The 106698-nt window shown below is 55.0% G+C and overlaps 7 protein-coding genes and 1 pseudogene across 11 annotated transcripts; 4 read left to right on the top strand and 4 right to left on the bottom strand.

The window, feature by feature from the left end:
* Positions 1 to 3470: 3470 nt before the first annotated feature.
* On the top strand, positions 3471 to 11133 carry MINDY4B (MINDY family member 4B; the record flags this gene model as incomplete). The annotated part of the gene is made up of 11 exons (XM_080349671.1): positions 3471 to 3652; positions 4335 to 4511; positions 5387 to 5564; positions 5807 to 5898; positions 6516 to 6681; positions 7104 to 7169; positions 7688 to 7758; positions 8638 to 8710; positions 9170 to 9334; positions 9432 to 9612; positions 11000 to 11133. 11 exons carry the CDS (start codon positions 3471 to 3473, stop codon positions 11131 to 11133), a joined length of 1485 nt encoding a protein of 494 aa, XP_080205797.1.
* Positions 11134 to 14353: 3220 nt separating this feature from the next.
* Positions 14354 to 18996, top strand: SIAH2 (siah E3 ubiquitin protein ligase 2; the record flags this gene model as incomplete). Its single annotated transcript, XM_080349356.1, has 2 exons — positions 14354 to 14713; positions 17657 to 18996. The coding sequence occupies 2 exons, from the start codon at positions 14354 to 14356 to the stop codon at positions 18212 to 18214; spliced, it is 918 nt and encodes a 305-aa protein (XP_080205482.1). The 3' UTR covers positions 18215 to 18996.
* A 2800-nt stretch (positions 18997 to 21796) lies between these two features.
* On the top strand, positions 21797 to 29270 carry ERICH6 (glutamate rich 6; the record flags this gene model as incomplete). Its single annotated transcript, XM_080349669.1, has 11 exons — positions 21797 to 21813; positions 22425 to 22540; positions 23147 to 23193; positions 23295 to 23411; positions 24394 to 24752; positions 25530 to 25600; positions 26366 to 26523; positions 26814 to 26899; positions 27931 to 28083; positions 28361 to 28592; positions 29007 to 29270. The coding sequence occupies 11 exons, from the start codon at positions 21797 to 21799 to the stop codon at positions 29268 to 29270; spliced, it is 1620 nt and encodes a 539-aa protein (XP_080205795.1).
* Positions 29271 to 30003: 733 nt separating this feature from the next.
* LOC308043511 (glucose-dependent insulinotropic receptor-like) lies at positions 30004 to 31126 on the bottom strand (annotated as a pseudogene). Its single transcript has one exon. The product of its transcript is annotated as a glucose-dependent insulinotropic receptor-like (transcript).
* A 1777-nt stretch (positions 31127 to 32903) lies between these two features.
* SELENOT (selenoprotein T) lies at positions 32904 to 39986 on the bottom strand. Of its 2 annotated transcripts, none has more exons than XR_013922515.1 (6): positions 39812 to 39986; positions 38229 to 38339; positions 37038 to 37164; positions 35516 to 35698; positions 34055 to 34206; positions 32904 to 33625 (listed from the first exon to the last, which is right to left on the bottom strand). XR_013922515.1 is itself a non-coding variant. In XM_080349730.1 (6 exons), the coding sequence occupies exons 1-5, from the start codon at positions 39943 to 39945 to the stop codon at positions 34082 to 34084; spliced, it is 585 nt and encodes a 194-aa protein (XP_080205856.1). In that variant the 5' UTR covers positions 39946 to 39986; the 3' UTR covers positions 32904 to 33625; positions 34055 to 34081. The 2 variants fall into 2 exon arrangements, 1 of the variants encoding a protein (XP_080205856.1); XM_080349730.1 differs by having other exon boundaries at positions 35611 to 35698.
* Positions 39987 to 40123: 137 nt separating this feature from the next.
* EIF2A (eukaryotic translation initiation factor 2A) lies at positions 40124 to 51906 on the bottom strand. Of its 2 annotated transcripts, XM_080350068.1 has the most exons (14): positions 51730 to 51906; positions 50941 to 51010; positions 50546 to 50620; positions 49080 to 49198; positions 47717 to 47816; positions 47290 to 47372; positions 46351 to 46424; positions 46069 to 46213; positions 45376 to 45492; positions 43445 to 44016; positions 42127 to 42240; positions 41186 to 41311; positions 40857 to 40922; positions 40124 to 40771 (listed from the first exon to the last, which is right to left on the bottom strand). In XM_080350068.1, exons 1-14 carry the CDS (start codon positions 51755 to 51757, stop codon positions 40706 to 40708), a joined length of 1755 nt encoding a protein of 584 aa, XP_080206194.1. In that variant the 5' UTR covers positions 51758 to 51906; the 3' UTR covers positions 40124 to 40705. The 2 variants fall into 2 exon arrangements, with proteins under 2 accessions (XP_080206194.1, XP_080206195.1); XM_080350069.1 differs by lacking the exons at positions 49080 to 49198; positions 50546 to 50620; positions 50941 to 51010; positions 51730 to 51906 and adding an exon at positions 48976 to 48984.
* Positions 51907 to 51934: 28 nt separating this feature from the next.
* SERP1 (stress associated endoplasmic reticulum protein 1) lies at positions 51935 to 53905 on the top strand. The gene is made up of 3 exons (XM_080350070.1): positions 51935 to 52132; positions 52206 to 52281; positions 52474 to 53905. Exons 1-3 carry the CDS (start codon positions 52049 to 52051, stop codon positions 52512 to 52514), a joined length of 201 nt encoding a protein of 66 aa, XP_080206196.1. The 5' UTR covers positions 51935 to 52048; the 3' UTR covers positions 52515 to 53905.
* Positions 53906 to 58536: 4631 nt separating this feature from the next.
* On the bottom strand, positions 58537 to 80728 carry TSC22D2 (TSC22 domain family member 2). 2 transcript variants are annotated; one of them, XM_080349492.1, is made up of 3 exons: positions 78111 to 80728; positions 59997 to 60048; positions 58537 to 59295 (listed from the first exon to the last, which is right to left on the bottom strand). In XM_080349492.1, the coding sequence occupies exons 1-3, from the start codon at positions 80096 to 80098 to the stop codon at positions 59077 to 59079; spliced, it is 2259 nt and encodes a 752-aa protein (XP_080205618.1). In that variant the 5' UTR covers positions 80099 to 80728; the 3' UTR covers positions 58537 to 59076. The 2 variants fall into 2 exon arrangements, with proteins under 2 accessions (XP_080205618.1, XP_080205619.1); XM_080349493.1 differs by lacking the exons at positions 58537 to 59295; positions 59997 to 60048 and adding an exon at positions 71410 to 71496.
* Positions 80729 to 106698: the final 25970 nt, after the last annotated feature.

The following is a 106698-nucleotide window of genomic DNA, read 5'->3' as shown; positions in this document are numbered from 1 at the left end:
CATTTGCCTTTTATTTCTAGCAGGTTATTTGGCAAGTAGCTTGTATGAAGAAAACTGGTAACACTGACAGCATTGAACTGGATCCGGAAAGTAAGATGACTGGGTTGCAATGGCAGCACACACAGTCACCAGCAGCTCTGCCCCGCAGCCCTTGGGAAGGCGAGGATGAAATGGTTACTGTGCCAGGCCAGCGCAGAACACGGTACCCAGTGAATCTACAGACAGCAGAGGAGAACAGCAGCAGCACGGGCTTCGCCCCGGACACACGCCGGGCTCCATCCCAGAGGCACAGCGCTCAGAACGGACACAGGGCCACAGCAAGCGCTTGCAGGACAAAACCCAGACACGTCACTGACACCCAAGCCTGGTGCCACATGCCTGGCAATGCCATTGTTTCTGTCCATGCTGCTCTTTTGAGCTTCTAGTTTTAACGAGCCAACCTGTAACTCTGTGACCCTGGAGTCCCCTCGTTTCCCTGTGCGATCACCGCGGCTTGGTGCTCGTGGGTAGGAAGCTGCCCACGGCAAAGTGGAATGCCGGGGAGATGGGACACGCTCCTACGCACCTGAGGGAGGAGCTGGGCTGGGGGGTGCTGGACAAACCCTCTGCAGCACAGCCCGGCAACGAGCACTCCACACAGAGACAGGGCGAGAGCAGGCACCTGCACAAAGGCTTCCCCCACGGTCACAGGCACGCAGAACCCTGCCCAGAAAACCACCCTGCAAACTCTCACCCATCAAACAATCCAAATAACAAAGCCCAAGCCTTCAGCAAAGGGTGACAGTGGAATAAGCACTGCAGCCGGCACGCTGCAGCCCAGCAGAGCCTGGCGAGGAGGTTCTCCAGCTCCAGGCACGCAGGAGGCCAGAGCAGACAAACACACCAGCCCTTGCACCCTTGGGCTTCTGCAAGCCGGGTAAAGCCAGCAGAGGGCTCACCCAGGCATCGCTGAGCCAGCCCCTGATTTACAGAGACCAAACCAGCATTTTCCACCAAACACCATCTCCGCGGCTTACCTGGGTGCCCTGGACGTGAGCCACTGCTTGCAGGACCTGGAGACAGCACTCAGAGCACACAGGGGACAAGGTGGGGAGGCAGCCTCTGCCTGGCCGCCCATTTATCTGTGGGGCCACAGGTGAGGACCATCACACCTGGGGCCATCAGCACCTGTGCGCAGAGCCAGACCCGGCTGCTGGGTCACACCTGAGAGCCGACCTTCCTGATTTCTGTGCTGTCTTGTTACACTTTTACTGCGAATGGCAAAACATCGCTGGGGTTTTTGTAAAAGGTTTGTCAACTGTACCCCTAGTCCACAAACTCTTTCCCAAAGCATCTCTGTCTCCCTGTGCTGCACTGCTGCTCCTGGATCTTAACCATGTGTAGGGGCTCCTGCAAGTTGCCACAACTCATGACTTCTTTCATTATTTTCTTCTTAATTAATATGTATATTCTTCTTAATGCATAACTTGTATTACATCTCATGGTATTGTTCACTACACAGTGAAAAAATGAGGAGCAATATTCCATCCTCCTTGCTCCTGGTGTTTCATGACTCTGCTCCGCAGCTCTGTGCCGGCTCTGGCAGCTGGCGGCGTACAGGACCGGACACTCCGCATCCCGCCGCACTCACCAGCACGAGGCCGGCCCTTCTTTTCGTTTATAGCCAGTTCCTGAGGCATGCGTAACAACTTCTTACTAACAAAACAGAACTGAGACAATATTTGCGTCTGACCAGCTGAAAGTAACAGAGCCAGCAGGAGCTGCTCAGCTCCACTGCTGGGTGAGCACAGCACGGACCTGCCACCGCTGTAACCCATGAGCATCAGCTAAACAAGTGTCACCCTGTTTCATTTCCAGTGTATTTCATTCTTTAAAAAACAACAACATTTGTATGGTGAGGAGAAATATAGAAGTACATTTTGAAGTTTCTTGAAAATACTAAGTTTTTTCGTACCCAATAGCGAGCCGGTGTGCACGTGTGTCCATGTGTGTGCAGTGAGCCCAGGGTGCTCCTGGGGCTCGCGCTGGCCCCCAGGAACCTGCCCCTCAGAGCGCGTGCGACGGCAAGGTGTCCCCGACACGCAGCTGCTTGGGAACCTGGTGGGTGCTCTACCCTTTCTATAAGGAACCGCAGGGCGGGGGAGGGGGTTTATGTCAGTTTTTAGGAAGCTGAAAGACTGAAGCCCCTGTAGCACCACTAAAGAGAGCAGCTTTTTTGCCGATGAAGCCGCGGCTCCTGTGGCAGGAAGGCAGACACAGGCGTTTGATGCCCTGCACACAGGCTGGCCCCCACGGTGTCCATTTGCATAGCCACAGTTTGAGCCACGCTGTTCGAACCACCCCGTGGAGAATGCGAAGCCATCGGAGCCAGAGCGTCCAGCTGCCCCCGCCAGAGCCCGAGCAGCCCCGGCGAGCGAGCGGAGCCGGGATCGGCTCCGGCACATCGGCCAACCTCACGTTTTCCACCAAAACTCAGGCAGATACCCCAGTCCTCACAGACCGACAGACAAGGAGGAAACCTGTCAGGTGTCTGTGGCGCCAGCAGCACGAGGCCGGTAAGTTCCCCAGATCGGCTGCACAGTGTCCGACCCGTGTCCCCGACACAGCCGGTGGCAGCTGTCACGGGGACAGCACTGCGTGGATTCTGCCTTTTCCAGCTCATCTCCCTGCTGAATTGGCTTCACAGACGTCTGCTCAGTCTGCATTTTCTTTCCCTTGGGCTACCACATCCCGCTCAGCGCTCATAGCCCGGGCTACGTCCCGCCTGCCGTCGCCCCGCGCGGAGGAGCTGCCCCCGCCGGAGATGTCCCGCTGCGGCGCCGAGCCCCGGCCAGCCCCGCGGGGCCCTGCCCGGGACTGACGTTACACCAGCACACTGCTCCCAGCCCCGCGGGGCCCTGCCCGGGACTGACGTTACACCGGCACGCTGCTCCCAGCCCCGCGGAGCCCTGCCCGGGACTGACGTTACCCCGGCACGCTGCTCCCAGCCCCGCGGAGCCCTGCCCGGGACTGACGTTACTCCGGCACGCTGCTCCCAGCCCCGCGGAGCCCTGCCCGGGACTGACGTTACACCAGCACACTGCTCCCAGCCCCGCGGAGCCCTGCCCGGGACTGACGTTACCCCGGCACGCTGCTCCCAGCCCCGCGGAGCCCTGCCCGGGACTGACGTTACCCCGGCACGCTGCTCCCAGCCCCGCGGAGCCCTGCCCGGGACTGACGTTACCCCGGCACGCTGCTCCCAGCCCCGCGGAGCCCTGCCCGGGACTGACGTTACACCAGCACACTGCTCCCAGCCCCGCGGAGCCCTGCCCGGGACTGACGTTACCCCGGCACGCTGCTCCCAGCCCCGCGGAGCCCTGCCCGGGACTGACGTTACCCCGGCACGCTGCTCCCCCGCGCAGACACACGGCTGTGAGCAGCGCTAATGAAAGATTAATCACGGTGTGACGGCGGGAGCTGCCATCGGGCAGATGGGACGCGGGCACCTCAAGAGCCACCGCTGCCGGCAGCCCCGGTCCCGCAGCCGCAGCATCACCCCGGAGCCCATGGGGGACCGGGAGGCCGAGCCGGCCGCGCCGCGGACGGAGCTGGAGGAGATCACCACCAAAATTTCAGACCTAAACAAATGGAGAGACATTTTTAGTTTCCATGGGTAAGATTTTTATTCTGCTTCATTATCATGCTTTTAGTTCCAGGTAGTTTTTAATATAATTTTTTAAAGTTACGCTTTATTACAATACTTCTGTGACCGTGGAAAATGGTCTTTGTGTACCCGGTTATGCAAATAACTACAGCTTTTCCTTTCCTTTGGGGTTCTTTTCTGGCTGGTGTTCTGTTTCTTCACATATCAGCAACGCCTTTGTCGTTTGTGGGGTTTTTAATCTGCATTTTGTTTTCCTCTTTCAGTTTGGAAATCAGTAACACAACCCACCAGGTAACTGTTTCTCTGAAAGGTACCGTTTTGTGTTTGTCCAGTGTTTTTGTGACTGTTCACCAGGTTAGCACATTGAGGACATCACAACTGCATGTGCAGCACAGCAAACAGTTCCATGGGGATTTATTTCTTATGCTCCTCCATTAAGAAACACACATTTTCTTCAGATATTTTAGAGGAATGTCGTCCTGATCTAGAAGTGGTGGAGCAGTCCAACATGAATTAACCTTTCTGTCTAAAAGTAATGGTTTCATTCTCAATTTTAGAACACAGGGTAAAAAAAAATAATAATCAAACAAACAAAATACCAACACACAACAAATCAAGACTTCTGAAGTATTTGGGAAACCTGCAAGGCATCAGCGTTGGCCACTGACCGTCTGCTCCTCTCCCTGCACAGGGCAGCGCTGGCCGGGGAGCCCCCGGAGACCCTGGAGCCCCCGGAGACCCTGGAGCCCCTGGAGCCCCCAGAGCCCCTGGAGCCCGGGACCCTCCGCACGGCCCCCCCGCCAGTCCCCGTCCCCTCCTGCTCCCTGCGGCCACGGGCGGCCGCCCCATCTCCTCGGCCATGGACGCGGTGAGCAGTGCCATGGGTACACATGAGCAGTGCCATGGGTACATGAGCAGTGCCATGGGTACACATGAGCAGTGCCACGAGTACACGAGTGGTGCCATGGGTACACATGAGCGGTGCCATGGGTACATGAGCGGTGCCATGGGTACACATGAGCGGTGCCATGGGTACACATGAGCCGTAATCTGATCTCACTAAAAGAAAGAACCTGGGAAACCTTACCGGGCGCTACAGCACGCTGCTGGGCTGCAGCCTGTCAGCTGGACCAGAGGTATAGAGTTGTCATGAGTTATTGATGAGGCTTTTAAAGAACATAGTTGCAACGTAACCTTAAAACCAAGATGCTATAATTCTCATTAAAGAATAGCTCAAATACCAAAGTGTAACGTTTCCCTATTCTTTGCTGCTTTCCCAGCGAACAGCCTCAGAACAGAGGCAGAGTTTCAGATCAGTGAGATATTTCTGCTCTGACCCCAGTACCTAGTTTGGGGGGCACTGGTGACAGGAGCCGTCACCAGCAGCTCAGGGGCTCTGGGGGTGATGGCAGAAGGGTCCCCAGCGCCAGCGTCACCGCCCATGCCCTCCCACACCAGACCAGTCCCCAGACACCTGGGCACAACCTTAGTGAGAAGCTCAAGGGCTTCATGCCCGAGGGGGGGCCATGGGCTGGGCTGCGGTACCAAGCACGCGTCTGAGAATCGTCCCGTCCTGGTGAGCGGTACTCGCCTGCCCCGGAGCTCTGCCGGTGCTGAAAGTGCCGGCTGATGAAACCAGCGATACAGCCAGAGATGGCAAGCAGATCTGGCTTAGCTGGGAGCCACTGGGTGGTTTGCTCCCATGCACTGAAGCTGCATCCCGGAGCCCCGCTGGTGTTACAGATACACGACACGGGATGTGCCGCGAGCTGACCCCAGCCCGTCTCTCTCCTCCTCCAAGGGGCTGCGGCAGCTGCTATTTGGAAACGTGTCCCACCGCTTCAGCTGCGAATGGACACAAGCGTGCTTCAGGTTCCGCGAGCCGTACTCCGACCTGGCCTACGCTTTGGAGGCAGAAGAGGTAAATGTGTTGGTGCAGTGACCGGCACCGTCTCCCCAGCAACTCAGCCACTCACAGCAGGGAGTGCTCTGCACGCCTGCGACCCACACCTGTACCCTACACGCTGCACCCCTGCAGCCCCTCCCTGCACCCCTGCACCCCACACTCTGCACTACTGCACCCCACACTCTGCACCGCTGCACCCCACATTCTGCACGCCTGCACCCCTTGCCTGCACCTCACACCTGTACCCCTGTTTCTAGGGGGGAACAAGAGCCGTTTTGATGGCTGTACAAGCACACATCATTAAATACCTGCTCTTCGTAAGAAACACGGAGTATACTCACCTGGAAAGGTAGGAAGCGGAGCCTCTCCCCTCTTTCCTTGCATTATTCGGACTAAGTCAGACTAGCACCAGTCTCTGGGTTTAGCCAAACCAGACTCCAGTTCAGGTTTGCAGCTACAGACGGGGATTTTCACCCAGGAGAAAAGCCGTGTCTGACTCCCAAGCAAGGCCTTTTCCCACCAGAACACTTGGTTTTGTAGCAGTGGCACCGGGTTCCTCGTCCCACCCCCGGCACCGCGGCCGCAGCTGGGGCAGCGCTCGGGCAGCACCGGTGTGGCACAGCTGTGCACCGGGCTCAGCCCTCGGTGCCGGGACACCCACGGGAGCCCCACGGCAGAGAGGCCGCTCCCAGCGCGTGGGGAGCACGTCACAGCAGCAGTGACAGCCCCGAGTGAAGAGTGGAAATCTCCCGGCAGATGGGCACAGCTGGATGCGCAGCTGCCTGCTGCACGAACCCCTCGGCTCCTGTGCTCCCTCTTGTCAGGGCTGCCCGTTCCCCATCACCGGGTACCGCGATGGGGCAGCACCCTGGGCTCCCACCAGCCCTTGCTGGAACCGGGCTCAGCTGCAGGGGGGCTCTCAGCAGCCCTATGGGGGCTCTGCCACGGACCCCCCTCCCTGGCCAGGCTGTGCAGGATAAGCTGCCGGGAGCAGGGGACGGCACTGGCCGCAGCCCTGGCGGACACGCTGTGGGCAGCGCGAGGAGGAAGGATGGCCACCGTCTGTCTCATCACCACCACCACCCACGCTGCGCCGAGCAGGGACCACAGAGCTGACAGCTTCACGGAAAGGGTGAGTGTGAAAACACCTTCTGCAAACAGCAGTTTCTCTAAAGATACGTTTGGCCTGAAATTATTAAAGACAAGAAAGGTAAAATCTCACAAAGCTGTTCGCTAGTTTGGGGGCACCATTAACCGTGGGTGCGTCACCCCACGTCCCGGTGCTGCCTGAGACGCTCGCGCCCCTGGCAGCGGCTCCTCCCAGCCCGGTCCTGCCAGTGCCGCTGAGCTGCCCCCCCCGCGACCAGGACGAACCAGCCACGGCTGCTCCAGCGCCTGTGTGGGGCTGAGCTCCCCGGCTCAGGACGGGCAGTAAACTGCTCTCCCGTGTTAGTCCTCCATTTGTCTAAAGGAAGCTCTGGATTAAAAACCTCAGCTTTCTGGTATAATTAACGTCTCCTTTACAACATCCTTCCCTACGCACATGCCCAACAGGTCCAGCTCTTCGAGTTTGGTGAGAAAGCAGCAGCTCAGGAGTTCATCTTTGACCATATAAACTGTGTAAGTAAGGGATATTTGCTTTATTCTGATTTATTTTGTTGCTTGCTTACATCTTATTTCCCATTCGAAAGCGAAGCTGATGGAGGTGGATGGTATCACGCTCAGCAGACGTTCAGACATTCACTACAGTCAGTTCGTGGGTCATTTCCAGCCTCTCCCACTCCACTAAATTCCCCGGGACTTTTCCACCAGTGTCAGCAGCGCAGTGCACGAACGCCGGGTGAACGGGGCAGCACCCTGTACATTGCTCAATTACAAAATACTGGTCCTTGCACCTTCAGCAGAAATCTGGGAAAAAGTGTATAAAAACAGTTTAGTCTATAACTGGAAGTTTCTTCTTTCTTTTTTTTTTACCTGATTCTGTCCAACAGAATTCGTTACAAAATCTTCCCGGAATAACACCTTGTTCATTTGGCTCCACATGCTCACCAGAGGTTGCATTTAAGCAGAGGAATTGTTTTAATTAATCATGTATGTGCCATAGCTCCTTCACAGTGATTACCTATTTCTTTTTCCAGTTCAGGGGTGAAGGAAGTCATGGAGTGATCCTGTATTTATACAGCTTGCTTTTCTCTAGGACACTGGAAAGGTACATTTCATTGGTTTCTATAGTTTAGTTACATCTTCCGCTCTTTTCCCTGTTTTACTGAATGTCCACTTTCAGTGGAAGGCGGGGAGGCTGCTGTCCCAGGGGCGGGTGCCGACTGCACGCTGCATTTGATGGGTACGGGTGTCACACACCAAAAATATAATAACCCGCACGCTGCGTTTGATGGGTATGGGTGTCATACACCAAAAATACAACAACGCGCTGCATGGAACCAGGAGTTCCCCAGTAACACCACAGTCACTGTCACAGTTTATTTAAACACAGAAGAATGCTGCCAGGGTGACCGTGCTGGGAGGGATCACTGGTCTTTCTAAACCCCATGTAATTAGATTTGGGAAAAGATGCTTTGGAAAGGCAGATTTATACCGATATGAAACGTGATTCATACCAACGTGACACTACGATAGCTATTTAGCAAAAAAACGCCTTGCTGCCTCCACCAGCTCTGTCCGGGCGCACTGGGCGCTGCCGAGGCCGCTCGCAGGGATTGCGCCCACGGGAACCCCAGCGCGTCCCGGGGTTGATCTGACCCTGAATTTGCACCTTAACGGGACAGCCCTGAAGGCAAGAGCGCCAGCTGAGCACCCAGTGCTGGTGGGGCCAGCGCTGCTCTGCCAGGCAGCACCCAGGGGTCGGGGCAGCACCCAGGGGTCGGGGCAGCACCCAGGGGTCAGGGCAGCACCCAGGGGTCGGGGCAGCACTGAGGGGTCAGGGCAGCACCGAGGGGTCGGGGCAGCACCCAGGGGTCGGGGCAGCCCAGCGAATCTGGGAGTCCATGCAATTTCTCCCTGTTTCCTGTCAATCAGACATTACAATGACCGCCTCTGATGCTATTGTAACTCCTTGTGCTTGCTCCAGGCTCCAGGAAGATTTAGGCTGCACAGCAACTCCTCTGTTAAAATCCAGTTCTGGAAACATCACCTGTACAGAGGTAAGATTGGCCTCATTCCTCAGCTTTTTTTATTATTCCCACACTTCATTTAGGAAAAAATTCTCACTTGTTAATCCAATGAAAAAGAAAGCACAAGGCCATGGAAAAATACTTTGCAAATGTTAATAATGACTGTCTATTTAAAAAATGGATGATGAAGATGATGACAATAACAATAATAATTATAATTATAATTATATAATTATATATATATAAAATTATAAATATATATATTATATAATAATAATTATAATTATAATTTTATAATTAGAAAGCCACGGGTAGTTGGGCTTTCCACTGCTGACCATGGGCACAACAGAACTGGGCACGGGACACCAGCTGCCATTATGCACGGGGCCTTGGCTCTGTGCCTCATGGTGTTCCCACGGCTGTGTCACCATGGCCATGTCCCCACGGCTGTGTCCCCATGGCTGTGTCCCCACGGCCGTGTCCCCACAGGCCCTGCTCAGCCTCCTCCTCAGGGGCCGAGCGATCCCGTGCGAGCTGGACGTTGGCCATGAGCCATGGCGCGGCAGTGTCGGTGGTGGCGATGGCGGGGCCGAGGCGTGCCGGCGCAGCCCGGTGGGATACCTGCGCAGGGACCGGGCACCAGCGGAGCCACAGGTGAGCTGGCACAGCCCCACGGCTGCACCCCACATCCCCACAGCGGACAGCAAGCTCTGGGGACAGGGACCGCTGTGACCCCGCTCTGTCCCCCCAGGTGTGCCGCGGGCTGCGCACGCCGCGGCTGCCCGTCTGGCTGTGCGGCACGGCCGGCAGGCACGGCGTCCTGTTCAGCACCGACGTGCGGCTGCTCCGCGACTGGCGTGTGGAGAGACGCTTCCCCCTGCTCCTGTGCAGCGGGCGGCGGGCGCAGAGCACCACGGCACGGCTGACCGTCGGTACGGACCCGCGCACGGGGCACACGGGGTGGCTGGCACACACCGACCACGTATGGCCGGCATACAGGCGCAGCTGGGTGTGCCAAGTTACACAGGTTGACAGTCCGCATTTAACGTATACACACCCACACTGTATGTAATAGTGACCTTTCACAGAGGAGCCTACTCCAAACAACAGCGTGAAAACACACAAACACGGCTTTTACAGAACGGTGGCCATGTGAGGAGGGGCGATGCTCTCAAGCAGGCGGCCCATTGCTGGGAATAGCTGTAGGTATTTTCTATAGGGTATTTTCTACAGCAGCACCAGCTGCCCTGGCCCGCGCGCCCCCAGCCGCTCCCCGGCGCGGCAGATGCTGTGCAGGGGGTGCAGGAGGCTGTAATGTGTTGGGGTGAGTGGGGCTCCGGACCCGCCCCAGCCGTGGGGCATGCAGCAGTGACCGCCAACCGAGCACAGCGCCATGCGGGACTTCACCGTTATGTCCCCTATTCTCACACGAGGGCAAAGAGTTTCTATGGGAGAAGTGGCAGGTTTTCAGGATATGAGATGCAACTATTGTTCCTGTGTTAAGTACTCACTACAGACATGTTGTTTAACACCATGTTTCACCTTCTGCTGCTGCGAAGCCCCCGCAGTCCCACAGGAACGCCCTGCTGAGTGTGGCGAAGCCCCCACACACCCACCCTGCCACGGGACAACCCCAGGAGACAGCGTTCCTGGAGGCACAGAGTACAACAGGAACCAGAATCGTTTCATGATTCATTCAAAACTTTGAATAAACCTATTTCTAATGCAGCACTGCCGGCGTGCAGGAGTGGTTAACAGCCCGTTTTCAGCAGCTACCTTAGACTTAAGTGTGCATGTTCCTGCCCAGCAGCAGGTGCCACCGTGGCCCTCGTGTGCCACCTCCAGTTCACAGCAGGAGGAGTGAACTACTCCTTGCAGCTTCCAATGGGTTGTGAACCAGGCTGCGTGCTCAGGATGCGAGGTTCTCGGTTTTCTGTGCCACTGGGCACCATTTGCCTTCATTTTCTGAGCACCCAGCGCCTTTTCCTCGCTCTCCTTGCACTGTGACATTTACAGTAAAACACTTGAAAGCACCACACTAAAGTCAGCATCTGCAGGGAAGAAGGGTGACTGGAGACTCACGGTCATGATTCACAGCGTGACTGCAGATAAGGATGTGCGCATCTGCTCAGAAAACAGCACGCAGGCACGCCCTGCGGGGAGCCAGAGCTGGGGTCACAGCACCCGCGTTCCCCCCGGCGGGGCAGCCCCGGCTCTGCAGCACACACGCACCATCCAGCCCCTTCTGCTTCGCACCTCAAAGTGTTTTTACAAGGGCTGGGGTTTTTAGACCTTTTTTTAACTGTGTTTCCTCTTCAGACACTCACTCCCACCCCTGGGAACAGGGCCGAAGCGAAGACCCGGGGAAGAGGCGTCCGTCCCTGGAGATGGCCATCAGGAGCAAGTGGGCAGGGGCGACCATCACCTGGAATGGGACTGACCCCTTCTTCTGAGGATCCAGCGGGACTGACCCCTTCTTCTGAGGATCCAGCCGGACTGACCCCTTCATCTGAGGATCCAATGGGACTGACCCCTTCTTCTGAGGGGTCCAAGGAGACAGACCCCTTCTTCTGGAGGTTTTTAAAGTGAGGTTGGACATGGCACTTAGTGCCATGATCTAGTAAACAGACTAGAGTTGGACCAAGGGTTGGACTCAATGATCTCTGAGGTCTTTTCCAACCCAGTCGATTCTGTGATTCTGTGATTCTGAGGATCCAACGGGACTGACCGCTTCTTCTGAGGATCCAACGGGACTGACCCCTTGATCTGAGGGGTCCAAGGAAACAGACCCCTTCTTCTGAGGATCCAACGGGACAGACCCCTTCATCTGAGGGGTCCAATGGGACTGATATCTTCTTCTGAGGGGTCCAAGGAGAATAACCCCTTCTTCTGAGCAGTCCCTGCATCTCCCACTCACGCCAGTTTCATCAGCAAAACAGCGTCTGGAGCACCGAGGGCCGTGCTGCTCGGAGGCGCTGCTCGCACTGGGGGGGCCGTGCTGCTCGGAGGCGCTGCTCGCACTGGGGGGGCCGTGCTGCTCGGAGGCGCTGCTCGCACTGGGGGGGCCGTGCTGCTCGGAGGCGCTGCTCACACTGGGAAGCCCGCGCCAGGGAGGAGCAGCCGCTGCCTCGCTGCCTCGCTGCACATCTTCCCAGCTGGCAGGACGCAGGTTCTGCTGTCCCAGGACAGCCGGCAGAAAAGGGGGCAGCAGTTTGCTTTCCTCCCATGCCAGGGGAGATGCTAAAGAAATCCAGGTGTCTCTTAAGAGTGCAGTGGAAGTGAAATCAATATTAAGAGCTGACAATACTGCGTGCGCCTCATTTATTTAATCCAGTGTGTGCGACTGCTGCAGAGGAGTGGCGTGCACCTCACTCAAAAGAGAGAAGCAGCAATATGTTTTATCGAGGTAAAATAATAATTTGACGGAGTTTAATTAATTAGATAGAATTAAACAGTTAAACATGGTTTGACAAGGTTCAACTAGTTTGATGGCAAGGGTCATCTTATTAATTACTGCATGGAGGAAATATACAGAGGAAAATCAAGCACGGGCAGGCACATCACTGTTCACTCACATTAACCACTTTCCACTTCCTTTTTTATAGACACCACCCAAAAAAGACCTGTTAGTCATACCAAAATGTGTGTTGCTAACGACAACTGTACTGAGAACAATAAACCTTTCTGCAACCGATCCATAACTCCGCTTTAAATGATTTGAATTAAGCAACAACAACAAAAAAAGAAGTGGTCGCAAGCAGCCTGAGATTCAGCCCAGCTGGGACGAGGAGCCTGCGGGTCAGCAAGTGAACATGGGGGCTGCACTGGTCGTTGTCCCCCTTCTTCAGCTTCTGCTCAATCCAGAGCTGAGGGTCAGCTGCAGCACTGCAGTCCCTGGGTGCCTGCAGCCCCGGTGACACCGTGACAGGCGTGTCCCCGCTGCCCAGGCACCACACAGGAGGTGGGGCTGCGCTGCGAGCACCCGAAACCAGGGGGCATTGGCGAGACGGCAGCCCCAGTGCCGGCCATGGCAGAGCCAGAGGGTGCTGGCAGGGGCAGGGGGCACCCTGTGTCCCCCCAGAACCTGCTGCCATACCGAGGAGGCCACGCTGCCCACCAGAGCAGCCGGGGCTGCCCACGCCTCGGAGCCGGGACAAGGCGGGGGAGAAGAGCCCACGCTAAGGTAGGGGCCTTGCAACGAGGCACAGCAAGGCAGCACTCGTTTGAACTGGGAAATACCAGCACACACTTATGCAAATAATGAATTAATAATGAATGCATGAAACTGTGCAGGAAATGCTAACAAAGCTTGGTCACCCGGCGCGACGCGGTACTTTGCGAGGTTACGTGTGCCATGTAATAGCTGAAGGGGTTCCTATGGAGATAAAAGGGTGCAAAAACTGGCCTTCTAGCGCTGTTTTCCACAGCGAGGTGGCAGCGCAGAGAGGGGCCCCAGGGCCGCCCGGTCCGTGCCACCCTTCTCCTGCCATGACCACACCAGCCACTGTGGCCACCAGCACAGGTGGGGGAAGGGGGTCAGGAACGGGGTCCCCAGTCCCTGCAGCCACACCATCGCCCCCAGAGCTCCATCTGACACCCCTGCTCACCCACACCCACTGCTCCCCGTCCCGCTCACAGATCCGGGTTCAGGAAATGCCGGTCTGACTGCTAAAGACAGAAAAAAGAAGAGAAACCACGCTGCCCCGGCCGCAGGATCATCCACCCATGGGCGTTCCTCCTTCTGCCCCCACGTCCTCACGCCTTTTCACAACCTTCTTGCAGCACGGGGCTAAATTTAAACTGTTAAATTCCCTCGATGAGAACTAAGCCCTTGCTCCTTTCTGCAAGGTAACATCATGCTTCTGGATGCTTGAAAAATAAAAAGCAACAATGACACAATCTGGCCATCTGTCAAACTTGTCTGAAACCCCCCCAGCTCCCGCACCCCAGAAAGCTCTGCCCCGTGACAGCATCAGCAGCTGCGGATTTTCACTTCTGCTCCGGAAAACTCTGCAGAAGACAAATGAACCTTGCAAGACCTCACGCATCCCACGGAGATGCGAGGATGCTGTTATTCCCTGAAATCACAGAATCACGGGATGGTCTGAGCTGAAGGGACCTTCCCAGCTCCCCCAGTGCCACCCCTGCCATGAGCAGGGACGTGTTCACCCAGACCAGGCTGCTCAGAGCCCCGTCCAGCCTGGCCTGGGGTGTCTCAATTCAAACAGCGGGTTCAGCCCCGCCGGTCACCGCTGTCACTGCCCGCGGCGGCGACACGGAGCCCCGCGAACGGGGCGGGGCACGGGACACCCCGGCAGGACAACCCCGCGCTCCGCCGGCGCGTCCCTGTCGCTAGAGGGATGTGGGGACAGACCGACGCGGGCTGAACCAACGCCGGCCGGCAGCGCCGGGGCTGCCTCGATCCCCGCCGAGAGCGCCGGGTGCTGAACTGCGCCCCGGCGCTGGCGGCCGGTGCCCCCGCAGCGCTCGGCCCGCCGGGCACCCTCCCGCGCCCCCGCCCCGCACGGCCCGCCCCGCTCCGCGCCCCCGCCGCGGCGCCGCCCCCCGGAGCATGCCGGGAGCGGGGCGGAGGCCGCGCGCAGCCGCCGCCGGGCCGGTGCCGCCTCCCCGTCCGCCCGTCCGTCCCGATGGTGCTGGCGGCGGCGCGGCGCGATGAGCCGCCCGTCCTCCGCCGGCCCCGGCGCTAGCAAGCCCTGCGGCAAGCAGCCGCACGCCGCCTCCCCCGCCGTGCCCGCCGCCGTCCTGCCGGGCCCCGGCGGGGCATCCCCGCCTCCCGCGCCGCCGCCGCCGCCGCCGCAGCAGCAGCACCACGAACTGACCTCGCTGTTCGAGTGCCCCGTGTGCTTCGACTATGTGCTGCCGCCCATCCTGCAGTGCCAGGCCGGGCACCTGGTCTGCAACCAATGCCGGCAGAAGCTGAGCCTGTGCCCGACCTGCCGGGGCTCCCTCACCCCCAGCATCCGCAACCTGGCCATGGAGAAGGTGGCCTCGGCCGTGCTCTTCCCCTGCAAGGTAAGGGGCTTCTCCGGGGAGGTGGCCGGGGGGGGAATGCCGGGCCACCCCCATCGCCATCCCCCTGCTCTGTCTTAAACTTCTGCATAGGTACACCGGTGCATTCTCAGTGCTGTGATTAATTCAACCTCACAGTAAGTTTTACTTGTAATACAGGAAATTACTTTTCTAGTTATTACATACCTTAAAAAAAAAAAAATTAAGTACACAGGGCTTGGTTTTCAGGGGCTTGAAAGCCGTTTCTCACCTGCCGTCCAAGGAGCGGTGATGGTCCTGGGAGCCAGGACAGGGACCTCGCATGAAGGGTCTTCCAGGATCGTTTAGCACGGCCATCTCTAACTGGGGACACCACCGCGTGTCCGAGTTCCCGGGGGCTTCTGGTGCTTTGGAAGAAAAGCAAAACCAGTAAACGCATTGTACTGTACTCACACCGTGCTTTGCAGAAAACAATGAAAGTCTCTCTGCACCTCACAACCAACATCTGGAAGTTAAGAAGCAGAAATCATAGTGAGACTGTACATAAACTGAGAAGTCTTAAATCATACCAAATAATGGCTTGCTTTAATTTTTGTAGACAGGCGGTAGGAGGCAGGCAGACCCGTGTCCTCCGAGCGCTGCTGCTGCGCCCCGTCGGTCCAGGGGAAACCATGATGGGCTGGAGGGATCTTAACAGCACAGACAGAGATGTTCCAAAGTGCTGGAGGAGGCAGGAGCCCGAGGGTCCCTGGCGGTTGCGGACACGTACAGGAGCTGGCAGCCCGGTCCCTGCTCTGCTCCTCATTTCCCTTGTGGCCTCACACAAGTTACTGTAGCCCTGTGTCCCTGCCTTTTTTTACGGGCTTGGTTATACCAGCCTGCCTCTGTTCAGCACTTCAAGCTTAACCGATGTTTTCCATATGCTTTGGGACGCTCAGAAAGCTGTCCTGTCAAAATGAGTTCAGAGCAGCACATGCAAAGTGACATATGTGGCAAAAACACGGCATGCTAAGTGATGTATGTGGCGATGAGCTCCGATCTGACCCTTTCCTCTGAGGAAAGAGAACGCAGTGCTGAACAAGCGACTATGAAAACACGTACATAATCCTTCCCAGCATGGAATACTAGTAATAATGAGAAGGGCAATGAAAAAGCAGCAAACAGTCCTGGCAGGCAGGAGTTTCGGGCGTTCACCATTAACGCCGTTTGCTGCCCTGGCTCCCCGTCCCACGGCACAAGTGCACAAGGTGCACAGGCCAAGTAGCTCCAAGGCCCCGTAAAGCCCGTGTGCAGGGGGAGCTGGAGCGGCTTCTGGGGGCACGGCGAAGATCAGTGACGTTTGCCATGAAGACGGCAAGTCAGCTTTTGCTGTTCACGGTCTCCCACCGCTGGTAGGGCTGCTCGGCAAAGGAAACGCGCAGCCGTGCGTCTGGGAGGGCACAAAAGCAGGTGCTTCTCGCAGCGCAGGGCAGAGCCACCACTATTCACTTCTCTTGTTCTTAGGCTCTCAGTTCTGTAGCCACCACTGGTGGCTGTCACGCAGCAGCTGGTTTCGCCCAACCAGCAGCCTGTATATCCTTCCTAATTTTGTGAGCGAGGTTAGACTGTGAGTGACGGAGGCGTTAGCGGGGGTGTGAAGGTGGGAAAGCCCCCGGGGTAAAGTGCACGCCGACCTGGGTCACTGCCCGGCACAGCGGCTCCTTTGCCAGGAGATGCTTGTTCCACAGCAGCACCTGCAATAAAGCATTAGCAGAGGATTAACCAGCAGGGATGGACACAGTAAGTGATGGCTCACGTTAACTCCTTACAGCTTATACAACAAGCTCCTCTGGAAGCAGGAGGTCGAGTTTCTGTCCCAGTATTCCTCGTGTTTGTGGCATGGGTGATTTGCATCTTGGGCATTTAACCCTTGGAGCTGAAACTTCTTGCTCACATATTAGCCCAGAAATAATAATTTATACCTTGGTTGTATCCGTCCTCAAGGACCTGGTGTCACAGTGTCCGTGAGCAGCCACGCAGGCACGGTGGAACCCGCGTGATGGTGTTAGTGGTGCCGGTATCTCCCATGGGTTGAGCCCGGTCTCCACCTTTGTTTCGCAATCCAGGCTTAACTGTGTGGGCTCAAAGAATCTCTGCTTTGCCTGCCAGAGCCCGTCTGTGCCTGCGTGGCCTCGCGTTCGGGGGTCTCTTTCTGGTCGGCTGGGTGACCTCAAGACCCTCGGCATGCCTCTGCACATGCTCCTCTTCGTTGGCCTTAGTACCAGGGAGGAGGGAGAGGGCAAGTTTGGCTGGAGCAGCAGGTGCAAATCCACCTTCTGGACAGCAGCTCTTGTCCGGGGTCGGACAGACCCGTGTAACACGATCCCTCCAGGATGCGCGGGCACATTTGGCTGAGGCGGCAGGCGAAGTCCGAGTCCGCACAGCAGCCATTGTCACCGTAGCCCCCGGGCTGGAGAGGCCTGTGCAGCACAATGCTTCTCCTCAGGCCGCTCTCCAGGTCATTGTCCATCTATTCTTGGTGGCGATGTTCAGGCAGATGCTGTTCTCCTACAGATGGTAATAAGGTACATCTATTAAAAATACTTCACTCTAGTAGCTGTTTGCTGAAACAAGAATCCTTTGTTCTTTTTAAAGAAAAGAAAAATCCAAACCAGGACCACTTCAGCTGATCTGGACCAGTCAGATCTAACTACAACAGCAGATCTAACTACAACGGAGCCTTACAGTCCATTTTATCTAAGTGCTCACATTAGAAAATCACCAACCACAAAAGACAAGGATCATCCATTTTTAAGTGGAAGCACAGATAAATAAAGCTCGGCTCTGGATCCAGGGCTGAATCGCAGTATCTAATGTAAACTGTGCGATGGGAACAGGCGTTCTGAGCACCAGTGCTCCCAGCTGGCAGGTGGAGCAGCGACGGCTCGCGCTGGCGCTTTGCTGACGGCTTTCTTTGGTGTTTTGCAGTACGCCACGACGGGCTGCTCGCTGACGCTCCACCACACAGAAAAGCCAGAGCACGAAGTCATCTGCGAGTACCGTCCCTACTCCTGCCCCTGCCCGGGCGCCTCCTGTAAGTGGCAGGGGTCCCTGGAGGCCGTGATGTCCCACCTGATGCACGCCCACAAGAGCATCACCACGCTGCAGGGAGAGGACATCGTCTTTCTGGCCACAGACATTAACCTCCCGGGCGCGGTGGACTGGGTGATGATGCAGTCGTGCTTCGGTCACCACTTCATGCTGGTGCTGGAGAAACAGGAGAAGTATGAAGGTCACCAGCAGTTTTTTGCCATCGTGCTGCTCATTGGCACCCGCAAGCAAGCGGAGAACTTTGTGTACAGGCTGGAGCTGAACGGCAACCGGCGCCGGCTGACGTGGGAGGCCACGCCGCGCTCCATCCACGACGGCGTGAACGCGGCCATTCGCAACAGCGACTGCCTCGTCTTCGACACGGCCATCGCGCACCTCTTCGCTGACAACGGGAACCTCGGCATTAACGTGACTATTTCTACGTGCTGTCCGTGATGCGTCTGCATAGCTTGCGAAGCCTAGGCTGTCTGGACATAGCGCTTTACACTCACCAAGGGTCTTCTTTTTGTTCTGTTTCTTTGGTTTTTAACGATATTCAACTACGTCATCATGCATGCTAAGGTTCCTAACTGGCCAACATCTCTGACTTTGGAGAGAAGAGGAACGAGAGTGCCCTGTCAGTAGTACGAGTGGGAAAAGGTCTTTTTAAATTCTCGGGTGCCTTAGAAAGATTCCACACACTCAGTCACCTTTTTTAATTTAATTCTATTTTATTTAAAGAGTGCTTCCATTAGACATGTGGCTTAAGAGACTTGAAGGACTGCATTCCTGTTTGGACCGCACCTAAAAGCCCTTTGCAGCAGGGACACAGCCTGGCTCGCTCTGCTGAGCTTTAGTAACAGTTTAGTGGGCAGGAGAGGAAAGAAAGCCAAGCAGCCTCCCACGAGAGGAGTTGCGGCTCATAGGCAAACAATAGGTATTTCATTGTTGATACTCCATTTATTGCTACCTTATTAAAAAGGGATGGGCATTGAATCACTTTGCTGTGTATTTAAAATAAGGAAGGCAGGAGGGGCTGGGGCGCTGGGGTCACCGGCTCCTGTGCGCTCGGGGGCCGGTGAGCCCGGCACACGGCACAACCACCGGCCATGGGTGCGGGTGAGAGCAGGAGGCACACAGACACACATCCGACTGTCCCAAACAGCCAGAGCCCATCGTAGAAACAGCCTCCAGCTGTCTGTACACAGCTTCCCCTGGAGACATACTTGACTATTGTAAGAGACTAATAATATAGCAAGAGCTTTATGGCCAATGTCGTGTCATTTGCTATTTAAGTTTTGTTGCCATATTTACTTTTATTTTGTAATAAATATTTTGCAAAAACTACAGTGCATAGCGTGCTGTGCTACCATGCGTGTGCGTGGCAACAGCTGCTGTTTCCTGGTGACTGCACGTTCAGCCGGGCTGGTCCCGGCGATCAGCCGGATGGGGTGCTGGTCCCCGCTGTCCCCCAGCCCTGCTGCCACCCCACAGCACAAGCAGGAGAAGCGCGTGGGGATGTGAGTCCCTGGCAGCAGTGACAGCCCGATTCGCACACACTGAAATCACGGTCTTGTCACTGAGGCTGAACCTGCCTGCGGCTCCCCCACTGCGACCAGAACCTTCTGTCCGAATCACTCCAGAGAAATACCAGCTCCACATACAGCTTTGCTGAATATTAAGCTGTTTGCCATTTGGAAGAGGCAATGAGTTGTGAGGTGATACAATCCGCTGAGTTATTCAGTGGTGGGAAGCCTCACAATAGCGGAAAACGACATGTACAGTGGCAGACGCAGCTTGGTGTGAGCAATACACTACGGTGAGAAACGCCAGCCCTGGCCGCATCCCTGCAGGGAGGAGCTCTTTGGAGCTGGGGCAGTCCTGTGCAGACTGCACGCAGCGCCTGGCAGCAGGGCCAGGAAAGCGCGCAGCAGGGTGACAAGGACCGTGCCAGTGAAGGGAAGCTTGTCCTGCCCTGAGAATCTGGAAATGACCATGGAAAAATACCTCCCAAGGAATTACTCTAATCCTTTCATATCCAGTTCCCATAAAGACACTACATTTGATCTCATGTAGGTTGTGCTGGCAGAACTCGGCAGCATCAGCCGACACTCAGGCAGGATCGGAGTCGCGCTCTGGCTCCGGCAGGCGTTAAAGCCCGTGCTTGGGAAGCAAGCACTCCTAAAGATTTCAGTCATTTTCCCTGTATTTCAGCAACATTTCTAGCGGAAGATAGTTTTTCTTTCTGACAGTTGGGACATGAGAACTTTAGTGTGTAAAACAAAACTCTGAAGTGTGTCTTTGATCAGAGCAAGATTAATGTAATTAATTACTCCAGTGCTGCTTATAAACCACATTAGATAAGTTAACACTTATTAATTCATTTCCACACCATTCAGTTCCGAAGAAATAGCAAACTTTTGTTGTATCTCACAGCAGAACAAAAACAAACAAAACGAAACCAACGAACCAACCAACACCCAAACCACCTGGTGTCTTTTCTGACTGAAACAATTTAAGATAAGGAATACCTCAGCTGGTACTGCCACAAGTGATGTGTTTCCTCTTCAGATCAGTGGGCGAGCAGGTGACGTTCGTTCCAGCGCTGGATCAAAGCGTTCCAGGTTCTGTTCCCAGCACGGCTGGTACAACATCCCAGGGCGACGTCCGCGGGCGCGAGAGGCTGCGGGTACCGGCACCTCGCAGGGGAGGGGCAGCGCGTCAGAAGTGAATGGAAGCTCCTCAAAATATTGAGAACAAAAGTTATTGAGGCCAGCCCGGTTGCCCCAACCAAACTCCCGACCACCAGCAAAGCGAGCTGACTGTGAGGGGAAGCGCTGCCTGGGGGCAGAGCGGGCACAGAACAAACCGCTGCCCTGCACACACCGCGCTGCAGAGCGGCCCCTCGGCCGTGCCCACACTGCGCTGGCTGCAGGAGCAGGTACGAGTGACCACGTGTTCTCCCTATAAACAGTTTCCACTTTAAACACAAGGAACTTGTAGGGGCTGATGAGTTTATCACAAAGTACAGCACAACTCGGTTGGCTGCCTGTGGCTGTGCCGGCGTCCAGCTGTGCAGCTGGGACAGACAGACACCTCCACCCGTGCCACAGCACCGTGCCGCAGCCAGCGGCATGCCTGCAACGCAGACACTGCTCCGCCGGGGCTGAAGCAGGTGAGTGGGGCGGTGACACCCCAGGGCTGTGCAATACCACAATCTGCCCCATTTGGCCATGGAAATGACCCCCAGCACCAGCCGAGCAGCACATCCAGGGCTGCGCTGACACCACTGCCCACGCCGCACCACGCTCCTTCCCCTTCAAAAAAGAGTCAGACTCACTGATTTGTTGTAGAACTCAGGTGCTTGTAATACAGCTGCAAATTCTTACTCAAAGTCCAGATAATGTAGCACATATGCATTGTCCTAAGGTGAATCTTTAGCCTGTGTTTGTTCACACACCACGTACCTGCAGAAAACTGCTTCTTTTGCTCTCCAAGCTGTGGGTGCACGTTCCCTGGAGGGATTCACCCGCTCCGGGTCCTACGAGAGACCCCGGGACATGTAACAGGGACGGGACACGGGTGTCGGGGCTCCGCACGGCAGGCGGTCCAGGCGCAGCCCACGGCGGAGCAGGTCACCAGCGGCGTTTGTCACCAGTGTCACCTCAGTGCAGCCCCCGCTTCCCGCCGCAGGTCAGCCCGGCAGGAGTGCGGACCGCGGGGACGGACACCCAGCGGGGCTCGGCGGCTCCAGAGGCTCCGTTACCGGGCGCTGCGGCTCCGGGCACCTTCCGCTCCCGCCCCGGCCCGGGCTTTCCCCCGCGGCCGCTGCCCTGCCGCACACAGAGCGGGCACGCAAGGAGCCGCGTTGTCCCGCAGCCCGGCCGTGCGCGGTGCCTGCGGGGCAGGCGGACCCGGCCCCGCGCTCCTCCCGCCGGCGCCGAGCAGCCGCTGTCCGCCCGGCCCCGCCCCGCCCGCCCCCGCCGCGTTGCCCCGGAGACGACGCGCACCAGCGGCACGGCCGGGCCGGACCGAGCCATGGACGCGGCGGAGCGGTGGGGACGGAGCGGGGCCGTGCGGCTGCCGGCGCCCGCGGGGACGGGGACGGGGACGGGAGGGGCCGGGCCGGGCCGGGCGGGACAGCGCGGTTACCCCCGCACCTCTCCCCGCGCTGCCGCGACCCCGGCTCCGGGACTCCGGACGGGGCGGAAGCGGCGGCTGCGGGGAGACACGGGATGAGATTCCCGGGATGAGGGACATCCCGGGATGAGGAGACCCCCGGGATGAGGGAGACCCGGAATGAGGGACATCCTGGGATGAGGGAGACCCCCAGAATGAGGGAGATCCGGCAGCAGCTCCACTCCGGGCATCAGACGTCCCGACCCAGCTCCCCAAAATCACGGGAGGGAAAGGGGAGGGTGACCCAGGGTGAGGGCTGCGGCTGCCCGACCCAAAGGCACCTTTTCCAGCATCAGACAGGAGGATGCAGCGGGACCTTCAGCCACTGCAGCACAACAGCGGTGAAGCCCCACCTACTGTACCTAAAGTGTTTGGATTTTTAATTTAATATACTTTGAAAAGTCTCTTTTATTAGTATAATTGTCAAGGGCAGCTGCTTTGAGGTCATTGCATACGACTAATGGGTGGGTTTGTGTCTTAAATGAAGGGAAATGGACACGCTGGGCAGCGCAGAACCCGCAGCGATGCAGGAGCTGCCGGGAGTTTCGGTGTCAATGCAGACAGAAGCGAGCTGGCTTCGGGAGCACACCTGTGGAATATCATGTAAGAAACAGCTTTGGTCGAGAAAGAGCTTGCTCACTTGTATTGTCTTTCACTCAGGCTGCCTTGCACCCCTTTCCTAGCACATACATGGGTTTGCAATTTCCGAGAGAGCCCCCACCACCCTCGTTAACCTCTCTGCACAGCCGCTTCTAAACAAACCTCTGGGTCCTCTCACCCCAAAGGCCAAAACAGCCCTCCCTTGCACTCACACAGCATGGACTGCACTTGGCAATGAGAAAAAACTCCCATCGTCTCAACAGCTCTTTCTTCATAGGATGAGAGGCTGGAAATGCCTTTGAGGATAATGCAGTATCAGATCAGTGCTGCGAGTCACTGTCCCCAAGCAATAAGCTGCCTCCGTGACTTCAGGGCGCTGGTTTTGTAAAGCCCCGACCCAGCGACAGCGCCCAGTTCCCGTCCCACGGGCTTTGCGAAGGCTCCGTGCGGACCCAGCGCCGCCTCCTGAGCGCGAGGGGTCTGGCGAGGGGGTCTCGGGCGGCCATGGGCTCGGTGGGGAAAGGCTGCTGTGCTGGCAAACAAAGAGAAAATGTGTCCGAGAACACAGCACTGCTGTTCAGTAATTCTCGTTATTGCTGTCACTCGCAGCCCTGTCAGAAGAGTTCAGCAGCTTAGATGTTCTGTGTGCGATGGAGGTAAGGACCCACCCACATTGCACATATGCATTTGATGCTTAACGGCTTTACTCCTGATAAAGATACGACTCCACGTTGCTTTTGGTGTTTTCCACTTGGAGTTCAAAGAAGAGTTTGTGAAGCTGTTCAAGAAGTCGCTGCGCACGCTCCCGTCCGTCGGGCTCCCGACCCTCCTGGCCTACAGACCCGAGTCGTTGCGGGGCAGCGTATGGACTGAGGTCAGTCACTGCTGGGTCTTCCAGCCTATGTGGTCCTAAAAACCATTTTAATTCCTGCGATTCCTATGTAGGAAAAATAGAAATACTGCTCTTTGCCAAGCTGGTGCAGGCGTTCCTTCACAAAGGTGTTTTTCCTTCTGTGAGGCTGTTGCAATGACGTTTGTCGTGCACACCTGAACAGTAAGAGGCCATGCAGCTCCTCTCCCCACCGCTGCCTCCCACGGGCAGAATTTCCTACAAGATTTTGCCCTTTGGCTAGAACAGAGATACCACATTTCTATAAAAATTGGGTATAGAGTCAAAGAACACAAGCAGCACACAGAATTCCCCAGAACCCTGCACAGAATAAAGTCATCAGAGTCAGTCTGGGGCGTGGGGTGGGGAGCAAGGGTGTTTCCAGGAGCCACACTGCAGAGAAGCCAACCACCTCAAATCAGTCTGTTCAGCCAAGGACTGGAAGGCAAGCACTAAGCACACAGTAAATGAGGGGCGGGCGCAGGGCAGCAGCCACGGACCTCTCAGCCCTCGCTGCTGCTCTGCTCAAACGTGCCCAGCTCTCCTTCAACAGCTCTGCTGCTTCCTCACGGAATTCCCTGCGGATTTCTCCTATCATCAACAGTGCAACGATCAGGGGGCTTTTTCTCTCCAAAGCCCCAAGGAACGTATGTGAAAGGGTTAACGCATCCATCCATGTACTCAGCTATGGCATTCTGCATGCCCCAAAGCTTTCCCTTGGAAGCAATGCCTCTCACAAATACTACATTCTGGTTTTCTCAGGTTTCTATTGATTATTTCCTATGCATCAACTTTTCTTCTTGTTTTCCCGAACCTAACGTTTTGAGCTGAGTCCTTCCAAGACATCACAGCCCCAGACCTGGTTTAAAAGCTCTTCGACGCTTTCTAACATCGCATTTTGAGCAGAGCCCTGTTTCCCCAAGAGACGCCGTGTTCCCATCCTGCTCATGCTGTCTCCCGTCCCCAGGCAGAGGAGGACGCTGCCCCGCGGTGCGAGTTCTGCGGCAGCCCGCTGACGCCGTTCCCCGCCTTCGAAGACGATTTCCTGGCGCCGCAGGACCGGGAATGGGTGAGCCGGGTGGGCCTGGCGGGTTTGCCAGGGGGGCTGCGCCCGCGGCACCGCTCTCCTGCCTTCCAGAGCTTCTGCTGCGAGCGCAGCCGGGACCTCTACGAGTTCATCGTGGTGGAGCGGAGGAGCCGCGAGCGCGCCCGCAGCGTCCCCAGCGCCGCCGCCGCCCCCGACGCCGCCCCTGGCGCTGTCACCCCCCACGAGCCCCACGGCACCGAGGCCGACAGGCGGCTGTCGAAGGACAGGGCGTACCAGAGGTGACGGGACACGGGGACCGCGGGGGTCGGGCTGCTGGGAGGGAAAAGAAGCGTTAAGAACAGGAAAGTGCAGCGAGAGGGAATGAAAAGAAGAAAAAAACTTGCTTTAGGCAACACAAGTTGACGTTCACCTGGACCCCCTGAGCCCTTCCCTTGCCAGCTGTACAGGGAGGTGCTGGACTCGCCGTCCCTGGAGGTTTCTAAACTGAGATTGGACATGGCACTTAGTGCCATGATCTAGTAAACAGACTAGAGTTGGACCAAGGGTTGGACTCGATGATCTCTGAGGTCCTTTCCAACCCAGTCGATTCTGTGATTCTGTGATAAATCATCACAGGAAGCAAACCATTAGTTTCCTTGGGGATCCTTCGCAGTCCGATGCTGCGAGCACCTCATATTCCGTACAGAGCACAAACCAAAGCCAGACAGTTCACAGAACCCAGATAAGAGCAGAGATCAGCTGTTTCCCTGGTCCGTGGGCAGCAATCCTTCTCTTCTACATAAAATCTTGATCCAAAATCTATTACCCCCTTTAGCTCTGCTGCCGGCAGAGCTGATGCTGTTGCAACCGCAGAGTCTGTTCACTGAAATCTCTGCACAGGAGCAACTTGTTTTCGCTGAGGTATTGTTATCTTGGTGATATTCTGTCGCCTTTAACTGTTGCGATTATACGCGTGGAGAGAAGAGCGGGTTCAGAAAGGGGTGTTGCTGCGGCACGCTCTGCGGCGCCCGGGCTCCCCAAGGCGCGCGGTGGCTCAGCAGCGTCTGGCTTTGCAGGCAGCAGGAGCGGCGGATGGCCAGGCAGCTGGCCGCACTGGCCGCGGGCGCCGGCGGGAGCCGGCACGACGGTGAGTTTGCCTTTCCTCCTCTGTTTCTGTCTGCTTCTTACAATTAATGCAATGGAATTGCCTGTCTCTCATGCTCCCTAATTGAACAGGAGGATTTAAACAGCGACGTGTTAGTTCATTGTCAAGCGTGCAGTCCCATTAGACACCGCTATATTAAATAATCCCTCACATTGAAGAAACAAACACATTCCCATTGCATGGAGAGGATCTGCTTGCTCTGGCTTCCAGTATTTATGGCTGAACGTTTCAGCTGGGGTGCGCAGAAATTAACCCCAGAGAAAGCAAACTGGCAAAGCCTTGGAAGGCAGAACTGCCAGAATGTGGGTGATCAACGTTTTGCCTCATCAGGTGCATCCTCCACTAATTCCTGGCCAGGCAGGGGGCGACTGAGCAGCCCCTTGCATCCAGCTATAGAACCAAAGGCATGTTGACTAAGAACGGAGGAATAAGGTGCACACAACCGGAGTGTTTCCAGGGGCTGGCAGGGCACTGAGGCTCCTGCAGCACCAGGGACTTCAGCTCTCCAGTCTTGCAGAGCGTGGAGCCGCGAGTGGGTCCCCAAAAGCAAACACAATTGTGTTTATAGACATAACTGAAAAAACTGCATCTTCTCTCCTAATCCTGTTCCCTTAGATCGCTGACAGCTTTGGACTGTCCTTGTTACACAGAAAATACCCGACACAGACTCCAGGACGGAGCATTTTGGGCAGGAATTCCCCTCCCGGGTCGCAGCCCCATCCCAGCTCAGAGCCCTTTGCTCCGCAGGTCTGGGCCCGGATGGCTCCATCTCCTACCTGCTGTCCCAGGAGCCGCCGGCGCCGCGGGGCTGGACGCTGCTGCCCGGCGACGGAGCCACCGAGCCGGCGCAGGAGCTGCAGCCCGACAGCGTCACCTGCTGCGACTTCAGCCTCGTGGGAGGGAAGGCGAGTCCGCATGTCCCTGCACAGGTGTCCCTGTGTGGGGTGTCCCTGCCATGGGATGTCCCTGTGTGGGATGTCCCTGCGTGGGATGTCCCTGCGTGGGATGTCCATGCGTGGGATGTCCCTGCCATGGGATGTCCCTGTGTGGGATGTCCCTGCCATGGGATGTCCGTGTGTGGGATGTCCCTGCCGCAGGACAGTGACCAGTGATGTCCCCGCGCTCCAGAGCAGCCGCGCAGGGCAGCTGGTGCAGGCTGCTCTCATCCCTGTCATTGTCCCCTGTCCAATCTTAGGTGGTGAAGAACGAACTGTTGGAAAAATACTACAAACATGGAGGGAAATTCCTCACCGTGCTTCCCGATGGAACAGCGCAGCTCTTGTATCCTTCATGGGGCTCATTTGCCTGCACTAGTCAGGGTTGTAACTGATTGTCGGTGTGTCCTCATCTGCTTCATCACCAAATAACCTGCTCCAGCGCTCATACTGGCTTTCAGCCTGAAAAAAGCAGCAGTGGAACTGCTCACAGAGCTCTTGGTCTGAAGTGTCTCAGATCAGCCAGCAGCTTTGATAAAGGATGGGCACTTGTCTCTTTAATACCCAGCCTAAGTGCGCCAGCCCAGTGTTAGACCCACTCTTGAGCTCTGGCTGCCCATGGAAAGGTGCTGCCGGCCCAGTGGGCTCCAAAAGCGCCCAGGCCTGTCCTTCGTGGGGACAAACCACCGGCCCGGGGCTGGGGACTCTGTCCCGCGGGCAGGAGCACGTCACCGCTGTCCCCGCTCCCTCTGCTGTCACCCAGCCTGAGTACTTTGATCGCTTCGCTTTGCTGGGCTTGTCCTTTCCATCGTAAGCGTTGTCCAAGAATGCGTCTCTAAAATAAACCTCCTAAGCAGCTCCGCCTCGCTTACCGGTTATGAACAACAAAACCGCACTCTGCACGTCCCGCTGCCCTTCGCCAGCGCACGCGGAACACTGCGGCGCGGGGACGAGCGCCGGCAGCGCGCCCCTTCCGCCTCTAACACCCCATTCACCTTTAACCCCCCATTCACCTTTAACCCCTCATTCACCTTTAACACCCCCATTCACCTTTAACACCCCCCATGCCACCTTTAACATCTCCATTCCTCCTTTAACACCCCCATTCACCTTTAACTCCCCCATCCCACCTTTCACAGCCCCATTCACCTTTAGCTCCCCCCATTCCACCTTTCACAGTCCCATTCACCTTTAACTCCCCACATTCACCTTTAACACCCCCATTCACCTTTAACACCCCCATTCCACATTTAACACAGCCATCAGGACAACACGGCAACTTTTATATTCCAAGGTAGCGCTTTGAAATATTTAGTCTGTAGTATCTGTAGTAACAGAGCAGCCAGACGAGGGGTTGAACGCCTTACCCGAGGACAGCTATCCGTCTGGAAACCTGGCCATCATCGTTGTACGAGAGAAAAACCAGCTTGTTTGCATAGTACAGGAAGACAAGCCGAGTAACGGTGAAATACAAGCGGTGTTCAGCTCCAGCGGCAGAAGTACCTGCTACCACCCGCACGGATCCGTGTGGTACGGTCACGCTGCTCAGAGCAGCTCTGCTCTCCACGGCGCATTTGCGATTTCTGAGGTCAAAAAGGGTATTTTTAATAGTAGCATTCAAAACATAAGAGACAAGCGTAGCAGCTCGTGGGCCCTGCCCCGGGGGCCCGGCACAGGAGCAAGAACACTCAGCTGTGTCTGGGGGGGCTGCACCCCGACCCGCTGTGCTGAGCCCCGTCCCTCGGGGCAGCCAGGGACACGGGGCCTGGAGCCGCCGGGCCAGAGCTTTGGCTCCCCTCTCTTCCAGGGTTAACACGAGCGTGCAGGGAGGGCAGCACCTGGACCGCGCAGGCAGCAGGGTGAGACGGTGGACGTGGCCACGCAGCGTCACGTCCCCCGGACCCCAGGTCCCGCTGAGCCCCACCTTCCTCTCCCTGAACCGGCACGTGGGGGTGCGCATCCTGGGCCAGGACAAGATCACCGTGTCCTTCCTCGCCATGGGCCAACAAGCAAAATTCAACGTGGGAACCAGAGTGCAGGTATTTCTCAAGCACACAGGCAGCTCCACGCCGTGGGGCGGCCGGGAAGCTCCCGTCGTGGGGCGCACACTCATCCCGCTGTGGGAGCTCCCCACGTCACCCCACGGTGCTGCCAGCGGCAGGGGTGTACCTCGCTCAGCCCCACGCAGACGGGCGCTCATCCGCCCCGGCAGCACTGCCACCCTGCGAGGGGCTGCAGAGTGCGGGGAGCACGCCCGGGCAGGTCCCCGGTGTCCCCAGCTGTGCCCCGAGGGTCACCCCGGCGGGAGGAGAGCCGCAGTCCCCGTGGGCAGGGTGCGCAGCAGCCCCTTCCCCCATGGGATCCCGCCGCAGGGCAGGTTTGTCTGCTGGGCAGAGACCGAAGCCCCATCCCACGCTGTGGTTCTGCTGACACCGGTCACCTCCGCCCCCCAGGTTGGCGACGGAGGCCGGCCGCCTCCCCCGGCCCGGCTGGGCGAAGACGAGCTGCTGCTGCTGGCCTTCAGGGTGAGGATCCTGCGGCTCTTCGACAGGCTGCGGGGCTGCTTAAGCTTTCCTTCTAACGAGCAATGGGACAAAATCAAGCCTCCAGCGTACCTTATCACACAGACCTTAAAGATCTTGCAGCTGTGCACAACTTCGGATGTAAGCGATGAGCTGCGCAGCTCGGTCAGGGCGATAGTAAATGCTCAAGTCTGACTGGCGCGTTTGTGTGAAGCAAAATGCGGCAGAGATGCTGCAACGCCGCAGCAGCCGCGCACGCCGCCATGGAGCAAGCGCAGCCCGCGGCCGACCCGCGCGGCCCCTCTCCTGCCGCCCGTCCCAGCGCTCTCGCTCAGCAGGAGCACATGGCGAGGCAGGGGGCACCAGGCCACCGCTCCTTGTCAGCACACGCTGGAGCGCGTCTCGGCCACAGCAGCACCGAGAGGGACTTTGCTCGAGGCAGAGTAAATCCGTGCCTGATGGCAGCACATGGCTCCTAAGCAACCTCCCTCCCATCGCCCGGCAGAAACCGGCCCGGCTCGCGGCTGTTTCAGCCCGTGGACGTGGCACAAAGACAAACAGCACAGCTGAGGCACAGCCTGTGACAGGCACACGGGCAGGGGGTGTTTGCTCAGCAGCCGCCCGCTCGGGCAGCGCTCTGCACGGCCAGCGCGGCTGCAGGGACGCGGCCCCAGCGGGACACCCGGGCTGCCCTGGCGCGAGCGCCGGACGGCAGCTCAGCCTCCGCAGATACCGGACGGCAGCTCAGCCTCCGCGGGTACCGGACAGCAGCTCAGCCTCCGCAGGTACCGGACGGCAGCTCAGCCTCCGCGGGTACGAGACACAGCCGTTCCCCTCGCAGAGAGAGGGACAGAAGCCCAGATTGTCCGAACCAGTCAAAGGTCACTGTCTTGGCGACGTCAGTGTGGGTGCCGGGGCCCGGCGGTCGTTAACGCACACGGCACAGCACGGACCAGCCGCAGCCTCTGGGCAGCAGCAGCGGAACAGCTGGCGGTGGGACAGCTCTGCTGCACCGGGCTCCCCGCGCCTCCCTCCCGTGAGCTCAGCGGCTGCGGGAGCAGCGTGGGCAGCGTGGACAGAGGTGCTGGGGCACAGACCCCTCAGGAACCGGCGCCTTCAGTCTGGCTCCGACCCCAGCTCCCAACAGTTTGCACATTCGAGGCTGGAGGCTTCACCTGGCCCTGGGTCCTGCACCCCAGCAGCTTTGCGAGGTGGCTCCGGATGTCTCTGCAGTGCAGGGTGTAGATGAGGGGGTTGATGAGGGAGTTGGTCTCGCCCAGCAGGAACAAAGCGTCCTCGAGCGGGCCGGCCAGGTTGCAGGAGCTGCAGGCGGCCTGCACGGTGCCCCCCACCAGGTAGGGGCCCCAGGAGAGGCTGAAGCCCACGAGGACGATGAGCACAGTGCGCAGGGCCTTGCAGCGGCGCAGGCGGGGCGGCCGTGCCCGGGCGCTGCCGCGCCAGAGCCGCCTGTGCTGCAGGGAGGCAACGCTGCCCACCCAGACGTGCAGGCAGAGCAGCGCCAGCAGGGACGGGGCAAAGATGCCAAAGCAGATCACGTAGAGGTACTCGCTCTTGGCCACGTACAGGAGCCCACAATAACCCGTGTAGTTGCCACGCTGGAGAGAGGGCAGGATCAGAGGCAAGTGCCCGAAAAAGAAGGAGAGTGTCCAGAGGGCAACGAGGGAGAGGACCACGGGTGTTTTCTTCAGGAGGGTGGGGTAGGAGAGAGGCAGCATCACCGCCAGGTACCTGTCCAGGGAGATGAGGAGCAGGGTCAGGATGGAGCCGATGCAAGGCGTCACGCTCACGGCCACGCGCAGGCGGCACAGCGACTTGCTCTGGTCAAAACTGTGGAGGACGTCGCCCAGCACCTCGGTGAAGCACGTCACGCCCACCAGCAGGTCGGCAGTGGCCAGGTTGAGGATGTAGACGTAGCTGGGGCCCGGCTGCTTCCTCAGCAGCTGGCAGACCGCCACCATCACCAGCAGGTTGGCCGGGGGGATGAGGCAGCTCAGGAGGGAGCGCAGCACCACGCACAGGAGGTTCACCATCTTCCCTGGCGAGGACGGCTGAAAGAGATGCCCAGAAAACAGCTCCAGCGCAGACAAACCTCACCAGGAGGAGACGTGGCTGAGCTGGAGCGGTGGGACAGAAGTGCCTCAGACCCTCCAGCTGCAGCCTGAGGCCAGGAGCACCTCAGCACCTCCGAGGGACACTTTGTCCATCCCCGGAGACCTCCAGGACCTTCCCAGCTGCCACAAGTCTCCGGTGGCTTTTTCAAGGCTCTTGGCCTCTCTCTGACCCATCTGGTTTTGCTGCCCACCCGCAGGCTGCTCGGGACACGGGAGAGCCCGAGTCCTGGCTGCGCTCGGCAGTGCGGCAGCTCAGCGCAGCAGCTCAGCGCGGCAGCTCGGCGCGGCAGCTCAGCCCAGCGCGGCAGCTCACTCCGGCAGCTCGGCGCGGCGCTGGCCGGCTGGCAGCTCCCAGCACCTGCACCTGTGACGCATAGCGACGCGGAGCAGCTTGGCCAAACAAAGCTGGGAGGAGCAGCCAGCCGGGATGGGAACGCGGGTGGCCTGCGCTCCTCCCAGCTCCCAGCACCAGCCCTCCCGGCACAGCGCCCGCAGGCAACGCGCCGCTGCCCTGGGGGTGTCCCTGGTGACGGGGGACATCGGGGACAGCAGCGGGGCAACGCTGGGGACATCGGGGACACCAGCAGAGTGGGGCAATGCTCAGAGGGTTCTTTACCATCCATCCCACCTTTTATCTGGTTTCCTGGGCCACGGGTCAGCAAATACATCCCAAATGAGCTTCTAGTCTGCACAGCCACAACTGCAACACCAGTAGGGAGCTGCACAGTAAACAAAGGCAAAAACATCAAACCCAATATACAGCAAATTAGGCTCTGGATAAACGTACTATAAAGTTGTGCAGGAGGGGAGACCAAAAAGCTGCGATTGTACACCAGGACAACACGTGGGTGTCTGTGCTCCGCTGCCCCGGCGATGCCCTCACACCCCTCTCCACAAAAGAGAGACATTAAACAAGGAGAAAGGCCCTGGGAGCACTGACCCCACAGGCAGCCCCGGCTGCTCTGGCGCCCAGAGCCGAGCGGGAAGCGGCACACGAGCCCAACCCGGCACTGCCCGAGGCCTCCCGGCCAAACCCGCCCAGTTGGGCTGCAGCCCGAGCTTAGCAAGCACCGGCTTCAGAGCAGAACAAGTTCTGGTTAAAGCACCACAGATACTGACTCATGAGCTGGTGTTTGGCAACCGGTTTATAGCCAGGCCGGCAGGTATTGCTGCCTTTAATGAGCACCAAGGCTCTTTATTTCTATTTTATTGTTCCATTTTTCCACTTGGAACTGCTCCATGACCGGTGATCGCTTGGTCCAGCTCATTAAAACCCAGCCTGCTCCACGCACCCCACAGCCCAGAGCAACCGCAGACACGGCCAAACGCCGCACAGCTCTGTCCCTGCAGCGGGAAAAGCCGCTGGCGCACGAGCGAAGGTTCTCGTGCACCCAGCTCCAACGCACCCGTTAACTCTCGCTCCAAGGGACAGAGGGACCCGGGGCCGCGAGCAGCGCCCCGGCGCTGGGGACAGTCCCCGGCCCCGCAGAGCACACGGCCTGGACCCGCTGGGCTCCCCAGCACAGCTGCACCTGAACCAGGGGCACGTGCCACAGCTCTGGGTGCTCCTGCGGGACACGGAGCTTGTCGGGCTCACACAACACAAACACAACACCGGCGACTTTGCAAAGTAGGATTTTATGCATTTCTTCAATTGCAGTTTTAAGAATATCCATCAGTGACTCAAACAAGGTACTTCACGCCGTCATGACAACTCTTTATTTAAATTAACCTCCTCGTTTCTGTGTAGGACAGTCCAAGGCCCAGCTTTTCATCCCTTCCCAATGGTCACGGAAAAACCTCTCGAGCTGGCCAAGACAATTTAGAGAGCAGCTCGTCTTAGTTCTTACTGCAGTCACAAAATGATGTAACTACTCTGCATATAGTTTTGTTTATATAATTTAGTATATAATGCACTGTTCAACTCTGCCATATATTTTGAAAAATATACAAACCTGCTTTAACCACATTAGCGATATTAGATAGACAGCTGTCAATTACTCAACAGTTTAGGACAATATCAGACACTCCTATAACTCCATTTTAAACTACAAAAAGAACATAAATTCATATAAAATAGAACAGATTAAACAAACTTTTTTCCCAAGGAAAAATCAGATATCAACTCAATCTGCCATTGTGTGAAACATGAATATAAAATAAGTTACAATTAGTAATGCCTGCATTGTCGAGCTATGACCTGGTCGAATGAAATCTTAAAAAAACTATACAGTATTATTGCACTCCATGAATGTGCAGTATCTGGAACAGCCAGCACTGAAAGAGTCCTGCATTGAGTTTGTGTCGGGAGGCACGACGCGGCTGCGAGAGCGGCATCCAGTCTGCACCAACAGCGCGCTGTCTTCAGTGCAGGCCTTCATGGGTCGAGCCGCGCTGCCCGGAACCACCGCTTAATGCCTGCAACGAGACACGAGCGTCAGAGCCGCGGCGGCACGGCCCCCACAGCGGCATGGCCCCCACAGCCCGCACCGCGGCACGGCCCGCACCGCGGCACGGCCCCCACCGCGGCACGGCCCCCACCGCGGCACGGCCCCCACCGGGGTGCAGGCACCGCGCATGCTGCGGACGATGACCCCGGATCAGAGCCCGGTCTGCCGGGAGTCACACCGCACAGCCAGGGCACTGTCACTAATTCTGGCACGGGCAGAATCAACCCCAAGCACAACCCTCCCACCAAAACAGCACCTGTCAATCATACACATCAGTCCACTTGAAGTCACTAGTGCTTGTTCTCCAGTAACACACTTTTAAGTGAACAAATATACAATCACAAAGTTCGGTCTACGACCTCCGAGCCAACACACAGCTGGTGCCGGGGAGACTTACAGGAAGTTTCAGCGCTGCCGGATGGGGCTATGACCGATGATGGGGCATTGACTCCATGTGCACGTTGAGCTTCATTTCGTTATCGAGAATTTGCACAAGCTGCTGCATGGAAGGAAGGTGGCCGGACTCTAGCTTAGACCACACCGGAACATCTGCCACAAACACACGGAGGGGAGAAAAGCACCATCACATTGACAAGGTCAGAAAACACACAGGGCTTTCCAAACATCAAATTTAAAAGATCTAGGAAGTTATGCAAGTTGCAACTACTTTCCATTGAAGAAAATACCTGCATCGACAAAGCTTCATGCCTCTGGCTACACTAAAACCCAGTCCAGCTAGAACAAAGAGTCTAACACTTCCACTTAAAGTACATCATAAGGATTTGGAGGTTCAAAATATCCATGGACAGAATTGTCTAAAAACAGCTTAGCGAGTGGCGCAATAGCACACAGAGTTTTTAAACCACGGTTACATCTTTGAATCTTGTGGGTCTCATTAGTCTTCATCTCACCCTGCCTAACATCTAAGGCTGCCCCCCAAGTCCTGCTTACCAAGACCTGGCCTGGAAGGTTCTGCTCAGAGCAGCTGCAACCATTACTTCCCGCTCTGGGAACAGGAAAGGCAGCACACTCCATCAACACTCCAAGAACACACAACATTCCTTTCTGATGTTGACAAACGTTTACTCCTAGAAACACCTCTCACTGCTGAAAAATACAATTGCTGTCGCCTCCACAAAACAAGTGCCGGACTGGAACCACATTGTCCCAGAGGCAAACGGGGCACCGGCAGAGGCGCAGGCGTGACTGTCCATCCCCGCGCAGGCTCTGCTGCCGGTTCTGCTGAGACTGGGCGCCACACACACCGAGCTCCGCTGCTCTGGTGCCACACAGTCAGTTCCTAAACAGTTCTGTGCTGGACGACGTGACTTAGAAACTACTCCACTGACACACATCCTGCACAACCAGAAACTGAGATTACAAAGCACAGAGCTAGACTGCACACGTGTACCTAGAGCTCAAAAAACTCTGCACTCCAAGCTTATATCACCTTTAAAACCATAAAATGATTTGAAGACAGAAGGTCTACAGACTCTTAATCTGAACCATCAGTATTGCGAACCAAAAATCCAGGAATAGCAATGGATCCAAAAGGATTCCAAGGCTAAACCACGTTACAAAACAGGATAGAGAAAGCATCTAATTAACTGGAGAGCATGCTTCCCTACTGGATCACTTCTTACTTAACGCACATCACGTGCAAAGAAAGAGCACAACACAATTACTTCAAGTGACCAGGCATTCTTTTAGTAAGCTTTTATATAGCTATTTGAAAATATAGCAACTGACTTCTGTGTAAACTGCCTTATAAGACTCCTATGATTTTCAACATTCGCTGTGATGTGTAACATCTGAGGTTTCAAAAGGGATGCCAGTTACCGCACACCACGTTTCATACCATTGTCCCCCACTGTCCCGACACACCAGCTCTCCCGAACTCGCGTGCACATGCGACACAACGCGATTCCCTGCAACAGAAAGTGCGCAGCTCACCATTCAAAGTGATTTCAAATGCACCCGTGGACATACACTGGTTCTCAATCATGTTGCTCAGGAAGAAGACCATCATACAAGCATAAACCTAGGAGAGAACAGAGAGAAGCCCAGATACTTCAGCCATGCCAGACACAGCCCTTTTTATTCACGCCTAATAAGCACCCAACATTTACAGGCAACTTTAAATTCCCCTCAGCAATTCACCAAGTGATCTTCGGATGGCACAGCCATCTCCCTTTCCTCCTCTTTTTAGAAAGCCTGTGCGCGTTGCCTTCGCCAGCCCGGTGCCAGCGCAGCTCTGGAACCGCGCTGCAGCCGCCTGCCCCCCGCAGGCCGCGCGCCCTCGCACCGCACGAGGCTGCCGCACGGGAGCAGAACAGCTGCTCCTGCAGCTCGCCCATCACTGCGGAGCGACGCTGCGGATCAGCGCCACGCAGGCCCGACACCGACAGCGCAGCACGGCGAACCGCAGCGCACAGGGACCGCCAGCCCTCCAGCATCTACTCAGACTAACCACGGGGATTCTTCTGTGCACTGGTGCCTCGGGATGAAATGATGCAACGTTCAGCAACACAGCACGACCCTCCACCGCCAGCACCGCTGTCATTCCCTTCTCGTGCACGAGGGCACATTCACGCGGGTTACTGCTGGACCGAGGAACTGGGCATGGGATGCAGACGGTTGTCTGCAACACCACGAGCGTAGCACAGCCAGCCCAGCCCACTGGTGGATTTGGCCAGTTTAATTAAACAGGCGACGCTACAGCTGCTGTACATCCAGACTGGCCACACAGACCCACTGCACTGGGAATGAAGCTGGAAAAATGTTACCATAAACCAGAGTACAACAGCATTAATCTGGTAGCATCATCAGTACTGACTCACAGGGGTATTTATCCACGAGACACAGTCTGTCGTGCCCAAGTATGTTCTGCAGAAACGCCCACAAAATTTCAACTTGATTTTTCTAACCACCACCTAATTGCATGCCTAACCCACTAAAAGTCTGATGAGAGCAACGACCGCAGAACAGCTACGAGACAACGGAAAAGGGAAGATAAAATCTTAACACTAATGATACCAGCTTGAAACTCCACTCTTGGGCTCTAAAAAATGAAAAAAAGATCTTTTCTCATCCTTGTCGGTAACATTAACCTCTGCTGTCCCGCTGCAGCATCGGCAGCTTGGAAACAGATGCTGAGAACCAAAGCTGGGTCTGTCGAAAACATGAAGCACTACTATTAAGAACAGTTATGCTACCGTAAAATTCTCAAGTATATTTAGTTATAGAGGCCTAAAGGTTCTGTTAAGGATGCAGCGTATGACAGGTAAGTCAGTGAGAGCTGTGCAGTCCTCCCAGTGCACTCTCCTCAAGTCATTCTAGAACTGCTTTGTCAAAGGAAAAGCAGAAAGTATGCTGCTCACCTTATTTTCTTGGCCCCACTGCCAGATGCTCGGAGCTTGCATGCCGAAGAAAGCAAAGGGATCCTTGCCAACGATTATTAAGCCTATTAATACTAGTTTGAAGACAGACAGGAAGGACGCTATGTGCCTGTCGAAAGACAACACACAGAAGTGACTTAGGAGGGTCAGTTACGGCTTCACCACTATAGAGCTGCAATTAGAAGAATTTTGATAGTGTACCGTTAAGCGTTTCAGAGGAAATACAAAGCTTTTCAAGTAAGTTGATCCTGCTGTAAAACAAAAACTCGAACCAACAACAAACCAACCAAACACCCAACACACATTCACAAACGCGCATCCTCAGACAATACCATCCTTGTGCACCATGACCACACAGTTCTGCTCCCAACCAGACCTCAAACTGAAATTCGACTTCAACTTACATGTGTCTAACCTGAATAATACATTCAGATTTTTAAATAAGTTGTTCCATGTTATAGACACATTCAATTGACACACACTTCCTTGTAAAGCATCTTCCAAGCAGATGCAGAAAACCCACAGGTTTTTTCTAAGAATTAAATCTATAGCCAGAGAGCAATTTAGTACTGAAGTATGCAATTTTGTAGCGTCCTTACCATTGTAATTATTACAGCAATTAGGTCAAGAAGTGGTTCAGAAGCCAGCACAGTAACTATGGCATCGCTCTCCAGCAGGTACACAGTGGTTTAAGTAACAGGAATGACGCTATTTTTGTTTTATCTTGTGTCACATTTCTCTGCCCGCCCCTCAGCAGTTCTGCCCCCCACAGTCCCGCTGCCGCGTCAGCTCTGCCCGACTTACCTGTCAACACAAACTCTTCCCCCTCTGCAACACTAACCTATCACAGGGATCTGTCACTAAGTGCATAAGCCTGAGCAACAACTGTGAATTGATGTCTAGATACATCATGAAGCTGAAAAAACTCGCTGTGAAAAAAGAATTATATACTTTACTTTAGATTGGAACCCAACAGGCCTCATCACGCAGATATTCAGATAGCAATATTTGTATGGCTGTCTGGAAGGGAGAAGATAACCCAGCCTGTAAGCAACCATAACGGCAAAAACCCCTGACGTTCTCATTGTCAACATCACATCAGTGTAAACGCAGGTGCTCACTCAGCCTACAGATTGGAAAAAAGACAATTAGTGCTGCTGGCCATTTGCTTACCTATATATAGGTTGAGGAAGGTAGTTCTCCCCTTCGATTCGGATGTCTGGGTACCGCTGGCTGATAACCCGCATGTACTCCTCAAACACCCGCCTGTAGCCTCAGGAGACACTAAATGCAGAGAGGGATTGTCAGTGAAACCGCAGCGCTGCATGGCAAAGCCGCTGCTGAACTGCCAGCACCGGCACTGCCGGTGCTCCTAGCCCCTTCGGTTTAGAACAAAACTAAACTTATTCACGCCAAAGAAGACACCTGACTTGCAGCTAAGTCACACACCAGAAATCCTGCCAGCAGGCTGGGCGCTTGTTTCTACACCCGTCTGTCTCCATGTACCAGCACAGACACAACGCTTGGGTAAAGTCCACTGAGCAGGAATCACTTATTTCCCCACTAAAACAACTCTTAAGTTACAGGGTCAGCGTAAGTATCACCTTGCTCTGTGTCCCAAAGAAAAATGTTTCAGACAACACAGATTTTAACTCCTTACTAATTAAATTTAACCCCTTCTGGGACTGCCCACAGGTAACATCGCTCTTGATGACTTCTGTATAAGGACAACCAGATTAACTACAGAAAAGTTAAACATTACAGAGCCGTACTTTGGCTCACATTTCTACCAGTTGCCTCTGTAATAGCTGAAATAAAGACTACCTGGCGCCAGCTTGCCGCAAGAGAAATCAAAAAGAGTACTTTCTACTGAGCGCCTTCTGCAGTGCTCCACAGCCTGGCTGACGCCACCCAGGCCGCACTCTGCTCCAGGAACCGCAGCCAGCGCTCCCCCTGGGGCGGTGGTGGGTCCGTCCCCAGGGCAGGGGCCGCGGTGGGTCCGTCCCCAGGGCAGGGGCCGCGGTGGGTCCGGCCCCAGGGCAGGGGCCGCGGTGGGTCCGGCCCCAGGGCAGGGGCCGCGGTGGGTCCGGCCCCAGGGCAGGGGCTGTGGTGGGTCCGTCCCCAGCGCAGGGGCTGCGGCTCTGCCGCCTTCAGTGACAGGTGCTGGAGGCCACACGTGCTCCAGCTCCTCCAGCGCTTCCTCCTCCCGTTCAGGTTCGCTCTGAGCAGCGGAACCACCAACGGTGCTCTCAGCTCGGCTCAGGGCTCCCGGCTGCTACCAACGCGGCCGTTACAAACGCCGAACACCTTCCTTAGTCTTTGCGTTAAGATGAGCTCCTCCCAAACGCAACCCCCGGTAAGCAAACCGCCACATCGCACGTTAAAAGGGCCCGAAAGAGCCGCTTTACCGCGGGCCGCCATTTTCCGAGGCCTTTTCTGCAGCGCTGCCCGCCGGCCCGGCCGGGCCGCGGCGCGAAGGGACCCCGGGGCCAGGCCCGCGGGCCGCGGCCGCTGCTCCCGATCCCCATCCCCATCCCGCCGCCACCGCAGCCGGGCCGGCCCCCGCGCGCCCCACGCCCCAGCCGGGCCCGGGCGGCCGCGCCGCTGCCGGCAGCAGGGGCGGCCGGAGCAGCGAGCGAAGCCCAGCCCGGCCCGGCCCGGCCTGGCCCGGCGCGGCCGCCGCGCTGAGGGGAGGACGGGCAGGGAGGGGGAGGCGCAGGCCCGGCCGGCGCCGCCATCTTGCCGAGCGGCCTCACCAGATCTGGAACTTGAGCAGCGGCCCGGTGGCGTAGGCCATGCGCAGCCTCTTGGCCGGCTGCCCGCCCAGCTCGGCCGAGCCGCCGCCCGCGGCCGCCAGCGCCAGCAGCAGCAGCAGCCGCAGCGCCCGCATCTCGCCCGCAAGGTCGCGCCAGCAACGCCCACACCGCGCAGGCGCCGCCGACACGTGACGCCGCCGACACGTGACGCAGCCAGGCCCCGCCCCCGCGCGCGCCCCGGCCCCTCCCCGTTAAACGCACGCGGGTTGAGGCAAAACGCGGCGCTGCAAAAAGTACAAAAAAGAGCCAAAAAAGCCACCGCACAGCGAAGAGCCCCGGCCGGGCACCGCAGCTGCGGCAACGGTAGCCCCGCGTACCCGCAGCAGCCCCTGCTGCCCACGGGGAGCACGTGGCCCAACAGGCGCCCTTGTGACGAACAACAAAAGCGCTGCTGTTATTAAACGCTCTTTATTTTTATCTGCATCCCATTACTGCATAAGGACCACATCTTTTTAAATATAATAAAGCTATCAAAGGGCCAAAACTCATCGCCTTCCCTGCTCACACCCAAACAAGGAAAAGATAAACCGAGAGGCGGCTGCTGTGGCTTTTCCAGCATCCTTTGGGATGCACACGCACACACACACGCACACGCGCACACACACGCGCGCGCACACACCCCCTCGCATTGGAACAGCCGCAGAACCGGCCGATGTGACACTCGGTACTTGCTGCCAGCTTCACATGTGCAAAATCTTTAGGAAAGCTTTTTAAGATGCAAGTGTGCAGCACGTCTGTGGAGTTTCGCATCCTCATTTTATTGTGTTCAAGTTAGTACAAATTATTATCCTCCAGGACCTTTGTGTTAACACTGCACTAGATTTCCATGAAGTTCTAAAGTCCCAGCTCCAGGTCCTCCAGCTCCTGAAGAAGAGCAGTTTCTTTCTGAATCTTCTCCAACTAGAACAAAAGAAGCACACGGTGTCACAGCTGGACCTCACCGTAAAAACGACACCTGAGTAAACTGCTTCCATCCGAACAGTACCTGATTTTTCTCCAGCTGTTTGCCAGCAGCTGCTTGTTCCTTCAGCTGCTCAATTGCCTTTAGTTTCTGTAAACAAACAAACAAACTACACTAACAGAAAAATATTTGAGAACAGAAGAAACAGCCCTAGCCCGACAGACCTTCAGTCCCGGCAAGCAGCCTCTACTGCTTTACGGGATGGAAAAGCACAGGATGCTCCTTTACAGCCCCAGGAAATCACCTTCTGTTAAGTGTTATCCTACACAGCTCAAGTCACCGTAGCATCAGGCTGGATCTTACAGGCCAGCCCTCTGGGAAATCTGCTGTGCACAGGAGAAAAAAGCCCTCACCTTTTTTAAATTCTTGATCTTCTTGTCGACCTCAGGATCTCCCGAGGTGACGGGCGGCGCGGCGCTCCGCGGCGCGCTCTGCGGCACCGACTGCGCCGTCTCCTGGTTCGCATCGGCTCTGGCCTCCTGCAAATAAACAAAATACACACGTTATCTAGAAAACACCCTGGATTACAAAGGAGCTGCAAAGTGTCTTCAATCATTTCAAGGGATCCATTTATATGTTTCTTCTTTCTCTAGTTTGCTGGTGTTCTCCAGCATTTGTAAGTAATTTGCTTTGATTAATTGTATTACCTGTGTACGTGTTCTCCATGAAAAAAGGGTTATCTGCATGCTGTTTAACTCCTACTTTCTCAAGCCACCAGCCATATGTGGCATAGGGAAACGTTAGCAAGGGTGACATGACAAACACAAGTATTGCATTAACAGACTGGTGGGTCATTGTCTCTGAAATAAAAGACAGGACCCAAAACCAGTGTAAAATTCAAAAAATCTTATGGAAAGAAATGATTGCTTCGGAAGTTTGGAGAAGTTGGACGGCTGGTGTTTATGCACCCAGCCAAAGACCAGCCAGAGGTGACCCAGGACAGGCTCTCTCTGCTCTGCCCTGATAAGGCGGCTCAGCCCGGCCCTGCTGAGCAGACAGAGCAGAGCGAGTCCGCTCTCACCCCCCAGCGCTGGACAAACCGTGAGACCGGGACAGGGGGTGGGCAGTGACTGATGTGAGCGCGGCGGTCAGACAGCACCCACGGCAGCTCACCACAGGTGCTGCTGTCAAGTCATCCACCTGTACCTGCTGTCGTCTGTACCTCCCCAAGACTCGGCACATGCAAAACATGTGGAGGGCTCTTGGCGCACCCAACAGCCACGGCTCCGAGACCCATCGGGGCACTTGTGAAAACTCAGGAACGTTATCCTTGACAGAAACACTTCTGCAGTACCTGCTTGGCAGCTTTCTTCGCTTCGTGTTTCCTTTGATTCTTGAGAGCCGTTTTGGAGAGTGGCTTATCGCTGCTTCCCAGCTGCTTCATGTTCTGCGGGGGCTCGTCCTCATGCTGCAGGGTATGCAAAGGTAACAGTCAGGAAACCACACTCATGATGGGAATAAAGAAAAGGAAGGACATGCCCTTTCTCTCTGGAGTAGCAGAAGACAGTGTGAAAAGCATTTCAAACTCATCCACTCGCAAGTTTGGATGGAACTACCCTGCATGTCCTGAAGGTTTAACGATTTCTGATAAAATAACAACATCGTAATGTTTTCTGTCTTGGGGAAAATCAAAGAGGAATGAAACAGTACAAAATGACTGAAACTTGGTGTTTTGCTTTCTGACTCAAACTCCCAGTGACAAGAAGGGAAAAGTGGGTTGCTGGGAGGGGAGATGAGGTGGGATTTCTCGGGAGGTGGGGGGACATTTAGCAGGGCTGAAAGGGGGCACTGTTTAGTCTTCTTTTTTTTAAGATAACGGCTAATTGAGGAGGTGGATCGGTTTAATGGATTGATTTAATGCACGTGACAAGATTTCTTGCCCATATAAGTAACCAGAACGATTTTATTTATGCATCTTTTCTCTACTACTTCAGCTTGTTGCTCATTTGCCAAATCAGACATTAGGACGATTAACAGACTCCTCACCAGCTGCCTTTCCTTCAAAAGCACAAGCCTCAGAGCTCCCCAAGACTCACACATCAAGGGTGCAATTGTTAAATGTGATTACTTGCTACTCGGCCCACTTTGAAAACTTGCAGAAAGGAAACTGATCAGACAAACAGGCCCCCACACTGAAACCTGTTGAAACGGCAGCTGGCTTGCTAGCAGTGTGACCAGCTTCTGGCCAGCAAACTCCCCTAAAAAAGGGCAGCACTGGGAGGACAGTGAACCCTGTCTCGCTGGGTTAGACTGGTCAGTTGGGTCACCCAAATCAGAGGCTTCCAGTGAACTGGAGTACCCAGTGTCACTACAAACCCAGGCTGCAGTTTATCCTTCCAGTGCATGCTGTAGAGAGTGGTTTTAAAGTTTGCAAACGGCTTTGCAAAAGGAGAGTATGTGGACCCAAGACATTTCGGTTTTCTAGCACACATTCTTGCCCACGGCAAGTGAAGTGCCAAAGAGAATTATCCAGAAAACCTCTCAAGCACCCGCTGTGTTACTGTCAGCCTGCCCACTCTTGTAACGTCTCTCGTTAACCACACGCGTATTTGAGGCCAAGGCAGGCGAAGGTGCGAGACAGAGCAGCGGAGCGCGCTGAGCCGCGTACTCACAAGCTTGGAGCTGGCGGCGGGTCTGTTCCTCAGGGCCGGGGGTCTGTATGCCTGGGCGGGCCGGGGCTCGGCGCTGGGCAGCTCGCCGGGCACCGCCTGGTGTTTCACGGCCTGCGCCGGGAAGGCGCCGTCGGGGCAGGGCTGCCAGCACACGTGCCACAGCTCCTCGCCGGGCGGCACCGCGTGGCTGTGCAGCACGGGGCCCGTGTAGTGCCACACTTTGTAGCCGTTGCTGACACGCAGCCGCGGCGCGCACGTGGCCGTCACGATGTGCTCCCCGTCGGGGCACCACGCGAAGTACGTGGAGTCCGAGGCCACCGGCTTGGAAATGAGTTTGTAGCTTTTGACGTCCCACACTTCCATCTGCCCCCTGAGGTTCCCGAATCCCGCCAGCACCAGGACGTGGCCCTGGGGGCTGTAGTAGGCAGCGTTGCGAGGACCGGTTCCAAAATCAAACACAGGGTCACATTTCAGATTAAAAACGGTCGCTTTGGCAGGCATAAAACCATACACAGCACAGAACTCGACAGAATTGGGGTTCCACACAACATCATAAATAGGGCCATTTTTTGCTAAAGGAAAAGGAAAATATGCAGCTGTTGTTAGGAGACTGTATCTTTCCAGTGCGAGCAAAAATAATAGATATTCTTAACTTCACGCTTTGCTAAAATGCTGCAATCTGATTATTGACAGTGAAAATGAATTCTGCTAACAACAGAGGTAGAAACAGCATTTCATCTCCTGGTAAGTGTAGTTAACAACAATAACTGCAGCCGTTCTGAATTACCTCTGTAGGGTCAGCATCAGCACTTTAACAGTAAGCATATTTTTTTCATGTAAAAACAATCCTGTATTATTTTTCCTCGTTATTCAAGTATGATCTCTCAGGACCTTCTCAAACTGTCCCACTGGAAACCTGCAAAAACAGGAGTTTTATACCAGCTGGATACTAGATCCTCTTTTGTTTTAATCTAAGAAATATGACATAGCTCAGTGAAATACTGATCTAAATTATCTTTGGACTGTGGTCCCACACAGTATGGGGAATGATCTATTAGAGAGCACGTAGGGGAAAGGGACCTGGGGGTCCTGGGGACAGCGGGGTGACCATGAGCCAGCACTGGGCCCTTGTGGCCAGGAAGCCAATGGGACCTGGGGTGGGTTAGAAGGGGGTGGTCAGTAGGTCAGAGAGGTTCTCCTGCCCCTCTGCTCTGCCCTGGGGAGACCACACCTGGAATCTTGTGTCCAGTTGTGGCCCCTCAGTTCCAGCAGGACAGGGAACTGCTGCAGAGAGTCCAGCGCAGCCACCAACATGCTGAAGGGAGTGGAGCATCTCCCGTGTGAGGAAAGGCTGAGGGAGCTGGGGCTCTGGAGCTGGACAAGAGGACGCTGAGGGGGGACTCATTCCTGGGGATCAAGATGGAAAGGGGGAGTGTCAGGAGGATGGAGCCAGGCTCTGCTGGTGACAACCAGGGACAGGACAAGGGGCAATGGGTGCAAACTGGAACACAGGAGGTTCAACTTAAATCTGAGAAGCAACTTATTCATGGTGAGGGTGCCAGAGCCTGGCCCAGGCTGCCCAGGGGCGTTGTGGAGTCTCCTTCTGTGCAGACATTCCAACCCGCCTGGACACCTTCCTGTGTAACCTCATCTGGGTGTTCCTGCTCCATGGGGGGATTGCACTGGATGAGCTTTCCAGGGCCCTTCAACCCCTGACACTCTGGGGTTCTGTGAAAACCCCTCACACCTTACTCCAGATTAAAAAAAAAATTCTGGTGAAGGATTATTTGCTAAGAGCACCTCATCATTTTTTTAAAGATTACTTCATTACACTACCAAACAAAACCCTTGTACATGAACCAAAAGCTGGAACAGCAATTCCCACTATCGAGAGCTACAAGACAAGGAAAAACCACCCGAGAGCTACTCACGCAATTGTACGACGGCGCTCTCTCCGTTGGTGGCGATGTAGTGCAGAGTCTGCTCCCCGTAGTACGAGGCGCCTGTTTTATCAACGTCCGTACTCGCTATCACCAGCACAGCAGTGGCTAAAGGAACAGATGTACAGATGCATGTGCATTTATTTTATCCAAAACTCTGTGCCCACGTGTGGTTTCTACAGGTGTTTAATACCTTCTCTGCATTCCACTCAACGCAGGCTGAAGTAAAATGGCTTTTACAAAACTATTCTGAAACAGGTAATTGCTAACAAGCAGTGAAGGCCACCGAGGACGGAGCGAGTCGTCCCCACTGTGATATGTCTGTGCACATACAGTACAATTCTACAGGTTAAGAACAGTTTATGCTCTGGTACAATTTTATGTTTACAGTCTAAATGCATTATCATCACAGAACGCAAAATTCAGTTTGAATTTGCTATTCAACTGCAAAATTTACCGACACATAGAACACTCTCAGTTACAATACAAAAAACCACAAGTCACCGCAGGGAAGTTCTGAGCGTTAGGGAGTTCAGAGGTGCAGCGTTCACGCTGCCGTGGCACTAATGATATCGGCAGGACGGATCTGCGCCTGCAAATTAACCGCAAGCCCCCCCACAGCAAACAAAGCCCTTAAATCCCCCCAGGGTGGAATGTACAAGCTGAAATACGCAGCTGTTGTACCTTTCTTGTTCCAGAGCATTGTCACCTTGTCCGCTTTGAAGAAACTCTTGTTGGCCAGTGCAGATTGGGGGCCGCCAAAGTTGGGGTACTGGTACAGCCTGACGAAGGACGGCGCCCCTTTGCTGCCCGGAACATACACGGCAACCTGCAACACAGCACGGGGCCTGGCTGCAGGCGACGCTCTGGGAGCGCAGGCTCTATTCAATACTAGCGCAGTGTACTCAAAGTACACCCATTTTTTAAGAAAACCAAGGAAAAAATTGGAAGCAGCATCAGAAGTACCTTCGTCGGCTGCGCTCCTGGAGATAACACAAAATCATTAACCTTTTGCAAATGCAGTTTGTTTGCAATAGTATCTGAAAAAAGAGAAAAAGTCAGAGATGCGATGAGGTCAACGACAAACCATGCTCGCCCGGATTATTTAACTGAGCCTCTTCATGGGTCTGGATCACGGACAATTAACAGCATACACCATCACCAAGGGCTGCTTTCAGTGGACAAACAACCATTACCTTCCCATCTCATCCCACGTCTTTATGTACAAACCCAACCTGAACTGTGCTGGGTCTGAAACCCAGCACGCAGTCCCCGTGGGCTCCACCAGCGAGGCAGCCGGGGCGTCACGGCACGGTGCTCCGGCACGCGCCCGCCGCCAAACCCACCCGCACACCCGCTCCCTCCGGCCGCTCTCTTCTATTCCTTTGCATTTCTGTTCTAATCCATTTTCATCTTCCTGCTTTTTTCTTCCCCTTTCCGACCTCTGTTGACTCTGATTATTCTACCACTAGTAATAAGTTTCCTTGAAGGAAAATGCTCCAGCTTCACAACTTCATTTTTGCCATCAATATAAATCTTCTAATGAGGCGTTTTTAACAGCTCATTGACAGAATACACGCAACCCAAAGAAGCAATCACAGATCGCGTTCTCTATTGACCGTTTTCTGGATCTCATTACACGAGAAATAATATAAAATCAGGCCTCTTTAACTGAAAATTAGGTACATTTCATACTAGATAAGTCACTGAAAGGACAAAGAAGAAAGCGAAAACATACTTAATTAAAACATAACAATTCTGAATTCCAAATGCAAATAGAATTCAGGCAATATTTCAAATAAAAAAGGAAGCAAAAAAGAAATGAGGAAAAAAAATGAAAGTGAAAAAAAAACCACCCAAAAGCAGATGCTCAAATGGAAGCATCCCATAGAAATACTCGCGTACTGAAGTTGTTGTTTTCGAAGAAGTGCACTTCGTTGTTCACGTTCCTGGCGCAAACGCTCTCGTCATCTGCCCAGCAAGGACACCTGTGTCAGCAGGAATGAAACAAACACTGAACGCTGCTCGTCTCCAGCAGCCCAGGAGTTTTCTTCCTACATTTTGAAATGCAAACACGACACGTTTCAAATGGACACACGACACCTGCACAGTAAAAAATACACAACCAGGTTTCTCTGTGGTGCAGAATGCTGATTTATGCTAAGAAATGAACCAATGTAACTACGTACAAAGACACCTCCAAGCACAGACACTACACAGCCGGTAGCAGGCAGCATTCTGCAAGCCAACACCACACTACAAGCTCTATTTACTGGATCAGACTTTGGAAACATTTCTCTGCAAACAATGAGCATCTGGAAAACTTATTTACCAGTTCTGCATCTTTTTCTGGATGAAAGATTTCAGACATTTTCCAGTTTTCACATCATGAAGCTGCAGGTTGGGCACCCCCGCGGTGCCATCTTTAGCAGCTGCAAAAGAAACACGGGTTACAGTGGGGATAAATCTGCTTCACCACCATGAGGGTCCATCTCAGCGTCCCACAAGCAACCAAGCAGGTGTAAACTTCTAACCAGCTGCATTTCACCCCCTGGGGACTAACCCCCACACTGCAGATCACTTTAGCTATTCACAGGAGCCTTTCAGCCTATAGAAAGAACTAACATTTGATGTGTTTGGTTTCTGCGCCCATTACAAGGACCACAGAGAGGAGGACAGCTTTTAAATGTGTTTTTTAATCAAAATCCAAAGCTTGGCAAGCGTCGTAGCTGTGTTCTGTGCTCCCACATTTTGCTCTCATAAGAACGCGATGCATTTTGTCTCCCAAGCTGCAGTCACAGTGCTGTCTGCAGTCCGTGCAGAACGGTTCTGCTGGGTTTGAGCTCCGGACCCACAGCCTGCCCAGCACCACCAGCTCTCCAACAGCCCCGTCGGTCCTGTAACTCGTGCTGCCGTGTCCCAGCCGCCCTGTCCCAGACCGTCCCACTCACACAGCTCGTGTCCCAGACCGTCCCACTCACACAGCTCGTGTCCCAGACCGTTCCACTCACACAGCTCGTGTCCCACCTGCCCTGTACCAGACCGTCCCACTCACACAGCTCGTGTCCCAGACCGTCCCACTCACACAGCTCGTGTCCCACCCGCCCTGTACCAGACCGTCCCACTCGCGCAGCTCGTGTCCCAGCTGCCCTGTACCAGACCGTCCCACTCGCGCAGCTCGTGCCAGCCCTGTCTGTCTGAGCAAGCGTTTCCACCCGCGGCTTCAGACACACGTCTCCGCTGTCCCACTAGGAACGCCGGACCCGCAGAGCACAGCAAACTGCCTCTGCTGATGGGGAATGCTCCGCGTGGCCATGCCAGTGTGGACACAGCCACTCAGACAGCCCACAGCTTTCCTTGTCCATCCATGAACATAAACTGCTCGAACAGCACATTATCCAAACACGCTGTCTGCACTAACATCAGTTGGCCGGTTTTAGAAACACGTGATTCACTCAGTAGAGTATCTGCTAGTTCGTGCTCTCTGATCTCGTGTTTGTGAGAGGGGTCGACAGCAGACGCCTTCAGAAGATCCATCCCTCCCTCCTCGCTGCACACCCAACTGCCCCGTGAATTTGCTGCACTGCTCACGCAGCTGACAGAGGCCGCAGTGCCGAGTCGGGCGATGGGAAGCCTGCAAATCCAATTCAGACGCGAGTTACCCCGTGCAGGTCTCCAGCCGGTAGCGCACTCACTTGCGTAGGGCTGCCATGTGGCCAGGACCGTGTTCTTTGGCGAGAACTCAAGGCAAACTGTCTTTGGGAGATCAAAGGAACGCAGCAGCTCAGCACTGGTGACATTAACGACGTTTACTCTGGAACCAAGAGATGCCATTTCAATCAAACATGCTTACAGTAGTTACCTAATAGCCAAGGTAGCTTTTCGTGTATTTGACTCTTCTAGAACTGTTCCAAATTTGGCCAGTGTAACAAAATCAGGAGAGTTTTTTTCTCCCCTCTTGCTTTTACTAAATGTTTGCAATGACTCACTTTAAAACCAGACACCCGAGCACAACAGAAACTATGCACATGCTCAAAGCATATCCCGTATTTTTATCTGCAGCATATGAACTCTGAAGCAGAAACAAGTACAGTCTATCTGCAGAGTCCATCCACGCCTCCACAGTGCTGGAGCTGAGGAACAGCCGATAGAAAGATTCCAACCAAAATAAAACATGCATTTTGTCCACGTAGTTTTAAAGGTCTTTTATCTATCAGTATGTGACAATTAAGAGTTGGGCTCTTGATGCTGGGAGCTGGACAACAAGCCAAGCTCAGCCAGCTGCACGGACAGGCCCAGCGCAGCTCTGCGCCCCACGTGGGACCCACGGGCACCAGGGGTCACGTCCCACGCGTCCCAGCATCTCCCAAACTGCTCCCCCCAGTGAAGGTGCAAAGACCCGGGGCAGGACTGGAAAGATCTGCCACTGGAATAGTCTCATTTAGACTTGGGCATCTGGATATACAACCCCACTGTCTGAAAAACATTTTTCCCCACAAACATTTTCCAGAAATGGACATTTCCAATCGACAAAAATGAAGTTTTTGAAGAAAAATGAAGAGTCCAGACATTTTGGAGAACCAGAAACAACAGTGAAATTAATGAATCCTATGTCTAAGCTGCCTACTTTAAAATAAATGGCTAAATGGTATCAGTACACACTTCAGTGGGGTTTTCAACCTGTTAGTAAGAACAGCGACATTTCAGAGGCGGCTTTATCGCCTGGTCGCAGCGCCATCCGTGATGCCCGCCCGTAAAGGGCCATCTCTAGTGAACGCCACCATGCGCCTGCTATTTAGGAAAGAAACTCCGTGATGTTTGTGCATGAGGTGCACAGACCCTTCATTTTCTGCAAACCCTGCGAACAGATGAGTCCCAGAAAAGCAGGCACTTTCACACTGGGAACTATGAGAAAACAAAAACCAAACCCAAGCGCATCCAGGTTCCACGGGAAGAGATGCGTTATATACATGAGAAAAACAGTAAGTATTCAGGAAACAAGCCACTCCTGCAAATAATGCAACAATAAACTGCACTTAAAGCATGTATGCAAACACTGTCATGAACAGTGACAGCCTTTACACAGACGGAGTAAATGGGGCATAACTGACCCAGTTTATCTAATACAAACTAAACTACTCATATCGTAAAAAGTACCAACTTTTCTCCGTTGCACCAGGCAAAGAGGGAACCGTCCTTGCTAAAAGCAACAGCTTTGCAGTTTTTTCCAGAGTCTCTAAGGAAACAAGAAGTGCACATTAGTACTCAGACATGCTGCATACCTTAAGGTATTTTTAACAGAAATAAGAAGCCACACACGTGTTTTCCCGCTGCGCCCCACAGCAGCACGCTGTGCACCCCGCTCTGCACCTGCTCAGCGATTCCCACCTGGGCAATGGTGCCAGGCACCCGCAAAACCCCCAAAAACATCCGTTTTCTGATCACTGACACTAAGAAAAAAATCACTTGTACGTTTTTCAGTTCTGAGTCCACCTTTGCTTTTCAGAAAACTCCTACTCTGGGGTAAAAGGCCAAATTTGGCGTTAACAGCAGTACCTCCGAAAGGCGGTGCTCTCCGCGAAACTGGGCGGCCCGTTCACCATGTAGAGCCCTTCGGATCCTCTCACTGCAGGAATCAACAAGCACGGTCAGAAAACTGCCCAGAGCAAAAGCTTCACCTGTTCTGTGAACCTCGAGGCCTGCGGGCACCTCCCCCCCACATTTCACAATAAGTGAGAAGGTTGTAAAGAAAATGAAGAATGTAAATTGAGATGAGACACGCGGGGCAGCACCGGGAGGAGCACGCGGGGCGGGGGCGGCGCCGAGGGGGGCACCGGGGGGGGCGGGGGGGACAGGACCCCGGGGACGGGGGGATGGGGGGGGACACACACGACCCCGGGGCCGGGGGGATGGGGGGGACAGGACCCCGGGGACGGGCCGGGGGACACACACGACCCCGGGGCCGGGGGCCGCGCAGCCCCCCCGGCAGCCTCGCAGTGAAACCGTTTCTGTGATGTTTAAACGCTGTTTCCCGGATTTTCCCGACAGAACAGCAGACCAAGCGGACCGGGCGGCTGCCGCGGCGGCCCCGGTTGGCCCGGCCCGGGCAGGGGCTGAGCGCGACCGCGGGGCAGCGGCGCGGCCGGCAGAGCGCTGCGCGGCCCGAGCAGCGGGCACCGGGACCGGCCCGGCCTCGCCGCGGCGGCGCGTCCGGGGAGGAGAGCGGCGGAGGGCGCTGGAGGGCACCGTGCGGCCTCAGCCCGGCCCGGCGCCACCCGCAGCCGCAGCCCCGCCGGTGCCGGTTCCCGGTGCCGGTCCCGCCCACGCCGCCCGGGCCCCGCGCACCTGCCAGCAGCGGCGCGGGCGGCGCCATCTTGGCGCGGAGGCTTCGGCTTCCGCTTCCGGTTGAGCGGCGGCGCGGCCGCCCCAGAGACGTCCACGTCGCGCGCCGCGGGGGCGGGCGGGGCGGGGACGCGGGCACGTGACGCGGGGCGGCCGCTTCCGCCCGGCGCGGCGCGCGCCGCTCCGGAAGCCCCGCCGGCGGCCGCGCGGGTTGGCGGCGGGCGGCGGCCCCGCCCCGCGGCGGCGCGTGTTTCCGGCGGGCGGCGCCGCGCGGTGCTGACGCTGGCAGCGGAGCCGCAGCAGCCGCGGGCCCGGCCGCACCATGGTGGCCAAGCAGCGCATCCGCATGGCCAACGAGAAGCACAGCAAGAACATCACCCAGCGCGGGAACGTCGCCAAGACCTCGGTGCGCGGGGGGCCGGGGCGGGGCGGGCCGGGGCGGGGGCCGGGCCGGCGTGACGGCGGTGCTGTGCCCGCAGAGGACGGCCCCGGAGGAGAAGGCGTCGGTCGGGCCATGGCTGCTGGCGCTCTTCATCTTCGTGGTTTGCGGATCAGGTAAGCGGGCGGGGCGGCGCGGGCGGCTGCGCTGGGCCCCGCGGCGGCGCGCGCCCGAGGACACCCCCCGGGACACCCCCCGGGACACCCCCCGGGACACCCCCCGGACACCCCCGGGACGCCCCGTGCGGTCGCCGCGGACCCCGCGTCCCGCGGCGCGGCTCGGCCATCGCGCGCTCCGCTCTCTTGCAGCCATCTTCCAGATCATCCAGAGCATCCGCATGGGCATGTGAGCGGCGCGGCGTGGGGAGCGGCCGCCCCGGCCCCGCAGCCACGGACTGTCCCGGCCCCGCGGCGCCGCCAGCCCCGGTTCCGCGCAGCAGCAGCCGCGGAGCCGCGGAGCCGCGCCCGGCACCGGCCGGCGCGCATTCCAGGTCCCTTCACGAGTCATTCCGAGTTTTCTAGCCCGTGCCACAGTGCCTTGACCAGCACCACATGTACAAAGCAATAAAAGTCTGTTGTTGACCTGCGGTCCTGGACCCACTTATTCAGCGCAGCGTGCGGACCCGCCACGCTGTACGCCATGTAGATACTTAGGAACCGGCATCTGTTGTAAACGCCGCTTTTGGGATCTGTTTGAGCCTCTGTATAGCTGGAAATGGTTTTATTTAAGTCAGAATCCGGGGCTGTTACAGTCGCTGGAGCGCGGAGCATGTTCATAGCGAAGCGGTTGGGCTGTAGCTTACCCAAGCGCGTCGTCCTCTCTGTACGCGTAGTCTCACTGCAGCATGCAGCAGTGCGTTAGCGCTCCAACGCTTACTGCGAAGGAAACCTTCATCCTATGCCTCTTGTCCTAATACAAAGTGCTTGTTTGTATAGAGTTAGTGGGTGTTACTCAATTAGGAACCGGCAGGACCGAGCAGCCGCTGTTTGCGACACGACCTGACGCAGGAGCCTCGGAGCGCCGAGCGCCGTGACCGCCCGCTGAGCGCGCCCGCACAACGCACGCCGAGCGGTGACAGTGACAGTGCGACGGTGCTGCGTGGGACCCTGCCCTCCTGCCCACAGTTCTGCTTCTCCGTGCAGCATCTGCAGCGTGTGGTATGTCTTGCGATATGTATTTAATCCTATTTAAGGTAAATCCTGCTTTCAACTCAGTTTCATCTAGTGATGGATCCAGTTCTTAACTGCTTCCCTATGGATGGCCACAGCTCCTCCTTAGTGATTACTGAAGAAACAAAGAAAATACCCCCCTCCTCGCATCCGTAACGAGATCACAGCGGAAACTGCTGATGATGGCCATGTCTCCTGGCCAGTGGCCCGGCCTGGCGTTGGCCGCTGGCTGTGCCGGGACCCAGGCGGTCTGACGCTGACCTGTGCGCGCAGCTGCTACAGGAAGAGTCCTTCTTTTTTTTTCAGGTTTCTTAGCAGAAGACAAATTTAAAATCTGGTTATGTTACAAGTGATAGGAAGAGGTTTCTGTAGAGGTTAGTTACATGCCTGTTAGCTGTGAAGGAGCTGATCTTTTGTATGAGTTGTCATATTTCGCATTAAAGCACCGGGCCCAGCCCCGAGCCGCGCGAGCTGACAGACGTTCCTGTGCTTGGACAAACTTATTTTGTAAGTGGTGATGGGGGAAGCGTGTGTGATCTCTCATTTTAAATAAAGCTCTTTTCAAATGCGAGTTGTGTTTGTTTTGGAGTTAGAAAAATGGTGCCTTAGGGCACTTTGTCCTGCATGCAGCTTAACTCCCTTTTCCTGAGAAGAGTTGCTTTGTGGCCGGAGCCCCCGTGTTGGTCCGGGCTGGGGGTGAGTGGACGCAGCTCCGTGTCCCCCAGGACCAGCCTGTCCCATGCGGGCGCAGCGGCTGCTCCCACGGCTCTGGTCTGGGTTCTGGAGGCTGTACCGCAGCCACCGACCTTTCGCTTTGCCGGTGTGTAACGCGGCAGCTTCCGGCAGCCCGGGGCTCAGGCTCGTGTGAGCATGGGATGCGTGCGAGGTGACCGCTGAGGGACGGGGAGGTGACCGCTGAGGGACGGCGAGGTGACCGCTGACGGACGGGGATGTGACCGCTGAGGGACGGGGAGGTGACTGCTGAGGGACGGGGATGCCCCCGGTTATTCCTCCCGGGCAGTGGGTCTTTATTTTGCAGCAACTTCACATTAGGCAGGACAAGTGACTTCACTGCGCACATGAAACTCGCACACGGTGTCCTGTGACTCACGGTCTCCTGTGACCAGCGCTCTCCGTGCTCAGCGCGTCCAGCCGGGTGTGACTGCGGCTTAAGAGAGGAGCGGGAGGAGCCCGCGGTGGCGGGGCCGGGTGAGGGGGTGCGGGAACGGGGCCCCGCGGCGGGAGCTCGGGCTGGACACGGAACGGACCGGACCTGGGGCAGCGGCTCCGTAGGGCCGGGCTGAGGCGGGAGGAGCCGCCCCGGCGGGTCGGGCTCTGCGGGGAGCCGCCCCGGGATCCGGCCTGAGGCCGCGGGCCCGCCCGCTCCGTGCTCGCTGCGCCGCCCCGCGGCCGGCACCGCCGAGCAGCCCGCACCGCCGGGCAGCCCGCACGGCCGAGCAGCCCGCACCGCCGAGCAGCCCGCACCGCCGAGCAGCCCGCACGGCTGAGCAGCCTGCACCGCCGAGCAGCCCGCACGGCTGAGCAGCCCGTACGGCCGCGCAGCCCGCACCGCCGGGCAGCCCGCACTGCCGCGGCGGTTCCGCAGCCCCGGCCCCGCGGCCCAGCCGCACCGCGCAGCCCGTGGAATACCTGCTGCCGCGGGGGCCGGAGCTGGGGACAAAGCCCAGGGCTGCCCGGGACCGAGCCCAGCAAGCCCCTCGGCAGCAGGACCCGCGGGCGCCGCGGCCGGGACCGGGGAGACGGTCTGGCCCGGCTGCTGCGGCGGCACAGAGCCGGGAGTCACCGGCTGTCACCCCGGTGCTCATCAGGCAGCAACGGGAAGCTCCGAGTCCTCTGACAGGAGCACAACGTCCCCAGCGCGAAACGCGCGGGCGGATCACAAGAGCAGCGCGTGCTCTGTGCCATCGCCGCCTCTCCCACCCGTGCCCGGCCCACGGCCGCAGGGACAGCCCCACGTCACAGCCCAGCCGCTGCCGTTCGTGGGGCTGCAGCTATGGGACGAGTCCAAAGCCATTACTGCAGACCGTGGAACAGCACGGGCAGCACCGGCTCTGCGGAGCCCCCAGGCACAGTCACCGCCCCGGCAGCGCACCGGCAGCAACCAGCGCCCACCGCCCGGCCCACGCCGAGCGGACACCGCCGGTGGGGCAGTGCCGGCCCCGAGTGCCGGCCCCGCGGTCCCCACGCCGAGCGGACACCGCCGGTGGGGCAGTGCCGGCCCCGAGCGCCGGCCCCGCGGTCCCCACGCCGAGCGGACACCGCCGGTGGGGCAGTGCCGGCCCCGAGCGCCGGCCCCGCGGTCCCCACGCCGTGCGGACAGCCCTGACGTCGCCAGTTCCGTCACACGTGGGGACAACAAAGGGAAGCTGCACAGCAGCAGGACGCGGACACCGCACACACCAGCCAGCACAGCAGCCAGCACAGCAGCCAGCACAGCCCGACAGCACCGCCAGCATTCGCCAAACAGCCTTCCCCCTCCTCCCCGAAATCAAACACTCGGGATCAGGGCGCCGTCCCTGCTGTTCCTCCCTCGCCCGCAGCACCTCCCAGCCCTTCGCTGCCGTTCCACGGTGCCCGCACGCCGCGCGGGGCCGGCACCCGGAGCAGGGTGCAAGCTGCCGCTAGGAGAAAGCTCAAACCAAACCCAAACGACAGGAGACGAGCAAAGCAAACAAAGGATTTCTAACAGAATCAGTTTAGTCTTTGTTTTATCCCCCATTTTGAGCAGATTTAGTAAATGCTTTCTTCTGTTGGAGAAAGAGCAGCCGCAAGAGGTGCAAGGTGGAGCTCCCGCGGGCACCGCGCTGCACGGGGACGCGCACGGACCCGGCCGCGGGGACACCACGCACGGACCCGGCCGCAGGGGGGGACACGCGCACGGACCCGGCCGCGGGGGGGACACCACGCACGGACCCGGCCGCGGGGGGGACACGCGCACGGACCCGGCCGCGGGGGGGACACCACGCACGGACCCGGCCGCAGGGAACACCGCGCACGGACCCGGCCGCAAGGGGGGACTCAGCTGAGTCTCCCATCAGGACACAGAGCTCAGCCACGCATCAAATGTCTCCTGTTCCCCCCTGAGGGACGTACTGACAGCATTCCCCCATGAAAGGTCTCAGCAGCTCCCCACTGCAGGGCCTCTGTTCCCACAAGCCCCCCAGTTGGTCCCTTTTTGCTGACTTCACCCCGACATCCTCGCCGCACAGCTGGACGGAGCCGCTGCTCACACCGGGGAGACACGAGCTACCGACGTGTCCTGTTGTCTCCTTTGCACACAAAGCTCATTTCACCACAGGACCCACAGCAGCAAACACGAGTGCCCGCAGCAGCCAGAGCACCAACCCACACCTGCAGCAAGACCCTTTTAACCCAATACTCCAGTGAGCACTTTAACACACATACACATACATACGTGGCTTTCCGGAACTCTGGTGTGAACTGGTGCTTACCAGGAACATGCCAGGCTCTGGGCGTCTGGAACACAGGACACAGATGCTTCTTGAGATCTGAAGACACCAAAAATGGGAGTTTCCAGTGTTGCTTTTGTTTTGTTTCACCTAACAAATAAACCTGACCAGAGTTAGACACACGTGAGGACAGGACACCGGGTCACTGTGGCGGGGGCTGGAGGCAAAGGGAGCTCAGGGCAAGCGCTCCGGGCAGCACCGCTGCCATGGGCTGCGCTGGGGCCACCGCGGGGCCAACGTGCACGTACCTGCAGCAGGGACGGCCAGCGAGGGGCAGGGACGGCCAGCGAGGGGCAGGGACGGCCAGCGAGGGGCAGGGATGGCCAGCACGCTGCTTTCCCAGGAGAAGAGGCTGGGTGGCAGGAGGAGCACTCCCAATGCAGCATCATTGGCACTGGCTGACTGAAGTCACCGTTCTCCGTTTGCTTAAGAAAAAGTGCTACTGAACTTAGTTACACCGTTACAACATCTACAGCCAAAATATTCAACAAAACTGCAATTTAATTTCAGAAAATGTGTTAAAATATATATATTTGTACATCAATTTGACACACTGCATCGTTTACACAAATGATGGTCTCTCTTGAAACTGTATTTATGAAATGTACATTTTTAATTTAAATACTCAGTATACACTGCACTTAATCTGCATGTTGCATTTATTAAATACATTAAAATCTGCAATGTAACAAAACGTTTTCTGCATACGAAATTCAAAACACCATTTTAAATGAACAAAAGATGGCTCACTTCATTTATTACCAACCAGTGCACAGCACACCAGCTCAGCGCCACCACCACCAGCTGTTCTCTCTTTATTCAACATTGTTCACAGACTGTTACATATACAATAAGAGTGCTGGATAAAAACATGAGGTACGAAAGTGGTTCAAAGATTATAAGTCATGCAGATCATGCTGGACAGCAAAGAAAGGTGTGAATGAGGAAACACTAAATAAAATACATAGAGAATGTGCATTATCAAATAAAAATCCAAAACAAAACCCAACTCAGTTACACAGCTTTGCTTCTTTGGTTACAAAGTAGGTTGAACAATTTCACAGCTTTTTATTCCCACCCCCAAAAAATGATACGAAATGTCAAAAAGCAGAGGAATCATGGCAATTTCTCTCTATCAGAAAGTAGAAACAGAAATGAGCAAAGTTTTCTTCATCAAAATAGCCCATCGATTATTTATTATATCACAAGAACTGATGACTACCTGTACAGATGCACTATGGTCTTCATACTTACACTCTATACAAAATTTACATTCAAGCTGGATCTTTACTACCGTAAATAAATACCAAAGGTAAATTGCCATTAGTGTTAGAAATATGCCAGGATTCTTTTGTTCAATTATTGCCTAAACATTTTACCTATTAAACGCAATCCCATCTATCATTTTACTGATACATACATTTATTAAAAAAAAGTTCTGTGACATTGTTCATGTACATTATGAAAATAGCAGCCCTGTAATAAATAAAACAAATACATGAAACTAACGTAGGCAAACATCGCTTATATTGAAAGAACAGTGGCTCTTCGGATGAGTTCTTCTCACCGGACAGCGAGGCTCAAAGCGATCCGTGCAGGCGGCGTGGAAACCCGGAGAGCGCACAGCCCCGCAGCCCCCTCTGCACTGCAGCCCCCTCCGCACCGCAGCCCCCCTCCCGCACCGCAGCCCCCCTCCCGCACCGCAGCCCCCCTCCCGCACCGCAGCCCCGTGATTGTCCAATACTGACCCGGCCAGACACGCAACACAAGCGCGGCCGCGCGCTCCAGCCCCAGCAAAGACCACCAGCGGCAGGCAGACGGGCTGCTCCGGGTTTAACAAGACCAGGCTGCGCTCGGGTTTAACAAGGGCAGCACACACGGACAGGCTGCTCCCGGGTTTAACAAGACCAGGCTGCGCTCGGGTTTAACAAGGGCAGCGGCACGCAGAGAGGCTGCTCCTGGGTTTAACAAGACAGGCGCACACAGGCTGCTCTCGGTTTTAAGAAGGGCAGCGGCACACGGACAGGGACACACGGAGAGGCTGCTCTTGGGTTTAAGAAGGGCAGCGGCACACGGACAGGCTGCTCTCAGGTTTAACAAGACCAGCCCACACAGAGAGGCTGCTCTCGGGTTTAACAAGACCAGCGCACACGGACAGGCTGCTCTCGGGTTTACCAAGACCAGCGCACACGGAGAGGCTGCTCTCGGGTTTACCAAGACCAGCGCACACGGACAGGCTGTGGGGCCGGTGTTACGCGGAGGAGACGTTGGGCTGCGCGGGCTGCGCGGTGCTGCCGGGGGGGCCCTGCTGGCTGGAGAGCTGCGACAGCTGCTCAGTGTTGGAGAGAGATTTCAACAGTGCGTTCTCTCGTTCAAGTAAAGAGTTTCTTTCCACTAATTCTTTGATTTGTTCCTTCAGGACTTCCACTTCTTCTCTTACTGCATACATCAAATGGCTTTTCACTAGATCCTGGGAAGAACAAGGTCACGGTTACACCAAGTCAAACAGGTTTGCTTCCACTCCAGTCCCCAAACTCACTATTTTACTGCTGTCGCTGCAGTAAGCGGGACCCTGGGAAACTAAACCACTGTCTGAACAAAGCAGCCTCCAAGAGCTCTTGGACTCACTGAAAACTGGTCCTTATGCCCAAAGCTTGTTTCCAGCGTTCGAGCGCCTTCGGTTATGCTGAAGACAAGGTCTGCACCTGCAGTCCAGCTACGCCCCGTGGATGCGCCGGTCCCACAGCTCTGACCCGCAGAGTCTGCGCCAGCACCGAGGGGCACGAACCAGGAAGGGAGAAATCAAACACATGGAACTGAGGCTGAACAAAATGTCGAGGATGGCACAGCGTAAGTGGCAATTAAGAAAAACTAGTAGTGAACTTCGCTAGAGCCTTCAATGTGCTATTTATTTTCAGCACCCTTTTAAGTTCAATCAGCTGGTGCACTCAAATTTGTAGGAAAATTCGTTTAAGAACAGCACTGGGCCAGCAGTAAGAGCAAACCTGCTTTTCTGCTCTGAGACAGAAAAACCTCTTTCTCAAACGATGGTCTCAGTCCGACCCAACCAAAGGGATGTTGCAGACTCTCAAACACACAACACAGCTGGACACTCATGCTCAGCGACGAGCCACTAATCCTTTCGGAAATAACAACTTGTATTTTACTTACCATTGCCTGTTCTATTTTGTTGTCAATGGCAACAACACTTGCACCAGATGCACTGTAAACATAAGGAGAAAACGTAGTGAGCATTACAGTACCATTCGCTCTAACGTGCGCACCCACCCGCCCCCGCGGGGCTCTCGGAGCAGCTCCGCACTGAGGCCAGAGCTCCGGAGTCAGGAACTCGGCACGCCATCGGGGCCTCCGCTCCCCCGCTGCATCGCCCGGTCTCTTCAGAGACGCTGCTCCTTCGCCTGTGATCCCTCAGCCTATGCTTATAACACCCGGAACCCCAGAAATGCATGAGAATAGACAGTAAATTAACTGCTTTGATTCCTTGCCTCATTTTTCAGTTTTCTTCACTGGGGAAAAGAGGGATTCAAGGGATATTCATGGGGCCTTTACCTCTGTTTTTATTTCTGCTATGTTGCTTTCATAAAGCATTGAAGAAAACACGCTGTTATAGTATTTGTTCTTTGGCTTCACTTGAATATTCCTTCCCAGCCACTGAGCTCCCGGGTGACCCGCTGTATTTACAGTTTGCAGACCAGAGCAGAGCAGGAGGTGAGCGACCCCAACCCCACGAGCACACCCGCTCGGTTTCAATGAATTCTCACTGATCACGTTTAACATCCAGAACCGCACCGCACGGCCCGGTCCTGCTCCACAGACGGACCAGTGCAGAACAGCCCAACAACACACTCGGGCCGTCACTGCGAGAACACGTGTGTACTGTGCTAAACAAGATGTGGAGCCACAGCCCCACAGCCCAGCTGACAGCAGCCAGGCCTGTCCGCAGGGGCTCGGGGGGCGCTCTCATTTCCAGGGGGGGTGACATCCCTGATCTCTCTGTGGGGACGGACCTGCCGCTCTCCCCAGGCCAGCACTGGACAAGCCCCGTGTTCCCAGCAGCCGGACGGGGCTCCCAGCGCCGCAGGACGGCCCGGGCCCCATCCCCACGCCAGCCCTCCCGCTCCGGTCCCGTCCCCTCTCCCACGCCAGCCCTCCCGCTCCGGTCCCGTCCCCTCTCCCACGCCAGCCCTCCCGCTCCGGTCCCGTCCCCTCTCCCACGCCAGCCCTCCCGCTCCGGTCCCGTCCCCTCTCCCACGCCAGCCCTCCCGCTCCGGTCCCGTCCCCTCTCCCACGCTAGCCCTCCCGCTCCGGGTCCCCGTCCCCACGCCAGCCCTCCTGCTCTGGTCCCCGTGTCTGACACGGGACCGCGTTCTTGGACGGGTCCCAGGCCCGGCAGCGATAACCGCTGATAAGGCTCCCCAGCCGCGGAAGGTGCTATCAGCAGCGTGCAGCTACACTTCAAAAAGTTAACGTGGAAAAATGCCCGGTTTGCTTGGAAACTCCTTGCTCTGAAAATACGTAACGCTCGCTGAACCCAAGGGTTCAGAAAAAACTACCGACGGCTTTTCAAAATGAGTACTGGCAACATGCTCAGCAGTATTGGTTACATAAGAAGAGAGAACAAAGAATGACACTGCTCAGACAAACTCGTTTACCAAGGCTCAGAACTGTCAGGACCAAGACCCGGCTCTATTTCTAAACTGCACGCGGCTTGTAATCGACGCTGCGAGACCTAAACACCCAGGTGACAAGAACACCGCTCCAGCGCCTCACCGTCTAAGCCTCTTCCCAGCTACATTATACACTTCTTGTCAATACTCTTCTAGTTCACTTTGAGACTGTGACTTTGTTCTGTTCCTGTGGGTTTATGGTGCAGTTATGTACAAACGTATCCAGCTCTTATGAATAAAGACCAACCACTATGCTGCGCTTTCAGACAAAGCTGATTGCTCCAGGAACCACAGAACTCTGACAATTTCTGTCAGAGCCGTAATATAGAGACAAAAATCCACATCAAACAAGGCAAGGCAGTTGAAACGGATGCATTAGGAACTTTTTTCTGTAATTGCAGACATCCCCTGGCTCAAATCGAGCTTTGCAGCCAACCACGTACCGCACAGCCTGCCAGTGACCGGGCGGTCGAGCCGTCAGCACGCTGGCCTGGTGCCGTCAGCACGAGCGGCCGCTGCCGCCTCCAGGGACCGACGGCAAACCAGCTCCTTCCCGCCCCCGCGCCAATGGGCAAACCCTGGTTAGCCCCAGCGACCATAACTTCAACCGTTTTAAAAAATCCTAGTGGCTTAAATGTAATTTTTCACATTTCTCTTTGTAAGGCCAATGGGCAAACTAAACTTTGACTGCTAAGAACAGTGCTTACCTACAGATGTGCACAGTCAGGCGTGCAGCATTCGGAACACGGTGTTTTCAAATACTTACAACTATGTAGTGTTTCAGGCACATTTCCCCTGCATGCCCACAACTCAAGGGCAGCACTGGCATTTTTTGGTTTCAAATGTCTCACAAACAAAGCAAGAAAGTTGTCCTGGACAATCATGGATACACAGATTAAGCAAATGGGAAGAGAACTGGTAAATCTAAGCGTAAGTCTAATTTCTAATGCATGTTACTCAGCACATGGCAATGACACTTCCCACAAGCCGTTGCATTCTGAAAAGCCTCTGTATAATTCTGACTTCATCGCTGCAGAAGCTTTTCCTACAGAGACAGTGTCCCGAGGGTACGGTAAGATGCTACTGGAAGGGTGTTTCGGTATCATCCAGCAGCTGCAATGTTGTTCGAGTGTCTGGTAGCTCTGTTGGCACAACACACACCACTGTACAACTCCACTGAAAATACAGGTATTATATAATCACCACGTAAGTGTTCTTTGTGAAGCCAATTTTTGCAGTTCAAGAAAGCTTGCTTACTCTAGACTACTCCAGAACTCGAACAACACTGTTCACAGAATGGGAAAGCGAATAAAACAAGTGACTAATGGAAAAATCGAGGATAAAGTGGATCAGGAGACAGCAAAAAAAGTTAATGTCTCAATGTTAATTTGTTAATGGTTGGAAGAAAATTTAACTTTGAACTTCACCTGACATCCATAGGCACCAAGATGGACTTCAGTGGTGAATTCGCCAAGCACCCCTGTGCCCAGCTTGGATTTTCACCATTCGTGTCTCTAGACATCATGTCGTCCTCTAGACACATCCCAAGGGCAAAATTCACTGCCAAATCGAGGTGGAAAGCCTAGGAACAACACTTCAAAATAGAGGCATCTGGAGCTCAACTCACTATGTTTAGAGAAAGGATGCCGTGGTTCATTTGGAGATGCCCCGTCCTCAGTAACGCGTTTCACGCCAACGTTGGATGCGTTAGGAATGCGAGTGGAACAGCCCGAGCTGGGCACTGCCCAGGTAACAGCACTCCACCGCAAATCCTGCTGCCTACAGCATGGAAATGAATTCTGAAGCTTCAGGTTCTTCAGTCCGTAACAAAAACCCCTCTGTGTTCAGCTGTATTAGTGATCATCTGCATGCTGCCTTCCCAAGGCATTTTGTAGCAGCCAGTCACACCCCAACAGGCTGCCAGAACACATGGGTTTTCTTGCTCCTTTTAGCATCAAGAGTTGCTGTACACTTCACCTCACGCCTTTGGATGACCAGCTCCAGCCCTGCACACGACTGACGCCGCAGCAGAAGAGGCTCCGTGCAGAGCCAAAGGGCGCAGAGCCCCGCGGGACAGCCCATCCGCACGCCCTGGACCTGCTGCGCTTCGCTGCCGCTGGGAAGACGCTCGACAGCGGGGCCCAGGCAGACGGGCCACCGAGGATCTCCGGTCCTGCTCACCCTGCCACCGCCTTACCGCACACTGCCCAGCCGCCCTTCTGCACGGAACAGGCAGCTGCCTTCAAGTGTCCCCACGCCTGTGTTGCTCACAACTGAACAACAGACTAAACCACTGTGTTAATTATGCTCTTCCCTCTCTGGCTTACTCATTAACAAGCAACTGTAGTCCCTTCACCAGCCACTCTCCATGTCTTACCAAGAAGAGCTGTCTATTCCATCCTCACCTACCTTTGAAACAGTTAAGGCACGTTCAATCAGCCTCCATCCACCGATGAGATTTTAACACGACAGCTTCCCAATACAATAAATTCTCTGGCCTCAAAAAAGTATCTGTGCAAACGTTTCAGGTTTTTGTGGTTTGTTGAAGCCATATGAGAATGTGAGAACGTCCGAGGCCGTGAGAAGGTTCCCTGGACAAGGCTACAATGGAGCGCGAGACGTGCCGCCCTCCACTGTCCCCGGACACGGCTACAACCAGCGGTGCCGCCCTCACCGGCTCGGCAGAGCAGCTGGTGCCGCGGAAAGCCACGGAACAGGGACACGGAAGTCTGACCAAAGCCAGCAGGCCAGGAGAGGCCGTCCAAGCCACAACAGCTGTCCTGGCCGTGCCCTGCAAGCTCCCTCCGTTAAGTTTTCATTGGAAGTTTATTGTTGGAAGCTTCTCAGTAGCAGTCATCTAGTAAAGCAAAACTACAGAACATGATCTTAAAATCTAATAACTGGGTTATAAATGCAAAATCTGCCAAACCTTGTCACACACTTTGGAACTGGAACAGATTAGAAGTTTAGAACTTGCATCAACCCCGATCAATTTGCTTCTGTTTTTAAAAATACCTGTTTCCACCAAAGTGTTCACCAGCAAAGCAGCCAGACAGTTTTTAAAGGAAGCCGGTTACATGCCCTACCTGAATTCAATGTTTTCCTATATCCCACACTTCCAGTACTTGCTTCAGCCACTGTACACAGACCTCAGATTCGTGAAGCCTCAACCTTCATCACAAATCGGTTTTAGGGTTTTTTGAATCAGCTTCTTCATCTTCAGAATTATTTCAAGTTAAGAGACACACCAACAGAGAAGCAAAGGAAGGGCAGACCTTAGGGTGAGCTTCTGCTCTAACTACATTTTGTATTCAAGGCCATGAAGTTTATTTCAGCTAAATAATGAGCCTAATTGGAACCCAAATACCAGCTCCATCTCATAAATACAGGAAAGTGGCATCGCCCAGAGCTTCAAGCAAAAATGCAATTTCAGACAAGTTTCTGCTGGAAAAGGGAGACATGCTATTGACACTCAGCCCAGTGTCAGCAGAGCGGCCAAATCCAGAGCAGGGGCACGGTGCGTTAGCGGGACCCGTCCCCAGCAGTGCTGCAGGCACATGAACAGCTGCCAAGCAAACTCTCGGGACCGGGTTACGCTCACGGGTCAGCTGCAGCCATCACAGCCCGCCAAGCAGCCGCGCCGCGGCACGCAGAGCATGGCCAGCACGGGCCACGCTGCTGCCAGCAGCTCCGCAGGGAAGTCAGCACAGAGCACACACACCAAACCAGCACTTCGGCATCACTGAAGTGCGGGAAGGAAACAGTCTGCAGCCACTGATGAATTAGCGATGCATCTCTGGCAAGTCATATCCGCAACAGATAAGACTTTGTTGCGTCTCATTGCAGTTTCTCGCCACGAGTCTGGTGCTAACTCGGCTGGTTTACTCCATCCTCGTATCTGGTCACGGTTGGTGTTTGTTCCCCTCTAGCTTCACTTCAGCAGAATGAAAGCAAGCCAGAACGCTTCCTTTCCTGCTTCTGAGACCAAAAGGTTTCAGATGCCAAAATTGTGTTTAAATATAACATTTTCACAGCTGGTTTTCTGACACGGGACTCAACAGCCACGATGTCCAAAAGTTTCCTGTTTTTGGAAAGGAAGCTGTAAATATTGTAGCGCAGGTCAGCTAGGAGCTGACGAGCATTCACTCCGCAGCTTACACGTTATATACAACACGTGCACAGCGGAAAGGAGGGAGAAAAAAGTCATGTCATACGTCAGACTTGTTCAGTACAGATACTCCACAACTCCTTTTGGGCCTTCAGGCTGTAGAAGCCCAGTATGAAGTTCTAAACACAAGCAGCAGTTCTGTGTAAACCAAAATGACGAGAAACGTGCACGGAGCGCAGCTGCTCATGCATCCCCCAGCACGTATGCATTCCACAGCATGTACGCATTCCGTACTTCACATCCATACCTATCCCAGAGGGTCTTTGACTCGCGTAACTTGCTCAAATGGAACGCTTGGTAGAATGCGGTTGACGGATTCCTATGAGATCCAAGAATTAAACAGACACATTGACAATGGGTACATAATAAAATACTAACTCTCTTATTCAATCTCTATTACAGAGTAAATCAGCTGTCCAAACAGGTTACATTTATGTCCAAAAGTTCACAGACTTCACGGTATGCCTAAAGAATGGCCTAATGACTGACAGGCCTTACTGTTTCTATGCGTTTCCATTAAGGACATATTGCTTCAAAAGGAAAAAGTAATCCTCAAGCTCTGCGGATTTGCACACTATACCAAGTTGCTATTGTAAAAAGACAACTGTAAAGCCATCAATGAAACATCTCATGACACAATGACGATCCCGTACAGATAGGCTGTATACCAATCTAATGCTATATGTACCTACATTCAAGAGATACCTTTCACAAAACGTCTCTGCAAACAGTACCCGCCATTCTGCTTGGCACCCCACTTCATATTAAAACATGCGAGTTCTCCAAGGGGCCTAAGAGTCAGAGCTCAAACTGCCACATTCAGGCTACGAAAGACTAAATTAAACCGAGCACTGATCAAGTTAAAACTGAGCTGGGTAACCTCAGCGCTCAGCAGCCCTGCAAGCGGGAGCCCGTCATCCGCCTGCCTCCCCTCCTCGGGGTGCCGCCGGCGCCCTGCCCGGGCGCTGTGCCCAGCGGTGCACGGCAGCACCCCAGGGACCCTGCTGGCACCAGCCCGCGGCACAGACCCGGCCCAGCGCCCCAGGGACCCTGCTGGCACCGGCCCGTGGCACAGACCCGGCCCAGCGCCCCAGGGACCCTGCTGGCACCGGCCCGCGGCACAGACCCGGCCCAGCGCCCCAGGGACCCTGCTGGCACCGGCCCGCGGCACAGACCCGGCCCAGCGCCCCACACACCCCTCTGGGTCATCGGGAGATCTCAGTGCTCCAAAGCCTGAGCGCTTCGTTCAGCAGGCACTGACAAAGCACAGTGTCAGCACCCCCGCTGCGGCAGCTGCACCAGAGCATGACAGCAGCTCCAGAGCCGCTCCTCCCAACACTGCCATGGCTATACCGGCCCTAGAGAAGAATGCAACAGCTGAGCTGCAAACTCTTCAGAAAAGTTGGTATTCAAATTCCTTTCAAAGCCAGGCTTAAAATTAGAAGTTTATACCAACGCCAGAAACACAAGTGCCCATCCGTTTTCTAGGTTTATGGCAAGACTGCTTGTAAAACAACTGTCTTAAGTTATTTAATTATTTCAATTTAAGTACAATTACTGTATAGGTGAAATCATAGAATAAAACAACAACAAAAATATAACAGAAGCAGCATCCTAACAAAACCCCATGCGAAGTGATGTGATGCCCATGGCAGATGTGTACGGAAACCTCAGAAGGATAACGACATTTGTGCATCGGCAATGATCGGCAATCACCCGTTTTCAATGTTTGTCAGTCCCCCCCACCCTTCAGAAAGAGTTCCACTGGCATCTGGAGTTTAGCTCAGAACCTGCTACAGAAGTTGCTTGATCAAGCTGCCAAATATGCTTTTTTGTTGGTACTACTTATGTTTCAGAAGCATCACCCGCAAGCAATAACTAAATAGAGCTCATTCTAGGAAGAGAACACAGCAGCTGGAGGCCACGGGCGCCGCGGGGGGAGCGCTGGGCGGCAGTGGGGACGGGGACAGGGACGCCCCTTGGCGGGGGCACGGCGCGGGCCCCTCGGCCTCTGCGAGCACCGTGCAGTGTCCTCCTCAGCCAGCGACTGTAAACACAATGCCATTTAGCTCCCAGGATTAATTGACTTGCAGCATGTAAACCGCTGTTGCTATTGTTAGGTATAAAAAGTTGTGGTTTATAACCACACGGCACCTATTTTATACAGTCTATTTTTATACGCTATATGCTATATATTCTTGTACTATTCTTAAGCAAGTATCTGAAAAGGCATGACAAAGTTTTCCTCATTAAATTCCCATTTGTACCACCTGCTGTTGAAATTGCTTTTGCATTATTTCAGACAATTAAGAGAATTAAGAAATGTTTTCTACTCTACAGCTGTGTTCTAGCAAGCTGTTAATTGTGGAGGGGTGCTACCTAAACAGGAGAAACACATCCACAGAGGTAAGACAAAGATGCCTAATGTGCAGGTCTGAACTAGAACGACTGAGCTTCAGACTGTCAAGGCAGCTATTTTTAACCAAATCAAACAGGGAAAGGGTAGAGAATGACTAAAAATTCCTCTCAGTCTGCAGAAACAATTGAGAAAGCAGCTCATAGAGGCAGCACAGTGTACCTGCTGCTGGGTCACAGCTGGGACACCTGAAACCCCCACCACGCTGCCTGAGCGGAGCCTGGCACAGCGGGGACCAGAGACCGAGAACCGGGGGGACCTGGGGAGACCCGAGGGGACCCGGGAGCCGTGTCTCCTCCCCAGTGGGTGCGGGAGGTCAGGACTCAGTCCCAGGTGAGGACAGACGGACGCTGGAGCTGGCACAGGGGTGTCCCCAGCCATGAGGCGCAGGACAGCCCAGCTCAGGAGGGGCACCGGCCGCTTCTCCATCTCCGCTGTCTTAGTTGCAGACAAAGCTCGTACTGAAGCACCAAGCTTAAGATTAAAAACTGCCAGTAAAACACCCGCTGTTCTTGTGTTCCTGGTCTTAGAAATAAGGTCATTAATCATCCAGCGACGCACCAACAGGATCAGGAATTCAACAGAAAGCTATAGGAGCCTGACGACACTCTAAACTGAATTCTGTTCTTCAGCTACATTTACTAAAGAAGAGATGCTAGTATGTTACTTTGTACACCTACACTATTTCTACAGTGCCCAAACTAAATAAACACTTCAAGAAATAAGTGACTTAAGAACAGCCTAGAGATGAAGCCAGCAAATAAAAGTATTTAGCTTTTACGCAACATCAGAATTATTATTTACCAAACAAGACCTGATGGTAAGCACACGGCCAAGAGAACTATCAGCACATATGGATGTGTTTGTACTGTGGTCATCAATACGGAACCAAGGCATGGAAAAACCTCACAGGAAGGTAAAGCCATCGGCTGCGCAATGTGATGTGTGCTAAAGGACAACAAATTAACCCCTCCTGACTTGTTAAAGCTGATAAGCGACCAGATGTATTACTACCCAAAGCATCCAAACCCAGGTCGGTGTCTGGCTGACTGGCCACCACCAGCAGGCGGAGTTTAACAGGCTGCTGGCTATGGCCTGCGCTGGAGACGGACTACAGTTAAAGCACTTCACCTGGTTTACTCAGAATCGGAACCGGGGGATTTGCAATCACTTGATCACAGCTTATCAGGAAACTCCTGGTACAGTTTACACTAGTAATAGAACTCCCTTTTCTGGCCCGAGTTTTTTAAAAAGACATTTCACTTTTTTATTTATGTCGCCTTCTATTTAAAGCAACTGCAGCTTTGAATCAGCTTCATTTCATAAGATTCCACCTACCAAACGGAGTAACTGGAGTACAAAGCTTTGCAGGGGAGAACTGACGCAGACTCAATGTGGGGAAGTCAGTGCGGAATTAAGGAAAAAGGTCTCAAGATCAGAGCTCTTTTGTGCTCAGTTACATATTCTGTCCACATAGTTCCTCAAAGCCACTACATGGGACGTACCCTGAAAGCAGCACTGACGGCTGCGGGTGGCGCAAGGGCTGGCTGCAGCAGCAGCCGCGGGACAGGCCTGGGACGGCAGCTCTCGGCCACCGTGATGGACCCCAGGGATGCACAGCCTCCTAAAGGCAAACAGCGCATCCCGCACAGACCTCATCTCTCCACACACACAAGCCTGAAAACCACCACACCAGGACACGCTCAACAGTTCTGTCGGCGCTCCAGGAGAACACGCAGATGCGCCTCCCAGCCGCAGGGCAGTGCCAACTAACTGCACGCTCCCTCCCTGCGGTTCCAGGAGCGATGGCCATCAGCTGCAGGTGACTTTGCTGAGAGACCCAAGACATCCACATCACCTGGAACGGAACGGGACGGTCTGATCTCCGCAGCTCCACTGCCACCAGCTGCATCTCAAACTCCTGACGGGCGGATTTTGAGTATCATAAGAGAGAGAACCAGACTGTGCTACCGGAGTCACATCCTCCTTCGCTGACGGGTTCAAATAGTACTTTCTGATATGACTCTGATACTAATCATGGAAAGAACAAGGCAAGTGCTCCTCTTCTGAATTTCTCCTTACTTCTGATTTCAGTAACTTTAGGGTCCAACTCTCCCAGGTCCCAGAAGCTGGTCCCCAAAGTGCAAGAGTCCTGTACGGTGGACAATCCTGTACTCCTGACAGCTTTAAGGTCCATCAGGACCCGCTGACGAGCTCTTCCACCCGCTCCATCCCGTGTGCCCACCTCCCAGAGCCGGGCTGGGTGTGCTTCGAGCCCCCCACCGGCCGTTCTGGGTCCCCACCGCCCTCAGCCTGGCCAGACACAGAGCTGTGTGCCCTCGGAGCTGCCCTGTGCCTGGCCATGCCGCCACGGGCCCTCGCAGAGCGCCAGGGCCAGCCGCCGTGCTCCTGTGCTGCCACCCAAACGCACCAAGAGCACCGTGTCAGCCCCGGGTCTCGCGGGGACACAGGACACAGCAGCTCACAGGACGCACAGCCCAGCTCCGAGAGAACAAAGCACACAGCAGATCGCATCTTCCAAGAGAAACACCTAGGGACGAGCTGATAAACGTAATGGCAATGCAAAAGTCTCGGCTTGACCCAGTCAGGGATTACTGCCACTGTTACGAATGTTTCAAGAAAACCCCCAGAGAGGCCCCTCAATATTATCCACATTTGGATGAATTGAGACAAGCTTAAAAATCACACACACACAACAAAAAACAAACAAACAAAACCCCACCAAACACACACACAAAACCCCTATACAACCTAATTCTTGAAAGTAACTTATGTGGTCTCAACAAACATCGTGAACTTGACCTCCCCAGGAGACCCTCAGCGTCCCTGTAACTCCCTAGCGATCATCACCAGGCCAGACCCTTCTGCAAGTTATCCCACTCCAGAGAACAAGCTTGGAATATGTCTAAGCAGCAGATCCTAATATGCAGGATGAAAGGAGGCAGTAAAAACCAACATAAGTTCTGTATTTCTGAGTTTCAAAAGATCCACATTTTCTAATATTGCATTGTACATACCAAAAAAATCAGGAAGAGATGTCAAAACTATTCAAAATATTGACTTTTACACAACTTGGCAGGTAAATAAAGAGGCATTTATTAATATGTATGAACATGCTGCTGTAGAGGATCAGGCTGCTGGTGCCTGCCCTGCTGACAAAGCCCCATTTCCTCAGCCCCACTGATGGAAGGGAGAGCTGCTTGTGGTCCCTGGGGCAGTGGCCCTGCACAGCTAACAGCTGCTGGGGGGTCCATTTCAAAGAAAACAGCCCAAAACGAGCTTTTCTTTCTCCACTAAGTTGCAGTACAGCAGTTTCAGATATTTCAGTTACCTACAAATATAAGTGGTTCCTGGATTTTTGACAAAGTACTTCAGTATCTGTGGGGAAAAAAGCAAACGGCAGAAAATGGATTCAAGCAGTCTCAGGCAAATCCCACCTGCCCTTACTTAGATGACGCGGGTCAAGAAAGCACCTATTAGCAAACATTTTCAATCAAATACTTTAAAAAATGTATTAGAACCTAAACCACGTATGGCACGGTTTATTACTAGCATATTATAAGTGTATTTGTTTGCCTCTCCACACCATTTAGGAGTTCCTCACACGCGTTCCGGCCCCAGGTCCGCGCGCCCGCAGCCGAAGGTGTAAGGGAACACTGTCTGTGAGCTCGCTGCTAGGCCTGAGCAAACGGGATTCTTAAAACGGCATTTGCAGAGTTGGTCAAGGTATTTGACCACCTGCACCCAAACAGTGCTCTACACAGGAGACATTCCCACATTCGTCACCTGCACCCCTGACACAGCAGGGAAGCAAGCAGGGTTTTCTAATCCTCATGTCTGATCAGCCCATCCTCCATAAATCAGACAAGTTCAACTCGCTCCAGACTGACACAAAACCTTCAGACACTTCACTGAAACCAGCAGGTCACTTCTCCTGCACCCCACACACACCACACTCAGCCCCGCGGACGGACGGGCAGGAGCGGGCCCTCGCTGCACGGGTGACGGGTACCCCAGCAGCAGGGACACAGGCACCCGCCACAGCCAGGAGGGTCCCTCTGCACAGCAGGACACGCGTGCCCCCCGGGAGGTGCCCGGGCACCGCACAGGCCGCCCGGGGAGCTGGTGGAGTGTCCGTCCTTGGGGCGTCCCCGGGACACAGGGCTGCGGTGACCCTGCTGGAGCAGCGCTGGGACCCGACGGGACACGGGGCTCTGCCGCCTCCGCTGCCCTGCCACCCCGCGACTGCTCCTGTTGCTGACACAGACCTCTACTCCAGTTTGTGACCTGTAATGAGCGCCAGACAAACAGGCCAGCTGCCGCTGGGACAAGCTGGCACCTCTCTATGGTACTAATCAATATTTCTACCCTCTCTCTGCACTGTCAAAAGCATTCAAACAAGCTGTCGCAATACAAATGCATTACTCCGAGCTTCAAAGGGAGGACACATACAAAAAACCTTTCGGAATAATATTATTTTGCATGACAACAAAATTAAGACAAGCATCCAGCTGTCCTTCACGTGGCTGAGTAACTCACCTGCCCCGCGTAAGCATAAAGAATTTACTGGCACTCAATACGCATTTGTATTTTTTATAGCAAGAAGCTTAAAGATAGAGGAATTTTCAAGAAAGGGAATGAACCTTACACTGCACTCGAAGAGACCTTTTCTGTCTGGAGAACCTCCTGAGAAGACAGTAGCCTTAGCAGTTGCTATAAATACTTCCATCATTACACTCTCGTCAAATATAGGAATAAAAGCAAACACCTGTGGCTGACAATCTAGATTCATCCACCAGAACTGAACCCGTTGTACTGCAGCAGGAGTCTCACAGAAGGCTCCTGTGGAATCCGTGCTGACACAAACAGGGCTGGCATGCTTGGGGAGCAACAGAAGCTGCTCATCACCAGCTTTAAAAGGGAAAACTTAACATGTAACCTCACAATGCAACAGGCTGATATTCAAATATCCAGTACAGTCACATGGAAAGACTCCTTCTTACTATAGTGTCACCTGAAGCCATAAAAGATTATCAGCAACACCTATAAAAACACACAGCCTGAGCGAAATTTCAGCTCTGGCATAGTTTAATAGCAGTTCAGTAGTCCTGCCTGCTAAAAAACTCAAACACTTGAATATTCAGCTTTTAACAGGAAATTTTAGAAGGCTCCATGAAACACGGGCTGTTATTTCTACCATACAAGACAGCATTCAGAAAGCAGCTACGGAACACTCGCGCTGTTCTACAGGGAGCAGCCAGCGCCGAGCCGCAGCGAGCGCAGCGCCGTCCGCAGGGCAAACCCAGCTCCTCACCCCGGGACCTTCCTGCAAGCGCCTTCCCCTGCCCTCCTCTTAACTCTCATCTGAAACACAGCTCACTAGTTTTAAGAACATACTGACTGCTCCTCAACGAGGAGGCATTTCAGTGTTTAAGCTGGGAAATGGTGCTGTCAAAACAGCCACCCTGTTTTCCTGTTTAGCTATCCTGTAACACTCAAAAGCCACCTGGCAGGTCAGGTTTCCCATCATCTAGAAACTGGTGCGGTGCTGGAGTTACCTTATGTCATTTCTGTTATAGGAAGTACAGCATAAAGCGGACACAACTCGCTGGAGCTCCGTCTGCACAGGCTATCGCTCGATAGCCCCAGCCGCAGCGCTCACCTCCGAGCCCCAGCAGTGCCGCCTCCGGTGCCGCCAACGGCTGTGGAGCCGCAGGTGCTCCCGGCTCCGGAGCGTCTGTCCGGGTGCCACTCTCACCTGCTTCCACAAATCCTCGGAGCGGAGCTGAAACCTGCCAGGCCGCAGCACAGCCCGAAGCTCTACTGAGCTCATGAGCAAAGTGAAGGAAGTGACAATACTCAATAATAATGCACTTCAGATACGGCTCACTGGTACGTATTTGCAAAATACCTTCATTTTTCTTTAGGAATAAAACAAAACGCATCTATGGCAATACAAGAAGAAACACGTAGCAAAGTCACATGAAGGCCCGTGCCCGGTTTCGTCCCTAGGCCGTGAGCACGGTTCAAGCCCTCAGCCCTGCCGCAGCCAGTGCCACACAGACACGCTGGTGCTGAGCTGCGTTCTGCGAGAGGCTGCGCAGGCAGGTTTGCAGCAGCCCCGCTGCCGTAGCTGACAGTTCACAATCGCAGCCATTCATGAGCGTCCCTGGAATACAGCCTGCTCAGCTATCTCTGGAAAATGATCTATACTCTGCTCTTTTTCCAACATGCCCAGTAATATTTTGCGCCAAAAGTCTGCCAAACATGTAGGAGGTTTGAACAAGCTTTCTCAGTTACATTCTTTTAACAGAGGCAACATATTTCTTTTCCCCCAAGAGCCAAAATAAAGTTATTAAGCCAGCTGGAATATTATGCTTGTCAACTACAAATGTGTGTACACACGGGCACGAAGGTGAGGGGAGACTCGGACACGCGCCGATGCGACAGCCCCGCGGGCCCTCGCAGCGCCCGCGCGCATCGCTGGCACTGCCGCGCAGCCCCGCAGGCACCCGGGCCACGCTGAGACCCCGTTCTGCTCGGCTTTATGGTACGTGTCGCTCTGGATTCAAAGTGGATTGGAATATTCCCATCTGCCTCAAAAACAGTACTATTTGCTCCACCCTTGAACACTGTTGCAGTTTATTCTACTTGAAGCTACATTTAGAGTGGAAAAGAAAACTATGTTATGATGTAGACCTTTCATAACTCCTAGAGAACATAGCTTTCTTTTTAAGAGCTTAGCAATTTAGACACACCGAGTGGAAAGACCCAGCTTTGCTCTGCAGAGGACGGCTGACATGCCAAGAGCATTCTTTCGGACCACCTACCCACCCTCTCTTCCTCCCCAGTAAAATTTCTTCATTAACTGATTCTTCGTTACTCATCGAGTCAACACAAGGAACCGCAGCTCTGTCCAGCCTGCGGTGGAAGTGCACCAGTCAGGACAGCAAATTAAAGATCTTCACACAATGTCTTGCAAAAAAGGCAGCTCTAAGTCTACAGGTACATAGCTGTGTATTATCTGTCTATATATCAGGCTATATAACCTTACATCTCCACCTCTTAGACAGAGTTTAATTTAAAACAGCGGCTATAAGACAGCAATAACACAAAACTTTTTGCAGAAAAATGGGAACTGACAGGCTTTTCATATCAGATCTCTCTGTCTCCAACTTACTCGGTTTCTCTCATTGTGTTTTCAAAGAATTCCCACCCCAATCTTTTACCCTTCTAGTAGCTCCTCTTTATATTCAGAATGGTGAATGACTTCCTACATAAATCCAGGATATTTAGAGCTGTACAGTATTCCTTAATGAATCAGCATGTTGGAAGATGACCACAGGAGCATGATCTACACAAGCTTCTCAAGCTTCAAGTATGTACAAATATTTAAATATAATAGAAGGTGTTGGAAGAAATACGGATAGCTACCTACACACAGACCCCTCCTCCCTGGGGATGGCACACGTTAAGGGAGCAAACACAGTAAACTCTCGGGACAAACTCGCGCGTTCCCCTCCTGCACCAGTGACCCGCGCTGTCAACTCCCTTTGCACCCTGTTCCCCGTTCCTTTTGTCAGTGTCAACCCTCAGCCTATTAAGGACACTGGAAGGTCTTCATTAACTGCCTCACCACTGACTGCAGTAGGTAACGCAGCTGGGCACAAGCCCATGGGAGTAGTTGTGTAATTTAAATGGCTGGAAAGAGGAAAAAAGCAGGAGCAAGAAGAGCAGACACGCAGGAGCCAGTCTTACAGTAAACCCTTCTCAGGGAGTAAAGCAAATCGAAACAGAGGTAAAACAGCCTTTACAAGCTCCTAGGTTTGCTTCTTTTCTCCTTTCTCTGTCTGAAACCAGTGGAAGTCGGGCCACTGTGAGTGAGGGAAGCAAAGAGCACCCCCAGATCCAGCAGCTGCGCGTCCCCTGCTCCGCACACCGCCCGGGCCAGCAGCCTCCCCTGCTCAGCCGTAGCGCCGGGAAAGCTGTGCGAGCCGGGGGAGACTCGCACCGCGCGGCTCCTTGCCCGGGGTTCACTCCAGCAGACAAGGTGTTATCACCCTGTGCAGAAGCGGACGACTGAGAAGTACGTGTTTCTTTCCAGATAACCACTAGTTAGTTTCTCCACTGAACATTGTAAAGCAGCACGTCAAAAAGAGTGCTCCGCATTCAGACTCCATTCCCTTTTCTTACTCATAGTTCCCAAGGCCAGGTTTCTGAAAAAGTTTCTTGAGAACCAAAAGCGTGAGGCAATGCTGCAAGGCGGCTCAGGTTCAACAACAGAACAGAAATAACCTTTAAAATCACTGCGCAGGTGAGAGGACCAACAACTGTCTCACTAGTGTGCAGCACAAAGCTGGCAGCCTACAGCGTGGAGTAAGTAGAACAAGTTTCCTTATCGTTACATAAAATTACTCTTTTGTCACAGATAATCATGTCTGTTACTACAATTTATGTAAAGTATTAGAAGCTGTGCAAAACAAATGCAAAATACATGCCTTTCTTTCCCACTCCTTTATCATCAGAATGATTAAATACAAGACAAATCATCTTCTGATAATACACTGAGCTATGAAAACCCCTACCAGCTGAAATCTAACCTTATTTGCACAACGTAGAGCTCGTCAGCTGGGTCAGCAATCCTCTTACAGCAGGCACAACCTCTAGAAAATTGTAACTGTTTAACTTTTAAGTCATTTACCACTTTAGTCAGAAGGAGCACAACTCTACAATACAGCTTTGGCTTGCGCAAAGGTCTGAGCAGTGTCGCTGCCTCAGGCGCAGCGTGGGCCGCAGCTCCAGGGAGCGCGAGGCCTGCGCCACTGCAGACTCATCAACACGAGCTCAAGGTGCCTTCTCAGTGCACTACATCCCAACCCCGACCACACGGTGCTCTGAGCAACCCTGACCATGCCGTGCTATTCTACCAAGGCTTACAGGATAATTCAGCACATCAGACCTTCTCATGATGGTATTAATCCTATTTTTAAAAATACAAATGTGTATAACCCGCATGTACTTCATTCCTCCAAACTGTACTAATCCCAACAGTAAACGTTAATGATGTTAATTCAGTGCTCAAACACTGCTTTCCTAAAGTCGTCTCTCACAGAAGTCACTCAAGAACAGTTCGCTCAGAGCAGCCTGACGAGTTGTGAACAGCCGCACCACGCTGTCTCCCAGGCCCCCGAGAAGCCTGCTCACACCACACGCTTCGTTACAGCCAAGAGCTCCAAACTGCTTTCCTAGAAAGAAACCCCACTGCACGGCTGTACTTCCCCCTACGGCTCCATCCTCACCCAAGCAAGCAGTGTCTCTGATGCAGCGCAAAGACCATTACCTGCAGAGCTTTCCCTGCGCAATGGCATTCGAGTTCGTTCCCAGATGCAAGTACTTTCCTTCCTGATACTATCACTTATTACTTTCCCTTATTACTTTCCTTACTTATTACTTTTCCTTACTGATATTATAATAAAATGCAAATTCAACAGCAGGACAAAGACCCAGAATCTGTGTTATAGGCCTTGCAGTTTTCCAAGATAGCTGACCCAATGGCCCAACCATTTCTAACAAGCCCTGCAATACTGTGGCATGGACAACCCCACTGCAGCCCAACTGCCATTCGAGTGGCTCACGGCGCACTGAGGGAAAGGAGAGAGCAGGCTGCCTCGCACACAGCCGTCAGGTGCACAAGGACGGTCTTCAGGTCTGAGCTGGAGGAAGTCATTATTTGTGCATTAAGCAGCTTTCAGGCTGTTTGCCCTGTTTCATAAGAAAAGTAACCACACAGTCCGAGAAGAACAAGTATGGTTCACTAATCGCCTAAACACTTGATGTTTTGTACTCTTCAAAAAAAAAAAAACAGTAGCTCAGGTAAATTTCAGTGTGACTTTCTGCAAATACAAACTCAAAAAACACTTGACAGCAAATCAAAAGTTGATTTTTCTCCCATAAGAAAAGGTATTTTTACGGTGTTATAAAATAATTCATACCTGTCTTCATCACCATCAACAGGAATAGATATGCCAAACACAGAGCTGGCAAGACTGTTCATAGGAGTACTCGCAGGTAGCTGAAGAGGGTTTGCTAGAGTGTCTGGAATGGGAGGCTTCACAGGAGGTTTATTTTCAGCTATAAGAGAAAGTGGTGGCTGAGGTAGGGGTTCCGATTTTCTTCTAGTATCGTCAATCTGGCCTACTAAGGATTGCGCTTGAGTCTGAAACTGTCCGAGGCTCGACTGTGGCAGACTTGCAGGTGCGCTAGGCGTGCCTTGCATTAACGAGTGCCCGACGTGCTGCGGCTGGACGACGCCGGCACTTCTGCTCACAGAAGCGTGGCTGGGCAGCTGGGACTGGACCAGCGTAACAGGGACATTTGGCAGAGTAACAGACGCGGTGGTAGACACACCAGGCACACTTGTACCGGGCACGACCGCAGGCACGTTCTGAGCTCCAGAGACCACGGCGTGGGGAGCGCCAGGCATTCCGGACACTTGACTGCTTCCACCCATTTGATGCTGAGTCACAGATTTCTGTTGCACAACCCCTGCGTGTCCGATGCCTGGCTGCACCACACCTCCTGGTTGCGGAACGGCAGTCTGGCTACCTTGTGTCTGGCCGCTCTGCATTAATCCCGATCCCTGTCCGACTGCTTCGCCAGGCTGCGCCGACACCCCCATTGCTGGCGCTCCCACAGGTGAGGGATTCTGGCCCGTCACCTGCCCCATAGGAAGGCTGGAAGCCACAGTACTTGGAGCAGAGCCCGCAGCAGCCTGTTGAATAGCTCCTTGAGACGGCATCATTGTCATGTGCTGCATGTATTCGGTCTGGCCAGAAGGTTGCGCAGGCAGTAGATGCACTGGTGGAATCTGGGACTGAGAATAAGCAAATTGTTGAGGCTGAGTCACTGGTATGTTTGCCTGCTGCACCTGCTGCTGTGCCACAGGAATGCTCGGCTGCCCCACCGTCGCAGTTAGGGGTGCCATGCCTTTCCCATTGGGTCCAGCCTGTGCAACACCCTGCGCATTCACCTGTGGCTGTGACTGCTGTGGCACCATCATTTGCTGATTTGCTACCGAAGCCCCAGAAAACATAGGCTGAGCAGTACTTTGAGGCATGGCCCCACCTATGGGTTGCTGAGGCTGCTGTTGTTGCCCAATGACAAAACCAGGTTGCTGTAGGGCGGACTGGTTCATTTTGTCTGTCTGCAGCAGCTGTGACACAGCAGTCAGGGAACTGTCAGCTATAGAATCGGGGCCATGGGCCGACGCTGGCACAGCCGAGACCACGATGGAACCTCCTGTGGCACCAAGGCCACTGTCCCTCTCTTGAGCAGCCTGCTCAAAGGTGCTGCTGTGCCAAATGCAATCACCAGTCCTGCCCATGACACCACCACCATCTGAGTCCCGGTCGTAATACTCCATACACGTCCATCGTCCTCGCCTGTAGGGCTCCCCCGTGCCATGGTCCAGCTTGATCACCCTGAAGCGTGAGCTGCACGCAGCAGCCACCGTCTGAGACATCGTCCCAGCAGCGGCTGATGCAGAAGGCCCCGTGGAGGGCACGGCAGTCTGAGCGCTGCTGCCTCCTGCCCCGGCAGCGCCAGCAGCTGGCAGGGGCACAGCGGAGCTCTTGGGCACGGCTCCCCCGTTGGGGGCCGCAGCCGGCAGAGCCGCAGCTACCCCCCCAGCAGCCACGGCCAGCTGCCCGTCCAAAAGGGGGTTCGGAGAGACATTGCCAGGAGTTTCAGCCTCGCCCACATTGTTGAGAGTCTCCTCGGAGGAGCTGCGCTCACAGACGTCCTCGGGGCCGTAGTCAGTGGCGCGGGACACATCGAAGATCTCGGAAGACACGTCCTCGGTGCGGGACTCATCCGGGTCGTCCAGGCTCTCGGTGTCCTCGGTGATGCTGCTGGCCACCTGGGCCGTGGTCACGCTGGTGATCTGGAAGCAGCTCTTCTTCTTGGCCGGCATCTTGGACATGTTTCCGCGGCGGGAGGGGCTCTGCCGGCCGGGCGAGGCGGGCGCGGGGCCGGGCGGGCTGCGCTGTCACGGCGTGCCGGCCGGGCCCCCGGCGCTACCGCACATCCTCCGCCCGCTTCCTGCGGCGGGCAGGCGGGCCGCGGGGGGCGGCGGGGCTCCTCCTCTTCCTCCCGGCCGCAGCCCTCCTCCCGCGGCCGGGCCGCCGGCCTCCTCCTCCCCGCCTCGGCCCCCGCTCCGAGCGCGGCGGCGCCGGCCGAGCGCCCCGCGGCTTCCTGCCGGGCTCGGCGCGGGCCCCGGGCGGGCGCGGAGGCCGCAGACCCGGAGCCGCGGCCCGCCCCGCGCGAGGGGCCCCGCGGCGGCCGGGCGAGGCCCAGGCGGCTCCGTCTCCCCCCCCCGGCCCTGTCTCCGCGCTCTACCTGGAGACCAGCGCCAGGCGCATCCTGCTCGGAACCGGCCCGCGGGAGAGCCCCGCGGGCAGCCCCCCGGCGCGGGGGGCCCGGCGCGGTGAAAGAGGCGGCGGCGAGGCGGCCCTTCCGCGGCGGGCGGGCGCGGGCGGCCCCGCTGCGCTGCGGCGGCCCCGGGAGCGCGGGCTCCGACTGCGGGTCCTGCGCCCAAGATGGGGCTCAACTTGTGCGCTGCACCCTGGGAAGGGCCCCGGCCACGCCCCCCGACGCTGCTGCGTGCTTACGTCACGCCCCGCCGGTGGGGCGGGGAGCGGCGAGCGGAGCGTGCGGCGGCCGTTTGGAATGTGCCACCGCCCCCCGGCGCCCCCCACACCCCGCCCGGCTTGGTCCCTCCCGGCCGCGTGCGCAGCCCCGGGCTGGGGGGGCGGGCGGGCCCGGCTTGAGTTTAATGCACGGAAACCGGCGGGGGGCGGGGCCGGGTCCGTGCGCTTCGGTTTAGTGCACGGAAACCGGCGGGGCCGGGGCCGGGGGCCGTGCGGGTTCGGTTTAATGCACGGAAACCGGCGGGCCGGGTCCGTGCCCGTGCGGGTTCGGTTTAGTGCACGGAAACCAGCGGGGCCGGGTCCGTGCCCGTGCGGGTTCGGTTTAGCGCACGGAAACCGGCGGGCCGGGTCCGTGCCCGTGAGAGCGGTGTCGCGGCGGAGCCGGGGCGCGGTGGTCCCGCCGAGGGCGGTGCTGCCGCCCGCCGCTCTGTGACCCGCCGGCAGCGCTGGCCAGCGCCGGCTCCTGCTGCGGGAACAGGAGTCACCGCAGAGTCCAGCGGGGACACGAGGACGCTGCGGGGGCTGGAGCACCTTGTGTGAGGAGAGGCTGCGGGAGCTGGGGCTGCTCAGCTGGAGAAGAGAAGCTGAGCGGGATGTGATCAATGATCAATATGTCAGGGTGGGTGTCAGGGGATGGACCAGACTGTTCAGTGGTGCCCAGCGCCAGGGTGAGGGGCAGCGGACACAGACTGAAACACAGGAGGCTCCATGTGAACATGGGCAGAAACTTGTGTGCTGGAGGTGCCAGAGCCGGGCCCAGGCTGCCCAGAGCGGGTGTGGAGTCTCCCTGAGACATTCAAACCCCCTGGGCCCACCTGTGTGATCTGCTCTGTGACCGTGCGTGATCTGCTCTGGGACCCTGCGTGATCTGCTCTGACCTTGTGTGATCTGCTCTGACCCTGTGTGATCTGCTCTGACCCTGTGTGATCTGCTCTGACCCTGCGTGATCTGCTCTGACCCTGTGTGAGCAGGTGGGGCTGGGGATCTGCAGAGCTCTTGCAGCCCAGCCAGGCTGGGGTGCTGGGATTTAAGCCATTTATTCGTCCTGTGAATGATCATTGTACTGATACGATAGGGAATTATTTTAGAAATCCCTTTAATGAGAATAAAATTTCCCAGCCCACATGTATTTACAGCCAATTTCTAGGCATGGTTTTATATTCATAAAGGTAATAAATTCCTAGTTATTTCTCCTAATTCCCGTGGTCATTCTCTGCCTGACCGAATGATCTGCAGTTTGAACGAGCCCCTCTCCCCGCTCAGCACAAGCGCACATGGAGCCGCACACAGGGCAGCGCTGCGCCCTGCCTGCCCTGCCCACCCTGCCTGCCCTGCCTGCCCTGCCTCCCCGAGAGATCCTCTTTGCTTGTTTGTTTTCCCACAGCTACACCATCCTGGTGGTTTCTACCCGAACCATCAGGGCCTTTGGTGTCTTCGGGGTCACCTCTCATAAATCCCCGATATGCAAAGCTTTTTACTATATCTCATTTCTGTTATTCCACCCACCATTGTCATTAGGGTTTTCCCGTATGATAATCTGGTCCTGGTTTGAACACTCACGCCCTGCGACTGTACCATTAACCCACCCTGGCTTTTTGTGCCAGGTCACAGAATGCTTTAAAGACCAGTTCTAAAATCCGGGCGATCTCCACTATCAGCCTCCCTTCAGCTCAGCTGTTCCCTGCGAGCGCAACAGTTCAGCCAAGTTCTGATTTATTTTGCAATTCTGCATGTTAATCCATCTCTTCTGTATCTGTTTTCAATAATATTTTCCAATATGATATCATACCAAATACTTGCCCAGCTTCAGCAGAGATCAAACCTGCTGCATTAACAATGTCAGAACTTGTTTAAGTCAGAAAAGAGTTTTGAGTTAATCTGGCGTGAGCCACCTTGGTACATTTCTCCGTTAAAATCAGGCACGCTGATTACACCAGTCTTTGGCAAATGCCTTCCTGCTTTTTATTTTCAATTTTAATTTGAAGTTCTTAGCAATTGTGCGAGCCCCAGTTCCAGAAGGTTCTGGAAGACTGTCTGGGTAAGTGTCCGTTTGTGCTATTAACATCTGCCGTTAATCAGATGTTTCAAACAGCCAGAGCCTCCATCCTCGAACCTTCTTATTTCTTCTCAGGGAGGAAAGACTTTGGATAATCAGCCAAGTCTCCATTTCTTTGGGCATCGCCGCCATTCCCATCAGCCCGGGACGATGCCCTGGCCCAATTCAGCAGGAACCCGGTCGCGGTGTCGGACCGAGTGCTGAAGGTGACCCGCGCGGTTCTCCCTGCCCCGCGGCCCGCGTCCTGCCAGGAACACAGCCCAGCTCTCCGGGGAGCTGAGTAGAGCTCTGCCCCTTCACCTCCTGCCGTACACACCGGGTACTCTCTTTTGAGACCCGAATCTCAGGTGAGACCCCATTTGCTCTGCTTTGGTAAGGCATTCTGCTCCGCGGTGCCTCGTGCATTCTCTGTGTGAACCGTCCATGCTTTCCGTGGCTGTGTGCACACAGCGTGCCAGGACTGCTTTCCTCTCATCCTCCCTGGCTCTTTGGCTTCTCCTTTCTTCTTTTTATGCTGCTACGAGCCTTATCTTTGGTTCTGTTTCTCTTTGTACTAGCTCATCCCTCATTATTTCCTGTCCTCACGTTCTTCAAAGTCTGCCTTCTAGACTTGCTTCATTCTGCGTGTGTCAGGAGATGATGAGCTGTCTGTGTGGCATCCTTTTTCCTCCTCGATGATTTGGAATTCCCATCCGAAATCCCTTTGTTCCTGGTCCACAGGGGCTCCTGATACGACATGAGTTCTGCCAGGCAGCATTTTCTGGAGCAGCTTCTACCAGGGACCTGCTGGAGGATAAAACATATTCTTGATCTCCTGTTTTTTGCCACCTCTCATCCCTCTGATCGAATCTCCGTTCCTAGGATTCCTGGTTTCTGCCCAGCCCCGACTTCGAAGAGGGAATAACGACAACCTCCCACGTTTCCCCGCACACACGTTCCCCCCGACACGCAGGCCTTTGTTTCGTGCATCCTCCTCACTGCACGATTTCAAATACACAAACGTTAGAGACGAAATGTAATATACACAGTACGAGACCTCTAAAAATGAGTAATATCAGCTTAATAACAAATTGCAATGTTCAGACTTTGGATTTCAGTCTAAGAAATGTATTATGTCCATGAGAAAGTGTATTTCTGGCACAGGACAGGAGGCGTTAGACCTTAAAGCTGCCGTTAGCCCAGGAACTATTGCTCCTTGTTCTGCGAGTCAACCCGTTATAATTTGATAAAAGAATGGAACTGTGTAGTTGAGCAGAGGGCGATGCAGCTTCGGCGAGTGACGTTTCGTTCTAACAGGCAGCACGTGGACGCGTGTGGGAGTTTAACCGGTCACAGGGTCGGTGGAGCGGGCAGCGGAGGGAAGGCCCGCGGCGGCGGACGCCCGAGGGCTCTGATAGCGCAGCACCGCGCGGCGCCGCTGGACCACGGGCACCGGCTCCGCGGCTTTCGGGTGGGTCCGCGGCCATGGGAGAGGACGCAGCCGGGACCGCGTGTGCTGACGTCTCCTCTAAGGGACAGCGAGGACACTTCCAAGGGGCGAGGGGCAGCGAGGAGCAGGAAACATCACCCTGGGCCGCGCCAGCCGTCCTCCAGTCGGCGGGGAAGGAGCCCGGTGCCGGTTACCGGGTGACGCTGCCGCGGGCTGGCGGAACAGCTGTGTTCCCTCACCATGCAGCACAACAGAAAGAACAGTCATTTTCTTCTCTTTCTTATGCAACTGCGATGTTCTCTTAGTGCACAAAAAAAAGTGTTGGTAGAACAGAGTGCTCGCCTAACTTTGATAGGTCTGAAAATTCAAATAGCAAAAACGCAAGCTTAGAATCCACTGGTTTGTCTCTGTTACTCAGAATAAATTAACATTCGAAAATATAAAATTCTACATCCCAGATCGAGACAGTAATTTGCTGTTAACCCCTCCACTCACGAACGGTGCACATGTGAATATTTTAATGTAACCTAGAACACGGGGAGGAATGGGCGGTTTGGCTGACACGTAGTGAGGTCTAGCAAAGGAGAACGGGGAATTAATAAAAGGTAAAACAGGGAAAGGGTGAGGAACCAGAATGAAGAAGATAAACTGATTCGCTGACAAAACAGGAGGGTTTCTGAAAGTCAAGTATAAAACTGCTACAGCCCATGGCCAGGTTAGCCAAGATACACACAAACATCCGCACAATGGCCTCGGCAGCATCACACGGATAACATTTCTGCAAGGCTGAATTAGTGCTAAACAATATTCTAGTATGTTGGGCGCAAACATATGGATATTTTTATTGAGTGTCAAGCACCAGTCATGCAAAAGATGTTCACAAAACCAGCCGCAGAGACTGAGGGCACGGCAACGCTGCCACCGGTGGCCGGAGGCCGAAAAAAGGGGCAGAGCGCAAGCTGTGAGACTCGACACGCCTGTGTGCAGGGATCCGGCGGAAGGAAGGGTGCCAGAGCGGCCCGTTTACCCGGCTCCCCGCGTGGCCCCGCGGGGACCGGCGCTGGCGCTGCCGCGGGACGGCCGCACGCCGGAGCGCTCGGGGCGCTCGCAGACCCCGCTCGAGGTGCCGCGGGGGCGTGAGACCTGTGTCAAGAGGTGCAGGTGTGCATCGTTAAGATCCCCGTGGTAACATTAAACATACAATGTTTTTTAAAAGAAAGCTGTAGGAATTATGAAAGAGGGCTGGACTATCTACTGGTGTCTGGAGTTCATGGGTTCACACTTCTTAGCCTTTACTAACATTATGTGATTATTGCTGGAGCTTCAGAACCAGCCTGAGGCCGCAGCGCGATCCAACAGATGGGGCGTTTGCCCGGGTATGGGAGTCCAGGTCCAAACACTGTGTGTGAGTCAGCAGCAAACCTTCAGGGACCAGTGTTTAACCCCAGCCCTGCCCCTCGGTTGGTGTCACCTGCAGTGGCGCCTTGTGCAGGTCACTCTGCCACCTTCGTGCCCCTCTGCTCCTCTCCCGTCCCAGCTGGGAGAGCCGCCTCAGGAGCAGCGGCACGCCGGCACAGCAGCGCACAGCGATCAGCAGCTCAGTCATCACTGGGTTCTTTCCAAACCTGAACAGAAATGTAGGAGTTACTAAAAATTACACTTTCATCTATGTGCAGTGAGGCTGAGCAGCTTGGTACCAAGAGTGCGTTCCCTTTCCATCAGTCTTGTATCAAGATCCTGCATTAGCTTCTTAAATTTTAAATAAACAGTAGTACCAGAAATTCCTTCACTGTAAACGGCACGTTTTCCACTGTATGAGATCAGTGATGCCAGACAGTAAGACAGTTATCCGAATTCTTCTTGTTTTTAAAACTCATCTAAATTGCCACAAATGATCTCAAGGTGGACTGAGTTGCAACGGGCAATTTGAATTTCGAGTCCTTTTGAGTTTCAAGCTGCAAGACGTCCTGGAAGGCCAATTCCAGGTCACACATCGCTGGAGGGAACACGGGCGCAGAAAAGGGCAAATGAGTTACCTGAATGTCTAAGCAGGATTTTGCATTTATAAAGGGCAGTAACTATCAGGAGAGCCAGCGAACAGCAGCTGCACTATTTACCTTCAGGCTCCTCTTAAAGTCTCACGTGAACACATGGAAATTTCCTCTTTCCCGACCCGAACAAAATTGCTCTTTTTTGTCTTTGCAGCATTCATTGTCTCTGTGTGGAAAAATAATAGGCACTAAATACAACAAGTGATGAAAAAGTCAATATGACCAACAAATGGAAAGTGTTACACACATGGAAACATGTTTAACTTGCAAATAGGAATGAATAAATGTTGTGAACACTCATCAGTTGTTGTCGCTTGATCCGGACCCATTTCAAGTCAACGGTGGAACCCATGAAATGCTGGCGGGAGCTGCAAATCCAGATTGGAATTGTACCACACTCCTGATGCTGGAAGAAAGCACGTATTTGACTCTAAGGCAAGTACCGTGTGCCGGCCCCAGCAAGGGATTCCTGCTGCAGAACAACGCTCTGAGGAGCGCACGGAGCAGACTCGGCTTTGGTTCAGAGCTCAAAAGCCAGGAAATAAATCCTGGCTTTAGGATAAATGAGTCGGGTTGGCCTGTCTTCATTAGTTTGAACATGGAACAGTTTGTAAGCTGTTGATATTTAATTAATACACTGGAACGCAGTGACATTTTAGAGACACACAAAATTGCTTCAATTTGCTGTATAAATAGATTGCAGCACTTTCAGCATTCCAGTCCCACAATGAATGGGAATCCAGAGCAGGTTTCATGTCACCCGGTTGACAGAGCAATGCCCGCGGTTCCGACCTCTCACTCCGCGCTCGGCAGCACCTTCTCTCCTGCATTTCAAACCCATGCTGAGTGGTCTGATATCCATAGTGCAGAAAGGTCCCATCTCTGCCATACACTTTGTACGTCTTCAATCTTCCTGCTTGGCAGGAGCGTGTTTTAATGGCACGTTTCAGTAATTCATCGCTGCATTTCCTGGAATCTCGGTGGCTCATTTTCCTGAATAATTCTTTGAACAGTAAGTAATCACTTTGTGTCTAAACAATTATTTAGGTCTTTAACCAGCTATAGCAATTATCCCTGTGTTAAAAGCATGAATAATAGCAGGGCATTTATGTTTTAATCAGCATTGGATGTTGTTTAGGTTGAAGGGGATGTCCACAAATCTCAGATGGCCAGTCAGGTACTTTAAGTAACCTGTGGCGTGGCTTGATCTACAGTTACAGGTCAGGACCCAGTTCCTACAGTGAGGACCCTTATCCAATGTTTGCAGCCCAGGAGGAAGCGCGGAGCAGGAAGACTGTCCAGTTTGGGCTGAGAGAGCAGAGCACACGTTGGAGCGACTGCCCCTCAGTAACACTGGAGTGCCGTTTGGACAGAGGTGCGGGGAGCCCCGGTGGCTGCGCACGGCGTGAGCGCGGGGCTGCCCGGGACAGCGCGCCCGCCTTGGGACCCGCCAGCCGCTGGTGCTCACGGGCGAGCGGCGCTGCGCCCCCTGCACCGCGGGGTCGCCTCCCCTTTGGCTGGCCGAGCGCGGTCAGGAGCGCAGATTACATCTGGATACATAAAGGTGTGTGGGAACCTCTACATATTTAGGTTCTGAATAATTTTTGACAGATCTATTGCCGCCGTATCACGTGGGACACTGATTAGCCAAAGCTGGCTCTCTGGCCTTTTTTTTTTGCACAAACATGCTACCTGGCTCTCACGCTCCACCAGAGCTGCCGCGTCTCTGCAGAAGCAGGACGAGTTCTGCGCTGCGCTGCTGGACCCCCGGCTCCAAACGGAGGTCGTGTTCTGCACGGCCGCGTGGCCGGGTCCTGCGGCGCTCGCCAGCCTGCGCAGGGCGGCACAGCCTGGCCCCGCAGCACCGAGACGCCTGGCAGCCACCACGCCAATGCGGCCCGCGGAAACCCCCGGTCTGCCCTGAAACCGCCGCCTTTCTGCTCTTCATTTTGCTTTCAAATTTACATAAGCAGCTCCAGTGAAACCACTGAAATAATGTTATTAGTGAAACTGAGAGACTGCTCAGCAAAAACAAAAGTGTTAGAAGTAGACAAGCAATAGTTGTTTATGATGATCTGCGTTTTGTGTTGTTATTACGATTATTTACAATGGAACACTTCTGCTACAAACTCAATTAAAAGAACAGGCACAATTTGTGTCAGCGCGGCGGGATCCGCACAAGCCGTGCAACACGTGCGGTGTCAGCGCAGCAGGATCCGCTCAGGCCGTGCAACACGTGCGGTGTGAGCGCAGCAGGATCCACTCAGGCCGTGCAACACGTGCGGTGTCAGCGCGGTGGGACCCGCACAAGCCGTGCAACACACATGGTGTCAGCGCGGCGGTATCCGCTCAGGCCGTGCAACACGCGCAGTGTCAGTGTGGCGGGATCTGCACAGGCCACGCAACGCACCCCGAGCAGGAGCAGAACCAGCCTCGCGGGGCTGGAGCTGCGGGACGGCAGCGGTGCTGAGCTGTGCGACGCACACCAGGGGCCCGGATGCCGCGTCCCACCTCCCCTGCCCTGTGACATCCATCTACAGCCCTGGCAAGAGGCATCTCAGAAGCAAACAGGATTTCACCTTCACACCACCAAACCGTCCCCTAATGAGCGCTCTGTTTCCCCACCCATTAGCACTAACCACAGTCACATAAATACATTAGTTCCAAAACAGATTTATACATACGGTGCTATTTGGAAAAGTGGAAACTGGCTTTCTTTTGCAGCTGGTGTCAGCCAGACAGGAGCACACGAGTCCTCTTCACACCGGCCTTTGTGAACATCAGCAAATACGTTATACGAGAGAATGGAGAAAACACCTGTCAGAAAGAAACCTTTGTTCCCCGCTCACGAGAGTCATCCCAAGGAGAAAACCTCCTCGCGGCCAGAGCCGGCCCATGCCGCACCACAGTATCCTGTTGCAAAAAGGCAGATGTTTGCTTCTAGTTCACTCTAACAAGCAACAGTTGTTTCTCATTCTGCTTAACAAGGGTCGATTTAATGATGCAGTGAGTCGCAGGTACAGCTGTTAATTCTATATTCTATTTATATCAATGGCATTTACCTTACAGTAATGGTTGCAAAAAGTAAACGATAATGTCCTGAGAACATGGAAAACAAGCGCTGGTTTCTGGTCTGCCCGTCGCCGCCACCGAGCACGCTCTTCCTTAGTGGTCACCGTGCTGTGGTGAACGAGCTCAGGGCTGGGCCAGTTATTAGTAACAATTCTGTATTGATGGGTAAGAAAGTGAATTGCTGTCCTTCCTCCTCCAAAGAGGAACTCGCTGTTCTGCTGTAGCACGACATATAAAGCCGTAAAAAAGGAACAAAGACATTCTGGTCATGAAAAACAAATACATTTAATGATACTACCCAAAAAAGTAGTTCCGTGAGGTCACAAAGTGCAGTTCTATGGCTGGTTAGTGAGTCACAGAATTAGAAGCGACGCTATGGCTTCCTTACTGTGGCCAAACTCACCGAACAGCACAAAGATCAGGCGGAATTCAGCCCTGGGGCTGTGCTGCTCCCCACTGAAGATGGACAGAGCGAGGTCACTGGAATGAACACCAGCAGGCGCAGCGGAATGCGGGAGTCGAGCTGGGAACCCTCGTTGGAGCAGGATTCCCACCAGGACCCGGGTTGGACACGGGTGTCGCCACACTGGGACAGGGCCAGCGACGACTGTGACACCGAGGCAGCTTCTGGACGCTTCGCACGCCGGGATGCGTGTTTTATTTCATTAAACTCTTCAACTGAAGTGACCCACAAGGTTTACTTGTGCTTCCAACATTGTGGTCACAAACCTGAACAGATACTTTGCATTAATTTGCGAATGAGCCGCCCTGATAAAATGAGAAATGATGTGACATACCATCCAACATGTCCAAGGCAATTTGCTCTGTGCGAATCCGTGGGCTATTTCCCTGTGCACTAGTGGATCTCACACTCGTCTGGTCCCCACTGGGCAGCGGACGGGGGGCTGGTCACTGCACGGGGGGCGGCGCGCAGCTCCTCCCGGCAGCACGTCCGCGCTGCCGCTGCGCGCACTCCACAGATAATTCAACAGCGGAGTAATGGACATATTGATCGATTCAGCTTGTAAGCACCTTTATTGTGGCCTCTCCAGTGTGGGAGTTTGGGGCTTTTTTCAGCAAGAAGTCACACACAATTTTTAGAAGAAGTGGGCTGCAAAGAAAAGATCAGCCGAAGGAAAAGGGAGAAGTTTCCTTCTGAATTCCCTACTCTTTCCGCATCAGCACCTTCCGTCTGCATCATGACGGCCCTATAAATGCCATCCGGTTTCTGGCTTTTTCCGCTCCGTGAGGCACTCAGATTTCACGTCCTGCTCCGAATCGAGCGCTGTCCAGATCGAAGATGCCCTGTTTCAAGTTTTAGGACATTTCTCCATCTAATTATGTCGGAGCTGATTTTTTCTTCTCATCCATTGCCAATAACAAAGGGCAGAGACACTAAGTTAAATCAGCGCTGTTCTCTGTCACAGAATCGCAGGCTGCGCAGTGCCGTCCCGTGGATCACACACAGTTCTGAAAGGTCTGGAGGGGAGAGGGAGGTCCCCCCCCCTCGCTGGGGACGTTCCCGCAAGCTGCAGGTCTGTGCTCTCCAGAGGCGCGAACCGAACGCTGGCGTGTCAGCCAGCGCAGAGCAAGCTGAGCACAAGATCTGAACCAGAAACAGGTTTTCTGAGGGAAAGGACGCAGGCGTGAGCAAACGCGGCTGTGAGTGCGGGCGGCCCTGGTGCTGTTCCGGGCCAGGGCGCTGCGCTCGCTGCCCTGGGGTCCCCGCTGCGCACGGGCGCAGCTCTCGGTCCGACCCCCACGCTGTGTTCAGTGATCGGTTTCTCCCAGGGTGACGAGGGGGACTCTGCCCGTCACCGTCTGCTCCAGTTGAAAGATTATCCCATCATCGAGATCTCTACGAACGCACATCAGTCCGAACAAACCGAAGGTGGAAATACGATGCTGAAATACAGAACAACAGTGCCATGGAACTGTATTTTCATTCTGCGTAGACCAATACCACAGTTAACCTGTGTAAATATTGCAGTATTTACTCATGCGGTAAAAGACTTCTATAATGGTAAGTAAATACGCGGTATGGTAGCTTTAGCATATGGGCACGTTGGTGGTGAGCTCTGTAAGAATACGACGGTTAAGCGATGGCAATGTACACACGAGCTGCAGAACGGGGGTTCAGATGTTTTAGAGTTGAATGCGCACGGAGGCACGCTGTGCAAATTAGCACGGCAGCACAGACATACTCCTTTATTTGAAACGGCTCTTTTCAAGAATGCTGACATATCCAAATTCCTTAGTCTATAGCTGTGCGTTGTATAATACGTGTTGCACTATGTTGCTTCTGCATTTCTGCAGCTGCATTGACACCACATAGGACATGGGCGGAAAGTGAATTTGAGCGCTAAGTTACTGAAGGATTTTTGAGCTGATACTGTCTGTGTCCTCAGACCGGCAGGCGATGCACAGCAGAAACCTGGAGAGCTGGAGAGAAAGCTGTGTAAGGAGACGGGAGATGCTTCAGTTCCATCTTTCCGCGGGTGTCCCATTGCAGCCCGCGGCAGCAGCAGGGCAGTGCTGCTCGGCTGGCCGGCTCCGCGGGCGGTGCCGCTCACCCCACAGCCGCAGCGGCTCCAGCGCTGCTGGACTGGAGCTGGACAGCACCTGGGGCCCGCGAGCCACGCTCTGTCTGCCCGGCTCACCGCAGGAGTTTCACACAGCAACGTGCATTTAGGTCACGTCAGCGGAACTGAAAACAGAGGTTAGATCTGGGATTGTGCTCTGGCCAGTATTCATGGGACAAGCTGTGGGATGTGAAATGAAGTCAGTAACAGGAACCTGACACGGACTTGCGTTATGTACAAAAAACCCCAAGTGACAAGTTCATATGACTTCACCCTGTAGAATGTGTAACGTGTGCTACTTCTTTCCATGACTCACACACCTTGCACACAGGTAGGAACCCTGTAACCCTGGTTTTGCTTTGTAAATCACCAGACTTCATACCTTTCAGCCTTGTCTTGCTGAAACGCTCAGATGAACAACCACACCCTCCCCGTCCGCGCGGGCCCCGCTCGGCCCGGCCCGACCGCTCTGCAGTCGCTGCCACGAGCCCGCTCGGCTGCGGAACCAGCGGCTTTAGCACGGAGCGCTGAGCGGGCTGTGACTGCGGGACCAGCCTTCATCCACACCAGCAAACGGGAGCGAGCTCCGCAGCGCCCAGGATGGTCATGGGGCTGCAGCATCCGCCCCTAGGGACGGGGCTGGAGCTGGAGCTGGAGCACGGAGACTGTCAAGGAGGCCCAACAGCAGCCGTCCAGCACAGACAGGGTAGCAAGGACACGGCACCAGGTTCTTCAGTGCTGCGTGCCGGGAAAGTGGGAGACAACATGCATAGGCTGAAACAGCAGAGATTTGGACTGGACATAAGGAGAAACCTCCAGTGTGAGGCCAGGCAAGCAGCGGAGCCGGTGACGCGGCCGCAGTCCCGCGCTGCCCGCTCAGCACCCTCCGGGATGGAGGCCCGAGTGCCCCGTCGGAGCCCGGGGCTGGCCCTGCTCCGAGCAGCCAGCCAGAGCCCTCCCGGAGCCCCTCGCCGCGCCGCCGCCCCAGCACAGAGCCCGCCCGGGAGCCGGGCGCCGTGCTCCCCTCACGCCCCAGCCCACAGCGACAGCCGCTCCCCGCACGCCCCGCCAAGGGCCTGCCTTCCTGCCGCTGCACTCGCCCGGGTTTCCATTCCTGTCCCTGGGTGCACATCAGACCAGCAATGCCGGGCGCTGCTCAGTCTCGGGTGGCTGTGGGACAGTAACATCACACAGAACACACTGCGCCTGTGGGCCGAGGAGTGCCCATACCGCGGCTGTCTGGCCACGTGCTGCGTCCCTGCGAGGGCCAGGAACGGGAACGTGTGCTGCAAGGTGTGCCCGCGGGCCACAGCGCCTGGCCAGAGCCGGCTCCCCGAGGACGGGGCGAGGGGCCACGGAGGCGGCTGCGCGAGGGGCTGCACGGCGCAGGCTGCACGGCGCAGGCTGCAGGGCGCAGGCTGCACAGCACAGGCTGCAGAGCACAGGCTGCACAGCACAGGCTGCACGGCGCAGGCTGCAGGGCGCAGGCTGCACGGCGCAGGCTGCAGGGCACAGGCTGCACAGCACAGGCTGCCCGGCGCAGGCTGCAGGGCACAGGCTGCACAGCACAGGCTGCAGGGCGCAGGCTGCAGGGCGCAGGCTGCACGGCGCAGGCTGCACAGCACAGACTGCACGGCGCAGGCTGCAGGGCACAGGCTGCAGGGCGCAGGCTGCAGGGCACAGGCTGCAGGGCGCAGGCTGCAGGGCGCAGGCTGCAGGGTGTAGGCTGCAGGGCACAGGCTGCAGGGCGCAGGCTGCAGGGCGCAGGCTGCAGGGCGCAGGCTGCAGGGCACAGGCTGCAGGGCGCAGGCTGCAGGGCGCCCGCCTGCTCCCGCTGCCGCTCGCACCTCCTTCCGGCCACAACCGAGTTTCTTAACAAAGCCATGAAACTGAAGACGATTTATGCCTAGTCCTTCCCTGCCCTGCGAACGGCAATGAGAAGGTTTCTGGCGTTCTTGTGTGCTGGATTACGAACGGCACCAGGAACGAGGAAATGTGTTCGAATCCTTGTATGGATGCTAATTCTTTCAGTGATATCAAACGAGTTTCTTCATCTCATTACATCATGGTTACTGCATTTTTGAAATCAGGTTGATGAATATCTGGCATTGTTAATCGTCCTGAGATCTGCAGCTATAAAATAACGACAGCACAGGCGGGTTTGGGATGACAAACGATCCACACGTAGTTCTGTGATCCCGGCCCATGGCGAACGCTGTACGTTGCCATTATAGTTTATTCAATAGCCTGTAGCAGTTGCTAAGTAAGCACTGCAGGTTGTGAAATAACTAATACTCAGAATTAAAAACTGTGGAAAGATTTATCAAGTTCACCACAAGAGCTCTCTGAAGACTTCCTCAAGTTCTTGTTTGCTGAGCATTTTAAATTAATCACTATCATAATTATTTTTATGTTGCTAATTCCCAGAGCCCTAGTTTATGCATTGAAAAGAATAATTGCATTATTCAAGTAGGTCTCCAGAAATTGACTTCTTCATTTCTTTGTTACTCAATACGTATGGTCGTTTTGTGGGTGTTAGAGTCTGGTCATAAATACAAAAACCTGATTATTATGTATTCATCACGCTCTTATCTAGGTACTATCTAGCTTAGCTTTTCACTAGCACTTTCAAAACACGATTCCATAAAAGCTCTTTCTCATGACACGAGAATGTTCATGAACAAGGCTTATCCGTGGGAGCAAGACTGACAGGGCTGCGCCCCAAGGTAGCAAGTCCATTGAAGTTCTGTACCTTTTGGAAAAAAGAAGTCGGAAACTTTATCTCTGAGCGTGGACCAAGGGTCCTGAACACGCAGTCGGGGCAGCCTGTGAGGACAGCGCTCCGGCAGCGACACGGGATCCAAACGGGACGGGGTCGCCGTTCACTGACACCAGCCCTGGCACGGCGCCTGGGCAGAGTCCAGCGGGTTCACACCTGAGGGGAGAGAGTGGGTACACTCGCTCCTGTGCGTGGGTGCACTCCTGTGCGTGGGTACACTCCTGTGTGTGGGGTCCAGCTTTGGGTGGGTACACTCCTGTGTGTGGGTACACTCCTGTGCGTGGGTGCACTCCTGTGCGTGGGGTCCAGCTTTGGGTGGGTACACTCCTGTGCGTGGGTGCACTCCTGTGCATGGGGTCCAGCTTTGGGTGCGTACACTCCTGTGCGTGGGTACACTCCTGTGCATGGGGTCCAGCTTTGGGTGGGTACACTCCTGTGCGTGGGTACACTCCTGTGCGTGGGGTCCAGTTTGGGCAGGGCTGGTTCACTCCACAGGTTATGTGCAGTGAACCTGCTCACAGAGAGCAAACATGTGCAGGACGGAGTCTGATGCACTGGATATCCCAAAGTGAATAAAATACAAAGGTACGCTTTGCCCGTACCGATTCTGAGCAATTCCCATCCCCAGTGTAAACCTCTGTGTGACACGATGTTTGTTTCCTTAATCCAGGACCTGCCTTTATAACCAGAGCTTTGTTTTGCACACACATGTATACCGCTAAAATTGCCTAGTTCTGTTTAAGGAACATCCAAAACCCATCAGAATGACATTCATCTGGGGGCCACACATTACAGCTCGGACCAGACCAAACTGACAAGCTTTACAGGTACATAGTGCAGCTTTCATCCAAAGCTTATTTTTATTTTCCGTTCTGTTGATGAACTTACTGCACTGATTTCAAAGTCACAGGGCACGGTAGCTGGAAGGCTAAGAGTTCTTCAGAAAGGGGATTGTGTGTTTATAAGGATAACAGTAATATTCAGAGTGACATCAGTAAGGGTTATAAAAATAATCAGAAGAGTTTAGCTACGGAATTAATAGATCAGCACACAGAATAACAAAGGAGGAGTGGGAGAACAGGGCTCCTCGGGCAGGCTCAGCGCGGCTGACCCTGCTCCTGCACCGCGCTGCCACCAAACCGGCCGCGGGCCGGGCACAGCTCTGCAGAGCGCGGAACCCCCCGGCCGCCGGCGACTGAACCTGGTCACCGACATCCTGCAGCCCCCACAAACATGGTAGATTTCACTAAGGAACATGACGGACTATCGTAAAAATATAACAAAGACCAGGCATGTCAGTGTTTTCGGAGCTCAGCTGTTTTGTCCTGTGGGAACCAGCGTGCTTGTTCTCCAGTGCATTCCCACCTGGAGATCACTTGGGCGTTTGCTCCTTACAGCTTGTTCTTGCAAGCGGAGCAGACAAGCCCTCAGCCCCATTCTCCTGGAGCAGGAACAACGTGTCGTCACCTCTTGCGGTGGCTTTGCAATGTGGAGAAACTGGCACGGGGATGAGATCACGCTTGTTCTGCTTTCTGACCTGAAGGAATGTGAACCCACTGACCTCATATATATGCAGACGTTGGCAGGTGCTCTTATTCACACCACTTTGTAATTCAACAGCAGCAATTAACAGCAAGTGGTCTTACAAGATGCCACCATTGCATCAAGAATAGAAGCAAACTCCTCGGGTAGGATGACCCTGACACTAGAGCTGGCCCAAAGGTGGCCCAGAGCCCCGCACTCCCCGGGCAGGCCCGTGAGAAGGGACCAAGGACAGAAACCTGGCTTGTGTAACCCTAGTTGTCACACACAGGCAGCTGAGAGATGGGGACTGGGGTTCCTCGGCTGCTCAAAGGAACCTCCAGCAGCAGTTAGGGCAGGGACATTCAGGTGCAGACTCCTTGGAGGCAATCACTTATACTATATAAGAAGATTAAGATCCCTGAGTAATCCTATTAATTAATATAATTAATTATAATAATTCTAATAAGCAGAGAGAGCTTCCACCAAGAATGTGCCAGAGTGAGCTCCCTGCTGTTGGTGCCCAGTGGGTGCTCAGGACAGGATAACAGGGGCAGTGAGGGGGGTGCTGCAGCACCTCCTGCCCCAGAGACTGCTCTGCTCACCTGCGCTGCTGGAACCCCTCACGTGTGCTGCTGGAACCCCTCACCTGTGCTGCTGGAACCCCTCACCTGTGCTGCTGGAACCCCTCACGTGCGCTGCTGGAACCCCTCATGTGTGCTGCTGGAACCCCTCACCTGTGCTGCTGGAACCCCTCATGTGTGCTGATGGAACCCCTCACGTGTGCTGCTGGAACCCCTCACGTGCGCTGCTGGAACCCCGCACGTGCGCTGCTGGAACCCCTCACCTGCGCTGCTGGAACCCCTCACCTGCGCTGCTGGAACTCCTCACCTGCACTGCTGGAACCCCTCACCTGCGCTGCTGGAACCCCTCACCTGCGCTGCTGGAACCCCTCACGTGTGCTGATGGAACCCCTCATGTGTGCTGATGGAACCCCTCACCTGTGCTGCTGGAACCCCTCATGTGTGCTGATGGAACCCCTCACCTGTGCTGATGGAACCCCTCACGTGTGCTGCTGGAACCCCGCACGTGCGCTGATCTGGCCGAGCGGCCGCTGCCCCGCTGCGCTGAGCGGCTGAGCTGTCGCTGTCTGGGTCGGCACAGTGTGCGGACGGTGTGTCCCCCTGATGCTCTTTCCCAGTTGAAACGATATCTCACCCTGGATTCTCTTTACACCAGTTTCCTTTCTCCAGTGAGGCTGAGTAAAAAGCTCTGCAAGCAAACAGAATCATAATAAGTACACATTGTGCTTAAGTATGAATTATTTATTAGTATTACTTTGGCTACAATGAATAAAATAATTTTTTACAGAAAAATACAGCGTATAAAATTTCAGGAGCTGTGACAAGGTGGCTCATGGTTTAAATCTGTGTTAGGCTGCAGTAGTGAGAAAAAACAAACACCTCTTCTTGCATTTGGCATTTTAAGGGCATTTTAGTAATGAGGAATATCCAGACAAACCAACGTTACTTTGAAAGCTACTGTGGAAAATCGTCAATGATAATACGGCCAGAGACAATTATAAACACATAAAATAAACAGAGCTGGCATTTTCTAAATACGCCTCCAGGGGCCTGTCAGTTGCTCTGCACACAGATGTGCTACAAAGAGGAGATTTGTATGTATTGCAAAACCAAAACCCAGGTCATACTTACATGCAAAAATAGCACTTCTCCGTTCAGATGGACCATGTGCGAGTCGTTCCGCGGCGCCTGCGTCCGCAGGAGCCGCTGCTGACCCCGGTGAGGACAGCTGCGCACAGCGACGCGAACCAGCTCCCGTTTTGTTTACTTATTCTGGCATAGATCCTCCTTGGAAAAGCAAGAAAAAGGCTCTTTATTCCTGCAAAACTTGTGGCATTATCCTCCGTAACCCTCGGGGTGGGAGCTAAAGCAGAGCGGCGCGCTGGCCCAGCGGCGGCCGGCCCGGGCGGCGCAGCCCCGCCGCGCGGCTTCCCACGCGGTCAGCGCCGGGACCACCCTCCTGCCAGAGCCAGGCGCAGGGGCTGCGGGACATGAACATGTTCCGTCCTGTTCCCACTGAAGCTGCTTGAAATGCACAAGACTCAATTATCCAGGGAGTGCGACAAAGGGTGACAACCCGGCAGTTCTAATTAATAGCCTCTAGTCAGCTGTCAGGATCCAGTGGATCTACTGACAAGACAGACGACAGATCAGCCTCTACTATCATCCTGTGGAGACGCCTTTAAGGTAGTAACAGATATGTTTAAAAACATACAGAGTCACCTGAACAAACCTTGAAGTCTCTCACAGATGCCCACATGCAGAGATTTGTATCTCAATTACAGATCTGGAATGAAACACTCAATTTAACTCCCAAAAACAAGTCAAATGTGACACAAAAATGACTAATTACTGAACAAAGAGGTGTCATCATGACCATCTGTGAATAAAAAGAAGGGGTTTCACCATTGGAAATACAAAATTCACAGCTCTGAGTTCTACGGCCCTTTTTTTTTTTAATTGGCCAGATGAATACTAGATTTTGGAATTGCTAAAATGACAGTTAACACGGGTTTGGGGGCTGTTGCTTTATTTCGCAGTCACAGATATTTCCAGAGGAGAAAAATGTGGCATCTCAACCTAAAATCTCACCCCGCGGAGGTGATGTGTCAGCCTGACGCCGTGTCGGCCTGACACTGTGTTGGCCTGACGCCGTGTCGGCCTGACGCCGTGTCGGCCTGACACTGTGTTGGCCTGACGCCGTGTCGGCCTGACGCCGTGTCAGCCCGGCCGCTGGCCCGGGAACTGCTGGCAGCCGCCAGCGTCAGCCTGTCAGCCCCTTTATGGCCGGTGTGGCCACGGGATTCATCTCTCTGGCCCGTCCCGGCGGCGAGTGCTCGGCCGCCCCGCAGAGCTCCCGGTTGTGAGGAACCACGTTACAGCTCGCGCGGCGCCTGCAGTGCCAGCTGCGGCGCAACCATCACGGCCGACCACACCAAACCTCATGGCAGCAGAATCCCCACGTCCACAGCTGCAGCACGGCGGGTCCGTTCCCCTGGCGTGCAGGGTGCACAGCCAGCTGCACCACAGCAGAGCTGCACCACAGCGGGGCTGCACCACAGCAGAGCTGCACCACAGCGGGGCTGCACCACAGCGGGGCTGCACCACAGCCGGCTGCACCACAGCAGAGCTGCACCACAGCAGAGCTGGACCACAGCGGGGCTGCACCACAGCGGGGCTGCACCACAGCCAGCTGCACCACAGCGGGGCTGCACGACAGCAGAGCTGCACCACAGCAGAGCTGCACCACAGCGGGGCTGCACCACAGCAGAGCTGCACCACAGCGGAGCTGCACCACAGCGGGGCTGCACCACAGCGGGGCTGCACCACAGCCGGCTGCACCACAGCAGAGCTGCACCACAGCGGGGCTGCACCACAGCAGAGCTGCACCACAGCAGAGCTGGACCACAGCGGGGCTGCACCACAGCAGGGCTGCACCCCGGGCTCCGAGCCGCCCCTCGGGGCACCCTCCTGCAGCTGCCTTCCTGCTGTGGAACAGGTTGTTGTCTGGAGAACGTCCCCTCGGTGCTGGAGCCCCTAAAAGAGCTCTTCTTTGTGGCACGTGCAGATCTGTGAAGATCCTCAGGCCGGCCTGGGGATCCCTCACTTCAGGGAGACGCAGTGGAGCCTTTGGGGAGCAGCCTCCGCCCGTCCGCAGGCTGCGGAGGGTTTATCTGCGCTTCTGGACTAACCCTGTTTGTGGGTAAACACGGCGGAGAGCGCGGGGGCGAATGTGGCGGGAGCGCGGAGCTCGTGACAGCCCGGTCCCACTGCCCGTGCGCAGGACGGGCCACGCGCCACCTGCGCCACGGGGGCGTTGGGCCAGAGGTGAGCACGCTCGGCAGCAAAGAGAGACAGACGGCGAGATGTGACAGAAACGGGCCCTGGGTTAGCACTGCAGCCCCCGCTCCACCCCTGCGGATGGACTCACGTGCCCACGGCTGTGCTGAGAGCACAGGTGACGCGGGTCTGCCTGTGACACGCCTGCCCTGCACAAACGCCGCTGGTCCGGCTGCCGCGAGTTCTGGGGCCGTGAGCCTAGGCAAAAAATAGGTGGGTCTGGTTTCCTTAGTCATCGTGTTTAGTGTTGCACATGCCACGACGATGAAGCACCGTAAATCATGAGTCTGCTCGCACTCACTGATTAACTGATCGTGCAGAAGGCTCTTTGGAGTAGGAATTCAGCAGAAGGCATTTTACATCTGTCAGAAATAATTCCAGGGTGTGGAGTGACTCATTGGGAACTGCGTGAATAATCGAGACTTCATTTGCAGTAAGACAAAGCCATGAACTTTTGTCTGGCACACAGTGGGGATCATGTTCCTGTGTCAGGGACTGTTCCGGGGACCGTGTTCCGGGGACCGACGCCAGCAGAAGTACCGGACGGGGGGATTTTTGTCAATGAGCACAGACTGGCCGCTGAAGCGCGGTGCTGTGCGTGCCAATGCAGCGCGTGAGACCGCACAGCCCGGGCAGGAACCACGGCAAGGAAGTAGGCAGGAGTGCGGTGCTGTGCGGCCAGGGCAGCTCCTGCTCTCACCAGACAAGCGACATCACTCAAGGTGTCAGTTTCCTAAATCACAACAGCACCGCAGAGAACCAACCGAAGCCACCTCGAGCCTCGCAGGGGGTGTGGGGGGCAGCCGGCCTGCAGCACGGCCCGTCGCCTCAGGACAACGCGGCACGACCGCGGGGAACAGCCGCGGCTGCTCCGCCGTCCCGCACCCAGAGCTGCTGCAGAGCCTGAGGCCAATCTGTCGCAAACTCTATTTACCAGCACCAGGGCCTCTCAACATGTCCCTTAACCTGCCGTGGACCCCAGCTGATGGCCAGCAGGACCTGCCAGTGCAGGAGCAGTGAGACGCGTGTCCCACCCCGCGCCCGGGGACACCCTCTCCGCCACACAAATCTAATGAACTCTTGTTGACACATCATCTCGTTAGCTTTTTTCTTCCAGAAGAGAATACTGTTTCAATTATAACCAGGTAGTGCTAATACATCTAATTAACTGGCAGAATGAACAGGTTTGAGAAGCAGTTGATACCAGGTAAACCTTAAAAATAAAGGATTAAACTAAAAATCAAGGCATACACCTCAAGACCAGAACAGCAAAATGGGAAATTAAATCAGCCTAAGCTGAGCACTTTAACATTAGTCAAGGACTCCGATCTCTCCCAGCGCTGTGAGAGGCTGAGAGGTTTGCATTTCAAAGGAGTGACAGATTAACTGTTTCCTCTGCCCTTGGCCAAGGCCAGAGCGGTGCCAACCGCGGCTGGTTCCCACTTGCTCTATGGAAATCAGGAGCTTGATTTCTTTTCCAGGCTGCAAATCAAGCAACGCCAGGAGCTGTGCCCATCTGAGGTTTCGATTTGCTGCGCCCTGTAAGAGGAACGGCAAGAAGAGGGGAAAGTGAGATCACTTTGGCCCGGGCTGTGCCAAGGCCCAGCGCCCAGGTCCCCCCAGCGCCAGCGCTGCGCCCGGGCAGCGTCCCCCGCTCGCAGAGCCGTCCCTGTCACAGACACTGAGCTGGAGACACCACCGCACGCGGGCGCCGCAGACCTGGGGGACGGCAGGGGTGGCCGGAGAAGCTTCACAAGCTAAGAAAAGCTGGGAGAAAGCTTGCCAGTTCCAGGCCCAGGCTGGAAAAGAGACAAAAATGCATCAGTTCAGGGACACGAGCTGGTGCTACGTGTGCACTGAAGTCCAGAGGCTGTCACTACAGATCAGCTATTCCCAGCACTTATTTTCTTTGTGTAAGTTGTAAAGTACTCCCAAAAAGCACTGGTTAGGTGACACCATAATCTGCCCTTGATCTGTTCTTGCAAGGACGGGGCTAAATTCCTCCTGACTGCAGCTCAGCAGCACCGCACAGGCCTGCGGGTCCCCAGAGGGACCAGAGGCGAAGTGATCCGCGATGTGACCCGTGATGTGACCCGTGATGTGATCCACGATGTGATCCACGATGTGATCCGTGCTTTGCACAGCCATCCTGTCTTTCAATGGAGGCTTCGCTGGAGAGGGCAGCTCCCAGCTCTGGCCACCCTGCTCTTCGCAAGGCCCCTCCGAAGCTGAGCTCCTTGTCACCCGCTGACAAGCGAGGAAGGGCAGCAAAGTCAGGGGGTTAACTTGCTCTGATGGAAAGCGGATAAAACTGAGAAATCTGACAGATGAAATGTGGCGAAACAGTCTAGCATTCATAAAACTGGCATAAGAAAAGCTCAAGTTCTGCAACTTGAAATGTACGGAGCCTGTCAGATCGTGAGTCAAAGCTGTGGCAGGATCAGGACCCGCCTGCTCAGCCCTGTGGCCAAGCTGCGAGTCTCTCCCCATTTGATATGCTCCAGCTGTGGCAAACCACGGGACCTACACGCTCCATAGGTGAGCGCTGCGCTGCCGGCCCCGCGGCCTCGCTGCACAGAGCGACTGTGCGCAACACGCACCACAACTGCGTCCCCCAGCAGGCTGGGTGCTGCCCACCCTGTCTGCTCCACAGGCGCGCGGTGCCCGTGGCGGTCCCGGGGGCTGTCCCCCGCCCGGGCTGCTGACAGGGGCGGCACATACGGTGCCAACAGCCTCCTGGGGCCGTTTCCCCGCGGCACCGCAGTCGCCGCGAGCCCTGCGCGTGGCAGCGGGTGCATCGGGAGGGGAAGCACGTGCTGTCCTCTGCTCTGGGGTAACGCAATGACAGCTTTTCGCTGGAAACGTAGGGTATGTGCCAACCGTTACCATTGCCATGCAAAAAAAGGGCTGCTCTGGCACAGTCATCTCGTCTGGTAATTGTGACAGTTACGAAATGCCACCCTGTCCACAATGAGAGGCCACCTCTGAGTCACATCCTCCAGCAGATGTGCCAGGGAATGCAAAGGAGGTTCCTGTCACTGTACGTACCAGTAACAAAGTTTCCTGGGAATAGGTGGTGTTGGAACCATGGGTTCTTTGGCTCACACGGGCCGATCTGTGGCGAGCTGCTGTGACACACCGGGAGGGCACCGGTCACTGCGGACCGAACGCTGTCGGCGCGAGTGTCTGCCGGGTCCCCGGTGTCCCAGCGGAACGGGGCTGTGCCCGCTGCGGAGCGGAGCTGAGCCCGGTGTGCGCCCCAGCGCCGCAGCCGGATCCACTCCCCCCGCGCGCAGGGCTGTGCGGTGACAGCCACAACACCCTGCGCCACCGGCTTCTTCCAGGCTGATTCATATCGAAATCCAATTGTTGCAAGAGAAGAAGAACAAACCTAGTCAGCCCAAAATGGTTAAAGAGGAAGAGAGAAATCAGTGTAGGAAATATGAATCACTCACACTTCACAAAATTCCTGAATGGGGAAGCTGGGGCTCAAAGATAATACAACAAATCTGTTTGGTACTGGAAACAAGCCAAGCCCTGTGGCTCCCGGGGGGTGCCCAGCCACAAGGCTTCCCGGCTTCGTCGAACTGAGGCTGCTTGCTCATCACTCTTGAGAAAGTCGCTGCTCTAATCTCGTTTGTTCACTTAACAGTGCAAAGAAATTTGGCTTTGCATGTCAGTGCAGTTTGCGATGTGAGAATGGAGCCAACTAACAACGCCACTGTGCATTCTAGCAGAGTCCAAAGTAAATTCAGTGTCACAGCTAACATTGCAGAAGAATGATTTCCTGGTGGGATCTGGTATATAAAGTCATTACAAAATCACCCACCTTGGTGAAAACGGGGATTATAGTGCCTGGTTTAAAACCGGCTACTTGGCCTGACCAAACAGCTCTGCCACTGCACAGATCATGAAGATTGCTATCACAGAGGGATTAAGGCATCGATTTACATCTGACAGTAAATTAAACTGAGCTGAGTGATGCTGTAACCATCTCGTTTCCTGCCTTGACTCTTTGGATGTTGCTGACCCTGGAGGGAAAACGCTGAACTGAGTTCAGCAGCTGCTGACTCAGCACAGCTCACAGCCCAGCGCGTTACAGATCACCAGCACCGCTTTCGATACATTGCAGATATAAGAGTCGACTACCGAGAAACGCAGAAGACCCCAGCAAAACTGAGTACAGGGCAATACAACAGGAAATTATAGCTCATGTATATAACTGCAAAGTGATGTAACTAGAAAAAATTATGGCTTCATCTGTAAAAAATGAGCTGACCATTACCGTGGCCCTTCACTGAGCTCTGTGCTCAGCCCTTCCCCGAGCCCCGCGCTCAGCCCTTCCCCGAGCCCCGTGCTCGGCCCTTCCCCGAGCCCCGTGCTCGGCCCCGTCTCTGCCCGCACGTTCCCAGCGCAGGGATCACCAGCAGCAATCCCACACCCCATTCGCAGTTACAGAGCAGCCAGGAAGGACAAAGCAGACTGATCTCTAGCAGGGACCCAGTGAGGATGGGGCAGCAAACGCTGCCTCTGGGCTGGGTTCAAAGCGTGCATGAGGGGGAAGAAGCATGCCAGCGCGATCCAGCTCCTCACCATGTGGCCTGACCATCGCTGACACAGCCAGAGTTGCTACACCACGACTGAACCTGCAAGTCCACAGCCAGTCTCTGGGCCGTCTTGCCTGCAGAAATGTTGCTGAGGCTCCACAACAAACCTCTGACAAGCAGCTGAGGATTCAGGCAGTCGCCCCTTCCTCCACAGCTTGCTCTTGTCTAATTTTGTGTTTCTAGTCCCCTTGTGATAATTGTCACTCCTTGCGGAGAAGTCTGGACGAGAGTTCCAAAACACTTCTCTGAAAGAGGGATGTGGTGTCGGCTGTGGATATTTAGAGCCGCCGCTCCGAACGGTCAGCGCTGCTCTCGATGTGTCTGTAAACAGCAGGGACATAGACCTGCTCTCACACCAGGAATAGCACCACGAGCGCCGTGCGCTGAGCAGGATCCTGTGAAGCAGCGACCGCCTCGGGACGCTGGGCTCTCGCTGCGCCCTCACTAGATGTGGCTGCGTTCCACTTCTCTGTGTGCTTTTCATTTTAGTGTCACAGTTATAACTGGACATTGCGCTGCACTCCAGCAGCGCAGATTTCAGTCGCACGGAGACGGTTCCCCCGCCGGGCGCGATGCTCACAGAGCTCTGCTGAGAGCTGTGCTGTGCAAAGCGAACACTGCATATTTTGATTTGCAATTGTCTCTGTTTACCTATTATCTTGGGAATTCGTTGCTCAGGCATGAAATGAAGTGATTATTCGGAAGGTGCCAGGAAAACCTTCCCGTTCCAGGGGTGCCCATCTCTCTGGGTTTTGTGTAGCAAGGAGGTCACCTGGCTCACTCGAGTCCTGCTCAGCGCAGCCCGCGGTGACACCGCTGCTGTGAAGCCTCCGAGCCGCCGGCGTGACCGGCCACGCTGCAGCCCGGGCCGGCGCAGGAGCTGCGCGGGGGCCTGGCTGGCACAGGGCGATGCCACGAGCCTCTTGCCGCGGTCACCGTCACCTGTCCTGGGAGCGCGGGTGGCGGCTCCTCGGTGTCCCCTGCGCTGCCGGGGGGACCGAGCGCCCCGGGAAGGGCCGGGGCTCTGAGCGCCCTCCTCCCACGCCATGCACCGGGAGCGCTGCGAGCAGCTGGTGATCGAACACAACGCGGGAAGAAGATACACTACCAATACTAAGAATTTCTTTTTCTAGCTGTTCAGGGAGCCACTGGGTAACTCAAAAAGGCACCAGGTTTATTTCTAGACCTACTGTACTTCCATCTCATAACATATAATAATAACGTACCGATTTTACACATAGCTGTTAATTTTAAGTCAGGCTAATGCCACAGGCGGCTGATGGTGGGGTGAGGCCGCTGGGCGCTCGATCCGGAGGGGGGAGGCCGGGAGGGACCGGGCCCAGCGCCAGCCGCGTGTCACCCCAGCTTCACCCTGAACTCTTCCACCCGCACAGACCGGCAACAGCTTTGCGCTTGTCCCCTCGCAGACTTTCTCTTTCAAAAGTTCTGGCAGTGTAGGGCCACAGCCAAGCTGGAAGGTTGGGGCCTGTGTGCCGAGCTGTGCTCCCCTGAGCCCCTGAACCCCACTCCCCTGCGCCCTGCTCACCAGCTCACTGCCCGACTGATGGGGAGGTCAGGGTTTCTCTGTGTCCCCAGGGCTTTGCAGAGCCGAGCAGGTCCCGGCCCACGAGGGGTGACCTGGGCCAAGGCAGTGCCCACCCTGCCAGCTCTGGCGAGGACTGCGTGCCACCATCCCCAGGGAGTGGGTGCCACTGTCCCCAGGGAGCAGGGGCCACCGTCCCCAGGGAGCAGGGGCCACCATCCCCAGGGAGTGGATGTCACTGTCCCCAGGGAGCTCAGGCTGGCTGCCACCGGACTGCAGCAGACGTGGGTGTGTTAGCAAAAGGATTAAG

This window comes from Nesoenas mayeri (genome assembly GCF_963082525.1).
Source record: "Nesoenas mayeri genome assembly, chromosome: 9".
In the NCBI taxonomy this organism is placed as follows: domain Eukaryota; kingdom Metazoa; phylum Chordata; class Aves; order Columbiformes; family Columbidae; genus Nesoenas; species Nesoenas mayeri.
The sequence above is the reverse complement of the archived record's forward strand: the minus strand, read 5'-3'. Positions and strand labels throughout refer to the sequence as shown.

What these genes read in the sequence shown, in the direction of transcription:
- SERP1 (XM_080350070.1), top strand. Translation starts at nt 52,049, where the DNA reads ATGGTGGCCAAGCAGCGCATCCGCATGGCCAACGAGAAGCACAGCAAG. An exon ending in GGAACGTCGCCAAGACCTCG is followed by an intron (nt 52,133 to 52,205) that starts GTGCGCGGGGGG and finishes CTGTGCCCGCAG; the next exon opens with AGGACGGCCCCGGAGGAGAA. An exon ending in CTTCGTGGTTTGCGGATCAG is followed by an intron (nt 52,282 to 52,473) that starts GTAAGCGGGCGG and finishes GCTCTCTTGCAG; the next exon opens with CCATCTTCCAGATCATCCAG.
- TSC22D2 (XM_080349492.1), bottom strand. Translation starts at nt 80,098, where the DNA reads ATGTCCAAGATGCCGGCCAAGAAGAAGAGCTGCTTCCAGATCACCAGC. An exon ending in GTTGATGGTGATGAAGACAG is followed by an intron (nt 60,049 to 78,110) that starts GTATGAATTATT and finishes TTATGTTTACAG; the next exon opens with TGCATCTGGTGCAAGTGTTG. An exon ending in ACAAAATAGAACAGGCAATG is followed by an intron (nt 59,296 to 59,996) that starts GTAAGTAAAATA and finishes TGTTCTTCCCAG; the next exon opens with GATCTAGTGAAAAGCCATTT.
- EIF2A (XM_080350068.1), bottom strand. Translation starts at nt 51,757, where the DNA reads ATGGCGCCGCCCGCGCCGCTGCTGGCAG. An exon ending in GCCTGGTGCAACGGAGAAAA is followed by an intron (nt 49,199 to 50,545) that starts GTTGGTACTTTT and finishes TCTTGGTTCCAG; the next exon opens with AGTAAACGTCGTTAATGTCA. An exon ending in AATGCTCTGGAACAAGAAAG is followed by an intron (nt 45,493 to 46,068) that starts GTACAACAGCTG and finishes CTGTTCCTTTAG; the next exon opens with CCACTGCTGTGCTGGTGATA.